The following is a 144,179-nucleotide window of genomic DNA, read 5'->3' as shown; positions in this document are numbered from 1 at the left end:
TAAACACCTCCCTGCTAGAGTCCTTCAGTCCTCTAGCTCGAACTCTCTGCAGACAGACATTTCTCCAAGCAGAGAGTGAGGGATAGATATTTCTTCAACAGGGGTCTCCCTCTGGAGCTCCCTGCCCCTCTCCATCTTGAGTTGGATCTCCTTAAGTTCTGGAAGCTTCTCAAGACCTTCCTTTTCTCCTCCTCCTTCCCTCTCCCCCTCCCATGCTGATCTCCACTGGTCATTGCGACTGGTTGCCTGTGTCCCTATGAGTCTTACTGTGCCAAGGCCCTCCTTCAGCCAGTCTTCCCTGGCACCCCTTACCAGCACTTGCCCTCAGGCACCCTTCCCTGACCAGACTGATTCTGGTCCACCCTCTTCCTCGCACTCATTGACCCCTAGCCATGGTTTCCCTTGGCACTTGCCCTCCTAGGTGCCCCTCAGCACTTGCTCTGCCACTGGGACCCCCTCCTCCAGCACTGCCTCCTATTCTCCCTAACCCATCCCTTCGCCTGATCCCTCTTCCCCCCGCACTTCTTCTTACTGCACTTGCACAATCCGAAAGTCACAAGGCCTAGAGAGTAGAACCGTTATTATTGTTGTTGTTTTGTCCACTCCCCCCACCCCCGCTCTTTTGTTTAGTGGCACCTGGAAACACTATGTTCTGTCTAGGAGCTACACAAATGCTCAATACATAAAATAAATAAATACATCAAATTGAAGTTGCACTGTGAAATTGCAGCAGACAGTGAAAATCATTGCTATAAATTGTGATACAAGAGTAATATAAATCAATATTCTTAACTATCACTGATTATCCACGGAAATGTAAAAGTATGTGCATGTTAGTGCCGTAAGGGCATATGGAATCCATACACTGGACACACATCTCAAAGAATGTGTGGCACCATCCCTTGGAGTTTTTAGGACTGTTAGGCAGAATCATGCACACTACCCTTTGGGAACACTACACACAATTAAGACTAAAAGTGTAAGTACAATTTCACCTTTGGTACACACCTTTACTACACAGTAATGCGGTAGCAGTAGCTGAGCAGCCAGACTTATCTCAAGAGTAAAGTGAGCAGTACAACAGGTTACACAAAGGACTAGCAAATATAGTGATTCAAACACACACTTACTCAAGGTTTCTTGGTAAAAGAATATACATTTATTTAGACAGTCATTTGGAAAACATTCCACTAGCCAAGGCAGCTCAATATCACAATCGAATATACTACAATACACAACAATCAGTTTCTGAACAAATTCAGCTCCCCTGAAGTGGGAGCAAAAGGGCACTTCAGTTACTTTAAAAAGGGGTAAAAAGACAAGGTTATAAGAATCAAAAGCTCAAATATTTTCATTGGCAGGGCAAAGGGTTTCAGTTCACTACAACCAGCAGTTCAATTCAATAGGCCTGGGCCAAAGTCAATGGTTCACAGTCTTGTATAGGATAGTAAAGTTCTTGTAGGAAACTGTTAAGTCTTTGCCACGGATCTTAGAAGAATTTGGTCAGACGAAAAGTTAGATGTTGGTTTAGGGAAGGACAAGCCTTCGAAGTCATGAAAGTTTCACAAACTTTCACCGCGGCCGAATAGAGTTCTGCACTGCACTTGCACAGTACCTTATAAGTGAAGAAAAGCTGTAGCTGAGGCAGGTGTTCCTGGCAGTTCCTGCAGATCTCGCTGTTCCTGAGCTTCAGTCGTGGGGACAAGAAGGAGGACGTCAAGAGTTTCCTGCACTGCCCAGCGAAGAGGCCACAAGCTTGGCTAAACGTTTGTTTAAGGTGCGAGCGCCTTAAAGTCCACAAGCTGGTTTCCTTCCCCCTGACTATCCTGCTTTCAAAAGCACTGTGAAGAAAATTCCGACCAGGTTGGAGATGATGTCCATGTGGCTTACGAGTTGGTTCTTCCCACCAAACTCAAGGGAAGAAGTTAACCTTGAAGGGCTTCTCTGTCGATGGAGTTTCAGGCAATTCGGACCTGCAGCAGGGCTTCACCGGTGGAGCAGGAGTTGCAGCAGTCGCCTTCCTTCAGCTCATCTTCTGTTCTTTCGTTCCAGGGGTCGACTCTGCTTTCCAAGTCCCAGAGACCTGCTTTTAAACAGTTTTCCCCCATTCATTCCAGCCTGGCTGTCACTCACACAGCAGGGTGGCTCTCCTTGCCGGTCAGCCAGACGCCTAATCATGCCAGAATGTATTCAGGTCTCCTATGAGACTAAGCACAGGGAGTTTCGGGCACCTCCCTCACATCCTGTACACCCCAGACACTGAGGCGCCAGAGGAGGGTTTCAGCACTGAAGCCCGCCAAAGGCCAACGAACAAAGGGACCAAATCTTGTTTGGCATGCACAGATAAAAAATAGAAGGACCTTTCCAAAAAGAAATGGGAGTCTGTTTTTACAGGTAGGTCTTGGGCGACATATTGAAAAACATGGCTGACCTGATTTTTAGCTACCGGTGTTTGTGGTTGGGACAATCATGGTAGTTTATTTAAAGCCACTGCCACCAGCCACTTGAAGTGGGTAAGGGTAACATTTGACAGTTACATGAGTGTTTAGACTCAGGGGAAGCTAGGCAACCCTTCCAGGACTCTATAGGAAGATAGTGTGTGCTGGGTCTGTAAATTTAAAAATACTAGTAAAGTTAATTTAATTTTACATGCTCTGGGAAACAGTAGTCAGTCCCAGAGAAGGTATTTAAACCTTGGGGAGTCTGAACGACACCCCTGTGCCACTGCACTGAGGGTGCTGTGTGACATACAGAAAAAGATGATGCCTATAGAGTTGTTTTAAAACTCCATATCCAAAGAACACAAAAGTAAAACACACATCAAAATTCATGGAAGAGCGGGAAAAAAAGGCTCACTCTTCCCAGCTAAAAATATCAAATCCTAGAAATCCAGCAAAGTTGCTGGGGGTCTTAAAAGGTAAGGGAAATTAGCACATTCTTCAGAATTCTCCCTAGCACTTGCCCCCCCTCACCCAGACTAAGGCACAGGAGGATTTAATCCACTCCTGGATTGATCTCCTTACTCCCGTTGGTTAAACATCCTGGAGAGACCATCAGCATTTTGGTGGTGACACCTAGGCCTGTGTTCAATAGATAAATCAAACCCTTCAGGCTGATTGACCATCTCAGTAGTTTTGGGTTTTCCCCTTTCATTTGCATCAACCATCTCAAGGGTTGATGGTCAGTCTGAATCACAAAAGTAGATCCATTCAAGTATGGTCTAAACTTCTTCAGTGACCCCACAATAGCAAAACATTCTCTTTCAATGGTTGCCCACTTTGTCTCAGGTTCCTTCAGCTTCCTGCTGATGAAGCAAATGGGGTGCTCCCTACCTTTTTCATACAGCTGACTCATAACTGCACCTATACCTGTATTTGAAGCATCTGTCTGCACAATGAAGGTGTGGTTATAGTCAGGGGCTCTTAAGATTGGAGCTTGACAAAGGGCTTTCTTTCGGCCTTCAAATGCTTGAGTGCACTCTTCATTCCACCTGACCTTTTTAGGAAATTTGGGTGAGGAGACTACATTCAAGGGAAAAGCTATGGTCCCATAGTTCTCTATGAAGTTCCTATAGTAACCAGTGAGACCTAGGAAGGCTCTCACCTGGGTTTGAGTAGTAGGGGTGGCCCAGTTGTGTACAGCTTGTACGGTGCTAGGCAATGGCCTGATTTCACTTCCTCCTACCTCATGTCCAATGTACACCACTTTGCTCTGACCAATTTGACACTTACTTGCCTTTATGGTCAGATGGGCCAGCTCAAGAGCCTGCAAAACATATCCTAAGTGGTCAACATGTTCTTTCCAGGTAGGGCTGAACACTGCAATGTCATCCATGTATGCCATGCATAAGTCCTCCATCCCATTCAGAACTTGATTAACCATCCTTTAGAATGTAGCAGATGCATTCTTTAGTCCAAAATGTATTACCTTAAACTGGTAGAGGCCTGCTGGGGTTGAGAATTCAGTTTTCTCCTTGGCATGGTCTGTCAGTGCTATTTGCCAATAGCCTGAAGTGAGATCAAATGTACAGAGGTACTTGGCTGAACTTAGTTTGTCCACCAGTTCATCTGTCCTTGGTAAAGGGTGGGCATCCGTCTCTGTGACTGCATTTAGAGCTCTATAGACCACACATAATCTCCACTCCTTGCATCCTGCCTTTGGCACTAGTACAACTGGACTAGACCATGGACTTGTACCCCAAGATCAAACATCGTGTTGACCTCCTCCTCTATGTGGGTTCTTACATGGTCTGATATCTGGTAACCTCTGCTTTTAACAGGTAAACAGTACCAGTGAGAATATCATGCTGGCCCCAAGGGGTCAAGTGTGGTGATAGTGTAAACAGGGAGGCAAACTGATTTAACAGAAACTTGCACTCCACCTGTTGTTCAGATGTCAAATTAGAAGAGAGGTTGACTCCTTCTATTTTCTCATCTAAAGGCTGGCCTCTGAGTAGGTCAGGTAGATATTCATTCTCCTCCTCCTCTTGAGCTGGAGCTAGAAGCATAGCTCCCACTTCTGGTCTTGAGACATAAGCTTTTAGATGGTTGGTGTGAAAGACTCTGGGAGCCTCCTTAGGATTGCCTATGTCCACCAGATAGTTGGCCTCTCTAAGCTTTCCCACAACCTTGAAGGGACCTATCCATTTGTCCTGTAAGGCACTCTGCCTTATAGAAACCACAAATAAAACATGCTGGTCTTGATTAAACTCAACTATGTTGGTCTTCTCGTCATGCTAATGTTTGACCAGAGCCTGACCTGCTTTTAAGTTATCTGATGCTTCTGCCATCATGTATGACATTCTCCTCCGGAGACCTATCACATAGTCAGTGACTCTCACTGACTTAGAGGAAGGATGGCTCTCCAGCCCCTCCTTAATCAGGGCCAAGAGGCCTGTAACTGGATGGCCATATAGAAGCTCAAAAGAATTAAATCCAACTCCCTTCTGATGGACTTCTCTATAAGCAAAGAAAAGGCATAGAAGTGGAATGTCCCACTTTGTCCTAAGGGGTTCCTCTAAAGCACCTATCATACTCTTCATTGTATGGTTGAACCTCTTTACCAATCCATTTGTCTGGGGATGACAGGCAGTTGAGAACTTGTAAGTTACTCCACATTTTTCCCACATGGCCTGCATATAGCGTGACATAAAATTGGATCCCCTGTCAGAGATAACTTCCATAGGAAAACCTACCCTGGTAAAAATACCAAGTAGGGCCTTAGCTACAGCCTGAGCTGTAACAGTCCTCATAGGTATGGCTTCAGGATACCTAGTAGCATGGTCTATTACAACCAGGATAAACCTGTTTCCTGAAGAGGTTGGAGGGTCTAAGGGACCAACAATGTTGATTCCTACCCTCTCAAAAGGGACTGTCACCACTGGGAGAGACACCAAGGGTGCCGCATTCTTGGCTCCACTCTTACCAGAGGTTTGGAAAGTGTGACAGCTCCTACAGAACTTATTTATATCAGACCCCAACTTAGGCCAGTAGAAATATAAAGAGAGCCTTTCCTTGGTCTTCTTAAAACTGAAATGACCAGCCAAAGGCATCTCATGGGCTAACTATAGGAACTGGAGTCTTCTTTCTAGAGGCACTACAAGTATTCTGTAGTCCCCTGGGATAGATTCAGTTGGTTCACTGTTGAAGAGACCATCTTCCCAGTACAACCTATGCTTCTTTGGCACTTGTCCATCCAGCTGGAAGTTGCCTGTTGACGAAGACCTTCAAGAGTAGGACACTCTATTTGACCTCTAGTGAAGTCTGCCTTATAGGCCCACCTTCTGCTAGTGAAGACTGCAGCTCAGGATGGACTTCTCTATAAGCAAAGAAAAGGCATAGAAGTGGAATGTCCCACTTTGTCCTAAGGGGTTCCTCTAAAGCACCTATCATACTCTTCATTGTATGGTTGAACCTCTTTACCAATCCATTTGTCTGGGGATGACAGGCAGTTGAGAACTTGTAAGTTACTCCACATTTTTCCCACATGGCCTGCATATAGCGTGACATAAAATTGGATCCCCTGTCAGAGATAACTTCCATAGGAAAACCTACCCTGGTAAAAATACCAAGTAGGGCCTTAGCTACAGCCTGAGCTGTAACAGTCCTCATAGGTATGGCTTCAGGATACCTAGTAGCATGGTCTATTACAACCAGGATAAACCTGTTTCCTGAAGAGGTTGGAGGGTCTAAGGGACCAACAATGTTGATTCCTACCCTCTCAAAAGGGACTGTCACCACTGGGAGAGACACCAAGGGTGCCGCATTTTTGGCTCCACTCTTACCGGAGGTTTGGAAAGTGTGACAGCTCCTACAGAACTTATTTATATCAGACCCCAACTTAGGCCAGTAGAAATATAAAGAGAGCCTTTCCTTGGTCTTCTTAAAACTGAAATGACCAGCCAAAGGCATCTCATGGGCTACCTATAGGAACTGGAGTCTTCTTTCTAGAGGCACTACAAGTATTCTGTAGTCCCCTGGGATAGATTCAGTTGGTTCACTGTTGAAGAGACCATCTTCCCAGTACAACCTATGCTTCTTTGGCACTTGTCCATCCAGCTGGAAGTTGCCTGTTGACGAAGACCTTCAAGAGTAGGACACTCTATTTGACCTCTAGTGAAGTCTGCCTTATAGGCCCACCTTCTGCTAGTGAAGACTGCAGCTCAGGATGGTCTGCAGGATCCAGATCTCCAACAGGAGCAAGGTCCTCTTCCAGCTCTGATTCCTCAGCATCTGATTCAACCACATCAGGTTGTTCCACACACTAAGCCTCAGCTGGTCGAGGAGTCACAGGTGATACTTTGGACAGTCCTCTCGGGGTTTTCCTTGTTGGTAGCACAGGAGTGCTGGCTGGTTTATTCCTGGAGGTTTTAGGTTTCGCCTTTCCCGTTTTTTTTTTTCTTCGAAATTGCAGTCAGTAAGTCCTTGGACTGGGAGTTATAGTTTCCTCTATAATCTCCTCTTGATTTCCCTTAAGGAAAAGTGCTATCTCTTACTTAAAGATGTGGTCCGGCACTAAGAACTTATTTTTGGAAGCTATTTTTCAGGAAACATCCAGGAAGCATACTACCTGCTTATTGAAAACCGCTATGGATAAATTCTTTACAGAGATTAATTGGTCATCTAGAGCAGAGATCTATTCTGAAGAAATGCAAAAGGCTTTAATAAGACGCATCGAATTGTGGGACTGGTTGGAGAATTACGCCCACCTGAATACACTTAAAACGTACCAATTTGTCCAATACAGATCTTAGACGTTTATGATATGATATGATATGGTATTTGTAACGCGCCTATACACAAGTGTTTCAAGGCGCGACGAGGCAGGGAGGGAGGGAAACAAGGGGAAGACAGACAAACGATCCTACTAGGCCAGGTGTCATTCAGATCGCGCAAGTGCAGAGGTAAGGGGAAAAGGAGAAAGTGCAGGGCGAAGAGGTGGGGGGAAAGTGCAGTACAAGGTAAGTAGCGTAAAAAAAAATAAACAAAAAAAATAATAATAATAAATAAAAAGGGCCAGCTGGTGGCAAGTGCGAGGTAAGTGCAGAGCAAGTGCTGGGAAGGGGGCTGTAGGGATACAGTGACAGTCCCACAGTGCAGGGGGAGCCAGGGAGGCAGTGCAGGTGGAGAGTGGCTGGGCCCTGGACCGAGGTCGCTGAAGAGTGGCCCAGATGCAGGTTTAGTGCAGAATTCAGTGGGGAGTTAAGCAGGTTTAGCAGGGGAGAGGGAGAGAGAAGGCAGAAGCGAAGAGGAAGGTTTTGAGGTGCTTCCGGAACCGGAGATGGTTCTCCTCAAGTTTCAGGGAGGCAGGAAGGCTGTTCCAGAGGGAGGCCCCTGCTGCGGAGAGAGATCTACCCCCAGCTCGTTGCTTCGAGAAGCAGCTGACCATGAGGGAGTTGGAGACGGATGAGCGAAGGGCTCGTGAAGGAAGATATTTAGGAAGAGAGAGTTGAAGGTATTTAGGCCCCAGGCCCCAGAAGGCTTTGTGGACAATGCAGAGGGTTTTGAACTTAATCCTCGCAGCCACTGGGAGCCAATGAAGAGATTTCAGTCCTGGAGAGATACGGTCCCTGGGCTTGAGGCCAAGGACAAGTCTCGCAGTTCTGTTCTGGATAAGTTGCAGAGGGCGGAGAGTGGAGGCAGGCAGATTAAGATAGAGGCTGTTACAGTAGTCCAGCCTTGAGAGAACCAGGGCTCGGGAGACAGTGAGCTTCTGGGGGAAGGAGAGAAGGGGAAGAATACCTCTGAGGAGGTGCAGCTGGTAGTGTGACTTCTTAGAGACGTCAGATATATGAGGAGAGAAGGAGAGTGTGGAGTCGAAGATGACCCCGAGGTTTTTAGCCTTGCAGGTAGGGGCAGGAAGGGGGCCAAGGGAGGCCGGCCAGAGAGCTGCAGGGAAGGAGGGAGTGGGTGTGCCGATGAGTAGAATCTCAGTCTTGCTGGCGTTAAGGCAGAGGTCATTGGCGGCAGGGCTATCTTGACCTTTGCCTTTCGTAGAGGCTTAGACGGTTTATACTGTTATTAAAATGTGCCGTTCTTCCCACCTTGACGGTGAAAGGACCTGTAAATAAGGTACCTTTGGAAGAAATGTCTTGCCATCTTTGTAAAGATCCCGCAATCTTAGAATCAGCTAGACATCTACTGACTGAATGCCACATAATGGCTAACCCTATTGAGTATTATCTGGGCAAATATGCTCACAATAGGGAAACAATTGGGGAAATGTCTTTCTGGTTGTAGTGCACTAATACAAGGACTATGCGCCTATTAACCGCCCTCTATAATATCTGGTTAAGGATTGAAAATAGATTAAGCATCTCACTATGAGGGTTGGGATACATGATGGTTGGTTCCCTGTCACTTGGAGAACCAGTGTAAAATTGCACCAGTGCTGAGCATGTTCTTGTCATTATTCAAAGGCTAATCAGTAAGATCCAGACAGTGTGTCTAAGTTGCTAGGCAGTGCCATGGATTGGTCATAGTTAATGTACAGGCTGGAAATTTGCTCCCTGTCACAGTTTGATGTCTATATTTGGAATTTGTGTTATTTTGTTGTGCCTTATTAGCTGTGTTATTCATAAATGGTCTTATTTTTTATTTTTTTATTTTTAAAATGTGTATGATTCTAATCAACTATTAAGATTTTTTTCTTTTTGAGTCATTTGTATTTGACTATTTTAAAATGAAATCAAATCTTAGGTATTGTTTTTGTTTATATGGATTAATTTTATGTTTTATGTGTAAAGTTTGTAAACTAAACTATATCACATTATAAATAAATAAAATAAATAAATTACCACATCAGTTGCAACAGGGGGTAGGCTAGAAAAAAGCACAGGAATCAGCTGATTCCCTGTAATGTCTTGAATCCCGTTATATTCAAAAGCAGCTGACCAATCTATAATATCAAGCTTAACCTCATACATACTTACTGCATCTTTGGGCATGCGAGGCCTCTCAGGACTGGAAGACCTAGAGGACTCAGGGAGAGAGCCACTTTCAAGAGACAACTTTTTTTATTTCAAGTGGATGATTCAACTAAATTTCTCTGAGCTTAACTTCTTGATGTTTGCTTTCAATTTGGGCTTGGATTCTTTTAAACTCCAATTCTAGTCTCATCCTTTCCAGGGAGACAAATTCAGGACTTAGTGTTGGACCTGATGGGGGTGCTGTGGTCAAAGATTGAGGCCTATGAGCAGTTAGAGGCAAAACAGGACCTACATTTTGTGACTCTTCTGCCTCATCTAACTCATCAATAACATTTGAGTTACCCTCTGAAACATTATCATCCTCATCAACATTTTCTACATTTGCTTTAGGGGTAGGTGTTTCAGACCCACTCCTCAGACTTTGGTATTCCAACAATGTTTCTATCAATTCCACCTTTTTGCCTTTTACAGTGAGATTCCTAGCTTTACACATTTCTCTCAATTGATCAACTGTTAAAGTGACTAGGGTCTCCTGTCTGTAGCTATCCATACAGACATGATAAAACAATTGCTTTTGTAGTGGTGCTTTGCCTTTTGAAGGTTATTTGACCAAAGGTAAGAGTAGCACTCTAAGTGTAACAAGGATTTTTTATCCTCACCACTGTACACCAGTGTTAGGCAGAGTCATATGCAGTACCCTTTGGGAACACTACACACAATTAAGACTACAAGTGTAACTACAATTTCACCGTTGGTACACACCTTTACTACACAGTAATGTGGTAGCAGTGGCTTAGTAGCCAGACTTATCTCAAGAGTAAAGTGAGCAGTACAACAGGTTACACAAAGGACTAGCAAATACAGTGACTCAAGGTTTCTTGGAAAAAGAAAATACATTTATTTACACGGTCATTTGGAAAACATTCCACTAGCAAAGGTAGCTCAATATCACAATCTAACAGACTACTATACACAACCAATCAGTTTCTGAACAAGTTCAGCTCCCCTGAAGTGGGTTCAAAATGGCACTTCAGTTAGTTTAAAAAGGGGTAAAAAGACAAGGTTATAAGAATCAACAGCACAAATACTTTCATAGGCAATGCAAAGGGTTTCAGTTCACTACAACCAGCAATTCAACTCAATAGGCCTGAGCCAAAGTGAATGGTTCAGAGTCTTGTATTTGATAGCACAGTTTTGGTAGTAAACGGTTAAGTCTTTGCCACGGATCTTAGAAGAATTTGGTCAGACGAAAAGTTAGATGTTGGTTTAGGGAAGGACAAGCCTTCAAAGTTGGGAAGGTTTCACAAACTTCCACCGCGGCCGAACAGAGTTCTGCACCGCAATTGCACAGTACCTTATAAGTGAAGGAAAGCTGTAGCTGAGTTAGTTGTTCCTGGCAGTTCCTGCAGATCTCACTGTTCCTGTGCTTCAGTCATGGGGACAAGGAGGACATCGGGAGGTTCCTGTACTGCCCAGGGAAAAGGCCACAAGCTTGGCAAAACGTTGGTTTAAGGTGTGAGTGCCTTAAAGTCCACCAGCTGGTTTCCTTCCCCCTGGCTATCCAGTTTTCAACAGCACTCTGAAGAAAAATTGACCAGGTTGGGGATGGTGTCTAGTTGGCTTACGAGTTGGTTGTTTCCCACCAAACTCAAGGCAAGAAGTTAACCTTGAAGGGCTTCTCTGTCGATGGAGTTTCAGGCAATTCGGACCTGCATCAGGGCTTCACCGGTGGACCAGGAGTTGCAGCAGCCGTCTTCCTTCAGCTCGTCTTCGGTTCTTTCGTTCCAGTGGTCGACTCTTCTTTCCAAGTCCCAGAGACCTGCTTTTAAACAGTTTTTCCTCATTCTTTCCAGCCTGGCTGTCACTCACACAGCAGGCTGGCTGTCCTTGCCGGACAGCCAGCCAGACAATAACGCCAGAGGGCATTCAGGTCTCCCAGGAGACTAAGCACAGGGAGTTTCGGGCACCTTCCTCATATCCCGTCCACCTCAGACACATAGGTGCCAGAGGAGGGCTTCAGCACTGAAGCCCGCCAAAGGCCAATGAATAAAGGAACCACACCTGGTTTGGCACGCAGAGACAAACACAAGAAGGACCTTTCCAAAGAGAAATGGTGAAGAAAGTTAACCAGAGTCTGTTTTTACAGATAGGTCTTGGGTGCCATATTGAAAAACTTGGCTGACCCGATTTTTAGCTGCCAGTGTTTGCGGTCGGGACAACTCATGGTAGTTTGTTTAAAACCACTGCCACCAGCCATTTCAAGTGGGAAAGGGCAACATTTGACTGTTACATGAGTGTTTAGACTCAGGGGACGATAGGCAACCCCTGCAGCACTCTATAGTGATAGTGTGTGCTGTGTCTGTACATTTTACAAGACTATTAAAGTCAATTTAACTTTACATGCTCTGGGAGACAGTAGTCAGTCCCAGAGATGGTATTTAAACCTTGGGGAGTCTGAAATACATCCCTGTGCCACTGCACTGAAGGTGCAGTGTGACACACAAGAAAAAGATGATGCCTGTGGAATTGTTTTAAAACTCCACATCCAAAGAACACAAAAGTAAAACACACATCAAAATACATGGACAAGTGGGGAAAAAAAGGCTCACACTCTTCCCAGGTAAAAAATAAATCCTAGAAATCCAGCAACGTTGCTGGGGGTCTTAAAATGTAAGGGAAATTTGCACATTCTTGAGAATTCTCCCTAACAAGGACTCACCCAAATCTACCTACATAACCCTGTTGGATGCACGCACAATGTCCAGCCAGGCAAAAAGGTTCAGGCTGAGAAATCTATATTAGAACGTACCACTGTGTGAGCAGGACAAATGTGTATGTATTGTTTTTAGTTAGGGGCAATACATATTACGTACTCAAATATAGCAACACAGAAGGAGCAAAAAAAGTATTAATGTTTCGGTTGCAGAGGTAATAGGTAGGGCAGAATTATAGGCCCTCTGTTTAGTTGTATACAAGGTATGTTCTTAGTGAGGTGTGCGGAATAGAGCTGAAACAGATGGAAGATGGAGTCAGAAAGGTACTGTGGCAGAAGTGAGGTCAGTGTTTTAACATGACAGAGGTTTCTCCATATTGGATTATAAGACCTAGTACTCAAAGAACATAATAGAGCACAGGCCCGGGTGTGGAGCTACAGCTCTGTTTAGCTCAGCTCCAACAACAAATCCCCTTTCCGTTCCCCAAGAGTGAAGCTGAGGTTAGAGGCACCCGTGCTGCACAGATAAACGCAAATTGTATCCAGCTGCAGGGCCTGGATGTAGTGGGAGCATAATGTTTACTGTGGGGAGAGCAGAAAGGCATGCATTTTTTGAAGGAGAAAATCATGACAATAGCATAAGGTTTTGTGATGCCAATGGGCAAGGAGACGATTTAGTGCACTACTGCCCCCACCCAAGTAGTGGTCACCCCATTTGAATTACAAGTAGATGCACAACGAAAGCAAATAAATCCCTGAAATTCAGAAACACAAGCAGTGCCCTAGTCACGTCATAACTGGGCACCTGGGGTTTGAAGGAGATAAGGTGGGAGCGGTGTCTGGAACGTTCTGTGTTTCAAATAAATTCACTACAAGATCGAGAGTGCATCTTGTGTGCGCCTCAGCGTCTGGTATAATGAGAAGGCCTTTTGTCTTATCAAAGCAGAGTTGGACTTGCCAGTTTATTTCAAATGCATCTGTATCGGAAGGGGTACACATCACATGATGGCCATGACTTATTAGTTTGTCAATATGTTAGAACGACCAATTCAGTTCCTGGATTCAGTAGTGACAATGTAGTGAGGCACATGTCTCGTGGAATGGGTTTAGATGAGGTGTGCCCAATGGGGTCTATAGAGGTGAATTAGCATGTTCTACAGGTGGTAGCCAATGAGTGTAGTGGGATAGTGTAACCTATGTATTCAGGTTTCACGGTTTACCAGTATATAACCTGTAAAGTGTTAGAAAGTGAGGAGCTCCATGTCAATTTGGTTCTGTGACCCTCTGAGACCTGTTTTTCATTTAATAAACCTTGTTGTCCCATGCAAAGAGGTGCACTGATTATTTGGGCTTTTGGGTTGCCATCCTCTTTGCAACCCCCACTGACCACTGTGCCACTGATGCCTCCATGTTCCCTTTGCAAACCCATGGCAGGTTCACCAGCAGGAGCAGATGGACCTGATGCTGCAGTTTTTCCAGGCACTCATTAACATTGTTTGCCCCTGGAGGAGGGTGCACATACATGCGCCTAGTGTTCCACTACCACAGAAAGTTGGCTCCCTGAAGCCAAAGCACACAGAGAATTCAGCTCCATAAGTGCTGTGTAACAAAGAAATAGTGCATAATTGTGGATGACATCACACAAAACAAAAGAAGCTATGTCAGTAGAGCAGAACGTGATCACTGTTCCAAGCCATTGTGACACTGCAATGAATCACATGGCACACCAGGGCCGTCTGCTCCAGATGGCATGACTGCATGAAATGGTGGGAGGCCTGCTTACCCCCCTGGGCAGTACGGAAAGAGGCACCTCCACACCTATAGGAACCACCCAGTATCCATCATAGTGCTGTGGTCAACACCTGCTTAAAAGGTGTGTCCACCTTCACATCACCAGATACTTTCACATGGATGGATTTTGCAACACCCGCCTGTATTCCTTCAACTGCCATGCAAGTACCGCCTTCTTCTCCCTCTCCTACCCTGGCCAAGTGAGTAGAACCTGGAGCATCACATGTTTAATAGTACAAACGTAGACTGAAGGGAATGTGAGCCTTTCATTGGTGTTGTAATCTGTGGTAGGGACAATGTGGAAACCAGAACAGGAATAACATATGTTAAAATTGATAGCTTCCCACTGCAGATGCCAAGCTCTCCTCCTCTTACTCAGTGGAAATTAATGGTCCCTGGCTAATCCATATCCCACTACCCCAGGCACACAAGTACCAGGAGGAGACCATTTTGCATGCAACATAACCCTCACTTCTTGCAAAATGAGCACACTTTCCCTATGTCCAGCCAACTGACGAGCCCTGACCTGTGTAATGTTTGCCATTGTTTGTATGCTCTTGGCCAGTAATTCCTTACATTCATATATGAACCCTTCCATGATCTCCCCTGACAGTATGACATGTCTCTAAAACTCTATGTCTCCCAAGTAACGCAATCAAAAGTCTCTCCACTTTACCATTATATTTCTCTTGTGCCTTAGAATGCCTCATCCCTCCTATCACCAGCATTGTTTCCTTCCCCCAATACAACTATTTCAGCTAAATAGGGGTCACCTGCCCTCCCTGGTCCAGAATACTCTCTGCCTATCGAGGTGGGTAGGATCAGAAATGTTGTCAACATTACCACGATCTGTGTCTGTGCTTGCTGTCGCAGACAGAGACCCGACACTCTGAATGAAGGCTCTGCTTGTCTCTACTGACCCAGTCAACATTACCAGGATCTGTGTCTGTGCCTAATGTCCCAGACAGAGACCCTACACTCTGAATGAAGGCTCTGCTTGTCTCTACTGACCCAGTCATCATTACCATGATCTGTGTCTGTGCTTGCTGCTCCAGACAAAGACCCGACACTGGGAATGAAGGCTCTGCTTGTCTCTACTGACCCAGTTATCATTACCATGATCTGTGTCTGTGCTTGCTGTCCCAGGGAGAGACCCGACACAGTGAATGAAGGCACTACTTGTCTCTACTGACCCAGACATCTTTGCCATGATCTGAGTCTGTACTTGCTGTCCCAGACAGAGACCCGACACTCTGAATGAAGTCTCTGCTTGTCTCTACTGACCCAGTTAACATTACCAGGATCTGTGTCTGTGCTTGCTATACCAGACAGAGACCCGACACTCTGAATGAAGTCTCTGCTTGTCTCTACTGACCCAGTCAACATTACCAGGATCTGTGTCTGTTCTAGGTCCCCCCACAGAGACCCGACACTGTGAATGAAGGCTCTGCTTGTCTCTTCTGACCAAGTCAACATTACCATGATCTGTGTCTGTGCCTAATGTCCCATACAGAGACTCGACACTCTGAATGAAGTCTCTGTTTGTCTCTACTGACCCAGTCAACATTACCATGATCTGTGTCTGTGCCTAATGTCCCATACATGACTCGACACTCTGAATGAAGTCTCTGCTTGTCTCTACTGACCCAGTCAACATTACCAGGTTCTGTGTCTGTGCTAGGTCCCCCCACAGAGACCCGACACTGTGAATGAAGGCTCTGCTTGTCTCTACTAACCCAGTCAACATTTCCATGATCTATGTCTGTGCTTGCTGTCCCAGACAGAGACCCGACACTGTGAATGAAGGCTCTGCTTGTCCCAACTGACCCAGTCAACATTACCAGGATCTGTGTCTGTGCTCGCTGTCCCAGACAGAGACCCGACACTGTGAATTAAGGCTCTGCTTGTCTCTACTGACCCAGTCAACATTACCAGGATCTGTGTCTGTGCTTGCTGTCCCAGACAGAGACCCGACACTGTGAATGAAGGCTCGGCTTGACTCTACTGACCCAGTCAACATTGGAGCAGCAGGAACATTGTGATGGAGACCTCTACCAATCCGAAGTGCTGCTTGGTAGATGTTCCATGTAAGGCATGACTTCCTCCTGGTACACCTTTGCTGTTTGTATGGGAGAGTGAGCACCTGCGGTCTCTCATTCTGTGTGTTTGAAAAAGAAGGGAAGAGAGGTATAATGAGGAAAGGACTGCCAGGCATCACAAAAAGGGGAACATCATCTAAAAGGGTGTGTCATGATTACAGCTCTCCAACGTGTAGGATGTGTGCCTAAGGCAGCTTATAATATGATAAAAAGGGATATACTGGCACTATTCTGGACATGTGTTAAAGGGCAACACAAAATAGGTGATGGCAGGAAGGTTTAGACTTAATGCTAACCTCTGCCATTGCGCTGTGCAACCCTCCAGACCAGTGTTCTTGAGCCTGCCAAGCCATTACAGAAGGGGAAAGACTGGATGCAAATCAGGCTCAGTCCCACCCCAGAAATGGGCAGTCCAGCTCAAACTGCTAGGTCACATCCCTTCTGCACCAGGCCACAGGCATCCCCAGACATGTTTCAGCTTCGTTTGGCATCATCAGTGAGGAGTAGTTTCAGTCTCTAGGCCCAGCAGGCTAGGGATCTTTGTCTGGACATACCCGTCCCACTCGGGGTAAATTATTTTACAGCCCCAGTGCACCTCAACACTGTGACCAGCATTATCCTTTCTATGATGGCTGCCATCATCACAGAGCCCGAAGCTTTGTTGTTACACCTAAAGGCAGATTGCCAGGCCCACACCCATGGGCCTTCTGATTGGCGACTCCTGCCTACATCTGAGGTCAAGTCCCCATGCCAGCAGTCAGAGCCAGCACAGCACAAAGACATCTCACTAATGCCAGCCTTGCTTTATTGCCTGGCCCATATACTAAGCTATTGCCTGACCCATATACTATACTACAACAACGAGAATACCAACGCTGCTGCCAAATATCGGAATTGCTGTATCCATTGGTGCTAAGCCTCTCCATTCATGCTGCACCAGGTAAGGTATTATGCGCTACTACTGCAAACTCTCCCCCACCTCCTTTCTCATTCTGCCTAGTCACGTCAACCTGTGATGGATGCAGACGCCTACATTAGTCTTGCTTTTGTTGTCCTCACTGGCTTCCCTGCCCATGCTGTTCTCTGTGCCTACATGCTCACCAAGGCAGATGTCGAGCTGTCTTTTACAAACCAATTCCATCGATGACTAAACTCTTCCACTAAGCCTACACATAACTGATGTAGCCCCCAGCCCTTCTGGGTGCAGCTTCACCAGCATGTGCAGCTAGGACCCTACTTATTTCATGACTTCTCATATTCTCATTGACAAAGCCTCAACCATCGCCTGACTGTTCCCTTGCTTCCCTGCAATGACCATGCATGCTTAGTGTGCATCTATGATTTTCCAGCAAGTGGGGCTTTTTCCAGCTTGCTGCATAGGTTTGTTTGTATGCACTCCCTATTGTATATTGTAGTTCACATTGCATTTCCTAGAAAGCCCTACACCATAAGGTGAGGAGGTGTGGCTTCACCTCAATGCGCATGCATTTGAATGTTGCCTACTTTGCCCACTTGCACACTAGATGTAGCCCCCGTACCATGAGGTGAGGATTCACCTGAATGGGCATGCATTTTAATATGACCTACTTTGCCTTCTTGTGCACCAGATGTAGCCCTTGTACCATGAGGTGAGGCTTTACCTGAATGTGCTTGCACTTGAATGGTGCCTATTACACCTACATGTACAGCTGATGTAGCGCCCTGCACCATGAGGTCAGGCTTTAACAGACTGTGCAGCCATGATCTTACATTATGTTTTCATTATTATGTTTGGTTCTACACGGTGTGGACTATGCCACCGCACTTGTACTGTAACTAGTGCCTAGTTGCCTCCTGGCTTTGTTCTCTGCTATAAATGTAAAAATAATTATGCAACTCAAAAAATGGGGTGATGGCTGGAAGCTGTGGAATTAATCCTAACCTCTGGCATTGCTCTGGGCAACCATCCAGGCCATTGTTCTTCAGCCTGGAAAGCCATTACAGAAGGGGAACATCCTATGCAAATCAGGCTACGTTCCACCTCAAAAGGGGAAGTTCAACCCGAACTGCTAGGTAACATCCTTTCTGAACGAGACCACTAACATCCCCAGACATGTTTCAGCCTCATTGGACATCATCAGTGAGGTTTTAAAGGTTTTATTTGCTCTTCTACTTCTTTTAAAATTGAATACTTTGGTATACATGGAAGGGGTTAGGCGGGGTTCAGAGTAACATGTACCTGTTCCACATGACATGTTTGTCCAGCTTTGCTTGCATTTGAAGACCATAATTGCAGAAGAACTCATCCAATGATACCTGTTGCAACAAGGCAGGATCATTCCACATCTCCATTTCTGCATTTGAAGAAGATTCCCATGTATCTGAGCATCTAAACGTGGTCCAGCAGAGGACCAACAGGTAGTGCAACCTATTTTACACAATAGCTCCAATCCAAAGAAATTCTCTTTCGGAGAAAGACTCAATAGAACACTTGGTGCTCTGGTATAGTACTCAAAGTTACAGCAAACAATGTGTAACCTGACGAGGTAACAGTCAACCTCAAATGCCTGATATATTTACCACATCATCTCAAAAGGGAACATATGGCTCGTAAAGTTGAGTGTGATGCAACCATACAAGAACCAGTTGTGAGACAATAATAATGGCTCCATGGCTTTCCTATTGTGTTTTAAACATAGCAGGTGGTGGTAGTCATGGAAATAATTGCAAAAAAGAAGGTTGAAGTTGCGTTGGTCGTGCTCACTGCTATGCGGGCTAATTTGAGCACTTAGCATTCTAGGGTCCAGATTTCTGTTCGGGTGGTAAGGAAAGATCCCAATGAAAAAGAGGGGTCACATTACGTGTGCGATATCTGTGACTGACTGATTTGTGACTATATGTATCCTGCAAAGTTAATGTAAATTGGGATCTGTGTTACCGTGAGTGTCACTTTGTGTTTAAGTTGATACATTTTAGATTTGCATACGCACAGCAAGATAATGTCAAAATCTCCAATGAAATAAAAACGCAATTTAGACATGGTTTACTACGAAGTGTCTAGAAGCCGGGCAATAAAGAGTTTCAGAACGTGAAATCTACAAATCTGCACGTACTGGTCTCTTTTCATAAATTAGTTAAACTCTGCAATCAGGGTTTTTGCGAGGTGAAATCTGGCCGACTGGAAAAAAACAGGTTTTGCAGGGTTGTAGGCCAAAGGAGCAGTATAACCGTGACATTAAGCAGGTGCTCAGTCTAAAGCAGGCCTGGGGTTTTTATCCCGGAAGGAAGATGCAATCTTTTAAGTGCATGAGAGTTTGGTATTTATTGATCAGAGGGGTGCATCCATTTGTTTTAGACCAGCAATAAACTTCGGGTGAAGTGTCGCTCGAGGCCAGAGCGACCGATACTTCATGGGTTTCGATTGTTTTCTCAGGATGTGACCAGAGGCTAAGTTTGTTGAATTGGTAGTCGTTTATAATAGTGTGTTCTAAAGACACCAGCAAGACAGGGTGGGTGAGATGGTTATCACCCATTCAAAGGGTACCTGTTCATTCTTCCCCTCCTTATATTGTTTGAAGTAATATATCTGTATATAAATGTGTAACCATGTGATAATGGCACAACCTACCACAGAAACATCCTAAAAGAGGGTGTGTAGTAGACATGAGCTAAAGATGGTAGTTAAGATATACATGAGCAATGAAAACTTGGGAATTGGAGAAAGATTGGATTTCTTTTGTATAGGTCTTTCCCAATCACCTGTGGGGGTGGATTGTAATAAAATATATGGGAGTGTTTTAACTGTTGCAAAAATATAAATAATGTGTCAACTTGTGTGGTTCTGAAAGACTCTGGTTAGTTTGACTCTACGCATCATCTAGCCCCTTCCAGGTGCTTGTACAATATACTTTCTTCATGTACAAACGTGAACTTGTTCCTTAAGTGGGGGGCCTGCTTTAGGTTAAGGTGATTAAAGACTCACCTCTTTTGGTGACCATGAAGTAAACCCAGGCTTTCTGAGATATTGGGGTCTCCTGTCAATGCAACTCGGCTGAGGCACCTCTCTGTGGGGACCAGTTTTCTGTGCACAGTGAAAAAGAGGTTTACGGGAGCCACATCGGTTAAAGGCCTGTCTGTTCCTTGGAGGTGTGGTACTGTGGTACAGCTGTGTAGGGGGAATTGAAAGAGCACCACTTCGGAGCAGTTCAGGTTCATGTGAGTGCAGGACGGGAAAAAGGGGACAAAGAGGGTTGATTCTTTGATTTAAGAGGCTTGGTAAGGTTAGAATCAGAATGCGTGTTTAGAGTTAGACGAGGTTACAGGGACTGGAAGGCTGAATGCATATGCACTATAGGTTGCATATGTTGTAGTGAGTAAACTGTTTTACATTGTAAGACATTTAGAATATTTTAAACTGGTTTGTTATTTTAGAGGTATGAGGTGGTATCCCCACCAGCATGTCCATTGTGAGGCTTGTCCTGCTATCGTTCAATTTTCATATCTGGTTGACTGGAGCCCTCACCTAGCTGTGAGGTGGCATTTTATGGTAAGTCCACACGTAGACACCTTCCTAATGTATACCCATGGCACCCATAATTTTGTATTGACTCTGCGGGCGGAGCCCTCGCCTCTCTTTTCTTGGTTAATCGAAGTAGTGAAGGGTATCTTCCCAGTAGTCAGGCAAAGACATTGTTGTAATAGAACATACTTTACTAGCAATGAAGAGAGCGAAACAGTGGTCTTGAAGTGGAAACCATTGTGCTCCTTATTCTGCGATATTGGCCGCTGTGTTTTCTTTTTATAAAGATGCTGTCTTTTGTGGAAGAGAGAGAAGTATAAAGTAAATAGCTAAGCGGGGTGCTTGCCATAAAAGGGTGTAAGGGGAGTAAATGTGATGGAAGACTAAGAAACCGCAAAGGGGAAAGAAGGGGATTCTTTGGGTGGCAACTTTGTGCCACATGTTGGGCTTCAGTGCTATTTTTTGTGAAATTATGTTGGCGGATTGGGTTGGAGAATGTAGACTCTGCTGCATCATATGTGTCATACACTTCCTGGTATAAGGTGAAGATTTTAAAGTAACATTGGGAATGGCTGCGAGAAACTATGGATGAAATGCTCAGTTCATGGCCTTCTCTCTCCGTTATCTCTGGTACCCTTGCATCGCCTCTCCTCCCTCTTTCTCTTCCTTTCCTCTGTTCTCCCCTGATAAGATCTCTAGACAAGTCTGATCTATGAAAGTCTTGTCAAAACAGGTTCTCCCTATTCGTCTAATACCATCAAGGACCATATTGACACCCTCGCTCCTGCTCTGGCCGACTTCTGCAGCCATTCCTTTGCCACTGGATCATTCCCCTCCCCTCTGAAGCACTCTCGTATGCACCCTCTTCTCAAGAAACCATCAGACGACACCTCCTGTCTGGCTAACGATCACCCGATCTCTATCACTCCTTTCTTGGGCAAACTCCTGGAAACGCTGGCCTTCTCCCAGCTTAATCTTCACACTGATTCTGTTGGTTGTCTCCATGACCATCAGTCTGGCTTTAGAGCAGTCAGAAGCATGGAAACTGCTCTTTTGAACATCTGTGAAGACCTGCTCTACAACCTTGATTCTAATCTCCCCTGTGTCCTCATCCTACTCAATCTCTCTTCTGCCTTTGACACAGTCAACCATGCCATCCTGCTCAACTGCCTCTGTGATAATCTGGGTATTACTGATCAGGCCCTGGCTGACCTCCTTCCTCACCAACCGACCCTCCCAGGTCCAACTTGTATCCTTCCTTTCCTCTAACTCACTCTTCAGTTGTGGTGTTCCCCAGGGGTATAACCTCTCTCCCTGGCTTTTCAAACAATACCTGGCACCCCTCGCCCAAATTGTTGCTCTCTGCTCTAACTTTCAGTGCTATGCGGATGACACTCAGCTCATTTTCAGGCTCCCCTCTGCTACCTCTTCTCCTTCTCTCATCTCTGACTGTCTGTCTGAAATCCAGGGGTGGTGTGCCACCAACAACCTCTGCCTTAATGCCATTAAGAAACGGATCCTCCTAATCGGCACTGCTGCACCTCCCTTTCCTGTCACTCTCTGGCCACCCATTCTGGGCCCTCACCCTGCTCCCACCTGTGAGGCTAAGAACCTCAGGGTCATCTTCGACTCCACGCTTTCCTTTTCTCCACTCATCTCTGACATCTCTAAGAAATCAAACTACCAATTGCACCTCCTCAGAGGTATTCTTCCTTTCCTCTCCTTCCCTCAGAAGCTCACTGTCTCTAGAGCTTTGGTTCTCTCTAGGCTTCACTACTGCAACAGCCTCTTTCTAAATCTGCCTACTACTACTCTCTGCCCTTTGCAACTCATTCAGAACATGACTGCAAGACTTGTCCTTGGCCTCAAGACCAGGCATCGTATTTCTCCAGCCCTGAAATGTATTCATTGGCTCTCAGTGGCTGCAAAGATTAAGTTCAAGACCCTTTATATTGTCCGCAAGGCCTTCTGGGGCCTGGGTCAGCAATACCTTCAACTCTCCTATACAGAAATACCTTCCTACTCAAGCTCTTTGCTCCTCCACCTCCCTGAGGGTCAGTCGCTTCTCCAAGCAACAAGTTGGTTGTAGATATCTTTCTTCGGCTGAGGCCTCCCTCTGAAACAGCCTCCATGTCTCTTTGAAAACTTGAGGAGGACCATCTTCGGTTCCGGAAGCACCTCAAGACCTTCCTCTTTGCTCTGCCTTCTCTCTTTTTCTGCACTGGGCACCTGGCTACCCTCTGATTTTGGGCCGCTATCCCTGCCCACCCAGCTGCATACTCGCACTGCCTCCTGGCAACCTTTACACTTGGGTCTGTATCTGCAACCCTACATTCCCCTTACCTGCATTTATTGACACCGCTGTCTGCGCTTATTTCTTGCACTTGCCACCTGCTGGCCGCACTACCTGTTGTTTTGATCATGTGTCCAGCACTTTCCACACCTCCCCTGTCCATTAAGTTTCCTCCTTTTCTCTCCACTGCACTTGCACATTCTCGATGTCATTGGGCCTAGTAAGATCGCTGTTTTGTCCTCCTTTGTAAACCTTCCTTTGCCTCGTTGCGCCTCGAAACGCTTGTGTATGGGCGCGATGTGAATAACATATCATATCATATCATATCATACTGAGGGGACCTATGATAAGGGGAAATTGGAAAACCTGCATACTGTTTTAACTGCAAAGGCACAAGGGTTCCAAGGCAGAGAAGCAGTTAAACATCTTAGAGCTATGGAGGATGTATGAGAAAAGCTGGAAGGCACACACTATTAAAGTCTTAGAGGATGGGCCGAAACAGGAGGGTGCAGGAATTCCTCCCGCACCGTCCCCATACGGGTGCTATCCTTTAGTGCCCGCAGAAGGGTATACAGACCCTGAGTTTGAACCTCCATTTTCTCCAGTGGCCACTCCAGTGGTTGCAGGATGGACACAGGTAACGCCTCCATCAGCTACGATTCCCAGAAAATGGGATATTGGGGATAGTGGAACGATAACTCCTTCAATGGCTAGGGCTGAATAAAGGTTGAGATTGGAGAGTGGAAAGGGAATAACTCCAATGACTTCCAGGTTAGCACAGAGATTAAGGGTGGAGGAATGAGAGAGAGAGTGAGGCCGGCAGAAGTGAAGAGACAGGCAGGACGTAGAGGAAGGAAGGTGGAGGAATAGATAAGTTCTTGTTAAGCTTGATAAATCAGTGATCAAAGAGGTCAGTGTGGACCTTGAGAATGGAAGTATTGCTGTGGGTACAGGAGTTGAGAAGGGAGAACGTGATCCAGCACCCAATGGTAGTGCTGAGTATGCTTCCGTGCCTGTAAAGTATCAGGGGATGTGATAACAGGAGTAGGAGATGAAAGGGCAGTGCGGAATTGGATATTGAGCAGGGAGAGCAGGTTGTAGGAGACCAAACTCCCACTTTAGTAGTAGTGACAGAGATAACACCATGGAGTTGTAGGATGCACTGTGGAACTGGAATGGCCGTGGTAAGTAGCAGGGGAGAGATGGAGGAAGCCCCAGTAAAAGCAGGTGTAACTCAATTTCCATTGATCCAGAAGGATCAGAGATGGGCGTATTATGTCCCGTGGTCACACATGGACCAGAATAATTTAATGAAGACACTCCTTTTGCTCACTGCAGGGGCAGTGTTTTGCTCTCCCAACTATCAGTAGTTCAGATATATTGTTCACTTATGGGGTTCCCCTCTGCACTTAACAAAGGCTGGAAAGCAATGTGCTTTCTGGAACACAAGAATACATTGGGCCTCAATACATGGTAGGCGCTAAGGGATTACCGGTAAGGGCACTGGTGCACAACTACGAGGTCCCTTAGCGGGTCCCTTCCTTAACGCCTGGTTTTTCCAGGCGTTAAGGATGGGACCCGCTAAGAGACCCCAGAGCTAATAGCGGCACCGCAATTTGCGGTACCATTATTAGCCCCATTCCCATTGGGCCCTATGGGGGCTCAAATGTGAATGGGGAATGGTTCCCAGAATGGTGACTTACCGGTACCACAAAGGTCAGAATAGACCAGTAAGTCCCTATTCCAGGAACCCAGACCTGGAAGGCGGTAAGGGGGTAGCCATGGCGCTAATAGCGCCATGGCTACCACCTACCGTGTAATGAGGCCCATTAACACTCCATTTAGATTTTAAAGCAGGAGCTCTGGCCTATTTATTAACATAAATACATGTTACAGAATCAAAATATAGGATTAAAGTAAGAATTCATACATCACCGTTAGCTATGTTTTGAAACCCGTCATCTTTGTCAAGTGCTTCACTGGAAACCCTAGGTTGGCAAAGACCTACTTGCCACAGGAACAGACTGGCAGAAATACATCTACTTCTTTCAGTGTGGCAGAGGTCAAAGTGACTTTGATTTTGATCTCTCTGTCTGATGTCTTTCCCTCTAATTTAATCAAGTACAGCCTGGTATTTTTCAAGAGAGGTCTAATTTCAGTACAATTCAAGAGCTACTCGGACGGTGTAGCCACTGAATTCCACTGATTTGTAAACAACCACTGATATCTCATGAGATCCGACAACCTTGCTTTCGCTTCTTGCGGAATGCACAACAAAACAAAACAAGCTGTCGTTCCATGGCTTCAGCTAATGTACACAGTTTTCAGAAAATTAGCTTTTACTAAGGCTTGGCGTCAAATGTACACTTGTGCACCCAGCATGCATTTCATCTAGACCCCATATTTGAGTCAAAGATATTACAATTTTTAAATGCATTGCAGGCAGGGAGGTGGATTTATGCATTTGAAAAACACACTTCCCGGTCGTGTTGGCCATAGGAGACATGGGGGAATGGTCAGAGGAGCTTTGGAGGAGAGCTGGGTACCCAGGGTTTCAATTGGATACAAATACCCATGATGGAGCAGGTTTTAATAATTACAGGGTGCAGGTATGGGGGGGCCCAGTGGATTATGTATCCTGATACGCCTAATATAAAATCTACTCTAGCTAAAACAATGAAGTTGGATGATGATCCTGCCACACAACATCGAGTTAATTCAGGAGATGTGTAGGGAGAAGCATGGAATAAGAATGTGGCAGTCTTTTACCACATGCAAAATTAGTGACTTCTCAAGGAAGTCCACCACAATTTAAAGTAGTAGGGATGGCGGGCAAGAGCTGACATTCTGGCATATATTGTGCATTTTTGTAAAAGGAGGCAAGAGATGGAATAGGAAAGTATAGAACAGTCACAAACGACAGAGGCCAAGCATGTTAAAAAAAAGCTGGCAAAATCTGTTTAGAGGGAGCAGTGATTAGGTTGGATGGATGGGTATACTCCCAGTCCTTAGGCAAATCAGAGGGTTTCTGTGGATGTTCACGAGGAAGTGGGTCATTTGGTGGGTACAGTGGAATGGGGCCCTGGTTTAATTGGTCAATGGGGAGTAACTATGGAGGGTTATATGGAAATCAGTGTTGGTTGGTCAAGACAGGCCACAGTATTTTAACGCAGGAGCACAGCAAAAGCAAACCCGACCATGCCATATGCCCCAGGCTCTGTGCAATCGCAGCAGGTATAGGTTCAACGGAACCCAGCGACTGGGACTGCACTGACCTAGCTTCCCAACAGCAACTGCTTAGAGTAAGTGAGCAATACTGCCTAAGCACCAGATTCGGACCCTCTCCAGCCAAAAAGAAGGTTCACTACACATTGCCTCACTCTCCTTGGCCAAAAAAGGGGCAATCAGTATGACCTCTGCCTGGCACCGCTTGATCTTCTGAATGACCCTGAAGTTCAGGTGTGTGGGAGAAAGGCATGAACTAAATACTGCAGCCAGTGAATCATCAGCAGTGCATCCCCCAGGTCTCTTCCTCCAGAAATCAAGAACAAAGCAGAGGAACATTGTATTGCTCCTGAAGGCAGACATGTTGCTCTTCGCAACACCCAGCAATCTTTTCACACTTGTGTACATTTGACCACTCCATGGAATATAGAAACGATTGAGTCAGGATATTAGCCAAGGAGGACTTGACATGACTAATCTGTTAGGCGGAATTGCGGGCAGTACCCTCTGGGACCACTACACACAATTAAGACTACAGAATTAAAACACAGGAAACAAACAGAATTTAAAAGTACAGATTCCCAAAGTTCAGCAAAAGAGCTGGGGATCTCTAAGGTAGCGAGGAATTAGCACATATTGAGAATTCTCCCTAACATAATCTAACCCTGACTGCCATCAACCGCAGGGCCAAGGAAACATATCCCCCTGTCGGTTGACATATGCTAAGGTGCCTATATTGTCTGTTCTAACCAAAACATGAGCCTGGTGAATCAATGAGGCAAAGCATCAGAGTGCCTGGAACACAGCGTCTACATCCCTTAATTTGGAGGGCTTTTCTTCTCGCTTCTCTAAACAACTGTGCTGACTATTCAGTGTGCCAAGTACTGGCCCAAACCTAAGATGCATGTGTCCATGGCCACCACTACCAGAATGTGGAGGTTGAGGTAAAAAGAAAAACCTCAAATGATTCTCCTGGTAGACCCACCAATGGAGACTGGTTGCTAGAAAGGATGGCATGGGGATGGCAAGAGGTCATGCTTCTCCAAACCCCGGGATCAGCACCAGAGGGGTGAGAGAGTGACAGCTGTATGTGTATTATGCTCCACAGTTTCACAAAGACTCTTCCTTCACCAACCTCTGGACCCACACTGTTACCTTCAAGAGCAAAGTCTCATCCCTCCCTCATGATAACCTATGGCTTCCAGAGTGGTAAAGGGAAGTGATGTTTGTCATTTAGCAGATCGGGAGAAGAGCCAATCCCTGTGGATGCCAGAGGTATGAACATCTGAAGTGGTTACATTTTTAACAGGATTTTCATCACAAAGCTATTCACTCCTTCAGGCCCAGCACTATTGTTTCACCACTGTACGCAGCCCTAACAGAAAAACAGAACAACCACTTTCAGAAGTAATTAAGTCAGTGGCCTAGTTCTCTTGATGCCTATGCGTCAATTAATACTTTTGTAGGGATAGCCTATGGCTGACCAATCCCACGAAAACCAGAGTGCAGAAGGGTTGCTATCCAAGAAGATAGCTATCCAAGTATAGAAGGCACCACTTTGAAATAAAACAAACAATCCTGCACACTTTCCAGTGCATTTTAGTGTTTTTTTCAAGAATATTACCTCTCGATAGAAGTTGACATTATTTTAAGAAAGCAATTTACAGTTTAAGAATGTAGAAGTTTAGTAAGGCAAGATTGAGCCTCATATTTGGTTGGCATTTTTTCTGATTAAGCTAGAAGAAGAATACACATCCTTAAGGGGAGATACTGATGTCAGTGGGTTGGATAGTCATGCACTATTAAAATTGAACTCATGACTATTGGCATATTGATTGTTGACCGGACATGCGTGAAAGAGTTTAGTGTGTCTTGTTTTACAATCACTCATGAATGTGAATTCTGCTTCATGATGTGTTACTTTGCTCCAAAGAAAAAGGTAGAATAGTTGTTGTTATTGGAAGAAGAGTTTCATCATAGCTCGAGTAATATTGGAAAGATGCTAGAAATTCACTGGTCTTATTGTTTTTCTTATGTTGTAGACATGGTTGATCTCTCTGGGGAAGGCATGGCCGATAGAAGGGGCCACATGCCAAAACTGGTTGGAGGATATTTGAAGACATTTTAGACAGCTATGTTTGAAAAGTGTAAGTATGTAACAAGCAAACGCACCTCCCGCCCTGAAAAATTCGGGACTGCCTGGAGAAAATTGGCAGTTGGATGTCAGCAAACTGGCTAAAACTAAATGGAAGAAAAATGGAGGTCCTGGTGCTCAGGCCTCAAAAGGCAGATTACCTCTAGAATTTGCTGTACTGACCTGATTTGCTGTGGCCCTGCCATGTGCCCTGTGCTTCAGTAAAATGCCTTGGGATTAAGCTCCTGTCCACTGGGTGGTGTGAGGCGCAGATTTCTGCCATATGGCGTGTAGGTTTCATAAAACTGAAGGTCTTGAAGAAGATCCTTTCTCTGCTTCCCCCAGCCTATCAAACAATACTGGTTACAGCAGCTATAATGGGGTCACTGGATTACTGCAATGGAATGTATTTGGGACAACCCAAGTATCATATTCAGCGCATGCAGATACTCCAAAACTCAGCAGCAAGACTTGCACTTTTGGCACCACGGCTCCCTTCAGTAGCTCTTCTGCATCACCAGCACTGGCTTCCAGTGGTGACACGGATTGCATTTAAGACAATTTGAGTCGTCCATCGGGCTGTGCACAATGATGGCCCCGCATATTTGAAAGGTAATATAGAGTGGTACCTCCCAGCCAGACTACTACGCTCTACATCACGCCTACTACTTAAGATACCAAAATTCCAGTGGAAGCGACTGGGTGGCCGTTCTTTCTCAGTTCTGGCCTCAAGTCTATGGAATGCACTACCACTATCTCTAAGAGCCATTGATGAGTACCTTCCTTTCCTTAGAAGTGAAAACCCACTTGTTTTAATTCAGTTCTTAGCATGTTATGGGTATGAAGCATCTGTTGCATGGCTGCCGACTTTAGCACCTAGATGCCCTCGGGCCTGAGTCATGAGCTTTATACATTTTTAAATAATAATTATAATAATAATCTGTGTACGTACATGTCTTTGAAAGGAAAGAAATGTCTTATTGTTCGACCAAATTGTTTAACCTCTGCAAGTTTGTCAAAGTGGATATTGACAAACTGAATGTTGTTGTCATGCCAATATGACTAAGCCTTGTTCTACGTCAATGTTGCATTGTAGAATTACTCTGCAGTTTAGACAGTTAATATTTTCTCCAATTCGGCTGTGTTGGAGATACATTTTTTTAAGCTATTTAGTCGTTCTGTTGCTTGTTGATACTTAGGAATTGTCATGCCGTACACTTCTAGTTTGTCTTGTACAGCTGATATGCAGTATAGGTTGCGTTTCTTTTTCCAACATTGTTTTGTTGAATTGACTACAGCTTGCAAGCAGGGGCATTAAGGACATACATTTTAGATGTTGTTGCGTTAATTGTTCCATGACATCAGGAGCAGATGTGTTTCTCCCATTCAGCTCATGGATTAGTCTACTATTTAAGATGGATGTTGCATCTTTAGTAAGCTGCCCAGTTCTAATACTTTTTGAAATGTTAGCATATGTGAGGTCTGCAGTCTGGCGCATGTTTTGAGTTAGTTCTTTGTAGTTAAAGTGCTGACAGAGATTTACATGTCTAATGCTGTCGAGAGGATTACAGCATTCTTTGTGTCTTCATGTTTTGAAATAGTTTGCCCTTTCACTGGCCTCAACCGTAGGAAGTCTCTGCAAACAGTACCTCATAGTTAGTTTTTAGGACTTCTTGCATACTGAGATGAATTAAAGCCAACATTGTCCAACCCTGTTTTGTGTCAATAAACATTTCTGGCCACAAACCATGAAACCCCTTTGTGTGCATCTCAGTCCTGGCTCATCACAATAGCAACAAACGGTTGCTAAAAGGCTGCCAAAGGGGCAGTTGGAATGAAAATAGTAATAAATGTGGAAGTCCCTCAAGAAATTGAGCATGGTTTTAAACATGAAAGTAAATCCTGTATCTGTCAACATTAAACACCTCTGCTCCTGTATGTAAGTTGGAAAGCTGGTTCTGTCAAAACATTCCTAATTAAAATAATCAGCACATTTCTACTAATCCTAACAAACAACATCTGTTGGGCTGAAGTAACAACCCCACAAGTTTAGCTTCTTAGAACATAGGTGGTGTCACGTTCCACTGACAACTACTCCTCCCCGTAGAACACCAAAACAAATTAGAATACTACAAATTGTCAACAGAGGCTGCAACTAAGGTACACATAATTCTGAAACAAATGAAAGTGCTCTTGATAGATGAATTAAGAATGGTGTCCAACCATATGTTTGGAGGAAAATGTGTTATTTCTTCCTCTTGTTGGCGTTCATTGTACAACATTTCTTTGTATTGTTTTTAATTATCATGTGTTATACTGCTTTAAATCAGGGGTGCACAAATGATTTTGGCAGAGGGACGAATGTACCTTACATGCTGCCTGTAGTGGGCCGAAAAGTAAATGTCGAAGGGGCTGGAGGCGGGAAGGGTGGGAGGCCTTTTCAACCCCCAATTTGTATTAGACACATGGAAAAAGAATAGCTTTTTGGAGGTGTACCGGTCTTTATTTGTATTTCAAACTTACATTTTGTAGTACACATTTCCATTCCACTTTTATCATTTATTTCTTTGCAAAGGACATATTGGCACTAGAATAAATATGCAAATCATACAGGATGAAAAGACAGCACTCAAACATTTCACAAGTCATGTTGCTTTAGATTTGGAAGGCACAAGCTCTGCCATTTTGCAAAGCAACTGGCACGGCTGTAAGTGAGCAATGAACTATGAGTATTTGGAAGATGAACAGTGAACCAGACATACTTGATCAGTAAGAAATATTGCGGTGTTTCTCAGCTGTCAGTTTCTGGACCTCGGGCTCCAGTGATGTTGTTCTTACTCTCAGGATAGCATGGAGATGTTGGTCAGTGAGTCTTGTCCTTAGACTGGATTGATGTAGTTTAATTTGCGAAAAAAATTGCTCACAAATGTTGGTACTGACAAACATAGATGTTAGGGAGAATTCTCTCTTTAGGCTGAATTTCCTAACCTAATGAGTCCCCCAGCAGCTTTGCTGGATTTCTGGAGTTTGTTTTGTTCTCCTGCCAAGAGTGAGACTCTTTTTTTCTCCCACTCTCGGACATGATTTATGGTGTTCCTTTGACTGTTAATGTGTTTTATGGGCTATGGGGTCCTTTACTCCATAGGGTCTCATGTGTTTTTACTATGTGTGTTACACAGCACCCTCCGGGCAGTGACACAGGGGTGTCATAGTGACACCCACCATAGACTCCATACCCTAGGACTGACTACTGTCTCCCAGGGTATGTAAAGTCACCATTGGCATTACTAGTCCCAAATTATTAACAGAAACCAGTACAAACCATCATATTGTGGACGTACTGGTCGGGGCAATTCGATTGCCCCGGGGTCTGTTAGTCGAGGGGGCACGTCTACGTCCCCCCTGATCGAGTTTTGGCTGGTGGCAGTGGATACTACTTTTTATATTCGACCGCAAATATATATCCCTATGGGATTTTCCCATTGTTTGAGGCTACCAACTTTAATTATTTAATTCTCATATCCTCGAACATACCGCCGGTTTATTTATTTATTGGTATTTTTTGCCAGGACTCGATTCTAAAATGGCGTTTGTATTCTCTTCTGTGACTCCAACCCAAGTCGAGCCCTTTGTTTCACTTTTTGGAGGGCTTATCCACAGAAGCCTCCAAGTGGTGCAACTCTGTCTGGGTACCACAGGGGGTATGGGAGGGGGTTTAGGCACCCTGGACTGAGTTACCTTGGTAACTCAAGTCGCACTCTTGTGTGATTGGCCCAAGTGGTGAGCCGGATGGCTCATCACTTAGCATGTTTGATTGACAGCTAGGCTGAGTGAATGGGGGTGTGCTGCATAAAAGCAGGGCTTTGGGGACTGGAACTTCAGAAGTTGCCACTGGACCTGAGAATCCGACGAGAATCCGACGAGGGAGAAGCTGAGCCGACCTACCACAACGACACCACCGGTGGAGCCCTGCGGAACCGACTCACCACTTCCCGACGACAGAGAAGATCTCCCGGCTGGAGAGGCTTCTTCCCCTGACTGGTGGGCACAACCAGTTCACCTTCTTCTCTTCGCACCCCAGACCGGCTTGTGGTCGAATTGCCCGTGCCAAGCACCCCGGCAACCGGATAGCCACTTACCACTGGACCGCGAATCAAAGGACCACTCCTTTTACCTGAGAAACTCCGCGGCTGGTTTCTTCCCTGGCAGTGCAACGGACTTCTGTCTTCCTCCCCGATGAGATCCTCTCTTACCCCAGACGAAGCACCGACTTGCATCCGCTGCCAGGAACAACTGCCCCCGCTGGAGTATTCTCACCACTTTAAGGTACCATGTCCGCCAGGCCTCCCTTTCTAAAGATTGCTACAAGGTAATAATAACCCCTTAACCTTCTGGATGGGCTGGCCGCCTTGACCTTCTAACTGGTCCCTTTCTTTGGTCCAACTCTTTTTGAACCTGTTCAAGACTTTTGTGCACTGCAACCGTGTGACCTTGGACACATTTCGTTTGATCCTCTTAAAGTGGATCCCGCCTGCTGAACTCTAACTTCACGGTTTTACTTTGCCTTCCTCTCTTGTTGTGTTCTTGTAAAAGTGTTGGGACCTGTTTCAATTTATTCTCTGCTTTTCTCTCCCTTTTAAAACAAATTATTAGAGTGCCATCTGCATTAAGCGCTCACCGCTGTCTGAAAATAAGTGGGGCTTTACTTAAGACGTGTCTAATATTCTTCTAAGGGAGTGTATATCTTTTAGTGACCGTGTTTTTGAATTGCTTACTATTAGTGCCTGTGTGTTTTTCTAGATGTGGTTTTAAATAAATAATTATATCTCTTTTACACCAAGCCCTGGTCAGTGTTTACTTGTTCTACTGTGATCTTTTGACCTATTGTGAATACTCTGTATACGGCCTAACTCTTCTTGAGGGAAGTCTGACTGCTCAGCCACAGCTACCAAGTGAATCTGTGTGGTACAGACTGCTACCAAGTGGGTTTACTTCCAAACACCTGTAGTCTTAAATCTTTTGCAGTGGTCCCAGAGGGAACTGCACAGGTTTCTGCCTAACAATAGATACCATTGTTAATGCTTCCCGCAACAGATTGGGGAATTATGCAGTGTTCAGAGACTGATAAAAGGCTAATAAAGGCATCTCTCTGTGCTGAATTTGGGGGCATTACAGCACTGAAGTTCAATCACTTCCAGTAGATGTTCAGGTGGCACATTGTCAACATCAGCAGATAAAGGGGCTGCAAAAAGTTCAAAAGAGGCTCGCTGTGATTTGAATTGTGTGAAACGATTCTCAAACATTTTTCAGTTCCTTCAGGAACTTCACATGCCGATACCATCCTACATACTTGTCGAGGGGGAAAACCTCTGCACATACGGGGAAGTTTATTAGCATCCCTTCCTCCTGTTTGGCTGTCAGATGCCTTAACTTTATTTCAAAGGCACAAACTGCCTCAAACAGATCAGATATTAGATTTTGGCTTCCTTGAAACTTTAAATTTAATTCATTCAAATGGCCTGTCGGGTCAGTCAGAAAAGCAAAGACAGCTACACAGTCTATATCTTGCATGACAGAAGTGTCCACTCCCTTTTCATTAAGGAATGCTTTTATTTCCTGTCGTAAAGCAAAGAATCGCTCCCGAACATTGCCACGACTTAGCCATCGAACATCAGTGTGATATAGGACATCACCATAATCCGCCTTTGCCTCCTAATGTATGATGCAGTGATAATTATTTTAATGGACAGCCTTTTCGCCCAAGTTTCTTTTTCAAATAGCCAATAAAACAATTTTGCTCCCCAATCATGGCTGGCGACCTATCAGTGTTCACGCCTACCAGAGTATCTCATGCCAAATTTAAATCAACAATGACTTTTTGAATGGCATTAAAAATGTCAGCAGTGCCAGTCTAGAAAAAATGGATACCTCTACTTTGTGACCACAAATGTATTTTGGTGGCCATGGGCCAACCGTCTAATGCACGATATGACAGAATATAGGTTTTAGAGTTTGCCAATGAATGGCCATTTTGATGTAAGCGAATTGCCATTTTGTTTTCTAACCATTGCTCATTGCTTTCTGTTCTTATTGCTTCGCAGTACATTTTCCGCTTACAGTGCTCGACTGTAAAACATTGTTGTCTGCATGTAAAAGTATTTACAGTAGAGCACTAAAAGAGCAGCTAGACATGCTAGAATTACCAGAGGGTTGTGTACTCTTGCAATACATAGACGATCTATTGTTAGCTGCAGACACAGAGGAGATTTCTAAAGAAAGCACTGTATTACTACTGTCACACCTAGCGGCACATGGCCATAAAGCTAGTTTGAAGAAATTTCAATATAATTGAAAGGAGATGGCCTATTTAGGCTACCTGCTTTCGAAAGAAGGGAGAAGGCTGACGCCAGAACGCATAGAAAGTATTTCTTGTATACCTATTCCAAAGACACAAAAAGGAGTCAGAGCCATAATAGGCATGGCTTCATATTGCCGACAATGGATTGGTAATTTTGCGTTAATTGTGAAACCGATGGTGAATTTTACTAAAAAAGATGCGGTCATGCCGTTACAGTGGGATGAGGAATGTCAGAAAGCATTTGATCAATTGAAAACTGCATTATGCTCGGCTCCAGTTTTGGGCACACCGAATTATGAGAAGGTTTTTAGACTGTTTGTGTGTGAAAGTGAAGGATGTGCATTGGCGGTTTTGACACAGGAACAAGGTGAAAGAAATAGGCTGTGCGGCTATTTTTCTTCTTCGCTGGACCCTGTAGCGTGCGCACTACCACAATGTTTGCGATCTGTCGCGGTGGCTGCTGCGTCAGTGAAATAAACGGAAGGGATGCTATTGGGGCACACTTTAATTCTGATGGTGCCACATGCCATAGACGTTCTATTAAATAGGACACAGACGCAACACCTCACCTCTGCTAGATTGACAAGATATGAGATTATCTTGTTCGCGCCCCATATCCAAATTATGAGGTGTAGCGCTTTGAATCCTGCAGAATTAATGCCACTACCCATAAAAGAAATTGGGGAGGAAGAATCACCCCCCCACACAATTGCTTAATGGTCACTGAGGAAGAAACCGAGGGGAGAGTTGATTTAAGTGATACCCCACAGAAAGAGCCAGATGGAGAGTTATTTTGTGACGGCTTATGTTTTAAATTACCAGATGGCACGACAACTGCTGCATATGCTTTCACTACCCTAGAGAGCGTTGTAGAAAGCAAAAGAATCCCCTACAATTCGTCACAAGCAGCAGAGATAATAGGATTAACCAGAGCCTGCGAGATTTCTGAAAATTTGAATGTGAATATATATACTGATAGCCAGTATACTTTTGGGGTGGTTCATAACTTTGGTCGACTCTGGGCTGAGAGAGGGTTTTTGACATCACATGGTGCCAGAATTCAACATGGCCCTTTGATTGTACGATTGCTGTCTGCACTCACGCTTCCAAAACGCCTGGCAATAGTGAAATGCGAGGCACACAAAAAGGTAACATGCAAAATAGGTGAGGGAAACGTGTTTGCAGACAGGATTGCGAAACAAACTGCCACTGATTTAAATACCAAAATGATGACGGTTCAGACTGAGAAAGTACCCTGCATAATGGAAAATGGAGTTGCCACTGTCAAAGAAATGCAGGCCGAAGCTACGGCCGATGAAATACAAGGGTGGGCAGAGGGCTCTGCTTAGTTAGATCTGGAGGGTTGTTGGGTGGACAAGGGAACTAGAACCTGGATGTTGCCAAATTCCTATGTGACTGCAATGGTCACAATGGCCCACCGCCCTACCCATATCTGTGCGAAAAAGATAAAACAGCACCTATCTACAGTATGGCAGAATGTAAACATAAAAAAGAATGCAGAGAGGTTGGGGCTGATCCATTTTGAATTCATAGAGATGGAGAGTAGCCAAAACTTAAAAACGTCTTAGTGGTGATCTGTGCATTCAGTAAGTGAGTGGAGGCATATCTCTTGAAGGACTGCACAGCAATGAGCACGGCAAAAGTAATGCTTAAGGATTACTTTTCCAGATTTGGCTTGCCCCGTGTCCTATGGTCTGATAATGGACCACATTTTGTGAGCGCAGTGGTGTTATAGATATGTGCGGGTCTTCATATTGATAAGAGATTCCATAGTTCAAGGCATCCGAATTCAGCCGGTTTTGTGGAGAGGCACAACGGGATTCTCAAATCAAAAATTAGTAAAATATGTGCGGGAAGCAAGTTGAGTTGGGTGGATGCATTTCCGATAGCACTATTATGCATGCGTACGTCTGTACAGGCTAAAACTGGGCTCTTCCCGTACGAGATCGTAATGGGGAGGCCGGCAAATGTATGGTGTGCACCACAGTCAAAACGACTCAGTGAGGTAGAACATCCTGTGCTTAGTACTTAATGTGGCCTTTTAATGCAGAAATTTTGTTTGATTCATCAGCAGGTGCAGGAGGCATTAACAGTGAGATACACCGGTCTGGGGCACGCGCTGGAGCCAGGAGACTGGGTGCTGCTAAAGAATTTTGAAAGAAAGTCATTGTTAGCACCCAGGTGGCGTGGGCCCTATCAAGTACTCTTGGCAACGCAGACGGTAATACGGGTGGATGGGAGGAAGTCGTGGATCCATGCCACCCATGCCAAAAAGATTCCAACTTCGCTGAAAGACTTGCCTGACCCAGATGACCGGAAGGAGACAGCGGTCCCAGAAACGGAAGAAACTGTTGCCAGTAAGCAGCCACCAAATCTGCCAAAACGAGAAGTGAAACTCGAAACAAAGCCTGAGATGATTGCCAAAAAGGGGGAAGGGCAAAGAGTGCCCCAACGTTGCCCAGCACAATCGACATCACTGTTGGCCGACACGAAATCTGCCTTGCAAATACCAGCAGAAACAAACCGTGTACCCCTTTGGCACCCACCAGCACTTGTCAGCACGCCAAAGAGAAAATCTGCATCACTGGCGCGGCACACACCAGCACCTGCAGTAGCGCCACAGGCTGACTTTGAGCCTGAATCTGGAAGTGCACCGGCACTGTTTACGGATCACACGAAACCAGGAGTGAGGCGATACAATTTGCGGCCTCGAAAGACAAAGTGATCCACAGTTCTTTGGTGTTTATGTCAACCTCTGGTTCTGTTCATGGAAGGAGAAGGAACTAGAGGTGTAGAGGAGAGAAGCGTGAGAATTGTGCAAGTCGGACAATTCAAGACTCGCGGCTCCTTGGTGCGATCATAAAAAGTACATGTGTCAGGAACCAGAGCGGACAAGCTGGGCGCACATGGTACTAAGGCAAAAGATAATTGATCAAGAGTCCTCTGAGCAGTATGAGGAAGGACAAGTGATCTTGCCTAAAAATAAATAAGCAAATCCAGGCTATAAAGGACTGGCAGAACTGAACTGTGACAATTCCGTTGAACTTATTGACATCAGAGCAAGCGCAACGAAGAGAGATATCTACGACGAACTGTAATAAGGAAGAAGGACGATGAGCACCACCACTGCTGAGAATGAGTCAATTATAAAGACTGTAAGCTTAAGAAAAACGCATGGTAAAACAAATTGTATGCTGGCACTAATAATGTGCTTTATGAGCGTGGTAGCACCAATAACGACAGCCCTAATATTATGGTATGTGGAATCGATACACCCATTAGAAATGTTTTTACCCATAGTTAATATATCCACTACTGAAAGCCCTGTTCAGGTGATTACTTATACTCTGCTCCAAATGGAAGAAAGGCACAGGGAAGGGTTTGGGAACAACACGTTGTTATTAATCATGAACATGACACATGCAATTCTGAAGAAAACAAATTGCTGGGTATGTGCCCATTTACCACAGCATGCTGGGAAAGGAATAGGGTGGTATGTACAGCAATTACCATTAAGTTCTGCATGTAGTGCGTCTTTAGGTGCAATGTTCTATGGGAAATGGAATGAGAGTAGTAAGGGTCAATTAGACAGAACCAACATGAATGAGTTTGAGGAAATAATAATGAAGCCTGTGGGTTGTTCCATATTCCATAAAGCACAAGTAATGGCCCCAGAGCCCACGAGGAAAAGTACACGAAAGATAACACGACAAAATAGACGAGATAGATTGTCCCCACCAGAAAAAACAACTGTAATGACGTTTCGTGTAAGAACAGAAGGGGAAAAAGATGCAATCCCCCCCATCTTACACAGTGAATTATAGCCAGGAACTGTCCCTTATTGTCTAAAAAAGAAAGGCTCTTTTTCAGTCGGAACATATACTGGGTGCATGAATACAGTGGTATTGAAATGGGAAATAGAAAAAGTATATGTGGGAGATCCAGTTTATTTTATATGTGGAGAGAAAGCATATCTTTGGTTGCCCAGAAACTGGGGAGGTACATGTTACCTAGGTCTACTGTTCCCAGGAGTATTCCTCTTAGAAACAGCAGACATGGCCAGACTATCCAGAACTAGAGTCAAAAGGACTGACAAGGGTTTTTTGATAGCAACTGATGTAGCAGAATCATTCATTCCATTCTTAGGGCAGATAGTGAACTCCTATAATATAAGGCAGCAGTCCAGAATGCTAAATAATACCCTAAACACAACGACATATATACTATTTAATATGACGTTGGAAGAAAGAGGAATCAGGTTAATGACGCTGCAAAATAGAATGGCTCTCGATGTAACCTGGTTGATCGTGGGGGAATTTTCAAAATAGTGGGATCAGCGTGTTGTGTTTATGTCAATGACTATTCCCCTACGATCTTTGAAGCGATAAAGAAAATGCATGTCCTAAACTCCGAACTCCCTAGAAGAAGGAAGCTGGGGAATAGGGTCTTGGTTTTGGGGAATACTACGTTCTTGGTGATGGAAGTTGATTTCGATATTAGTAGTGGTGTTTGGAATATTCCTAACGTGCTGTTGTTGCATACATTGCCTACCAATAGTTTGCGCTGAGGTAACTGAGGGATGTACGGAGGGATGTATGCATATGATGACAAAGAAAAAACAACCTCATGATCGAGCTGACCAAGACACAAATGAGATGAAAACAGTAAAAGAGTTGATGGCTATAGATATTGATGAAGACAATGATGTTTACGATAGCATGCCAAATTCAGACATAAGTACTTCAGACTCATCATCCATAGAGGAGGTTTCAATAAATAGAAGAGACGTTTGGCATACGGCCAAAGGAGGGTTTGTCAGTCTAGAAAAAATGGATACCTCTACTTTGTGACCACAAATGTTTTTTGGTGGCCGTGGGCCAACCGTCTCATGCACGATATGACAGAATATAGGTTTTCAAGTTTGCCAATGAACGTCCATTTTGATGTAACAAGAATCGCCATTTTATTTTCTAACCATTGCTCATTGCTTTCTGTTCTTATTGCTTCACAGTACATTTTCCGCTTACACTGCTCGACTGTAAAACATTGTCTGCACGTAAAAGGACAAGGCCGGAGGGCCGCGAGGATAACAAGAGTTTGTTGAAACACAACGTAGGCAGCGCCAGGAAGAATGCCCGGCTCCCTCCCGAATGTAGCCTTGAAGCAGAGCTGCAGGGCATTTAATCATTTCACAGCTGCCAGCCAGTCTCGTTATATGGTATAATATGTTAGAATAAAGCAGCTAAAGGCTTGAATTAAGCGTGTCGGCTCCCAGGAAACGAATAGCACCTCATAGATAGCAAGGTCTGGAATGCAACTCTCCCCCCCGTATGTAGCTCGCTTCCAAGAACAGAAGGGCTGTGTTCTGTTCAACAAACTGAAAGATGCCTCCGCACTCACAAATTGCAAATTGTTACTAGAATAGATGTTTGAAGGTGTCAGAGTTGTTGAAGATGTCCATCATCACACCAAGTTCAAAGAAACCCAATAAAGGGGGGTGTTAATCATGTCATAGCTGATTGTTTGATATGCATTTTGTATATATGTAACTGATGTACATAATTCACTCTCTTGCATCCCTCGCGGTCTAGAGATACACGTCGTGGGGCGTGAGACCGAGTTGGCCAACTGAGACTTTTGCTTTGCAAAAAACCCCAGCTTTGGGAATACAACCTTGTGTCTGGCGTATCTATCGTGTGTGGTGACTCTTCTTGTTTCCATAGATGTTAGGGACCCTCTAGGGGCCCCTTTCAGCAGCAGTAGCCCTTCCACGCCAAGATACCAGGGAAGCCAGTTTCTGAAATACTTTGCATTAGTTATTCACTCCCCGAATGAAAATTAAGAGATGGGCTGTGTCACTGTGCTCTCATCAAGGGCAGCTGCAAATAACTTCGGTATCCTCACATTGCATCTTCAGTTGGCTGTAACAATTGTCAGCCGTGTCTACAATATGCCACTTAATACAAATTTGTGAAAGGGGAACTTTGGTAAAGGCATCTTTTTTTTTCTTTGCACACTGCCTCGCAAATCTCCATCAGGCAGTCTTGTACGGAATGCCAATCTGTGAAAGGCTGTACTGACCTTGCAATAAGCTGTGCAACCTTATAACTCTCAAAGGTGGCACATTCAAATTCTTTTTTTTTGTGCAAAAATGCCCTGTTGCTTAGTCAGCTGTGGTTTTAGGGCTCCAGCTTTCTTAATTCTCGCTTCCCCTGCAAACCCTTATATTGTGAATGTTTTGTTTCACAATGGCAGCTGATATATTGCTTGGGGGCTGCTATGCAATCGTGACAAATGAGACACAAGTACACATTGGGTTTGGACTCAATAAAAAAAAGTTCTCAGTCCACTCATCCTTAAATTGAAGCTGCTCCTGGCCAATCTTTCTTTTTTTAACTGCACTGGACATTGGCAGTGACATCTTTGGGGCACTAGCAGGCCTGTGTACTGAGATGGAGAACCAACGGTAAAGTGCAGCTCCAAGGGTACTTCAGGGAAGATACCAACTCCACTGTTATGCTCCCACTACAACGGTCCAAGTCTAGAGTGCATGCAAATCATAAACTTTTTAGACAAGCCTCAAAGCGACAAAAGAAGACGCTCAGATCAAAACATAGCCTCTCAGGCATACCTTTCCATGCAGTTTTTGTTGGATACGTGTTTCAAGAATAGCGGGCGGCATGCAATATGAAACATCTATGTAATAGATTAGGGTGGTTAATGCAGGGATTGTCAGGCCCTAGTACAGTAGCCATTTGCAAATGTGAAATGTAAGAGCTGTGCCATACAAATCCCACCTTTCAAACGAACATTGCCCCAGAGCACTAAATGTAGAACTGAAGAAATGCATTGTTGGAAGCCCTTACTTTCAAGAAAAACGCCCATATTTCACACTCCAGGAATATAGCGTGAATCACATTTCAGGAACAATCTGCTTTCAGTGCAGAAAGAGCCACATCGGAGCAAACCACATTAAATAATAAACAAACCTCTCTTAAGAAACTAACTTCACAGTACATACATCGTCATAGCAATAAGGGTATGGCTTTCATGTTATTCTTCCCACTCTGCAAGCAAAGTAACAATAGCAATAATGCAATCTCAAAAATCCCTCTTGGGATTTAAATCCATAGTCATTCGCTCCTAAAATCATGCAACCTTCTGTTGCGCACAGTGCCCTTCATGCAGCAGTTTGCAGATTGGTCCCTGACTCCACTAAGGAATTGCTTCCTGGAGACAGAACTAAATGGTCCGGGACGGTTTGCCAGCGGAACGGCCCCTAAGCAGCGCTACTGATGTTAAGAGGCAGATAGGTTCCTGATGGGGACCCTGCAGATAAATGGGACATTTGCAAAGTGTTTTCCCAAAATGTTGATAGTGACTAAATTTAGGGGCACCAATGGAAAGTGTTGCACAGTTGCAAATGGCAATTCTTTCCTTTTGTGACAAACTGTTTGAGTAGTACCCAAGGGTGATGTGTATTGTGCATTTCTGAGAATATTGAATTAGTAACCCTAGTCGAAGCTGCTAGCCACATGGTAAAGTAACATAACATAAGCACTTATTTATAAGCAGTATCCGTGTCCTTCAGTGAAGTCCTGTTAAAAACAACCATCACCAATGCTTGCCTTATTTATGCTGAAGAACTTCTTTGAGGTGAGATTCGCCATTTAATTGTGATGTTCCTCTTTCAGTTTGTCAGTGGACAGGTCAGTGTATTAAATTGGTCCTCTGTGCTACTCAACACTAAATAGCTACATATGAGGGCTGTGGGGTCCCTAGACAATCCACCCATGAAGCTTTCTGGTGTTCAGTGGAGAAACATTTCCCCCAAAAACAAACTTCGCAGCCCACATGTCATCTTATGCAGGGCACCATAGGGCTGCGTTGACAACAGGGCTAGGGCAGGAGGATTTTGCACTGCCTCTATCCTTTGCAATTATCGTTGTTTCTCGAACCACTCTTAAAGACCTCTTCCAAAAAGCTAATCTCACCAAATGCACATTCCAAAAATAAAAGCAGAAATCAGGTTCCATGAGGCGTGAGTTTTCTGTCTGTTTTTTGCAGAGAGGCCATATTGCACAAAGGCAGTGCAATCCGTGGAGGGAAGGGGACAGTGGTGTCAAGGTGCACTTGTTTGCGCTCTGGGGTTTGTGTAACGTCAGATTATGCTGCTGCCGTTGCACACCCCAGCGCATAGAGTGGTGAAGGACAAACAACAGTGCACTTCACTATTAATTTTGTCACACTGCCCTTTATTTTTTCAAAACAAACGCCCTGCGTCTGGCTGCAGCACACAAATGGTAGTGGTTGTTCACCACTCTCACCAGCATGCTGCAGCAAACGCCAAGGAACTCTGCAGCCATCGCTTTGCTGTGGCCAAAAGAAGCGTGTTTCACTGGGCAAAGGCCTCCTAAGGGTGCCGAATGGGAGAGGTGCCCTGTTCCCAAATGTCCTGGTCCTTTTTCTAGAGCCACAGGGTGGGGGGCAAGCTGCCATGCTCCCGCCCGCCCTCCTCTGCCGTTTGGCACCCATTTCGTACCAAAATCAAAGCTTCTCTCATTTTTCCTACTAACATGAAAATGTGCACGGGAACCCACAGCTGTATACTTCACTTATTCCTATAAAAACATTTATTTTAAGCTACAATGTAAATCTGCACATCGCAGTATCCACCCCAACCCAGCAGCCCTTTTCCCGACCTACCTGCATTCTTCAGCAATCTTTGCAAGGTTATTCATGATCTACCCATCGATCCATTGCGTTCCTCCCAAACAAAACTGCACACCACAAAAATGCATGTCCATCTCTGTTCTCAATTAATCCTTGCAAGGTAGGGCAAACAATATTGCACAAAACATATGGCGACAAAAACAGCACTTACAACAACCTACAGTCCCACACCAAGCCTCAGTGAGTAAAGAAACAGTGGTGTACATTCGGTGAACTCATAAAAAGGCAACAAACATTCCCCAACAAGTCCACCCATCTTAATGTAGCATTTGGGAGCTGGACACTTTTCCTGTTCAGCATTAAAGGGAGAGGTGTCCTGCTCCAGTGTCCTGCTCCCATAAGTCCCGGTCCCATTACTAGAGCCACTGTGGTGGGAGGCAAACAGCCATGACGCTGCCCACCTAAATGAATGTATGTATGTATGGACTTACTGGAGGGACGGGCGCGGGGGCAAGCCGCAGTCAGGAAAGGTTGATGTGCTGACAGGGCGGCGACTTGAGATGGCTGGCAGACGGCTTCTACTGCGACTGGTGTGGAAAGGGTGAAATGCCTTCCGGCATCAAGTCTTATTGCCCACACCAACCGCAGTGCTGGTCCTCTATTGGAGCAGATCACATGCACTACGTGACTCATAGGAGTCACGTAGTGTGTGTGCACTGAGCAATGAGGGTCAGTCTTTTTCTGTCTCGGCACGGGAAACAAAGACTTTCCTAATGGAGGCCGCCCTCCATTAGGAAAGTCTTTAACACTGCCAGGCCGCATCGAGCAACACGGTGGGCCGCACTTGGCCCGTGGGACGTATGTTGTGAACCCATGCTTTTAATTCAGCTTCAAATGAGTCATAGCCACCTAATAATTCTTTTTCTTTTCTCTAAGGTTTACAAAGTTGGAGCAGGGCCATTTAATACAGTTATCTATGTTGTGGAGTTTTAAATGATAACTTCACAATATTAATTAGACTGGGCTTAGTTAGCTTCACTTGGCTTCCTTCACAATTTGAAAATGAATATTTGCAAGTTGTCTCATTTGGTGTGACATTGCTTTTGTAGGTGTTGTTTTGGGCAATATCGTGGAGACACATGTTATCCAAACTATTACTTCTGTGTTGGTAGTATATGGCAAGTACATTGTTTTTTAACATGTCCTGGCTGTTGGAATCATTTGTGGATATGTTTTTTATCCCTTGGTAGGATTTTAGTACTCTGTTTACGGAATGAGGCTGGTCCAATGTTCAGCCAGACTATGTGCTCAGATTTGCAATATAACCCTGCACCTGTTAAACGGTCTGCAGCTTCGTAGGACCCACATTCTGTATGGGTGATAATTTTTATTCCGAACCTGTGCAATTTCTGTGATAGTGTTTTGTCAAATGATGTCTTCCCAGAGGTCCTTTAGCTCTGTTTTCTCAACTTTGGTGAGGTAGGTTGTGACATATATTGCAACTGCAGATCAATTGTCTGCAATGTATTGAATGTCTATATTTGCATTCTACAAGAGGGCAATTATTGCATACTAATTACTGATGTACTTGGATGCTTCGGCCCGTCTAATGTTGTAGGTATTTTTAAGGGATTTGCCTTTTTACGCTGTGTCCAACAGAAGACATTACGCTATTTACTTGTCCTTTTTTGCACACTGGTCTTTGATATGTAGGTCACTTGGTGTGGTTTCTGAAGCAATGTCACAGGTAATGTATTTTTCAATAAATTGTAAAACATTGGCGTCAGAATAATGGCCACATTTTGGAGCATTGTTTATCCACAAAAGCATCTGGATGTGTGGTGCTCCTCTGGATTGATATTCTTTTCTCCAAAAGAAGTGTTGCACTTCTCAGAACGGAGGGGTAGTTTTGTTGCAGAATAAATGCAGCATGGCTATGAAGCGATGGTGAATGTACCTTGACATTTACAGGGTCAAGAGAACAGATTTCTACTGGTGTGTTTATGTCTATTTCGTCTTTATTTTGGTTTTCAGTGCATAAGAAGTTGTGCAAGTCAGCCCATGTGTACTCTGTACAACTTAAAGTAACAAACCATGTCAGTAGGCCTAGGTTCCTTAGAATAAATTTACATCAGCATGACGTCGGAAACAGTATTCTTTTATACCACGCATGTTTGCCAAGATATTTGTGATACTTGATTAAAAAACTTCATCTTTATCTTTTATTTTTGAAGTAGTTGGGTAGCATATATGTTTAAACAGTTAGAGCCTGTTTTTAATGTGTGTGCAACTCCATAACATAGAGTTGCTAGTTCACTTTTGAAGAGGAGGTGGAAAATGTATTCAACATTTTGCCTGTCTTCAGAATACATCAGTAACAAGCGATATTCTGATACACTAATTTATGTGCACCTTTCATCATATCTTCCTCCTTTTCCTGTAGGAAAGATTAGAGGAAAACAATGTGCTTATACACGTTTTTTCAATATGCTCATTGGGGATCCTTTGGCTTGATGCATTTGATATGTTTCCAATGTAGTGTCAATTCTGTCTTTGGTTTGCAGTTGGTGAATGGTGTACTGGTCTAAAATGTTGGCTGCTGTAACAGGATCTACATATTCAAATTGTTCAGTTTCTGGTGACTCTTGAATAATGTGGGTGGTTTCTTTTAAGTGTTCCTCTATGTTATATCTTTGTAGTATTCATTGTTTTCTTTTAAATATTGTAGGGCTTGTCTAACTTTGTTTAAGTTGACTAATTGTTGCCAAATGTTTTTGTCTTTTGTTGGCACTCCATTAACTAGTGTAATCAAAGATTGATCTATTGGCCATTGTAGTCCTAGAGATTGAATATGGATAAAAGATGCTGCCAAATTTGGCCATGACAGAGAGGCCACTATTTTACAGTTTATTGAGAAATACATTGCTAGAGACATCACTTCAGAAACCATAGATAGTGACCTACGTACACAAATATTACGCTTCCATAAACATGAGTTTGGCAAATACTGTTGACGTAGATATAAAAACAAAGGTAAATGCTATACCAGATGTCACTTTCGCTTCTCTAGACCAGTTTTTAAAAAAGGACAAGTAAATAGCTTGATGTCTTCTGTTAAAGACTGTATAAAAGGCAAATCTCCTAAAAACACATACAACATTAAAAGGGACTAAGCATCCAAGTACATCAATGATTTCAATGCAATGATTTCCCTCTCGTGAAATGCAAACATTGACGTACAATACATTGCAGACAATTCCACTGCAGTTGCAAGATATGTCACAGCCTATCTCGCCAAAGATGAGAGAACCGAGCTGGAAGACCTCTGGAATGGGAATTTCCTAAACTGATCGAAACAAATCTATCAAATGGTCAGATCTTGGCCAGTAACACTTGATCAATTTCTTTTTTTAAATCCTGAACATTAAGAGCAGGGTTTGCGGGGGTCTCCCCCGTTTCCCATGTTTGGGATTTTTGGCCTTTGTGGGAGCAGGGATGTCCCCTGCTTCTGGAACATTGGAGGCGGGGGACTGAAAAAAAAGAACGACAAAAGAAAAAGGGACCCTACAGCATCAGATCCGACCCACGTTAGCGGGATGGAACTGATCAGGGTACAGGGGAGGTGGTGGATGGAGAAAAGGTAAGTAGGGGGTGTATGGGTGTACTGGCAGATTGGGGGGACATTGGTTTGTTTAACTGCAGTAAACAAGTATTCACAGCAAAAATAACTATGGTCAATTTCCAACACAAATATTTTCAACACGGTCAAACAACCCAAATCCATGGGATGACACATTTGTCAAAACACTGTTACAATAATTGTAGAGCTTTGATATTGAAACGCTCTCCCATAGAGAAGGTGGGTGCAACAAAGCTGCAGATCATTTTGTCATGCTCACCTGGTCTCCACGGGGGCGTAGCTCGTGGCTGAAGGCTGCTGACTGCACTGGTGTTGCACTGCTTCTAAGATGGTGCTAGCCCGCGCCTTTCCTTCAATCTCACCTCGGAAGGTGTTTGCCTGCAACGTCGAAACAAGATATTAGCCAACTGAATGGAGCCGGATTGGCTTCACCACTTTCTTTCTCTTCCTCTGGTTCACTTGGGGTTTTTAAAAGGTGGGCTCTCCGTCCTGCACTCTCTAGCAGAGGCGCTGTATGTACAGTGTTTCCCCAAGATCAAGTTACTTCACTGATGTGATGGGTGTTGCTGCTGATTTGGAAGAACATGAGTAAGCAGGTAAGTCTCTATACCAATGCCTTCTTGGAATAGATGCTTAAAGTCTCTATCGCCCAAGTTTTTAACTAGCGTTTTGTTCTTTTTCTTTAGGCATATTGTCGAGCGGTTTCCGGATGATGGATTGACGCTCCTTGCAAAGTTAAGCAGGTTTCTTGCAGGTGAGTATAGCGCTATGCGAGGCGCGCCAAATGTTTGAATAGCCTTTCGTGTTGTGCGTGACTAACCTGCTGTGTCTTTTCTATTCAGCAGGTGCGGTGCGATTTCAGGAAGACGATGAAAGGATCGCTCAATGAAGTTTCTGGAAGATGCCGGCCCAGGTGAGGATGGATGCTTGTGCGGTACCTTCTTTTCTGCTTCTTCTCTGCAGATGCGGCGGTCTAGGAATAAGCGGAAGGCAGGGCCAGAATGTTCTATTGCAGGTAAGGCCTTTGTCGCTTAATAACTCCTGTTCTTCTCTTTTCCATTCACAGGTGCCGATGGATAGAAAACTCTGGACGGGCGTGGCTGAAGCTGAGCAGACACAGTGAGTGTTACACTGCAGGGGTGCAGAATAACGCAAAGCGTGTTATGTTTGCAGGGTGCAGTTTAAATAGCCTTGCAGGTAGTTCCAGGCAAATAGTCCCTTAACCGTATCCTGCCACTTCAGCTAAAGTAGTCCCACAGCCACACCTTGTACAGGAAGGCTCAGCCTCACTAAGCTGAGACTATAGTTCCATGAGTTCAACACCTACTATGAGCCTGGCGCCAGCGGTGCCAGGACTGAGTCCAGGAGATTCTAGGGTACTTCTTAGGGGCTTGATAAGCCTTTAAGGATGCCAGTGTCAAGGGTGCCCTCACCAGATTCAAAGGTTTGGGAGCATACACCATGACAGCACTCCCCCCAAAACCCCCCTAATGGCGGGTTCACCCATTGGTCCTGGTTTGTTCGGGTGATTGCGGTGGAACTTTTTTAGTAACCGTGGGGCATGCACGTGTTTGCTAGGTTCCCACAATCTTTCATGTGGTCCATATCCATTCCAGTCTAATAAGTAAAATAGTTTTGATTTAGTGATTTTTGAGTCCAGGATCTCTTTTGACTGTGATTGGTTTCTGTGGTTTCAAAACTCGTGTCCCAGGTTGCACCGGTTTCAAAAGTGAGACATGAAACACAGGATGAAACTTCATGTGTGGGAGTAAGTCCAATTTCATAGCTACCGGATTGATTATGGCCTTAATGGTGTATGGACCTAAATATCTAGGATTGAAGGTACGAGTTCCTTTCACTGGTATGTGTTTTGAAGACAACCAGAGTTCATCCCCAACCTGATATCTTGGAGCTTCACTTCTATGCACGTCATCCGATTTCTTGTATCTTTCCTTAGCTTGTTTCAGATGGACTGTCGCTTGTTTAAAGGCTTGAGTGATGGTAGAATGCAAGCTTCTCACTGCGGGCATTTTCAGAATTTGAGGCGGGTCAAGATTGGAAGTTTAAGGTGTAACCCATGTATTGTATAAAAAGGACTCTGACCAGTGCTGGAATGTAGGGAGTTGTTGTAGGCATATTCGGTGATCCATAAAACATCCTTCCAGCTGCCTTCCATTTGATGCAGCATACACCTGAGATATTGCTCCAAGGTCTGGTTGGTCCTCTCAGTCTGACCATCAGTTTGGGGATGGTGACTGGTGGAAAGTCTTACATCAATTGAGCTAATTCACAACATTTCTTCCAGAAACGTGAGATAAACTGGGTGCCTCGGTCTGAGATCTGGATGGAAGGGAATTCGTTTATTCGGACTATCTGTTCCAGAAATTCTCTAGCCAGGATCGAAGCTGAAGGCAACCCTTTCAATGGGATGAAATGGGCCATTTTAGAGAACAAATCCACCACCACTAGAATTGTGTTGAATCTGTTACAAGGAGGAAGGTCTGTTACAAAATCAAGATACAGGGTGTGCCATGGTGTAGGTGGAATATCCAATTGCTGTAGCAGGCCAGGTGATTTCGTTTTTTGGGTCTTGTTTTGAGCACAAACTCTGCAGGACAATACAAACTGCTTGATGTCTTTATGCCATGTCTGCCACCAAAAGTGTCGTTATTCTTGGCCTCAGTCTTAGCGATTCCAGGATGACCTTCTACTAATGATTTGTGATAATTGGAGATGACTTTTTCTTGAAGTTCCCTGCTGGGCAGATCCTCGAAAATATGGTAACTTGTCTGAGATGGAGTGGTGCGCACTTCTGATCGGCCACTCCTTTAGAGTGTTGAAATCAATGAGATGTATGATTTCTTCTTGGATGTCATCTAATGTTAGAGACATTGTAATGCCGAGAATCTTCTCACCAGGTTTGATGGGGACTGGGTCGGGGTTGGTGAATTCTTCGTCTACCCCTATACGGGAAAATGCATCCGCCTTGCCATTTCGACAACCAGGTCGGTAAGTAATTACAAAATCCAATTCAGCAAAAAATAATGCCCATTGGATTTGATGAGTAGATTGAGCTTTCGCCTCCTTCGGATTCTGTAAATTGCGGTGGTCAGTGATTACTGTGATCTTGTGCTTTGCTCCTAAGAGATAATGCTGCCAAGCTTTGGAGGCCTCCTTGATGACCAACAGTTATTTGTCCGTAATAGCATAATTCAACCCGGGAGCTGTACATTTCCGTGACCAAAAGGCTACCGGGTGGAGTTGACTAGTTTCAGGGCCTTTTTGAGACAGGACCGCTCCCATTGCCAGGCTGGAAGCATCTGTCTCCACCACGTACGGTAGATCTGGATGAGGATGTTTCAGAATTGGGGCTGATATGAATTTTTTGGTTTAACTCCAGGAAGGCTTTCTCAGCCTCTTCAGTCCATAGGAAACGTTTATTCTTGCGCAGCAAGGAGGTGATGGGATAGTTGCGAAAAACCTGTAATGAAACGACGATAGAAGTTTTCAAATCCGAGCATGCTCTGAACTTCTTTAATTGAGGTTGGAGACGGCCAATTGAGAATGGCATCAACCTTTCGTGAGTCCATGCGCACACCATGAGGAGTTAGGACAAATCCAAGCAACTCGACCTCAGTCACATGGAAAAAACATGTTTCCAGCTTAGCAAATAGTCTGTGTTTTTGAAGTTTGTCCAAAACGGCGCGGACATGTTTCACATGTTCTTGTTCTGAATGGGAGTATACCAGAATGTCGTCTATGTATACTACGACTCACACATCGATCAATTCCTGTAAAACGTTGTTCATGAAATACTGAAACGCCGCTGGGGCGGTACAAAGGCCAAAAGGCATCACCTGGTATTCAAATAGCCCGTATTTGGTGCAGAAGGTGGTCTTCCATTTGTCCCCTTTCTTAATTCGTACCAGGTGGTATGCTCCACGGAGATCTAACTTGGTGTAAATCCGGACATCTTTAACTTGGTCCAGTAGTTCGGGAATCAGAGGTAACAGGTAACGGTTTTTTACAGTGACTTGATTCAATGCACGGTAATCGATGCAAGTCCTAAGGTCACCTTCCTTTTTAGGCACGAAGAATAAGGGTGAGGCCGCCGGGGACTTGGAGGGGTGAATGAAACCATTAGCCATGTACTGGTCTAGATACTTTTTTAAATGATGGTTCTCAGGTTCTGTGAGTGCATAGATTCAACCGCACAGAATCTGTGCGCCTGATATAAGGTCAATCTGGCAGTCATAAGATCTGTGGGGGGGGCAGCGTGTTTGCTTGATCCTTCTGGAATACATCCTGGTAGTCTTGATATACTGGAGGTAGTGGGTTTGTTAGGCACATGATTGTTGCCGCTCCTGTGACCAAAGGTTCTTTAGTTTGATAACAAGTTTGAGCATATTCAACTGAGAAGGTCCGCCTCTTAGCACGCCAGTCAATGCAAGGATTGTGTGATTCTAGCCATGGCATTCCCAAAATTATTTGAAATTGTGCGGCCTTGATTATATCAAACATGATGGCTTCCCGATGTCCGTCTTGGCACAAAAGTGCCATCTCTGTCATAGAGTGTGTTACTGGGCCCGAAGCGATTTCAGTTCTGTCGACAGTGGTGACTAAGTCTGTTGTTGCCTTTTCACAAAAGGGGAAAATTAATCCTTGAAGCCAATTCTTGGTCGATATAATTCCCAATGGCTCCGCTATCGATATATGCTGTGACTGCATGCATTCGAGACGGCTGTTGGTGATTTAAGAGGATCATGGGCAATACTAGGTGCAAGGTCTGGGAGTCTTTCTTTTTGCTCGACAAGTGGACCTCTACGCTTGTCGGGCGGAGAAGTTTTCCGGCTCAGACTCTGCCTCAACCTTGCCGGCAACCCCTACTGCATTTTTGGGTGGTTTCACTGGGCACTCTCGGAGGAAATGGCTGGCTGACCCGCAATACAGGCACAATTGATGTTGTCTTCCCCTTTCCCTTTCAGCCTTGGATAACGGCCTTCGCACTCATCCAATTTGCATGGGTTCTGACACGTCGGTGGTCTTGGAAGTGTTTTCCTTTGGGCGCAGACATACCCAAGAATCCATTCTAGCAGGATCTGCCTTACGGTTCTGCAGTCTATGATCAAGCTGGACCACCAAGTCTATGTATTCAGCATATGCTCTGGGTGGGTTAACCACTTGAGCTAAAACGTCCTTTAAATCCCCTCTCAAGCCACGGTAAAACAGCATTGTTCTCTTGTCATCTGGCCAGTCACTTTCCACTATCAGTCTGTTAAAGGTTGTAATGTAAGTTAGCAGATCCTGGTTGCCTTGACGCAAAGACAAAAGTTTGTTATCCAATGCCTGCCCTTGGAAGTGCCGGGCAAACAGCTTCTCCATGTCCTGTTGGAACCTCTGGAAGTCACGCAAGATGGGATCGTCCCGATTGACCAGCGGTACTGACCAGTCTGCAGCACTGCCAGGGAGGTACGAAAGTACAATGGCCACCTTAGATTGGTCGTTTGAAAAGGCTCCCGGCCTGCATAGGAAATGTAAACAACACTGATTCATAAAAACTGCATACCTTTTTGGATCTCCTGCGAATCGTTCTGAAGGTGCCAAAGGTACAGGTCCTGGAAGGACCACCTGAACTGGATTGCTTGATGCAGTGGGTACCATTGAGCCCAACCCTGGTAGTGGTGTTGCCACCCCTGTGACTGGAGCAGCTGTCTGGCGGGTTTGTCAGTGCGGCCCTTGGCTACAATCAGTTCCCTTCTCAAGGCATTAGTTTGCTGTCTAGCTGATTGTACCTCAGACCTGAGTTCCCCCAAAAGCTGGGCTAGCTGATCGTTTTCCGAAGTTTCCATGACGCCAAGGAAGAGAATTTGTGTAAGGCTTCGCGTTCTGTCACGCTCACCTGGTCTCCACGGGGGCGTAGCTCGTGGCTGAAGGCTACTGTCTGCACTGGTGTTTCACTGCTTCTAAGATGGTGCTAGCCCACGCCTTCCTTTCAATCTCACCTCGGAAGGCGTTTTCCTGCAACGTCGAAAGAAGATATTAGCCAACTGAATGGATCCGGATCGGCTTCACCACTTTCCGATTTCCTTTTCTACCTTGGGTTTTTAAAAGGTGGACTCTCCGTCCTGCACTCTCTGGCAGGGGCGCGGTATGTACAGTCTTTCTCCAACATCAAGTTACTTCACTGATCCGATGGGTGTTGCTGCTGATTTGGAAGAACCTGAGTAAGCAGGTAAGTCTCTACACCAATGCCTTCTTGGAATAGATGCTTAAAGTCCCTATCGCCCAAGTTTTTAACTAGCGTTTTGTTCTTATTCTTTAGGCGTATTGTCGAGCGGTTTGAGGATGATGGATTGACTCTCCTTGCCAAGTTAAGCAGGTTTCTTGCAGGTGAGTATAGCGCTATGCAAGGCGCGCCAAATGTTTGAATAGCCTTTCTTGCTGCCCTTGACTAACCCGCTGTGTCAAGTTCATGGATGATGCTGGCCCAGGTGAGGATGGATGCTTGTGCGGTACCTTCTTTTCTGCTTCTTCTCTGCAGATGCAGCGGTCCGGGAATAAGTGGAAGGCAGGGCCAGAATGTTCAATTGCAGGTAAGGCCTTTGTCGCTTAATAACTCCTGTTCTTCTCTTTTCCATTCACAGGTGCCGATGGATAGAAAACGCTGGACGGGTGTGGCTGAAACTGAGCAGACATGGTGAGCGTTATGCTGCAGGGGTGCAGAATAACGCGAAGCGTGTTCTGTTTGCAGGGTGCGGTTTAAATAGCCTTGCAAGTAGTTGCAGGCAAAAAGTCCCTTAACCGTATCCTGCCTCTTCAGGTAAAGTAGTCCCACAGCCACAACCTGTACCGGAAGGCTCAGCCTCACTAAGCTGAGAATATAGTTCCATGAGTTCAACACCTACTATGAGCCTGGCACCAGCGGCGCCAGGACTGAGTCCAGGAGATTCTAGGGTACTTCTTAGGGGCTTGATAAGCCCTTAAGGATGCCAGTGTCAAGGGTGCCCTTACCAGATTCAAGGGTTTGGGAGCATGCACCATGACACATTTAACCGGTACAGACTTATATGGCAAATCTGAACACATTGGGCCTGATTCATGGAAGTGTTTTATAATGGTGCAATCCCATAGGATAACATTCCATGAATCAGGCCCATTGTCTGGCTAAACCTTTGTTCTTCTTCATCCCAAAAAAGAGCACTAAAATCCTACCAAGGAATAGAAACAATAACCACAAATGATCCCAACAGCCAGGACATTTTAAAAAACACTGTAATTGACACATCCTACCGAAACAGAAGTACTTCTTTGAAAACATGTGCCTGTATGACGTAGCCCAAAACAGCCTGTCAAACATTCAGTCTCAACTTGTGTAAAGGAAGCCTAGTGAAACTTAACAAACCAAGCCTAATTAATCATGTAACATTATCATTTAAATCTGCACAGCATAGATCACTGTATTACATGGCTCTGCTGCAACATTTTAAACATTGGAGCAAAAAGAAATATCATTCAGTGACTATGACTCATTTGAAGCTGCATTCAAAGCAAATGAAAGCAGTATAACAAATATCAATTTCAAACAATACAAAGACATGTTGGACAATGAACGCCAACAAGAGGAAGACATTCAAAATCAACTAGATACTCCTGAGGGCAGTTAACCTTCCCATATAGAAAGCTAAGAACCACTTGGGGAACCCCTCATTTTAAATGAAGCAGAAATAGCCATGACTGAGGTAGAAAATACCATTTATCAATCTGAACAATCTGAAGAACACTTGTCGGTGCTGAAATCACAACTAAATGATGAACAACTCAGCATTTATCTAGAAGTCACTGAAGAAATTGAACATGGTTTTAAACATGAAACTAAAGCTTGCAGCTTTAAAAATGATGAACATCTGCTCCTGTTTGTAATTGTTGAAGGTGGTTCTGGTAAAAAGTTGTTAGTATAAATAATCTGCATATTTCTTCAAAACTTAACAAATAACCTTTCGGCTGGTGTAACAGCCCCCACAGGTTTACCTGCATCCAACATAGGAGGTATAACTTTACACCGACTGCGGCTCCTCACAGTAGAACACATAAACAAATTAGAATACTATAAATTATTAGCAGAAGCTGCTACTGAAGTATGTAGAATTCTGAAACAAATGAAAGTGCTCATAATAGATGAAGTAAGCATGGCTTCCAGCCTCATGTTGGCTTTAATTCTCCTCAGAATGCAAAAAGTTCTAAAAACTGACTATTAACAACTGTTTGAAGAAAAACATGTGATTGTTTTTGGAGACCTCCTACGGTTAACACCAGTAAAAGGTCAACCGATTTTCAATATATTAGGACAAAATAAATGCTGCATCATTCTTGGCAGCATTGGAAAGGTAAATCTCTAGAAAAATGTTCACTACAGAGAACTAACTCAAAACATGCGTCAGTTTGCAGACCTCACTTATGCTAACATATTAAAAAGCATTACAACTGGTCTGCCTTAACTACAGCCACAACCACCACAATAGAATTAAACCATATAACAAGCACGTGCAATACACCTTTAAATAACAAAACTATCCCATGAACCCCCTGCAATTGAAATCAAGACAGCGGACACCAAAAATGACTGTGCCTTCTGCAGAATCTCCAAACCTATAAAAACAGCTCCATGTCATCTTTATTCCACTCTCCTATTCTTTCTATGCCCTTTTTCAGCCATCAAATAACCTCAAATGTGTTTATCAAGCTGTATGTTCACAGCGCTGTCTGCATGCTGCCTCTGTGCCCGCGGACAGGGCAGTCCCCACACCCACTTTTTTCACCTAGAAAAACAGTCCCATATCATCTTTCTTCCACTCACCCACCATTTCCATGCCTGCTTTTGACCACTAAATAACCCCAAATGTGTTTTCCAGACTTTTTCCCCACTGCGCTGACCGTGGACACCGGCCCGCTGTCCGCAGATCCAACATGTTGACAGACCCGAAAAATATGATGCACCTCAAGCTTTTTATCATCAAATCAGCAGGTGTATACGATGTATGCGGACATCACGTCACACACTGATTGGTCCATGGGGGTATCTTGGATCGGATAGGGAAATAAGTCTGCGGACCGAACCCAGATATCACTAAATGTTTTAGAGCTACTTTTTGGCTGTTTTCTAAAAAAACTACTGGACGGAGGTACACCAAATAAAAAGAAAAAACACTTTTGGGACAAAGCTACTGCTCCAGACACAATTTTGGTGAAAATTGGTCCAGTGGTTTGGGCTGTATGCGCACGCAAATTATTTTTTACATCGCCTCTACGAGGATTTCCACACATATTGGTACCCCCCTATAATTTTGCCCTCCCTCGATGACACCACGCCAAACTTCACAGAATCATTCCAAGAGGGCCATATACTTTTTATGCAAAGTTCGGTGAGGATTCATCCGGGGGTGGGGCAAGTTGTAAGCCACCCAGAACTGCTCTTTCAATGCATTGAGCAACTTAACCATAACTACAGGGCCACTACCGTTAATGAGATATGAATTGAATTGAATTGCAATTGTTGTTTTTGTATATTTTTAACATACAGGGAAAGTTAGGGGCAGTATACAGTTTGTATGGAGTTTTGCCACTGGATAAATACATTTTGTACAACACAAAGAACAATTCAAAATATGTCTATGCTTAAAGCATCTATCAGTAATATGAATGCCATTTTGAATAATTGTTGGTTACATTTATCCTGTGCAATATGTTTAGTATTGTTGTTTGATTTAGCTCTCAGATATAGCTCATGGTAAGGGGAGTTCTTCATCTATTTTTGATATAGCAACCAGATAATGTGACATTTTTTCATCATCTCTAAAGTGTGGGAACTCTAGACACTCTCCACCCTATGTGCTTTGTACCTCACCCGGTACCAATGAGAGCTTATCAGGGATCACAGAGTAGAGCTTGAAACACTTGTGTATAGGTGTGTTATAAATACCATATCATTTCATATCATAGAGCTCACAGTGGACAATGCTTGTGAAGTCTTCCCACACTGCACCCCTGATTAGCTGGCAGTGACTCGCTTTCACAGCTGGAATCCTCAGAACATTAGGCTATACATAGCCATGTGTGGCTGAAGTGCCTTATTGTATTATTGTGGGGCCCCTTGTTGAGTTCCAGGATGCCCTAGAGGAGGAACATGCCTGCAAAGAAAAGAGTAATGGAGTAATGGAGCATAGGTTTAGTGGGCATATGTTTTCCCCATGCCTGATTTAGGTTTTGTGGCTGTTCCAATGGGATTGCAAGGTGCATGTGAAATGCGGCGTGTTAAGTGTCTGGAGATACAAATGGGTGCACCCGGTGCTACAATAGTGTCTGGAGATACAAGTGGGTGCATCTGGGGACTTAGTAAGTGTCTGGTGAAGTAGCAAAAGTCTGGTGACCTGAATGGGTGCATCTGGTGAAGTTAGCACTGTCTAGAGAAATAGATGGAAGTCTCTGGTGATGCGAGAAATGTCTTGTGCCACAATTGGGTATGTCTGATATCGCAATGAGTGGCCAGAAACATATGATTTTATGAGTGTGAGTGTTCATGTGCGGTCAGAGTATTATACATTTGTATCTTATCTGTGTTCTATGCATGGATTGTGTCCTTGTGGTTATCCTGTATTAGCTAGTGAATGGAGGCGCAGTTCACAAGTTTAAGTAGTTTTGCATGTTCTTGTATGTCAGAGTCGCTCTCCTGTGGCAGTGTTTGCAGTAGTTGGAGGTTTTTTGTTGGATAGTGGGAGGATGCTCATGAAACACACCATCTTCTCATTTTGTTGGGGAGCATGGAAGTCTAGGTTGGCATGCATGATCTCTGCACCTTTTGGACAGTTTCAATCTATCCCTGCTGTGGCGGTGAATTATGGTTTGCCACCAATCATACCCTGAAGTCTTGCCACATGCTTCTGCAGTGCATGCACTAGGGTTTGGTGAAAGTGTCCAACTGTGTGCCTGCATGCATGTGCAATTGGTATGATAGAGATGATTCTTAGGATAGAATAAGGTGTGACTGGTTAAATGTAGGTGTCTGTATGGTTGTGTAGTTGTCTGTAAGTGTGAGAAACCTTATGACTGTGAAAATGTCTTTTGCTGCGGGCCATCCATGTATGCTGGTGAATGAGTAGGACTGAAAGCTCAGGAGATTGTTGCAGAGTGTTGTGTGGATGAGTGCAATGAAGGTATATGTTTGGAGCCTCAGCTGGTGTGATTCAGAATGGCGGTGGGTGGTTTCTCTTATGGAGTAACTGGAACCTGATGAACTGGGAATATTCAAACTAAAGCTTCCCAGACTTTACTATAAAATGGCTCATGGCTGGTCTGTGTGTGGGGGTGCCATTACCTCTTGATGCCAAGCAAAGTCTGAGGAAGAGGGTGAGGAAGTTAGGTCTTGAATCTTGTGCCTCTCTCTGTGCTTACTGATAAACGCTCTCCTCGTGGCTGGTCTGTGCATGGGGACAACACAGTACCGTTTATCCTTCATGCAGAGCTGGGCAAGGCTTTTCACAAGTGCCCGCTGAGCCCCACAGACATGTTGCATCTGCTGCTCACGGGTAAGCTTTCTCTTTATCCATTAGCATATCATGAGCACTGATAATGCTTTTCTAATGATAATAATAAAAATAAGTTATTCATATAGTGTTTTTGCCAAATCGTTTTACTTAGAGCATAAATACAATAACACCCAACCGAAGTTGCTATTCATTTATCGACCTCAGAAGGATGATAGGCTGACTTGGCCTAGCCGATATTCAAACCTGTGACCTGAGGTTCAAAAAGACAGATTGCATCAGCAAGCGCTAAACCCACTAAGCTATCTTACCAGCTCTCTTTCCATTTGCTCAGCCAACGCTAATTGTCCTTGCCTGTCTGCCCCGCAGCCAGCTGGTAGACCATGAGAAGGCACCCCGTGCATGTTCAGTTCACCCGGCTTGGGTCGGACTCCCATGTGGACCACCTTTCCGCCAACCTCAACCATGGCCGTTGTCCCAGATGAGTCTGGGGAGTCTCACTCACAAACGCAAAACACTGCCCCAGCAGGCCACTGTGAACCACTCTCCAAGGAGGACAGAAAGCAAGACATGAGAATTTTGGGAAAAGGGGCAGACATTATTAAAGAAAAATCAAGGAGAGATCACTGTGGAGAAGACACATGGCCTTCAGGACGAGGAAAAGGGGCATAGAGGCGGGGTATTGAGATCACTGTGGCGAAGGCACGTGGCCAATGAAGTATGGACTAAGATGAGGAAGCTGGACATAGAGGGAAGTATTGAGATCACTGTGGAGATGGTACATGGCCTTCAATGAAGTATGGACTAAGACGAGAAAGAGGGACATAGAGAGTATCGGCCTTGAAGCAACCAAACATTAACAAGAGCAGAGCTGAAAATATCTGGGCCCATCTGTCTTTCTGATCTCAACTGTCATTTTTGTGAATTGGCTTTTGAAAGTCATGAGATCGGAACATATGTTGCTCAGTGTCGTATTCCAAGGTGAGAACGTTGCCCCTGAGCTATCCTCCCAAGTTGTAAATTGTACATTCAGCCCCAAGTCTTCTATCAGTGTATAGGTGTTTATAGCACTCATCTCTAGTTTTGTAACTAACCCTTTTAATGCTAGGATTGTCCAGTGTCTGAAAAGCGTGCACATGTATATTGCATTTGTGTGTTTGTTCAGAGCTTTGTGTGTGCTTTAACACCAACCCATGGTTGAAGTCACTAAGAGGGGCCGATTGTTCACTTGTACATTGACTTCCCTGCTACAATCTGCTAACAATAGAGCATCATGGGTGTGTCAGAGGAATGTATCAGTAGAACTGTATAACATGTGGTATTATAAAACAGACTGATGGCAATATGTGGGCTTTTTTCGCTCAGATGCAAATTGCATGGAGGGGACCACCAAGGATAAGACGTCCGAGCTGCATGAAATGTTCATCATTCACAAGGCCTAGCGGAAAAGTGAAGAATAAAGTGGGGCTGTTAGGCAAAGTTTGTATGCAGTACTCTCTGGGACCACTACACACAACTATGACTAGAGGTGTACGCAAAATCAACCTTTGGTATTCGTCTTACCACACAGTTCTTGGTAGCGAGCTGGGCAGCCAGGCTTATCTCAAGAGGGAATGTGAGCTGTAATGTGGGTTACACAGAGGTCTACAATCACAAGTATTCAGATAGACACTTATACTCAAGGTTTCTTGGTAAAACACTTCTTAATTTATTACACAATCAGTTAGAAAACATTCACTGAAAGGAGGCAATCATTATCACACACAAATATACTACAGTGCTTCACACAATCAGGTTCTGAGGCATTTAAACTACTACTTTGAAGGAGGAGCGACATGGGATTCAGAGCATTTGAAGTAGGAGCAAAAAGGCGTAAGATAATAAAACGAATATTACACTTACTCTTAAACAGTGCAAATAGTTTGAGTTCACCAGAGGTGTTGATTCAATGCAATAGGTAGGCCAAAGTCAATGGGCTAGAGTCTTGTATAGGTAAAAACTGTTCTGGTAGTTAAACGGAAAAGTCTTTGCCACGGTACTCAGAAGTAGTTCATAGAAGAAAGATTCATATGTCGGGTCACAAGCTCACTAGGCCTGCAAGCTGCCAAAGTTTCATGTCCTTTAGCAGTGAGAGGTTAGTTCTCTCGGTCAGGTTTTCACAGTAACTTAGATTGAAGAAAAAGATGCAGTTGAACACTTCAGTTCCTGGCAGTTCCAGCAGATCTCGCTGTTCCAGAGCCCCTATCGTGGGGACAAGAGGGAGGATGTCGGAGGACTCCTGCACTGCACAGAGACTGGTCACAAAGCTGGCAAACTGGAAAATCTTAGATTCCGGTAACTGTAGTCAAGCACACAAACTGGTGTCCTTCTCCCTGGTTATTCAGTTTCCTGCAGCACTCTGAGGAAAAAACAGCCAGCTCTGAGAATGGTGTCCAGGTGGCTTACCAGTTGATTGGTCCACCAACTCAAAGGGAGAAGTCATCCTTGAAGGGCTTCTCTGTCGAGATGAACTTGGCGATTAGGACCAGCAGCAGGGCTTCACCAGGCAAACCAACGGTCCAGTAGTTGCAGCAGCCGTCCTCTTCAGCTCTTCTTCGGTTCTTTCGTTCCATTGGTTGACTCTGCCTTCCAAGCCAAGAGACTTGCTTTTTATCCAGTTTCCTCCCATTCATACCAGCCTAGCCGCAACTCACCCAGCAGGGTGGCTGTCCTTGCCGGACTGTCAGCTAGCCAATCATGCCAGAGTGCATTTGGTTCTCCTAGGAGACTAAGCACAGGGAGTTTTGGGCACCTCCCTCATTTCCTGTCCACCCCAGACACTCAGGCGCCAGAGGCGGTCTTCAGTCCTGAAGCCCACCAAAGGCGTAGGGACAAAGAGACCAAACCTGATTTGGCGCGCAGAGACAAACTCTAGAAGGACCTTTCTAAAAAGAAATGGTGAAAAAAGAAGACAGTGACCTATTTAACAAAGGGGGCTCAGACGCCATCTTGAAAAACATGGCTCCCGCTATTTTTAGCTACCGGTCTTCGCGGTCGGGAAACATCATGGTAGTTCATTGTAAAACCACTTCCACCAGCCATTTGGAAAGGGTAGAATTTGACTGATACATGACTTTCTAGACATAGGGGATACTAGATAACCCCTCCAGCACTCTATTGTAAGATAGTGTGTGCTGAATCTAGGAATTTGAAAATACTAGTAAAGTCAATTTCACTTTACTTTTTCTGGGAAACAGTAGTTTATCCCAGGGAAGGTATTTAAACCTTGGGACAGCCTAAAAGGCTTCCCCTGTGTCACTGCACTGAGGGTGCTGAGTGACACAAGTGAAAAGATGATGCCTATAGAGTTGTCTAAAACTCCATAATCAAAGATTAAACACAGAAAACACACATAATTAAACAAGTTCAAAGCATAAGGTTTAGCAAAAGAGCTGGAGAGCTCTAATGTAGAGGGAATTAGCACATTTATGAGAATTCTCCCTAACAGGGGCGATTTGCGTTCTTACAACTTACATATTGCGTAAGTGGTCAACATGTTCTTTCCAAGTAGGGCTGAACACTGCAATGTCATCCAGGTATGCCATGCAGAAGTCCTCCATCCCATTCAGAACCTGGTTAACCATCCTTTGGAATGAAGCAGGTGCATTCTTTAGTCCAAAAGGTATTACCTTAAAATGGTAGAGGCTAGCTGGGGTTGAGAATGCAGTTTTCTCCTTGACTTGGTCTGTCAGGGCTTTTTGTCAATAGCCTGAAGTGAGATCAAATGTGCTGAGGTACTTGGATGAACCAAGTTTATCCACCAGTTCACCTGTCCTCGATAAAGGGTGGGCATCAGTCTCGGTGACGGCATTAAGAGCTATATAGTCCACACAGAATCTCAACTCCTTGGATCCTGTCTTTGGTACTAGAATAACTGGACTAGACCATGGACTGGTAGAGGGATCTATTACCCCAAGATCAAGCATCTTGTTGACCTACTCCTTTATGTGGGATTTTACATGATCTGACATCCTGTAACCTCTGCTTTCAAAAGGTAAGCAGGCACCAGTTTGAATATCATGCTGGCCCCAAAGGGTCAAACCTGGTGATAGTGAAAACAGGGAGGCAAACTGATTTAACAGAAACTTGTACACTCTCCTGTTGTCCAGGTGTCAAATTAGAAGAGAGATTAACTCCTTCTATTTTCTCATCTGAAGGCTGGCCTCTGAGTAGGTCAGGTAGAGGTTCACTCTCCTCTTGAGCTGAAGCTAGAAGCAAAACTCCAACTTCTGGTCTTGAGGCATAAGCTTTTAGACGGTTGGAGTGAAAGACTCTGGGAGCCTGAGTCCATGAGATAGTTGACCTCTCCAAGTTTACCCAAAACCTTGAAGAGTCCTAACCATTTGTCCTTTAAGGCCCTCTGCCTTGTTATTACCATAACTAGAACTTGATGGTCTTGAGAAAACTCAACCATGTTGGCCTTCTGGTCATGCCAATGCTTCACCAGAGCCTGACCTGCTTTCAAGTTATCTGATGCTTCTGTCATCATGTGTGACATTCTCCTCCAGACACCTATCACATAGTCAGTGACTCTCACATGCTTGGGGAAGGAGCACTCTACAACCCCTCCTTAATTAGGGCCAAGGGGCCTCTAACTGGATGGACATAACATTTTTTAAAGGGACTAAATCCAACTCCCTCCTGAGGGACTTCTCTATAAGCAAATAGAAGGCATGGCAGTACAAGCTCACACTTTCTTCTAAGGGGTTTCTCTAAAGCACCTATCATGCTCTTGATTGTATGGTTGAACCTCTCTACCAATCCATTTGTCTGAGGATGGTAGGCAGTTGAGAACTTGTAAGTTACTCCACAGTTTTTCCACATGGCCTGCATGTAGTGGGACATGACATTGGATCCCCTGTCAGAGATAACTTCCTTAGGAATAACCTACCCTGGCAAATATACCAACTAGGGCCTTAGCCACAGCCTGAGCTGTAACCGTTCTCAAAGGTATGGCTTCAGGATACCTAGTAGCATGGGCTACTACAACCAGGATAAATCTGTTTCCTGAAGATGCTGGAGAGTGTCATGATGCCTACCCCTGGGCATCCGGACCAAGCACATCAGCCCCGGGAGCAGGCATCCAGGTGCTTACTAAAAGCCCAGCAGCCCTGGTTAGGGGCTGTCTGGGTACAGTCCTGGCGCCATTGGCACCAGGCTCATAGAGGAAATCAGTCCTGGCACCATAGGCTCCAGGCTCATGTACATTACTTACCTCATGCAGACCATGCTGCAATGAAGTCAAGCCAACGTGAGGCCTGAATGGGATTACTTTACTTCAGGGACTATTTTTTACTCAGGTGTGGTTCTGGGGGAACTTCTTACCTGGGACTACTTTGAAGGCTATTTAAACCACACACAAACAGCAGCACATGCTTTGTGTTATTCTGCATCCAGCAGCGTAACGCTCACCGTGCCTGCAGTCAGCATCCAGTCTTCTGCCACGCCCACCTCGAATCCAGAGCTCCTAGAAAAAGAGGAAAGAAGAAGGAAAGGTTAGAACACAGACATTATTTTAATTCCTTAACTGTTTCCGGATATTATTTCTGCACGTATCACATCGCCAGCTGCAGCGCCGCGCCATACTCACCAGTCCTCACAGCATTTTTCAATTCGGCGCTGCCTCCATCATTTTCCTCACCGAATTCCAGCATCTAGGGGACAAAAGAAATATAAGGTGAGCCGAGAGAGCCAACAAATGTAATCTCTTTTTACCACCATAGACTTACCTGACTTACCACCGGAGGCATTATTCTTTAACATCCCGCAACTCCTTACGCCGCACCTGTAAGGAGAGAGAAAACAACAAGTTAAATACACGCATCTTTTACCAGACAGTGTTGGGCAATACAGACTCTTACCTGAACACCATCAGCTGCCACAAGACAATCTTGTCTTGGAACCAGCTGCAACACAAGAAGGGAATGGGACAAGAGTGAACATAGGACATATTGAACTCTTTGGACTTTATACTTACGGGTTCTCGCCAGGAACCTCGGAGTCAATATTCATCCGGAAGTCTTCCAACGCCTTCGAACCAGTGAAGTAACTGGTATCTACGCGCCCCTGCATTCCACGCAGGATGGAGAGCTCATCATTCAAAAACATAAGGTGAGATTACTGAAAGGGAATATCGGAGGTGAACAGTGGGGTGCCATTACTAGAATCAACAGGTGGCTAAATCCCTTTGTCCACTTGCAGGAGAATACTTCTACGGGTCAAGCAGACGAGATTGGACAGGCCAGTCCAGTCTGTCATCTCTGCACTACGCTTCAAGTTGAAGGAGACTGCAGCTGTCCGGGTTCCGATCGATGCCCCTGTGGGAGCCAGGTGAGCGTAACAGATGGTCTAAGGGACCAACAATGTCAATTCCTACCCTCTCAAAAGGGACTCCCACCACTGGGAGAGGCACCAAGGGTGTCACATTCTTGGCTCCACTCTTGCCAGAGGTTTATACAGAATTTATCTACATCAGACTCCAACTTAGGTCAGTAGAAATATAAAGAGAGCCTTTCCTTGGTATTCTTAAAACTTAAGTGACCAGCCCATGGTATCTCATGGGCTAACTATAGGAAGTGGATTCTGCTTTCAAGAGGCACTTCAAGTCTTCTTTAGTCCCCTGGGATAGACCCAGTTGGTGCACTGTAGAAGAGGCCATCTTCCCAGTACAACCTATGCTTCCTGCTTCTTGCCCATCCAGCTGGGAAGCTGCCTGTTGGCGAACACCTTCAAGAGTAGGAAACTCGCTTTGACTTTTGCTGAAGTCTGCCCTACAGGGTCCATCTTCTGCCAGTAACGATTGCAGCTCAGGATAGTCTGCAGGATCCAGATCTCCAACAGGAACAAGGTCCTCTTCCAACTCTGATTCCTCGGCAGCTGATTCAACCACAGAAGGTTGTTCCACACACTCAGCCTCAGCTGGTGGAGGAGTCAAAGGTGTGACTTTGGATAGTCCTCTCAGGGATGTCCTTGTTGGTAGCACAGGAGTGCTGTCTGGTTTTTCCCTGGAGGTTTTAGGTTTCCCCTTTTCCTCTTTCTTCTTTGAAATTGCGGTCAGAAAGTCCTGTGGACTGGGAGTTATATTTTCTTCTATAATCTTCTCTTGAGAGCCCCTTAAGGTACTCTCTCTGGCCTTCCTAGTCTACTCCTGTTTTCTTTTGCTGGGAGGCCTGGAATGCTTGATACAACTCCAAGAGTTTTGGTCATTCCCCCATAGGACTCTCCCAGGCACTTCACTCTGCACATTTACAGGTATCTTGACAGTCATGTTATTGCACTGGATGAGAACTGGTAACTGTGGAAACATTTGGATAGGGCCTCCAGCAAGCTTAGTTAGGAATGCCACATGTGCCTTAGCAACATCCTCAACCTTGAAAAATGATTCATCAACTACAGTTATGCTGGCCCCAGTGTCTCTGATAGCTTTCTTATGGATGGGCACTATAATGGATGTTAACCATGACACGGGTAGACATTTTTGCAGGGCAATACTAGCAAATAATCGTTCAATGAAGATGGCCCAGACTGATAAGTTCTCTTTGAGCATCACATTGCTAATCAGGTCAGGGCCAGCAGCACGAGAGTTCTTTAGCCTCTTTATTGCTAGTTCAATTTCATCGAGCGGGGTGTCAACAGCCCAAGAACCATGACTTGCAACCGAGTAACTCTCGAGGGAATTAATTGAACTGGCATAAACATCATAAAAATGTCTGGACCATCTATCACCCGAGATGGTGTTTTGAGGTGTGGTTGAATGGTCAGTTGTGCCCTTGTTTAATATCTGCCAAATTTCCCGAGTGTTCTTGGTGATTATAAGCTTCATCATCAGCTCGCCACGATCTTGTTCGATGATAGCTTTGTGTGAGGTTATCCAATTCCTAAAAATGGCTCTTCTAACTCTCACAGCATCTGAAACCGTGCTCTTTGTTGAGTTCTTTTTTATGAGCCGTAATTCTTTACGCAAAGCTTTTGTTTTCTCGTGCATGCTTAGACTGAACGCATGCTTATGTTGGGTATGCTTTTGACCATGAACCTTAGTGACAATCTGATGTTCAATCAATAGTGAGGGGTAATCAACACCATTCAATAAGACAGTAAATCTGTCAGTCAGGCTGCTGATGCATTTATGCGGAGACGATTACCTGCACTGGAAGATTGTATACTTGACCAGCGCTAATAATTATTATAATTATTATTATTAAAGGTATCGAAAAGGCAACTAAGTTTCAAGAGCTTGTTGTCACTATTGGTCATGTTTTGGATTTGAAGGCTTAAGAGCTTCGACTCAAAGTTCCTTGAAACCCAAAAATAATCGATGATGCTGTGTTGGTGTTCGCGGTGCCAGGTTGACTGGGCAGGGATATCACCACTGACAGCACCATTTAACATGACGCAGTCACGCGCTTTCATTGCATCGGCCCACATTTGCCATCTGGCCACCATATCCTTTAATGGACGTCGCTTGTAACAATTAGCTGGCTGATCAAATTAAAACCAAGAACAGTTGAAGTCCCCACAACAGATAATTGTTAAGTTGTTATATAGCAGCATTGCATCATCTATTAGGTTACATACAGTATTAACAAAAAACTTTGCACTCATTTTTGCAGGGTTCCAATAGCTGTTGACAATAAGGAGATGTTTTTTTGTCGCTAAATTGGAGTTTAGAGTATGCATGATGATTCCTTGAACATAAGGGTTAGGATTTGAGCAGATCGGAGATTACCAGTTTTGAGTAATGCGGGTCATTATTAGTAGCCCAGCGCTTGGTCTTCCTTGAGCATTTTTGACCGCAAGGTTTACTGACATGGTAAAACCATGTCCCCAAGGGGAGTCCACTAACCACATCTCCTGCAGGCAAATGGCAAAGACTTGTTCTAAGGAGACCTCTGCATTATTAAACAGATGTTTAAATCCACGGGTGTTCCATGATAAAATAGAGTTTTGCCTTTCCAAGGAGGTCAGTCATGGCTAGGCCTGTGCGCAAAGTCTGTCTGGCTTTTCTCGGCTTACATTTGAGCTTTCAAAGCAATTCTGAGTTTGGGCAGTATGCATAAGAGACCGTACATGCGACACGTCAGAACTCTTCCTGGACTTCTGCCTAGAGTCGGTAGAGTCAGGGGAACGAGTTACAATTGCTTTCGTAGGTTCCAAGGCAATGTCAAAGCCGAAGAATAATAGATCGTCAGCAGCTTTGAGAATCGTATTCCGAACCCCTGCTAAAACAATGCGGAGCAGAACTGAATAGCAGCATCGCTCCGTAGCGTATTCAACGATTTTGATATCATCTGAGGTTATCGAGTGAAGGGGTGGAATACACTTGAACAGCTTCAACAAATTACCTTTATTGAGGTTCAGCTCTTTATCGTCGCTGTGGATGTTCTGAAGCCTTAATTTACCACTATGCCCAGCCTGAGAGGTTGACTTTGAAATATGAACTTGAAATTTAGAGTGCATGAGTTGTTTACGTTGATTCAAAGTGAGTTTTGGATTTAGACACGGGACAGATGGACTTGCGGATGGCGGCCAGCCACTATCAGCTCTGGAATTAGGTAAGCACTTGGTATGGCCATTAGATGGAACAGGACCATTAGTGCCTTTGGCTTGGCTGTTGGTATGTTTGGAGGCCGAGATTGAGTTAACAGCAGGCATCTGGGAGCAGTCGTCATCATCAGAACAAGGATATGTAGATAGATCACATAGTTCCATTGAAACAGACACCACAGACGTCATTGATGAACAATCGTTGGAATTGATTCGCCTTATTTTTAAGAGTGGTTTCAAAGGTTGCACAGTGCCGTCCGGCCCTTTAGCGCAAGCACATCCTATGGTGCCAGTGTTGCGTACAAGAAGCCCCGGTGTTGGGGGGGTCGTCAAGTTCCTTATACATTTTTTTGTGTTAGAGTGACCCGAGGTGCTGGATTTATTTTTGTAGGATCTTGTAGCCGGAATACTCTTTTGCTTCTTAGACGGAACCATCAATTTGACTAAGGAAACTGCAATCGTTGCTTTCGGTGATGTACCGATGGTACCTGATTTTGTGTGGCCTACAAAGATGCCAAATGAGGCATATTGCGGTGCTTGTGGGTCCAGTTGAGGCTGGCCTTGGGGAGGCTTTTCGTGCCCAGTGGTGAGAGCCGATAATCCTGAAGTGGGCAGATTTTTATTGCCCTTGGGTGAAGACTGAGCCACAACACTACTGGACTATGGTGGCAAGTCAGACATAACTAGGTCAATACTTGGTCTAGGATCTCCTGATGGCACACTTAGTACATCACTTGAGCTGGGTGTTACAGCAGAGTTTGTATTTAATTAATTCACAATAGGGGGTCTTTGAGCGCCCAGTTTGACTATGTTTTCTTTATTCAATGTTTGGTGCTGGCACCCACAGGAGGCGTCTACTGAATTGGTTTGCTTCCTCATCCATTTGACTGCATCTAGTAAACCAGAGGTCAGGCTGTCATTTTGACAGTGATGATGTGCCGCAGGGTCGGCAAGCCAAAGTTGCCATTGCATCGTCGAATCGGCTTCGGCCTGCATTTGCTGTTTCAAAAATTGGGTGATGTAATCAAAGTGGTCTATTTTGGTGGTTAAGGTTATCAAGATAGCAGCCTGATCTCGAATAGATTTGTTCAATGCTTCATAAAGTTTGACAAAAGGAATCAATGCTTGTGATGAAGCTGCGAGAACGTTATTATGAATTTGAATGGCAGCTGCAACTGAGAGGCTTCATTTTGTGGAAGGAGTCGTAGGACAGTCAACACTCAGACTCGCTCAACGTGATGAATCTCTGTGAGGAGTTTGCATATTTGAAAGGTTGGCTGTTTCAGGAAATGATCACACTTTTTTTGAAGAATTTCCGGTTTCAAAAGATAGAGGCAAGCTTGCCATTTTTCGAGTTTCTAAGGATTTCTTGGCAGGGCGGTAAGAGGACGCTTGGTGAGGCGTAGAAGCAAGTGAGGCAGCCAAGGCAAGTTTCACAGTTGGTTGCGACAAAGGACCTGCGTCAATTCTAACAGGTGATAAGAAGGACGAGTTATTAGGTGCCGGCAGGTTCAAGACTTCTGAGTTGGTGCATGCGACTGCAGATTTCGAAGCTGTAGTTGTTGGATCCATTGAGTCGCAAACAGCCTCGGGCTATTCCATAATAATATGGGCGGCTTTGGGAGCCGAGTCGGTCAAATAGTTGTTTGAAATCACAGCAACACGGCTCAATGCCGGTAATGTCAAAGGAGTCCCATTGAGATCAACTGATTCGGGCTGTGCGACATCTTCGATGGCCTGTGAGACACTCATAATCTTGGCGTCCGTAATATCGAACGGGGAAAAGTAAATGTCTGGTGAATCCGCATTCACCAGTGAGTCTCGTGAGTTTTGTGGAATCAAGGTATGCTCCTGCACTGACACTGACTCTGAGATGGGGACGAGAGTTGATAGCAACAGCAACGCAGGTGGGCGAGCAACCACTGAAACCTGGGAGGTGTCACTTGTGTCCACTAAACAGTCACTAAACAGTCAGTATCATTTGAAGGGAGCGGTGCAGCATGGACCACGGAACCCCCCAATGCGGGCTGCGAAAGCGGCTGAAGCACGACTCCGGGCAGTGCAGACCGGGCTGACTCCAATGAGGTAGCAAGAGTGTTTTGTATTGGACTGTCAGACCGATTGATTAACTTGCTTACCTTGCTTATCTTGCTGCCCGACAAGCTGGTTAAGCCTTTAAGTGGTGCAGCAGTCAATGGATTCAGCATCCGTCGATGCTGTAGAGTCTTGTGACGGGTCTCGGGTCTGGGGTCCGGGGAGGGAGCTGGCCTTAGGGGAATCAGACATTGGCCCTCATTACGACCCAGGTGGTAAGTAATCGAAATTACCGCCATGGCGTAATGAGCGTTAACGCCATGGTCCGATGGCGATAAGAGCGCCATATTACGACCCATCGCGCACGAGCATTATGCCATGGCGGTAATGTAAACTGCGCCATGGCGTTAATGCCCCAAAACGGCACCTACCGGCATTGTATGCCGCGCAAGGTGCACCACCGCCACCCCGACCACCGTTCATAGCGGTGACCGTAGTTAGCGGTCACCGCAATTAGCGGTGACCGTAGATAAGCGGAACCGGAAGTAGCGTCACCGCGGCGGAACGGGAAAGAGCACGGCGGCCATCTTTAAAAACACAATCCATTGCCATCCTCCGCAACCACTGGACATCCGAGCCTGGGACCCGGCAAATACCATCATCAACCTTCTTCCTGCAAGAAAATGCCTAAAGTGGTTAAGAAAGCCTGTGAACGCCAGCGGCAAGACCGCTTCACCAGAGAGGAGCTCACCATGCTTGCGGAGACCCTCCAGGAGAACGCCGCAGTGGTATTCTCCAACCAAATGACCAGACCGGCCATAGCCAAGAAGAAGGCCATATGGGCACTGGTAGCTCAGCGGGTTAGTGCCGTGGGAACAACACCCCGCAATGTGAGACAGTGCCGCAAGCGGTGGGATGATCTCCGGCTCAGAGTCAGGAGCATACTATCGGCAAACAGAAACCTGGCCACGGCAACCGGGGGAGGATCGGAGTCCCCTATCAAATTGCAGCCATGGGAGGAAATCTGTGCCTCCACCATCGGAATGGAGAGCATAGAAGGAATAGGAGGAATGGAGAGAGGAGCCCCGACATCAGGCGATGCAGGTAGGTGGCTCAAATCAAGCCATGCAAAATTCACCAAAGTCCATTCATGTGAAGTACAATGTTGCCCCATAGTGTAAATGCAACACATCAGCAGGAGACTGCCCACAGATACATCCGATCTCCACCCTGTACACATGCAGTATGCACACCCTAACTGCAGGCACCCACATACCTCCATGCTACTTCCACACAAAAGGGAGACAACCTTTTCCCCTGCCTCAAATGTGCCGCATGTACTAACTGATAAGATGTCAGTCGTCACAATGCCCGCCCAATGTCCACAGACCCATCAATAACACTTTCCCTCCTTTGCTCCACCACAGGCTCAAATTCCAACCTTGAGGATGAGGACACCACTGCCTCCACACCCACCAAGAGGGCCAGGACAACTGTGCCAACACCACAACCCTCCACCTCTGCCGTCCCGAGGAAAACCCCACAGCAGCCAAAATCCATGCCAGGAAAACAGGACAGGGCACTGACAGCCACCCCAGCAGGCAGCACAGAAGCAGCAGCAGCAGCAGCAGCAGCAGCAGACATTACCCAAATCGTGCCCACAGAAGGGACAGGCTCTGCTGCAAGCAGCACTATTGGGGAAACTGCTGCCATCGCAGCCTCCTCCGATAGCGAAGCAGGGATCATTGAGGAGTTTGATGTCGGAAGCCCCACTGCACACCCTCATTCCCCCTACCTGTCCCTAAGCAGCCCGCATGCGGGTGCTACACAGGGGCAGTCAGAGGATGACGATTGGCCAGGCTCTCCTTCCCCGCTGCAGGAGGTGAGCAGCCCAATGGGAATACCACTGCCATTAGCTATGGGCCAGAAAGAACAACTAAGCCTGGAGGAGATCATCACCCGGCAGCAGCAACTATCCTCGCTCCTCAATGAGCATGTTGCAGAATGTGGGGGGTCAACGGCAGCAATGGAGAAATGTGCGGAGACAGTGAAGGCTGCTATAGAGTCCTCCACAAAGGACATCTGCGCAGAACTCGCCGCTGTGCGGAACGTCATCACTGAACTTGTGCAGACAATTCGGGACATGCGTCCAAATGAGCAGGCAGGAACCTCCTCGGCTGCCAGCTCGACACCAAGCAGCCCCATCCGCCGATCGGGGAGGAACCTGCGCAGCACAGGCAGGGGTGCCCCAGGGGCCAGGGGAGGGGGCTGCCAATAGTGGCCGGACAGTGGAGAAATCCTACATCAGACACTGCTGCACAGACTTACTCTCACCTTTGTAGGGATTCCAGGGGGGAGAGTGGAGGGGGGAGTGGGTGTGTTGGGGAGTTCAGGGGGGAGGGGGGAGTGGGTGTGTTGGGGAGTTCAGGGGGTAGGGGGGAGTGGGTGTGTTGGGGAGTTCAGGGGGGAGGGCGGAGTGGGTGTGTTGGGGAGTTCAGGGGGGAGGGGGGAGGGGGGAGTGGGTGTGTTCAACAAAATCACTTTCACAATACACTTTTCATATTTGCACAAATCAGATGTGTGGACATTGCTCATTGCGTATGTGTGATTTATTGGTAAACAGTCCCCAGTGTCCATATAACAGACGCACACAGTGCCACAATCGTCATCTCCATGTGACACCCCCCATTCGCGTGTGCTAGAATAATTGGTTGATCAGAGTACTACGCATTTCACGCCCCTCCTGTGCATCGCCGCCTCCATGAGGTGCTGCCGAATCCCCACCTTCATCATCCCCATCGACAGGTGGTTGCAGTTCAGCATCAGGGGGCAGGGGCACATTGCGTCTGACGCACATATTGTGTAGCATGACACATGCCATGACGATCTTTGCCATCTTCTCATGGCGGTACAGGAGTGCCCCACCAGACCTGCTGAGGCAGCGAAACGTGCCTTCAATAGGCCAAAAGCCTGCTCAATCACCACACGGGTACGTGTATGTGCATGGTTGGAGTCCTCCTCGTGCTGGTTCTGTGGGTTCCGGACTGGTGTAAGGAGCCACCTCTTCAGGGGATAGCCTGCATCACCTGTATGTGGGCGCGAATGTATGTGTCAGTCATGACGTCTATTTCAAAACATGACGTGCCACCATGGCTTGCATCCAACTGTTACTTTGGACCTCTTTTGAATGCACTAATTGATTCACACTATGCGACCAGTATATGCTCATGGCTCCTATGGAATGTGGTGCATGCCATCAACCAATGTATGCAGGGGGGTCAAGTGCCTTGTGAGTGTCCATCCACTGTGTTCGTTCATGCCGTTTGTTTTGGTGGCCTGGCACGTGTCCTGTGAGGTCAACGCTCACATCATTGCAACATTGCTGTCAGCATCATCATGACCCCAGTGAGCAATACTGATGTTGATAGGGACATTTTGTGGGCCTTGCTGTCTGTGTGATGGTGTGTTGATGTTTCTGTCCGTCATGTGCCTCATTCGTGCACAGTTATGGGGACAGGCCTTTCAGTGGATGGTGTCTGGTGACGTGCATGTAGGTGCATTTCGTTGAGGTCAATGTGGTGTGAATTGGTACAATGCACTTGCAGATGGTTGTGTCAATGTTGGGGCACACCTTCATTCACGTGGTGGGGCTGCATACATCGGGCATTAGGTTTAGTGGTGTCAGCTGAGGTTTGTGCTGCTTTAGGGTATGATCTGGCTCCGTTGTCTCTGCTACTCACAGCCAGTAGGGGTGGGATGGCGGTTGGTGTTTCTATCATGCTGTTTGTGTATCATGTATACGATGGTGTTGATGGTGTCCCAGTCCAAACGGTACAGGGTGTGGATCTGCTCAGCGGTGAGGTTGAATGGACTGGATCTGATGCGTGGGATTGTGGGCTGCCTGCGTGGTGCCACTGGCTGTGCTGGTGGGGCTTGCTGGCCCTGCCTTGCCCTCCTTCTCCTCCTGCGTCTCCTCTGTGCAGCCTATTGTTGTTGTTGTTGTAGTTGAAGTTGTAGCACTTGCATTGCTATCAGGTCCTCCAGCACCAACATTGCTAGTCCTATTGGAATCATTGTGGAGTGTGACTGGGTCTGGGAAGGGGTTGGGTGTGCTCTTTTTGTACTTCCTGACTCTGTATTGCCTCCACCTGTGCTGATTCTGTGCGCCTGTGGCAGCTGGATTCACTGCACAAGGCCCTTTACGGTTGGTTCGCGATGGCGTAATTAGCACCATGGCGGTAAGGTACTTAACGGGCTGGGTGATGGCGTTAGGTGCATGTCCGCTTGGGTCGGCATTCGCGTACCTTTACGCCATGGCGCTAAGTACGGTGTGGGAGGTCGCGTGCGCGCGCCATTGGCGCAGTTAGCGGCAGCGTTAACTACGATGCCGCTAATGGCATCGTAGTTAACGGTCACGGGTCATGATCGGACCTAGCGGAAAACGCCATCATTTTTCACTTAGCGCCAGGGTCGTAATGAGGGCCATTATGTCCACAAGCACAGAGACACACTTGGACAGACTGAGCAGACTGGGCAGACAAGACTCACTGCCAGACTCCACGCTGTGCGGAAGAGGTGCTTTTAAGCTCCAGAAGCAGTAGCGGTAGCAGGGGAGTAAAGACTAGACTAGAGCACTGGAAGGTCTGAAAAGTTCTAAAAGGTTACAGCAGCTCCACTTACTGAAAACACATTGGACTGGGCAGTCAGGACTCACTGCCGGAGTCCGCCCAAGTTTGATTTAAGAAGTGCAGAGTACAGGGTAGCAGCATGCTCTCTAACGCTTGGAAGAATACTAAGGAAAAAGGTGTCTTGAGCACACCACAATTTGCACAAGTTGTTGTAATGGCACATGTCATCAGATGATGGCAAATAAAAATCTACCAAACACACAACCATAAAAAAAAAGAAAGGCCTTCACTGTCCACCACTCATAAGTGTACACTAAGGCACTTGCGGGATCAAAGGGGATCAAAGAGGATGTTTGCCCCTCCGCAGTCTCCCCCACAGTCTCCTGCAGTCTCACAGTAGCACACAATTCTCACACCTGAGCGTGTGCAAGATTCAGAGCTTCAGGTTTCAAGGTTCAGGGCTCAGGGTGCAGAAACAGGGACAGCTAGTAGAAAGACGAGCTTACCGTGCCAGGGATCTTATGTCAGGCACTACCCTGTTTTTGCCGCTCCTGGCTTGCCCCCACCTTGGACTGGATCAAGATGGATCACCAACAGGCCGCTTAATCCGCTTCTGCCTCCATGCTAAACCATAACACAGGGGTGCGGGGGGATGCAGAAACTTGCCGGCGGACACGTATAGTCAGCGCTATAGTCAGCACTCTGCTCCAATCCTGCACGCTCCATCGTGCTCGTCCGACAAAGGAAAGGACCTACAGACGTGAAGCTACGTCAAGCCGCATCTCAATGAAAGCAAGAGAACGAGAGAACGAGAGGCTGCTTCCGACACTTCTGACTCTATTCTTATAACCTTGTCTTTTTACCTCTTTATTAAGTATCTGAAGTGCCATTTTGCTCCCACTTCAGGGAAGCTGAACTTGTCCAGTAAGTTATTGGTTGTGTATTTGTAGTATATTAGTGTGTGATATTGAGCTGCTCTTGCTAGTGTAATATTGTCAAACTGACTGTGTAAATAAATGTATATTTTTTTACCAAGAAATCTTGAGTAAGTGTATATTTGAATCACTGTATTGGTTGGTCCTTTGTGTAACTTGTTCTACTGCTCACTAAACTCTTGAGATAAGTCTGGCTGCTCAACCAACCACTGCTACCACATAACTGTGTAGTACAGACTTGTACCAAAGGTGTACTGACACTTGTAGTCTTAATTGCATGTAGTGTTCCAAAAGGGTACTGCATTTGACTCTGCCTAACACCGGTGTACAGTGGTGAGGATAAATTATACTTGTTCATTTAGAGTGCTACTCTTACCTTTGTTCAAATAACCCTCACAAGGCTAAGCAACATTAGAGAAGCAATTGTTTTATCATGAATGATATGGAAAGCTACAGACAGGAGACCCTAGTTACTTTAACAGTTGATCAATTGAGAGATATGTGTAAAGCTTTGAATCTCACTGTAAAAGGCAAACAGGTTGAATTGATAGAAAAGCTGTTAGAATACCAAAGTCTGAGGAGTGGGTCTGAAAGCCCCACACCTGCAGCAAATGTGGAAAATGTTGATGAGTCTGATAATATGTCAGAGCCCAGCTCTAATATTGTGGATGAGTTAGATGAGGCAGAAGAGTCTCAGAATGTAGGCCCTGTCTTACCTCTACCTGCTCATAGGCCTCAACCTTTGACCACAGGGACCCCATCAGGTCCAACACAAAGTCCTGAATGTGTCTCTTTAGAAAGAATTAGACTTGAGTTAGAGTTTAAAAGAATCCAAGGTCAAACTGAAAGCAAATACCAAGAACTTAGACTCAGAAATGGAGTTGAATTATGCACTTGAAATGAAATAGTTGTCTCTTGAAACTGGTTCTCTCCCAGAGTCATCTAGGTCTTCCAGTCCTAAGAGGCCTTGCATGCACAAAGATGCAGTAAGTATGTATGAGGTTAAGCTTGATATTTTGGATTGGTTGGCTGCTTTTGAATATAACCATGAGATTCAAGACATTACAGGAATCAGTTGATTCCTTGGCTTTTTTCTAGGCTACCCCCTGTTGCAACTGATGTGGTAATGGAGTTGGGGGACATAGACAGAAAGGAGTATGAAAATATGAAGCTAGCTATGATAGCTAGATTTGGGAAGACCCCTTCTCAGTATCTTAAGAGGTTTAGAACCCTCAAAAAGCATGATGGTACCCCATGGACTACCTGGGTGACTGAATGTTTGAAAAACCTAGATGGATGGGTTAATGTTTACAGAGTTAACACTTATGAAGGTATGAGAAATCTGTTTATGTTGGAGTCTATTCATGATGCCTGCTTTCCTGAGCTGAGACAGCACTTGGCTGACTCTAAGGAAATTGATCCAAAGAAGATAGCAAGGGATACTGACTTGTGTGTTGCCAACAGGGCTACTCACAAGGATTCTGGGGTAGTTCAGAAGAAGGAGGAGGGAAATCAGTACACGAAAGACAACAAGGAGAATTCTAATACTTCAACTCCAAAAGAGGGCCCCAAACATAACAAGGGTAAGCCACAAGGCATACCGAATCAGGCTAATTTACCTCCTGGTGCCAGACCAGAAGGAGGTCAGAACAAATCCCCATTCATAAAGACATTTGGAAAATATTATGCTTGTGGGTCAACTGACCAGACGAAAGGGGATCCCAGATCCAAGGGTAAACCTTCAGGGATCCACACTGTCTCCTTAGCCTTCTTCCCAGAGGATGAAGTACCAATGGCAAGTGGAAACTTTCACATACTGGCTGAGGAACCCATGAAAGTCTCAGCCAGTGTTTCTTTAGTATCCCTGGGTCTGATATGATATGATATGATATGATATGATATGATATGATATGGTATTTGTAACGCGCCTATACACAAGTGTTTCAAGGCACGTCTGTGGGAACACCAGAACTTAGATGTCTATAATTCCATTCCAGACAATACTAAAGAGTATTACAAAGACAGTGTTGGTGTAAATGGTCGCTGGGAATAAGAAAGGTAGCTGGGATTTCCCGGATAACTATCGACCGATTGCTCTCCTAGATACAATCGGGAAGATCTTTGGCTCTCAGCTGTGCTTGAAGCTGGTTCAATGGGCGAATTTAGCTGGTATCCCTGACGTACGGCCACAAAAGGTGTGGGTTTCGATGTCAACCTTTTGATTCTCACAATTCTGAATTTTGAAGCTCAGAAAGCCAGGCATAACATCTACCTAGCATTTATTGACATGAAGCAGGCCTTCATTTGTATAAATAGAGGCCTGCTCTGGAAGAAATTAAGAAAATGGAATAGTCCACCAAATATCCTTGATCCAATAATAGCTCTTCAATTGAATACCTCAATCCGGGTACGCCTGAATAGAAGTGAATTGTCCTATTCTATCCAAACGGCAAGGGGTGTAAAGCATGGGTGCCCCCTTACCGCGGACTTGTTCAAATTATTCTTGGTGGATTTACCGAATCATCTTGGACATGTCCACTGTTTTCCTCCAAAGATCAATCAAGTTCCAGTAAGTTGTATCGCTTACACGGATGATCTAGTGTTAATTGATAGAACTCAAATTGGTCTCCAACGGTTGCTCAGTTCTTTACAGGAGTACCTATCGATCAATGAGCTCACAATTAACACAGAAAAAACAAAAATTGTGGTAATTGGCACTGTTTCAGGTAAAAAGGCCAAGGAGTTCAGGTGGGCCGTAGGTGGCCAATTCCTTGATACTGTTGACTCTATAAGATACTTGGGTGTGCAGTTCAACAACTCCATCTGTGAACACCAATGGGTGAAAGATCTGAAACTAAAAACCATGAGTCTTGCCTTCCAAGCAGCAAAAATAAATAAAATCTATGGCAAATTTTCTTTATCCCCGGTCCTGACGTTCTACTTGCAAAAGGTAGTTCCTATTCTAACTTTTGCCGCAGTGGTCAGCTAGAACATCAGCGAGCATATCTGGAACTCTTTAGAAGGGCGTCATTGGCACTATGTTCTGCACCTACCTCAATGCGTTTCAATGATATCTTTACGAGATGAATTGTCACTGAACTGTTTGTATAGCCATGTGATCTGGAAATCAATTACATTAATGCGAAAAATGTCTGTTGAAAATCCAATTCCCGCATATCGAATATTTAATAAATCCTATCCTGACAATAATGTTACCTTATTAGACATGTGGCATCTCAGAGTACAAGCCTGGGTTGATGCCGCAGGAATCTCTGAGTTCGATCTTTCCACAAGTCCACAACATGCAAAAAAGAAATTTGAATCTTGGGCTTGGATCATCAACATCGACAAACGGGAAAAACTATCTTCAACAAATTGGCCAGGCATTGGTCAAAAAAAGTTAAATCTTCAGTCACATTATTTAATGCATTCTCCATCTCGCTATTACCGTGAGCAATTCCTCAGTTTTCGACTGAACATCTTGAAATCTAAGGAAATTCTCTGGCAAAGAAAAGATAAACTGGCAAAAGACAATCTATGCCGCTTCTGTTCCGTGGCAGTTGAATCGCTGAAACACTTAGTTATCGAATGTGAGAAAACTAGTGCCTTGCGTTCTGTACATTTGAGTCAACTTGCTCCTTTAGATAGTGATATGTTCGCTTGGTGGCCTAAGATTTCATCTGGTGCAAATGTTAAACATGTTGGTGCAATTGTGAACTATCTTGATGCACTACTGAAATGCCCGCTTTGACTAATGATCTCAAGCTTCTATTCTGTGTTTTGGAGGTAATGAACTGGGATAGAATTGACTTTCCACATGTTATGTATAAACTGGACTTTGCTTTTGCTCGCTTACTTTCTTCTTTTTCTGACATGAAGAGTTATTGGTTTTGTAAAAGCCTATTGAGTTATGTTCGTGAAATTGAAACAAAAATTTTTATGTATGTTAAAACTGTAGATTTTTCAATAAAAAAAATAAAAGTTATAAGAATAGACAGCTCAAATACTTTCATAGGCAGGGCAAAGGGTTTCAGTAAACTACAACCAGAAATTCAGTTCTGGTAGTAAACAGTTAAGTCTTTGCCACAGAGTTTGGAAGAATTTGGCTAGGCGAAACGTTTGATGAATGTTTAGGGAAGGATAAGCCTTCGAAGTTGAAAAAGTTTCCATAAACTTTTACAATGGCCAAAAAGATTTCCGGACCGCGTTTGCACAGTACTTTGTAAGTGAAGAAGAGCTGTAGCTGAGGCAGTTGTTCAGGGCAGTTCGAGCTGATCTCGCTGTTCCTGAGCTGCAGTCATGGGGACAAGAAGGAGGACGTCAGTACTGAAGCCTGCCAAATGCTAACGAACAAAGGGACCAAACCTGGTTTGGCACGCAGAGACAAACACAAGAAGGACCTTTCCTAAAAAACATGGCTGACCCGATATTTTGCTACCGTTGTTCGCGGTCGGGAAAAATCATGGTAGTTTGATCTAAACCACTGCCACCAGCCATTTAAAGTAGGAAAGGGTAACATTTGATTGTTACATGAGTGTTTTCAATCAGGGGATGCTAGGCAACCCCTCCAGCACTCTATAGAAAGATAGTGTGTGCTGGGTCAGTAAAATTAAAGAGACTAGTAAAGTCAATTTAACTTGACATGCTCTGGGAGACAGTAGTCAGTCCCAGAGAAGGTATTTAAACCTTGGGAAGTCTGAAAGACATCCCTGTGCCACTGCACTGAAGGTGCTGTGTGACACACAAGAAAAAGATGATGCCTATGGAGTTGTTTTAAAACTCCATAAACAAAGAACACAAAAGTAAAACACACATCAAATACATGGAAGAGTGGGGGAAAAAAGTCTCACACTCTTCCCAGGAAAAAAAATCAAATCCTAGAAATCCAGCAAAGTTGCTGGGGTCTCAAAGTGTAAGGAAAATTAGCACTTTCTTGAGAATTCTCCCTAACAGTGCAGTTTTCTTTGACATCTGAGGTATTCATGGAGGGGTACTGACACCAAATATTTCGTGTAGGGGCTGCTCTGCTCAGTGCAGTTTTATTTGCTATCTTGGGTGTTCGTGAAGGGATACTGACAGATGCTGTCAATGCTTCATTTTTGGAGAAATTGAACAGCAATACTTGCATGGTCTTTCTTTCACCTGTACTGCTATTGTTTGATGTTTAATAATCTGCATATTATAGATTTCTCAGTGCCAATGTTTAAATTGCTCTCTCTTGTGTGTGCACTGCTCAATACAGTTAGACAACAAACCTTATCATAATTACGGGAAGTGGTTAAGGGATCCTATGAGAAGAAATGTAGGAGTGATGATGAGCTGGTTAACACATATGCAATGAAAGGGCAGATAATAATAATAACGATAATAACAATAACAATAACAATATTAATAATAATCATATAAATAATGATAACAGTAATTAATAGAGCAGAAGGGCATAAACACAATATACAAACTAGCGTGTTTTTGCACTGATATCCAGGACCTGAATGCATCACACACAAGCAACATGTGTACGGGCTTGCACCACATTTATTAATCTGTGCACATAAAGCACCAGAAGTAGATATATGGATTTCCAATGTACATACCAGTAGAAACACAAACTGTGCTCGTTTTTTAAATATATAGACCTTGTTCTCTTTGCAATTTCTAGGGGCAAAATGACAGAGGTAAGTGCAAGTTTAACCAGTATTAGCACTATGGCAAAGTTTACCTCTGGGACATGCACCTAATCATACAATGAATCTTTGCAGCGGAGCAAAGGTTGGCCTCGTGCTAATGCAGAAGCGCATGTTGCAGTAGAGCATCTCTTGCTGCGAGTCGGATAATGAATGTGTTCCTTATTTGGGTATTGGGTCTATTACTCGACCAAAAACTTCTCAAATTCACTGTATCCGTTTCTTTGCCAGGAAAATGAAGGTGGTCTGTCGGGGTCTGGCAGTATTTTGTGGGGATGGGGTGGGTGTGGTGGGGAGAGGTATTAGGGAGGATGCCGGGGGTCCGCCACATTCTATGGATAAAAAATAAAACAAACAAAGACAATGTGAGCACTTTTGAGGCAGTGGTCACAGATCCATTAGTTGGAATTTCTAGTTGTAATTGTGTCACCAATACTATTCTTTCTGTAAATAGTTGTGTTGCAGCATCTGCTTTATCTTCAAATTGCAGCAACAGGTGATTATGGACACTCTTTATCTGGTTAACAATAGTCACATATAAGGCCTCAACCCCGTCTCCAACTCGAAATGTAAAATAAGTATACACTTCCTATCCTCCTGAAGGGCAGGGCGCCCTTTGCCCAGATGGGAGTCTTGTTGAGTGGTGGCCTCTGGTTGATTGTTTTCTTTTTTTTTAATCCTATCACTGATATACCCAGAGAGAAGGTACCTACACATCTCCACTCTCTTCGAAGTGTGCTTCGAGGCATGAACCGCGCAGCCCATGCAGAAGTGTTTGCAAGAGCTGAGTCACCGGATAAGAGTAATTTGTCTCCTTCAAACAGGAACGCTTTGGAATGTGTCACCACATGTCAGAGGGTTTTGCACAGACCTGGGTCCTGAGTCTGCTGTGCCCGGATACCCAAGCTACACCCCACTGGTGGAACCCTGTGAGGCAGCAATGTGTTTGGTAGATACCCAAGCTAAAACTCACTGGTAACACCCCATGAGGCAGCAGAATGTGTGGTGTTGCTTGTGATGCAGGGATGTGATCTACCAGATCAGGCTGGAGTGCTCCTTTTGGTGTGGAGTCACGCCTGATTTGCATATGGTCTTTCCATTCTGCAGTGACATGTCAGGCTGAAAACACATGAGTTGGAGGGTTGTTCAGAGCAATTCCCACTGCTTCAGATTAATTCACCACCATGAAACCATCAAATATCAGTTGGGGTCATAGGCAATGCAGTAGGCAGCTAATCTCACAGCATGAATGAATGCTAAATAAGCAGACTGGTGTCATGGGCAATGCAGTATGCAGCTAATCCCGCAGCATGAATGAATGCTAAATAGCAGACTCGTGTCATAGGTAATGCAGTATGCAGCTAATCTCGCGGCATGAATGAATGCTAAATAAGCAGACTTGTGTCATAGGTAATGCAGTAGGCAGCTAATCTCACAGCATGAATGAATGCTAAATAAGCAGACTCGTGTCATAGGTAATGCAGTATGCAGCTAATCTCGCGGCATGAATGAATGCTAAATAAGCAGACTGGTGTCATGGGCAATGCAGTATGCAGCTAATCTCGCGGCATACATGAATGTTAAATAAGCAGACTGGTGTCATAGGTAATGCAGTAGGCAGCTATTCTCACAGCATGAATGAATGCTAATTAAGCAGACTAGTGTCATATGCAGCTAATCTCGCGGTGCAAATGAATGCTAATTAAGCAGACTGGTGTCACAGGCAATGCAGTAGGCAGCTAATCTTGCAGCATGAATGAATGCTAAATAAGCAGACTAGGCAATGCAGTATGCAGCTAATCTCGCGGCATAAATGATTGCTAAATAAGCAGACTAGTGTCATAGGTAATGCAGTAGGCAGCTAATCTTGTGGCATGAATGAATGCTAAATAAGCAGACTGGGGTCATAGGCAATGCAGTATGCATCTTATCTTGCTGCATTAATGAATGTTAAATAAGCAGACTGGTGTCATAGGTAATGCAGTAGGCAGCTTATCTCGCAGCATGAATGAATGCTAATTAAGCAGACTAGTGTCATAGGTAATGCAGTAGGCAGCTAATCTTGTGGCATGAATGAATGCTAAATAAGCAGACTGGGGTCATAGGCAATGCAGTATGCATCTTATCTTGCTGCATTAATGAATGTTAAATAAGCAGACTGGTGTCATAGGCAATGCAGTATGCAGCTAATCTCACGACATTAATGAATGCTAAATAAGCAGACTGGTGTCATAGGCAATGCAGTATGCAGCTAATCTTGCAGCATGAATGAATACTAATTAAGCAGACTGGTGTCACAGGCAATGCCGTATGCAGCTAATCTCGTGGCATGAATGAATGCTAATTAAGCAGACTGGTATTTATAGGTAATGCAGTAGGCAGCTGATCTTGCAGCATGAATGAATGCTAAATACGCAGACTGGTGTCATAGGCACGGCAGTATGCAGCTAATCTCACAGCATTAATGAATGCTAAATAAGCAGACTGGTGTCATAGGCAATGCAGTAGGCAGCTAATCTCGTGGCATGAATGAATGCTAATTAAGCAGACTGGTATTTATAGGTAATGCAGTAGGCAGCTGATCTTGCCGCATGAATGAATGCTAAATAAGCAGACTGGTGTCATAGGCACGGCAGTATGCAGCTAATCTCACAGCATTAATGAATGCTAAATAAGCAGACTGGTGTCATAGGCAATGCAGTAGGCAGCTAATCTCGTGGCATGAATGAATGCTAATTAAGCAGACTGGTATTTATAGGTAATGCAGTAGGCAGCTGATCTTGCAGCATGAATGAATGCTAAATAAGCAGACTGGTGTCATAGGCACGGCAGTATGCAGCTAATCTCACAGCATTAATGAATGCTAAATAAGCAGACTGTGTCATAGGCAATGCAGAATGCAGCTAATCTTGCAGCATTAATGAATGCTAAATAAGCAGACTGTGTCATAGGCAATACAGTATGCAGCTAATCTCACAGCATTAATGAATGTTAAATAAGCAGACTGGTGTTATAGGCAATGCAGAATGCAGCTGATCTTGCAGCATGAATGAATGATAAATAAGCAGACTGGTATCATAGGCAATGCAGTATGCAGCTAATCCCTCAGTTTGAATGGTGAGTGGAAAAAACTAGAGCGATGGGAATCAATGTTCCCTTCACATTAATGACAGATTGACAGAAATGAGAATAGTCGTGTGCTTCACTTCTTGGCACGTCTTTATATAAACCAGGGGAAGCATAGAAGACATGTCAGGATCCCCAGTGGGGTCTCATTCTTAGTCCCTAGACTTGCTGTAGAGAAACGCAGGAGTTGATGTTAGAAAAGCCCCAAATGTCTACTTGTGGCCCTCCTGCCTCTTGACAGCATCGAGGTACAAAGTCTCTGCTTCCACTCATTGAGTCTCTTTGCCTTTCTCTTGGCTCTCGCCACTTTAGCCCTGTTCATATTGCTCCTATAAACTCCCTCTCTCTCTCTCATTTATTCTGGTTTTTTATAGTCATTCTTTTCGGATGAAAAAGACTTTCCTCATTACACTCTCCCTCACTCCCACCTGCTCTGTCTCCCCCCACTCTCCCTAAGCCCACTCACTCTCTAACTCAATCAGTGTACTTCATCCCATTTTTTATACTCTACCTCGCTCCACTATAATTCCCCCCATGCTCACTCATCCTACTCTAGCTCACCTCACTTTGCTTCACACCACTCTACCTCACACTGCCTCTCCTCACCCCACTCACACACTCTACATCACTTATTTTATTATAACCATGCATTGCTTACTGTGCCCTATGAGCCATGATGTTGCCAAGGAAAAGTGGGTGACGCACATGAAGGCCTGGATGGAGGAGTTGGGAGAATTTGTGGATTTCCAATTCACCAATGAGACGATGGTTACTCTGGAATGATAACACAGGATAGCAGTCAGGACAAATGAACACAACAAGACTGCACTGAAGCATCTGATGAAAGTACATGTTTTGGGTGGCATCTCCAAGAATTATTTGATATTATTTGATTATTATTATTATTATGATTATTTGAGAATTTGTAGAGCGCGGACTAAGGCCAAAAGGCATTTAGGTGCTAAAAAGGGGCAGCGAGCCAAAAGCAACCATTGTTTCATACTGTAACTTAAACTTAGAAAACATATGGGTTTTCAGTGCTCTTCTGAAAGGGAGATATTCAGCAAGTGTTCTCCAAGATAACAGGAGAGCATTCCACAAGCTGGGGGCTAAAACTGAGAACGAGAAACCACCCAATCGCTTTCGCTGATATTTGGGGATCTTGAGAAGCAGATGGGGCGCAGAACGCAAATTTCTTGCTCGGCAATACCTTTCTAATTTCACTTTTAAGTAGTGAGGACCGAAATTCTGCACATCTGGATGGACAACACAAAGAATCTTAAATGCAATTTGGTGGCCTTTCTCTTGGCTCTCGCCATTTCAGCTCTGCTTTTCAACTTACTCTTCATAGTACTCCTATAAACTCCATCTCCCTCTCTCTCTCTCATTTACTCTGGCGTTTTATAGTCATTCTTTTCTGATGAAAAAGACCTTCCTCATCACCTTCTACCTCACCTGCTCTGCCTCACCCTCCCTAAGCCCATTCACTCTCTCTAACTTACCCAATGTACTTCATCCCACTTTTTCCACTATAATTCACCCCATGCTCACTCATCCTACTCTACCTCACCTCACCCTGCTTCCCCCCACTCTACCTCACACTACCTCTCCTCTCCCCACTCACACACTCTGCATCACTTCTTGCTTACTGTGCCCTATGAGCCATGATGTTGCTAGGGAAAAGTGGGTGACACACATGAAGGCCTGGATGGAGGCGGTGGGAGAATGTGTGGATTTAAAATTCACCAATGAGACGATTGTTACTCTGGAAAGATAACACAGGATAGCAGTCAGGACAAAATAGCAGATTTCAAGCAAGCCCGCACTGAAGCATCCATTCAAAGTACATGCTTTGGGTGGCATCTCCAAGAAGGTCTCAGGAGCAATGATTTATTTTGAGGGCATAATGGGTACAGCCTTTAAGATATCTTAATTAATATGATGAAGAATTACCCAGAGAATAAACACAAATGCCTCCCCTGGAATCTCATCACCTAAACCAGATCTAGTTGATCTGGGAAATGCTTAAAGAGTCCACTTGGTGCATTTCGCAGTCCACCACCAGGGCAGAACTCTAGGAAGGCGCATCAAGGTCACAGTGGCAGGTTCTTATCCAGGTTCCTGTGCAACTCAGCAAGGTGTTCCCTGTGGCCATTGAGCGCAATGGGACAGAGAGCAATATTGAAATGTACTGCAATATGCCCCCTTTAGATGCCTGGGCATTTATCTTAGGTCACTCAGCTACACATTGTACATTGTACCAGTGGCCATGTCAATATGGTACAATAACAAAGTGCAGACAGGTCTAGAGCTTTCATCAGAGCGCAGCACAGTATTGTTAAGCGTTTGGTAAAAGCAAAGAGTTCTACAGCCAGGGTAACTGGTTGAGGGGACAGTGAAGGAACAGTAAGAAACAGCGGGCATGGAGGGTAAGTTGCTACCTCTCATCTTAGGAATTAGTCTTAGAAATGGGGGGAGGCCAAAAACTGCCATTAGTGTTGGGGCCAAGGCTAGGAGCTGTGGGTTGGGCACAGGGGCAGGTGGATAGGTGGCTGAATGCCAGTCTTGGATTGGCAGAGAGAGCACAAAGGGAGCCATTGGTTTGTACCATTTAATTTGCAAGATTTTTCTAATTATATTCTTTCAAAGCTGGGTGTGGTCACTTTTAAAACTTGTGTGCACAAAGGGGAGGATAGTAGCCATCAGAAGGCCCACCTTGTTTCCCATTTATCAAGGTTCACTCCCTTACATCCTTACACCACTCCTAATACTGTTCACATGTGATTACATGTTTAACTGCATGCTTGGCCTGTTGCCCCAACATTGACTATAGGTATTAACCATCATGTACTCATCCTCTTGGAAATCTGTTCCCAGTGCTTAATCAGGCATTCGGGACTGACACCTCAAACAGGAAATGGAGGTGATAGTCAGTGCTACCAAACTAGCCACTGGGACTTCTATGTGTGTGGATCAAGGGAAGGCAGAGACTGCTAGCGTGGGTCTGGAGGAGAAGGGATTTGGTGTGGGCGCGGCGACTACAGTGCCTGCAAGGCTATTTTGGGGGAGAAGGCAGAGGTGGTGACGACGCTGTGGGTGTGTTTGTGTGTGTGTGTGTGTGTGTGAGGAGAACGTAGCAACTGTGGAATTGGGGCAGGGGGTAGTAGGTATGGCATATGAGTTTGGTGCAGATGAAAAGAAACGGTGTGTTATGATGGTAGAGGTTCCAAATTAACCCCTGTGACTCCAAAATCTATTTGAAAGGTGGGAGCAGGCACCCTCTCCTTGAACGCCACCGGAATGTAATGTAATGTGTCATTTGTATAGCTCCTTTCACCATTAGCATGGTCACAGTGCACTCTATGTTGAATGCCATGGGGGGACCGGAGTCCAGGTATGGGAAAACATGTGAGGGGTTGCTAGTATATGTGTGTGTGGTGCATACTGGCCAATATGATGATATTAGGGGTAGTCACGTCCCTGCTAGCCACCCATGTCGAGTTGGCTGTCCAAATTGTCACTAATGAAGTGCACTCTGCTCACAAGATCTTGCAAAATTCCAGTGTGAACATTCAGCGCCAAGAACATCAACCCCATGCTAGGGCTGAGTGTTGGAGTGCGGGTGGGAAAGTAGCATCTTTTGCCCACTCTGCAGTTTGAGTGGGTGGCTTCCCCAATCTGTTTTTTTCCTCAAACATTTATTTAGCGCAAACCTTCACCTGTGACAGATGCAGATGAATTGACAAATAATATACGTTTTCAATCACTCCATAAAAAGATCACAATCCTGAATGCTACAAAGGGAAAGAGGACACCACATTCCACACCTTAGGGCCAGCCACCAAAAAGGTGTGTCCACCACAGCGTTTGCAACAGTAAGTTGGGATCCTAAGGAGGAAGAGAGAAGCGGAACGGAGGGGCAGACCTGCGCAGCACCATTTTCTCCTGTAGGGTTTACAGCCATGGTCTTGGTTGGCAGATGAATCACACGAAGTGCCTTAAGATGAATCTGAGCCTCGACAGGGAGTCAGAGTAGGTTGCGATGGGCCGGGGATATCGCCTGGCCATAGGGGATACCCGTGGTCAAATTAACTGTGGCATTGTGAAACACCTGTAAATGATTTAATAAGTAGGCACGTTGGGCAAGATAAATTGCTTTTCCATACTCCAAGGTTCCATTGACCATGGACAAAATCACTAAAGCAGAGCTGCGAGCCTGAGGTGCGAGCCAGTCTGCAGCAGTCCACATCGTTGTGCAGGAAGTGCTTACTAAAGCCATTTGTCACCGCGGAGTGGTGAGCGGAGCTGCGAGCCTGAGGTGCGAGCCAGTCTGCAGCAGTCCACATCGTTGTATAGGAAGTGCCTACTAAAGCCGTTTGTCACTGTGGAGCGGTGAGCGGAGCTGCAAGCCTGAGTTGCGAGCCAGTCTGCAGTAGTCCGCTGCAGACGCCTAGCCGAAGCCGTATGGAGCCAGAGGTCCGACCTCTGAAAAGTTTTGAAAAGTGTGAAAACCTTCCCAAAGGACTCACCGTCGACAAAAACAGCAAAGTCGGGCGGAGACAATGAGCCCGGGTACAAGGAGGAGGAGTAAGTCTGATTCGGCACCAAGACCAACTGCGTCTCCCTCGATCCAAGACTTTCTATCTACAACCCCTGAGCAGACTTGTGTACTGGGCCCACCACACGGACTTGTCCACGAACTCGTCCACAAATACAGAGCAGAAAACACCAGCCAACCTGATCCCCGAGGGCAAGTGCGAGAGCCCGCTCAATAGACAGCGATCCAGTCCATGACCCCGTTATCGATTGAGGAACAAGCAGACGAGCGGCACAATCCGAACGCTCTTGGGGACCGCGGGACGGGAAGACAAGTGAGGCCGCGCATGCCTCCCGCTCCCCAGGGCCAAACAACCAGTCCGGTGCCACGAAATGGATCGCTGCCGGGCGCGGTCGGAGGACCGTGCCCGCCCGATCCAAATCGTCAGTCGTGCAGCGGGACTGAAGAAGGCCTGGAACTGGAGCGAAATGAGGACCGGATTGAAGTGATTTCCCCGGATAAACCAGAGAGCAATACCGAAGTTTATCGAAGTTGCGCCCGTAACGCGGACAAGAGGGGTTTACGGGGGTTAAAAGAGCGAGGTGAGGGATTAGAGACAAACGAAGTAACCGAAATAACTGACCTATCGCCTCACCGATCAACAAGTGAGGGGGAGAGAACAAACCCTAGCACTGAAGGGGAAGCGGGAATGAAATCCCCAGTTACAACAGAAAAAGGCGAATCTGAGTCCAATGTGATCCGCATTCAAGCATTGCTCCATGACACTTATCGTGACTGTGACAAAATCACGCAAGGGCTGGGCAATAGTTTGGCAAGGGCCCCCAAGTCCTTTAAAGAGACCAGTGACAGAGTGATAGACGCCGACCCGGACAAAGGCACGGAATCGGATGAAGATGGTTTGGAGAGTGAAAATCAAACGGAGGGAGAGCCGGAGGAATCGAACAAGGAAACTGACGGCGAGCAATTCAAGACTGGACCGGGTGAAAAAAGGAAAAAGAGAAACAAAACCAACACCCCGGCTAAAGTCAGGCCACAAGGATCAAAAAAGACGACGAACACAAGAGCGTTAAAGAAAACCCTACTGGTGGAACAAAAAGCAAGGAAAAGCACCAGAAGAGGTGGAACAATGCCAAAAAGGTTGCCCAATCCACTTTTGTCATGCCCGCTAAAGGTTTTCTTCACACAACAACACAAAAGAAAACAGAGTATAGAGACGGAAATATCCGACGCGAAATGCTTGAAATAGCAATCGAACCTCATCCCGCCCAAAAACAGAGGAGAACTGACTCATCTACAACATTAAGAGACAAACAAGGGCAGTTTGAGGCCACCCCTCAGGAAAAAGCTACGACACCCACAAATGAACCTTGCACGGACACAGAAAAACCAAATGTGATTTTTAGTCCAGCTACTTGCCCATCGAACTCAAAGGGCCACCCAAGAGGTAGGATTCCCATCGTCCAGACCCAAAGTGCCCCAAAAGGGGTTCCAGCGACCATAGAGGATATAGTCGCTCTGGAGGATGAGCAGGAAGAAGAGGGGGGAAGGTGGTCCAATTAGATAGGGACCCGAACCGAATGTCCCAGTTACAGCAGGACAGAGATCACCGTCTGGCCTGGACAAAGCCCCATCTGTCCATGGGTCAGTCCAATTCAATCTTTACGACAATAGGGGACCTGTCCAAACCTCACAAGGAAAATCCGCATATGAAATTTGGATCCCTGAGAAACTCGGTAAACACTGATAGGAATCCAAGATCACCAGTGGAATGCCTGGTCCTGGACTCATCAGCACCATTGAGAAGATCCGATAAAACCCAAGTCTTGCCTAAAAAGAGACAACTTAGTGACATTGCAGTGGCATTACAAAATCAATCACCAAACAAGAAACCGGACATGATTGCAATCATGTCGGCCATGACCATCATGCTAGAACCTTTCTGTAAACTGTATGAAGTGATCAAGGAAAACGTACATGACAACACAGCAATCTTATCGAATATGATGGAGAAATTATCCGAGATGGAAAGCCTCATACCAGCAACTGCAGATAAAGTTCTAAATCAGAGAATCCAGTGGGAAAGAAAAATCGAAGCCCTGGAGAAAAAGACAGAGAATATGGAAACCCTAGTAAGAACATCACGTCCCGAGGTAACAGATGAAGCTCAAAATCAAAAAACCCAGTGGGAAAGAAAAATCGAACCTTTGGAAAAAAAGATTGAGACCATGGAAATCTTGACCAGAAATTAACTAGTAAAAACATCGGCCCCCGAAAAAGCAGTGGAAGAGGCCGCAGTGCGGTCAAAGGGAAAAGAGAAAAGCCTTTTGATACTGACACAAGAGAAAACCGAAGGGGGTCAACCTGCCAAATTACAAAAGACACAGCCGGCTTTAACCCTCGGGACGGAAAGGAAGTTAAACCCCAAGATGGATACCAAAACGTCGGTGAAATCTGACGTGAGGGAGTCTAGCCAGGGCGATTTACGAACCAAGGATAATCGACTAGAGCCAAGGCAACAGCCGGAGGAGATCTGCTCACCTAGTTCACCAAGAACCGTGGATGAATTCCTAGGCTGCTCAGACTTAATGAACATATCCACACACTCAGGGAAGGGGTTTAATGAGTTAAGGGACCCACGCACAGAAGGTGGTGAAAAAATAAGTTGCATAGAACGGGACGAAAACCCAACAGTCAGGCGCAAGACGGACAATGAGGGATCCGTCCAGAGTGATAAGAGAATAAGAGAGCAACAATCCTGCCGGATTCACACAAAGCTACATCCCAATCGAGTGCAGAGGACGAGAAGGTCAAAAGTCATGGATCCAGAACAAGAAGAAGTCCATCTAAATCCCGATTTGCATGAAAGGAGGCCGACAACCGAAAAAGTCAGCGGAAATACTGCGCAGAAAAAGGCGAATTTGAAAATAGAAAAAAGGCAAAAGAAGAGATACGAGTCTTCAAGCTTGAACAAATGGAAGCAGATAAAAACTTTCTAATTCTAAACAGATCGACAATACTCCAAATAACAAAGAAAATGAAAACTCTGAAAAAGATTAAACGGAGACTCTCGTGTTTGTGGAACCCTATCACAGGGAAAAAGAAGGCTAAAGCATTTCTATATCTGAAATCAGCCGGCATCAAATACATCGATGAGTCAGCCTATGAAGAACTCGAACAAATGGGCTTTCGCTTGACGGAACTAAAAAGGAAGATGGGTAGACAAGATCTTGAAGAGGAAAAGGTGGAAAAGCCAAAACTCCAGTACCACTATCGATCAAAAACGGAGGATCTATACCACCGAAGTCGATGGTATAAGCCCCAGGAGCCTCAGGAACCGTATAGACGACCACAGCATCATGGTAGGGCAGTGAAATGGTCCACTGAGCCAACGGAGAGAGACGACACTAACCCGAGATAATATCAAAGTACAAAGGACCAGTTCGACCTGAGTCGGAAACCTACCAGATCCAGTAGAGAGGAACAGCGGCAGGCCGTCTCTCGCAGAAATCCAGGGAGGGGACAGTCAGAGGACAAGTTAAATAGCCATTTAAATCATCAAGCAAAAAGTGAAGATGAAAGACAACCAAAAGGACCCTGGAAGTGGCAAATGTCAAGTTGGAATAAAAACACTGGCAAATAGCAACTACCAGGGTCAGCTTGCCTCGACGACAACATCAGTGAAAGAAGATGCGAGCGACCCATAAAGGAAACATACAATCTGGGCTCATGGAATACGAGAGGCCATATTCACCTCACGATATCTGGAGACGTCGATCTGGGTCACTACGATATCCTTTGCCTGCAAGAAACCTGGCTGGTAAACCAACACGCACTGGGCGGGTTCTCAGTGGTGATCTCTCCTGCAGTTAAAGGCCTGCTAGGCAGACCGTCGTCGGCCTGCTAACCGCAATTAAAACAGGAACGGGTCTGAGTGAACCAAGAAAGTGGAAACAGTCATACGAAACGCTGGTCACCCTGACCTTTCAAACCCACTGTAAGGACAAGACGGAAAATGGGCTCCAAAATCCCTTGGCCATTGTGAACTGTTATTGGAACCCGCAGCGAATGTCACTAAAAACCTTCTGCTCCAACATGTGTGCTACGATTGATCAGCTATACGTTGAATTTGACAAAATCGAGCTTATCATCTGTGGCGATTTTAACGCCAAATGCACGGAGGCTTTGGACTACCGACAAGGACCCATCCAACAACGGGGAGGTGTTGAATCCACCATCGAGAGAGGAAAGGCCCGGAATGTATCTATCAGCTCAAGAAATATACAAAATGTTGCATCATTGTTCCCCAACCAAACCAATATCCCGACGTGGGAAGGTAATGGTTCAAAAGCAACGCTTGATTACATCTTTGTTTCAAATGGACTTACACATGATCTGACCGGTTTCAAGGTCCAAAAAAACGTGCACTGTGATCACAATCTACTGTGCTGCACGTGGCAAACAACAAGTCCGAAATCAAGAACTTATGATTGGGCGATTGAAACAAATCTCCAACAGACTAGTCTACGGCTAACTGAACAAGACATCGTGAAAATCAAACGGACCTGGGAGAACAGAGTCACTGATCATGCCTGGAATGATAGGAAAGAAAGACCGAAAAGTGGGACGTAGATTGCTAAGAATAGCAAAGAAATCTAATGCCATGGACGACTGGAATAATTGAAAACTGGAAGTAAAAAGCTACAAAAACTGGCGCAAACAGCATAGAGCCATTCAATATCAAATGACGCCGAAGAAATGATGCACAAATTACAAACAAACAAAATCGAGTGAATTTTGGACGCTGATAAAAGAGACAAACTGCACCCAGAGGTCCTCTCTGTCCAATGCCTTGGCCGAAGAAAGGTGGGTTAGGTACTTCACGACAGAATTTGAGGGTCCGACTTGGGACGCACAAATGAGAAACCAGATCACTGAAAAATCCTGGGTAGATCTTTCAAAGGCAGAAGACATTGCAACTTCCATACTGTTAGGGAGAATTCTCTGTTTAGGCTGAATTTCCTAACCTAGTGAGTCCCCCAGCAGCTTTGCTGGATTTTTGGGGTTTATTTTTTTCTCCTGCCAAGAGTGAGACTCTTTTACCCTCACTCTTGGACATGATTTGAGTGTGTTCCTTTGACTCTAGATGTGTTTAATGGGCTATGGGGTCTTTTACTCCATAGGGTTTCATGTGTTTTTGTGATGTGTGTTACACAGCACCCTCAGTGCAGTAACACAGGGGTGTCATAGTGACTCCCCAGTATAGACTCCATACCCTGGGACTGACTACTGTCTCCCAGGGCATGTAAAGTCAACATTGACTTTACTAGTCTTAAATTCTGAACAGAACCAGTACAAACCATCATATTGTGGACGTACTGTCTGGGGCAATTCAATTGCCTGGGGTCTGTTAGTCGAGGGGGCACGTCTCCGTCCCCCTTGATCGAGTTTTGGCTGGTGGCAGTGGATACTACTTTTTATATGCAACCGCGAATATTTCCCTATGGGATTTTCCCATTGTTCGAGGCTATTATCTTTATTTATTTAATTACGATAGCCTCGAACATACCACTGGTTTATTTATTTATTATTAATTCTCCGGTTGGTATTTTTTGCCAAAACTCGGTTCTAAAATGGCATTTGTGTTCTATTCTGTGACTCCAACCCAAGTCGAGCCCTTTGTTCTACTTTTTGGCAGGCTTCTCCACAGAAGCCCTCCAAAGTGGTGCCACTCTGTCTGGGGTACTTAGGAGGGGTAGAGGGGGATTTAGGGACCCTGGACTGAGTTGCCTAGGCAACTCAAGTCGCACTCCGTCCTGATTGGCCCAAGTGGTAAGCCGGCCGGCTCACCACTTAGCATGTTTGAGTGACAGCTAGGCTGAGTGAATGGGGGTTTTCTGCATAAAAGCAGGGCTTTGGGAACTGGAACTTTAGAAGTCGCCACAGGACCTAAGAATCCAACGAGGGAGAAGCTGAGCTGACCTGCCACGACGACACCACCGGTGAGACGGTCCAGCAGGGCTCCACCGGTGGTGTCGTCGTGGCAGGTCAGCTCAGCTTCTCCCTCGTTGGATTCTTAGGTTCCCATCGACAGAGGAGATCTCCCACCGGAGAGTCTTCTTCCATTGACTGGTGGGGATAACCAGTTTCACCATCTTTTCACCTTCTCGTGGCCGCCTTGCCTGTGCCATGCACCCCGGCAACCGGAATACCATGTTTTACCACGACCACGACCACGAAATAAAGGGTAATACCTTTAACCGGAAAACTCTGCGGCTGGTTCCTTCCCTGGCAGTGCAACGACCTTCATCTTTCCTCCAAGTCGAGATCTTCTCTTCCCCTGGACGACGACGAGACTTGCACCCGCTGCCAGGAACAACTGCCACCGTTGGAGGATCCTTCCCACTTAAGGTACCGTGTCCCGCCTGGATTCCCTTGCCACCGAGTGTACGGGGTAGATTTAGCCCCCGGCTTTCGAACCTGGGTTAGCATGGGACACCCTGGCTAAACATTTCTGAGCCTCTCTAAACTCTTTTCGAACTCTCTGCAAGACTTTCTAAGCCTAGTGTAACTGTGTGATCTTGGGCGCATTAGTGCTCTGCTCTCTCTAAGAGTGGGCCCAGCCTATGGACTTTGGCTCACAAGTGACTTTTGCTCTTCTGCCTTGCTAAAAGTGTTCCTAAATCTTAGAGTGGTGTATCTTCACATATTCTGTCTTTTTCCCTCCCTTCTTCATGAACCTATTGTAGTGCCATCTTTAGTTAAGCGCTCACCTGTGTCTGGAAATAAGTGGTGTTAACTAAGACATATCTGATAAGGAATAAGGGTTGTATATATTATAATAGTAACTGTGTTTAGAGTGTTTTACAATAAGAGTGCTGGAGTGTTTCAAACCGTGTGTTTTTAAATAAATAATTATATACTTTGATACCAAAGCTCTGGTCAGTGTTTGCTTGTATTATTGTATCTGAGTGCCTATTGTGTATACTTTGCATACTGCCTAACTCTTCTTGAGGGAAGTCTGACTGCTCAGTCACAGCTACCAGGTAAATCTGGGTGGTACAGACTGCTACCAAGTGGGTTTACTGCTAACACCTGTAGTCCTAAATCTTTTGCAGTGTTCCCAAAGGGAACTGCACAGGTTTCTGCCTAACACATACGGAAACTTAAAACATCCAGAGCCCCGGGTCCGGATGGACTAACGAACATGGACCTAAAAACGTTTCCAAAAGAATGGGCTGAAATAATCAGCAAGATCTTTGCAGAATGCAGCAGAACGAACATGGTTCCGGAATCCTGGCTGAAAGCGATGATAGTTCCAATTTACAAAAAAGGAGCCAGACACGAACCAGCGAGCTACAGACCTATCGCCCTTTTGGACATAATAGGCAAAACATACGCAAACCTCCTTCTTAAGCATTTCCGAGCATGGGGAGAAGACAGCCAGTGTAAAGATCAATTACAAACGGGTTTTCAAAAAAATGGGTGTACCTCAATCAACCTAATGTTAATAAACATCTTGAAAGCCAAGGTCAAGGAGGGTGCACCAAAGGTCTATCTGGCCTTCGTGGACCTCTCAAAGGCGTTCGAGAAGATTGACCGGCCCAGACTGTGGTCGAAGCTGCAAGGTTGGAAATGTCCAACTAAAATACTGGATCCCATAAAAGCCCTCCATTCGCATGCGAAAATTAGAGTTAAATTAAACCATCAGGGCGCCCTATCAGAGGAGATCGTCATGAATCAAGGGGTTAAGCAGGGTTGTCCCCTGGCGCCGGCACTGTTTATAGCATTTTAGGTGACTACCAACTCTCAGAAAGCAAAATCTGATCTTTCCCCCCGAAAATTGGGAAAACGGAGATCACACGCCTATTGTACGTGGATGACGTCATTTTGATCGATCAGACGAAAGTGGGCCTACAAAGAAAATTACGTAACTTGGAGAACTACATTGCTGAAAACCATCTGGAGCTAAACAAAACAAAAACAAAAATTCTGGTGATGGAGAAAGTTCCCAGTAATTCAACGAAAAAACTAAATTTGTTCCTGGACAACACCAGAATTGAAATAGTAAAACATTTCAAATATCTAGGGATTCAAATGGACAGCTCCAGAACAGAAAAGAGTCTCCAAAACCAACTATGGGAAAAAGCGAAATGTCTGACCGCCCAAATAAGAGCAGTTGATCGCAAGTTCAGAAAATTCACACTGATACCGGCAATAACCTTTTACAAAGCCAAAGTGGTCCCAGCTTTGGCTTATGGAATGTAGGCATCGCTATACTTCCCACATAACACCTGGAGCAAATTAGAAGGCTATGTGCTATGATACATTTTATATGTTTTAATGAAGTAAATGGATTCTGTATTGAAAGGTTGAATTTTTCAGCCAAATCAAAAAAAAGAAAAAAAAAAAGAAAACAGTGTTGGCCCTTCCTAAATCAACTGCAATGCCGGCTATCAGGAGAGAGCTGGGGCTTGTGTCATTAGCGTCCATGGTAGATCAAAGTGTGATGCGTCTGTATAGAAGAATAATCATGTCAGACACGCTACCCATCTTTAACATCATAAAGGATGAAATGGAAACAGGCAAATGTGAGGCTCTGAAAAAATGGGTAAAAGCTAGAAAGGATGATCTGGCAAAAATTGAATGTACTGAAAAAGAGCTGAAAGAAAATCCAGATCGAATTAAAAGAAAAACGGAAGAAACGGACTGGATTCTGACAACTTCTAAACCACCTGCCTCCAACATTCAATAAGGCGAAGAACCTGAGAATCTGTATTATGAGAGCAAGACTCAACCTACTGCCAACCAGAGAGATCATAACAATCAGAGGAGTTTTAACCGACAAGCGATGCCGCCTTTGCAAAAAGGAATCTTCCATCGAAACATTCAAGCACCTTGTGATAGAGTGCGTAAAAATGAACGAAAACAGAAACATCTACCTCCCCTCACTGGCGGAAAACCTCTGGATATTCCAAACGAACGATCTGTGGAACAGATTAATTTCTGGCGAGAACACAAGATGGACCACAGCTTTGGCCAAACTTATCGAACTTGATTTTGAACAGATTAACCGTCTACAGCCCGACGGCTGCACTTTGCAGGACTCAGACCCAGGATAAAGAAATGAAGATTCAGGAATTAAGTATTTAAGCAAGCTTAAGTGTCTTGGCCAGCTTTGGGGAGGTTTCTGTAGTTTCTCTGAGAACAAGCTCAAACAAAAATTACTAAAGCATGAATGCAGGGTGGAATATAGGATACAACATTGTTCAGCAGCTTTAATTTAAGGAAAACAGCGCTGCAAGTAGAGCTGACCTGGACCTCCAGAGATAGTGGGGCTGAAATATTAACCCCCAAATCCTTCACTTCCTGAGAGGGAGTTAGCAAGGGCCCTAAGGCCGATGGCCAAAAATCAATACTCCAGAGCGTAGATAGGGCTGAAGGGCCTGTCACTAAGACCTGTGTTATGTCACTGTTTAGCTTCAGCCAGTCTGAGCCCCCCCAGTCACCCCCAGGCAGGCTCTCAGTTGACTGGCTGTGCCTTCACGTTCAAGATCGAGCAATAAAAGTAACTGCGTATCACTATATGGTGTTCAGTGCCTCCATCTCAGTCTCTTTATCAAGCAGTGGGGCTTCTTGGAGCATCTGTGATGAGTGTGTGGTCAGAAAATCAGATGCATATTTTAGCAGAAAACAGTACAGGACGTTATAGAAGAAAACTTTGAGAGAGAGGGGCTCCAAGAGGCAGTGATAGACATATGTGTAAAGAGAGAGAATGAGAGACATACTGTGGTCAGAGAAAGAAAGAGAGAGAGAAAGAGAGTGAGAGAGAGAAACATAGAGAGAGTGATACATGTATTTTTAATACATAATTAATATGTATTAATGAAAGCAGAATGTACTGTATCATTTGCTGTGCCTCTGAACTGGATGGTGGAGCTAAGTATCTGTTTCTGCAGGCGGGCTATCACTGAACCTTAGGGGACCTCTTTAAAGGAAAACATTATATTAAAATGATTGGGGACATCACCACCTGCAACACACAACACATACTGTAATAGAGCACACTGCAGGAAATAACAGAAGAAATGGCGAGGGAAGGACAGGAAGAGAGAGTGGGAAATGGAGAGATTGGGGCAGAGAGGATTGGGGCAGAGAGGCTGCTGGAGGCAGTCGCTGCTTGTGATTTTCATCATCAGCAGTGGTGTGCTCTATACACTGTACAGTAGCATACCATACTGCACTGTTTGAGGTAGAGAGGCAGCTGGAGGCAGTCGCTGCTAGTGATTGGCATCATCATCAGCGGTGTGCTGTATACATTGTACAGGAACATACCATACTGCACTGCTTGGGGTAGAGAGGCAGCTGGAGGCAGTTGTTGGTAGTGATTGGCATCATCCGCAGAGTGCTGTATATACTGTACAGTAGCATACCATACTGCACTGCTTGGGGCAGAGAGGCAGCTGGAGGCAGTCCATGATAGTGATTGGCATCATCAGCGCTGTGCTCTATACACTGTACAGTAACATACCATGCAGCACTGCTTGGGGCAGAGAGGCAGCTGGAGGCAGTCCTTGGTAGTGATTGGCATCATCATGGATGTGGTGTATACACTGTACAGTAACATACCATAATGCACTGCAGAGGCAGAGAGGCAGCTGGAGGCAGTCCTTGGTAGTGATTGGCATCATCAGCGCTGTGCTGTATACACTGTACAGTAACATACCATAATGCACTGCAGAGGCAGAGAGGCAGCTGGAGGCAGTCCTTGGTAGTGATTGGCATCATCAGCGCTGTGCTGTATACACTGTACAGTAGCATACCATACTGCACTGCTTGTGGTAGAGAGGCATCTGGAGGCAGTCACTGTTAGTAATTGCATCATCAGCAGTGTGCTGTATACACTGTACAGTAACATACCATACTGCACTGCTTGGGGCAGAGAGGCAGCTGGAGGCAGTCCTTGGTAGTGATTGGCATCATCAGCACTGTGCTGTATACCCTGTACAATAGCATACCATACTGCACTGCTTGTGGTAGAGAGGCATCTGGAGGCAGTCGCTGTTAGTAATTGCATCATCATCAGTGTGCTGTATACACTGTACAGTAACATACCATACTGCACGGCTTGGGGCAGAGAGGCAGCTGGAGGCAGTCCTTGGTAGTGATTGGCATCATCAGCACTGTGCTGTATACCCTGTACAGTAGCATACAATACTGCACAGCTTGGGGCAGAGAGGCAGCTGGAGGCAGTCCTTGGTAGTAATTGGCATCATCAACATTGTGCTGTATACACTGTACAGTAACATACCATAATGCACTGCAGAGGCAGAGAGGCAGCTGGAGGCAGTCCTTGGTAGTGATTGGCATCATCAGCGCTGTGCTGTACAGTAACATACCATACTGCACTGCTTGTGGTAGAGAGGCATCTGGAGGCAGTCGCTGTTAGTAATTGCATCTTCAGCAGTGTGCTGTCTACACTGTACAGTAACATACCATACTGCACTGCTTGGGGCAGAGAGGCAGCTGGAGGCAGTCCTTGGTAGTGATTGGCATCATCAGCACTGTGCTGTATACCCTGTACAGTAGCATACCATACTGCACAGCTTGGGGCAGAGAGGCAGCTGGAGGCAGTCCTTGGTAGTAATTGGCATCATCAACATTGTGCTGTATACACTGTACAGTAACATACCATACTGCACTGCTTGAGGCAGAGAGGCAGCTGGAGGCAGTCGCTGCTAGTAATTGGCATCATCAGCAGCGTGCTGTATACACTGTACAGTAACATACCATACTGCACTGCTTGCAGCAGAGAGGCAGCTGGAGGCAGTCGTTGGTAGTAATTGGCATCATCAGCGCTATGCTGTATGCACTGTACTGTAACATACAATGCAGCACTGCTTGAGGCAGAGAGGCAGCTGGAGGCAGTCGCCGCTAGTGATTGGCATCATCAGCAGTTGTGTAATGTATGCACTGTACAGTAACATACCATAGTACACTGCTTGTGGTAGAGAGACATCTGGAGGCAGTCACTGCTAGCAATTGCACCATCATCAGTGTGATATATACACTGTACAGTAACATACCATACTGCACTGCTTGGGACAGAGAGGCAGCTCGAGGCAGTCCTTGGTAGTGATTGGCATCATCAGCACTGTGCTGTATACACTGTACAGTAACATACCATACTGCACTGCTTGGGACAGAGAGGCAGCTCGAGGCAGTCCTTGGTAGTGATTGGCATCATCAGCACTGTGCTGTATACACTGTACAGTAACATACCATACTGCACTGCTTGTGGTAGAGAGGCATCTGGAGGCAGTTGCTACTAGTAATTTCATCATCCGCCGTGTGCTGTATACTCTGTACAGTAAAATACCATACTGCACTGCTTGGGGTAGAGAGGCAGCTAGAGGCAGTCGTTGGTAGTGATTGGCATCATCAGCACTGTGCTGTATACACTGTACAGTAACATACAATACTGCACTGCTTGGGGCAGAGAGGCACATGGAGGCAGACATTGGTAGTGATTGCCTTCATCAGCGCTATGCTGTATACACTGTACAGTAACATACCATGCAGCACTGCTTGCAGCAGAGAGGCAGCTGGAGGCAGTCGTTGGTAGTGATTGGCATCATCAGCACTGTGCTGTATACACTGTACAGTAACATACCATACTGCACTGCTTGGGGCAGAGAGGCAGCTGGAGGCAGTCCTTGGCAATGATTGGCATCATCAGCGCTGTGCTGTATACACTGTACAGTAACATACCATACTGCACTGCTTGTGGTAGTGTCATGATCTCTGCTTCCAAAAGATCAGGACTTGCCCGACTCCCTTGGAAGCAAACACATAACCCCGGTTCCGAGTGCCAGCCAGTCCCAATTGGGACCTTTTGGACCCTGTCCTGGCGCCAGTGGCACCAGGCTCATAAAGATTCCCAGTCCCAGCGCTGGAAGCGCCGGGCTCATAATGCTTGGGTGAACTTACCTGCAGCAGACCATGCTGCTTACTTACCTGCCAGTTGAGCCCCTGATCCTCTTCTGTTTTGGACTATTTTTCCTGTTGGGTGGGGTAGGAGCCACTCCCTAGGTTCAGAACACTGGAACTCTTCTGGAAAGCAGGAACTCTTTTCTTACCTAGGCGAGGCTGTGGAAGGAGACACGTAAGCACTACAGGAGGCTATTTAAACCACATCCGATGGATGAATCTTGCTTTGCGTTATTCTGCATTCTCTGCAGCAGAACGCTCACCGTGTCTTCTGCTTCTGATCCTGGGCCTAAGGGAACAAAGGCTTACCATCCTGGAATCCAGTCTTCAGCAGCACCTGTAAAGACAAAGAAAGAACAGGTTAGCACTACGGTCTTCAGGGGCAGCGCATCTCTTACCTGGTCCATCGGCTGTTACCAACGCCTCGCACTGCATTCCGGCATCTGAAAGACAAAGGCTTACCTACTCTTCTCATGCTCCGGAGGTCTTCGCACTGCATTCCGGCATCTGAAAGACAAAAGCTTACCAGCTCTTCACACGCTCCGGAGGCCTTCGGCGCTGCATCCCGCATCTGAAAGACAAAAGAAGGTGCGTTTAAAGACATTGGGCAACTTATTTACTCACGTGCCATTACTCCTTCCCACGCCGAATCCAGTGGGTATTCCAGCACCCTTCAGCTTCTCTAAAGCTCCGAACTTGTACCTGCAAGATAAAAGGGACAGTTAGTGCGCATCGTGAAGCAGGCTACAAGCGCTTACTTACGTGCTTCCAGGCGCTTCTATTCCTCACACGGGTTCGATCCTCAACTCTCATCAGCCCGCCATCCGCCATCGCCGGAACCCTGCAAAACAAGAGATATCATTACAAAAGACTTTTAAGACATTTGAAGTGCCCAGAACTTACCGTTCGTGCAGTTAACGACGGACAGCAGTCCTCTGAGGTCAAGAGGCCTGCACCCTTATCCAGTGAAGAAACTGGTTACGGCACCCTGCCCCGAGGCAGATGGAGAGCTCGGCGTTCACTTACCTAAGGTGAGGGCGTTAACCTTTGGGGTTCTACAGGAGAAGAGAAAGGGAAGAGGAGAGAGGCACCCAATAACCCCAGTTCATTAATCCCATATTTTCTATCTGCAGACATCTTACTCTTCGAGTCAGACATACAGTGCACAGAGGTCCAGCCCAAAGAGCCAACCGTGTGTTACACATCACCTTTGAAGATAAGGCATTCACCCAGTCAAGACCGGCGCCTCTGCGGGAATCAGGTGAGCCTTACAGGTAGAGAGGCATCTGGAGGCAGTCACTGCTAGCAATTGCACCGTCAGCAGTGTGCTATATACACTGTACAGTAACATACCATACTGCACTGCTTGGGACAGAGAGGCAGCTGGAGGCAGTCCTTGGTAGTGATTGGCATCATCAGCACTGTGCTGTATACACTGTACAGTAGCATACCATACTGCACTGCTTGAGGCTGTGAGGAAGCTGGAGGCAGTTGCTGCTAGTAATTGGCATCATCAGCAGTGTGCTGTATTTACTGTACAGTAACATACCATACTGCACTGCTTGGGGCAGAGAGGCAGCTGGAGGCAGTCCTTGGCAATGATTGGCATCATCAGAGCTGTGCTGTATACACTGTACAGTAACATACCATACTGCACTGCTTGTGGTAGAGAGGCATCTGGAGGCAGTCACTGCTAGCAATTGCACCATCAGCAGTGTGCTGTATACACTGTACAGTAACTTACCATACTGCACTGCTTGTGGTAGAGAGGCATCTGGAGGCAGTTGCTACTAGTAATTTCATCATCCGCCGTGTGCTGTATACACTGTACAGTAACATACCATACTGCACTGCTTGGGGTAGAGAGGCAGCTGGAGGCAGTCGTTGGTAGTGATTGGCATCATCAGCACTGTGCTGTATACACTGTACAGTAACATACCATACTGCACTGCTTTGGGGCAGAGAGGCACCTGGAGGCAGTCATTGGTAGTGATTGGCATCATCAGCGCTGTGCTGTATACACTGTACAGTAACATACCATGCAGCACTGCTTGCAGCAGAGAGGCAGCTGGAGGCAGTCGTTGGGAGTGATTGGCATCATCAGCACTGTGCTGTATACACTGTACAGTAACATACCATACTGCACTGCTTGCAGCAGAGAGGCAGCTGGAGGCAGTCGTTGGTAGTGATTGGCATCATCAGCGCTGTGCTGTATACACTGTACAGTAACATACCATACTGCACTGCTTGGAACAGAGAGGCAGCTGGAGGCAGTCGTTGGTAGTGATTGGCATCATCAGCAGAGTGCTGTATACACTATACAGTAACATACCATACTGCATTGCTTGAGGCAGAGAGGCAGCTGGAGGCAGTCGTTGATAGTGATTGGCATCATCAGCAGTGTGCTGTATACACTGTACAGTAACATACCATACTGCACTGCTTGTGGTAGAGAGGCATCTGGAGGCAGTTGCTACTAGTAATTTCATCATCCGCCGTGTGCTGTATACACTGTACAGTAACATACCATACTGCACTGCTTGGGGTAGAGAGGCAGCTGGAGGCAGTCGTTGGTAGTGATTGGCATCATCAGCACTGTTCTGTATACACTGTACAGTAACATACCATACTGCACTGCTTTGGGGCAGAGAGGCACCTGGAGGCAGTCATTGGTAGTGATTGGCATCATCAGCGCTGTGCTGTATACACTGTACAGTAACATACCATGCAGCACTGCTTGCAGCAGAGAGGCAGCTGGAGGCAGTCGTTGGTAGTGATTGGCATCATCAGCACTGTGCTGTATACACTGTACAGTAACATACCATACTGCACTGCTTGCAGCAGAGAGGCAGCTGGAGGCAGTCGTTGGTAGTGATTGGCATCATCAGCGCTGTGCTGTATACACTGTACAGTAACATACCATACTGCACTGCTTGGGACAGAGAGGCAGCTGGAGGCAGTCGTTGGTAGTGATTGGCATCATCAGCAGAGTGCTGTATACACTATACAGTAACATACCATACTGCATTGCTTGAGGCAGAGAGGCAGCTGGAGGCAGTCGTTGATAGTGATTGGCATCATCAGCAGTGTGCTGTATACACTGTACAATAACATACCATAATGCATTGCTTGAGGCAGAGAGGCAGCTGGAGGCAGTCCTTGGTAGTGATTGGCATCATCAGCGCTGTGCTGTATAGAATGTACAGTAACATACCATACTGCACTGCCTGTGGTAGAGAGGCATCTGGAGGCAGTCGCTGTTAGTAATTGCGTCATCAGCAGTGTGCTGTATACACTGTACAGTAACATACCATACTGCACCGCTTGGGGCAGAGAGGCAGCTGGAGGCAGTCGCTGCTAGTGATTGCATCATCAGCAGTGTGCTGTATACACTGTACTGTAACAAACCATCCTGCACTGCTTGGGGCAGAGAGGCAGCTGGAGGCAGTCGCTGCAAGTGATTGGCATCATCAGCAGTGTGCTGTATACACTGTACAGTAATATACCATACTGCACCGCTTGGGGCAGAGAGGCAGCTGAAGGCAGTCCTTGCTAGTGATTGGCATCATCAGCATTGTGTTGTATACACTGTACAGTAACATACCATACTGCACTGCTTGAGGCAGAGAGGCAGCTGGAGGCAGTCGCTGCTAGTACTTGGCAACATCAGCAGCGTGCTGTTTACACTGTACAGCAACATACCATACTGCACTGCTTGTAGCAGAGAGGCAGCTGGAGGCAGTCGTTGGTAGTAATTGCATCATCAGCAGTGTGCTGTATACACTGCACAGTAACATACCATACTGCACTGCTTGGGGCAGAGAGGCAGCTGGAGGCATTCCTTGCTAGTGATTGGCATCATCAGCGTTGTGCTGCATACACTGTACAGTAACATGCCATACTGCACTGCATGAGGCAGAGAGGCAGCTGGAGGCAGTCGCTGCTAGTACTTGGCATCATCAGCAGCGTGCTGTATACACTGTACAGCAACATACCATACTGCACTGCTTGCAACAGAGAGGCAGCTGGAGGCAGTCGTTGGTAGTAATTGCATCATCAGCAGTGTGCTGTATGCACTGCACAGTAACATACCACACTGCACTGCTTGGGGCAGAGAGGCATCTGGAGGCAGTCCTTGGTAGTAATTTGCATCATCAGCAATGTGCTGTATACACTGTACAGTAACATACCATACTGCACTTCTTGGGGCAGAGAGGCAGTTGGAGGCAGTCGTTGGTAGTGATTGGCATCATCAGCAGAGTGCTGTATACACTGTACAGTAACATACCATAATGCACTGCTTGAGGCAGAGAGGCATCTGGAGGCAGTCGTTGGTAGTGATTGGCATCATCAGCGCTGTGCTGTATACACTGTACAGTAACATACCATACTGCACTGCTTGGGACAGAGAGGCAGCTGGAGGCAGTCCTTGGTAGTGAATGGCATCATCAGCACTGTGCTGTATACACTGTACAGTAGCATATCATACTGCACTGCTTGAGGCAGTGAGGCAGCTGGAGGCAGTTGCTGCTAGTAATTGGCATCATCAGCAGTGTGCTGTATATACTGTACAGTAACATACCATACTGCACTGCTTGGGGCAGAGAGGCAGCTGGAGGCAGTCCTTGGCAATGATTGGCATCATCAGAGCTGTGCTGTATGCACTGTACAGTAACATACCATACTGCACTGCTTGTTGTAGAGAGGCATCTGGAGGCAGTCACTGCTAGCAATTGCACCATCAGCAGTGTGCTGTATACACTGTACAGTAACATACCATACTGCACTGCTTGGGACAGAGAGGCAGCTGGAGGCCGTCCTTGGTAGTGATTGGCATCATCAGCACTGTGCTGTATACACTGTACAGTAACATACCATACTGCACTGCTTGTGGTAGAGAGGCATCGGGAGGCAGTTGCTACTAGTAATTTCATCATCCGACGTGTGCTGTATACACTGTAGAGTAACATACCATAATGCACTGCTTGGGGTAGAGAGGCAGCTGGAGGCAGTCGTTGGTAGTGATTGGCATCATCAGCACTGTGCTGTATACACTGTACAGTAACATACCATACTGCACTGCTTGGGCAGAGAGGCACCTGGAGGCAGTCGTTGGTAGTGATTGGCATCATCAGCGCTGTTCTGTATACACTGTACAGTAGCATACCATGCAGCACTGCTTGCAGTAGAGAGGCAGCTGGAGGCAGTCGTTGGTAGTGATTGGCATCATCAGCGCTGTGCTGTATACACTGTACAGTAACATACCATACTGCACTGCTTGCAGCAGAGAGGCAGCTGGAGGCAGTCGTTGGTAGTGATTGGCATCATCAGCGCTGTGCTGTATACACTGTACAGTAACATACCATACTGCACTGCTTGGGGCAGCGAGGCAGCTGGAGGCAGTCATTGGTAGTGATTGGCATCATCAGCAGAGTGCTGTATACACTATACAGTAACATACCATACTGCATTGCTTGAGGCAGAGAGGCAGCTGGAGGCAGTTGTTGATAGTGATTGGCATCATCAGCAGTGTGCTGTATACACTGTACAATAACATACCATAATGCACTGCTTGAGGCAGAGAGGCAGCTGGAGGCAGTCCTTGGTAGTGATTGGCATCATCAGCGCTGTGCTGTATAGAATGTACAGTAACATACCATACTGCACTGCTTGTGGTAGAGAGGCATCTGGAGGCAGTCGCTGTTAGTAATTGCATCATCAGCAGTGTGCTGTATACACTGTACAGTAACATACCATACTGCACCGCTTGGGGCAGAGAGGCAGCTGGAGGCATTCCTTGCTAGTGATTGGCATCATCAGCGCTGTGCTGCATACACTGTACAGTAGCATACCATACTGCACTGCTTGTGACGGAGAGGCAGCTGGACCCAGTCGCTGCTAGTACTTGGCAACATCAGCAGCGTGCTGTTTACACTGTACAGCAACATTCCATACTGCACTGCTTGCAGCAGAGAGGCAGCTGGAGGCAGTCATTGGTAGTAATTGCATCATCAGCAGTGTGCTGTATACACTGCACAGTAACATACCATACTGCACTTCTTGGGGCAGAGAGGCAGTTGGAGGCAGTCGTTGGTAGTGATTGGCATCATCAGCGCTGTGCTGTATACACTGTACAGTAACATACCATACTGCACTGCTTGGGACAGAGAGGCAGCTGGAGGCAGTCCTTGGTAGTGAATGGCATCATCAGCACTGTGCTGTATACACTGTACAGTAGCATATCATACTGCACTGCTTGAGGCAGTGAGGCAGCTGGAGGCAGTTGCTGCTAGTAATTGGCATCATCAGCAGTGTGCTGTATATACTGTACAGTAACATACCATACTGCACTGCTTGGGGCAGAGAGGCAGCTGGAGGCAGTCCTTGGCAATGATTGGCATCATCAGAGCTGTGCTGTATGCACTGTATAGTAACATACCATACTGCACTGCTTGTTGTAGAGAGGCATCTGGAGGCAGTCACTGCTAGCAATTGCACCATCAGCAGTGTGCTGTATACACTGTACAGTAACATACCATACTGCACTGCTTGGGACAGAGAGGCAGCTGGAGGCCGTCCTTGGTAGTGATTGGCATCATCAGCACTGTGCTGTATACACTGTACAGTAACATACCATACTGCACTGCTTGTGGTAGAGAGGCATCGGGAGGCAGTTGCTACTAGTAATTTCATCATCCGACGTGTGCTGTATACACTGTAGAGTAACATACCATAATGCACTGCTTGGGGTAGAGAGGCAGCTGGAGGCAGTCGTTGGTAGTGATTGGCATCATCAGCACTGTGCTGTATACACTGTACAGTAACATACCATACTGCACTGCTTGGGCAGAGAGGCACCTGGAGGCAGTCGTTGGTAGTGATTGGCATCATCAGCGCTGTTCTGTATACACTGTACAGTAGCATACCATGCAGCACTGCTTGCAGTAGAGAGGCAGCTGGAGGCAGTCGTTGGTAGTGATTGGCATCATCAGCGCTGTGCTGTATACACTGTACAGTAACATACCATACTGCACTGCTTGCAGCAGAGAGGCAGCTGGAGGCAGTCGTTGGTAGTGATTGGCATCATCAGCGCTGTGCTGTATACACTGTACAGTAACATACCATACTGCACTGCTTGGGGCAGCGAGGCAGCTGGAGGCAGTCATTGGTAGTGATTGGCATCATCAGCAGAGTGCTGTATACACTATACAGTAACATACCATACTGCATTGCTTGAGGCAGAGAGGCAGCTGGAGGCAGTCGTTGATAGTGATTGGCATCATCAGCAGTGTGCTGTATACACTGTACAATAACATACCATAATGCACTGCTTGAGGCAGAGAGGCAGCTGGAGGCAGTCCTTGGTAGTGATTGGCATCATCAGCGCTGTGCTGTATAGAATGTACAGTAACATACCATACTGCACTGCTTGTGGTAGAGAGGCATCTGGAGGCAGTCGCTGTTAGTAATTGCATCATCAGCAGTGTGCTGTATACACTGTACAGTAACATACCATACTGCACCGCTTGGGGCAGAGAGGCAGCTGGAGGCATTCCTTGCTAGTGATTGGCATCATCAGCGCTGTGCTGCATACACTGTACAGTAGCATACCATACTGCACTGCTTGTGACGGAGAGGCAGCTGGACCCAGTCGCTGCTAGTACTTGGCAACATCAGCAGCGTGCTGTTTACACTGTACAGCAACATTCCATACTGCACTGCTTGCAGCAGAGAGGCAGCTGGAGGCAGTCATTGGTAGTAATTGCATCATCAGCAGTGTGCTGTATACACTGCACAGTAACATACCATACTGCACTTCTTGGGGCAGAGAGGCAGTTGGAGGCAGTTGTTGGTAGTGATTGGCATCATCAGCAGAGTGCTGTATACACTGTACAGTAACATACCATAATGCACTGCTTGAGGCAGAGAGGCATCTGGAGGCAGTCGTTGGTAGTGATTGGCATCATCAGCGCTGTGCTGTATACACTGTACAGTAACATACCATACTGCACTGCTTGAGGCAGAGAGGCATCTGGAGGCAGTCGCTGTTAGTAATTGCATCATCAGCAGTGTGCTGTATACATTGCACAGTAACATACCATACTGCACTGCTTCGGGCAGAGAGGCAGCTGGTGGCAGTCCTTGGTCGTGATTGGCATCATCAGCAGTGGTGTGCTGTTTGCACTGTACAGTAACATACCATACTGCACTGCTTCGGGCAGAGAGGCAGCTGGAGGCAGTCGTTGGTAGTGATTGGCATCATCAGCGCTGTGCTGTATGCAGTGTACAATAACATACCATGCTGCACTGCTTGGGGCAGTGAGGCAGCTGGAGGCAGTTGTTGGTAGTGATTGGCATCATCAGCAGAGTGATGTATACACTGTACAGTAACATACCATACTGCACTGCTTGAGGCAGAGAGGCAGCTGGAGGCAATCGTTGGTAGTGATTGGCAACATCAGTGCTGTGCTGTATACACTGTACAGTAACATACCATACTGCACTGCTTGGGGTAGAGAGGCATCTGGAGGCAGTCGCTGATAGTAATTGCATCATCAGCAGTGTGCCGTATACACTGTACAATAACATACCATACTGCACTGCTTGGGGCAGAGAGGCAGCTGGAGGCAGTTCTTGGTAGTGATTGGCATCATCAGCAGTGGTGTGCTGTATACACTGTACAGTAACATACCATACTGCACTGCTTGGGGCAGAGAGGTAGCTGGAGGCAGTCGTTGGTAGTGATTGGCCTCATCAGCAGTGTGCTGTATACACGTTACAGCAACATACCATACTGCACTGCTTGGGGCAGAGAGGTAGCTGGAGGCAGTCGTTGGTATTGATTGGCATCATCAGCAGTGTGCTGTACACTGAACAGTAACATACCATACAGCACTGCTTGGGTAGAGAGGCAGCTGGAGGCAGTCATTGGAAGTGATTGGCATCATCAGAAGTGTGCTGTATACACTGTACAGTAACATACCATACTGCAATGCTGCGGCAGAGAGGCAGCTGGAGGCAGTCGCTGCTAGTGATTGGCATCATCAGCCGTGTCCTCAATACACTGTACAGTAACATACCATACTGCACTGCTTGGGGTAGAGAGGCAGCTGGAGGCAGTCCTTGGTAGTGATTGGCATTATCATTGCTGTGCTGTATACACTGTACAGTAACATACCATACTGCACTGCTTGGGGCAGAGAGGCAGCTGGAGGCAGTGGTTGGCAGTGGTTGTTAGTGATTGGCATCATCAGCGCTGTTAGGGAGAATTCTCATTCAATGGCTAATTTCTCTTATCTAGTGAGTCCCGCAGCAGCTTTGCTGGAATTCTGGAGTTTATTTTTCCACTTGGTAAGAGTGTGAGCTTTTCCCCCACTCTTATCTGTGTTTTGCCATGTCTATTTCATCTGTTTTTGTGATTGTGGACTCTGGAACACACCACTTCATTAGCCCCTTCTTTTGTGTGTTACACCGCAGAAGTCGACTGCTGCAACTATCCCTTCCCGGTGAAGCCCTGCTGCAGTCCTGAGCTATCACCCTTCGACGACCAGAGAAGATCCAGTCCGGAGTCTTCTTCCTTTGAGCTTGGTGGGGATAACCAGCTCATCTTCTACAGCCAGAAGATCCTCTTCGTGGTCGAAATTGCTGCACACTGCTGTAGTGGTCCTGATAGCCATCTGAAGAACCTCTCCTGTTTTTAAGGAGCACACCTTTTATTCACCGTCACTGCTGCCGGCTTCAGCCCTGCATGGTGCAGACCCCTCCGGACGTCCTCCTTCGTATCGATGCTCCAGGAACCGTGGGTCTGCAGGAAACTACCAGGAACAACTGCTGTGGCACGGGCTTCTTCATTGAATAAGGTACTGTGTCCTGCTCGAGCAATTTGGGTGAATCCCTTTTCTTTGCCTCCAAGGCTTACCCTTGTCTTCCCTCCTTCTTGTAACTTTTCCTTCCTCTGATGATAATATCTAAGTACTCCTGGCTACGTTGAATCGTGAACTATCTGACAACAGGACCCGGTTCCACATGACACTGGCACCGGCCTATTGACTTTTGAATTTCTGTCTAAGAGTGTTCTCTGGTTCTGTCTGCCTTGACAAAAGTATTGCCTATGATTTTTGACCCCAATTCACTCTAGGTATCTCAGGTGCTAAGTGTGTTTTTGACCAGGTAACATTTCTTGCAGCAGATAGGCATTTCCTTAGTAAGACCAAACTGTCATTACTGTCAAAAAGTGATCGCAATTGTATTCCCGGTAAAGTCTTTTGGTTCACAAAACCGGTCCGCTAAAACACAGGGTACTTACCTTGAAGTTATACTGTATAATGTGAATTGGTTAGCTGTAGTATATTTTACGTGTGGTTTTTGAATGAATCAAACTGTTGTGTTAATAACAAATGGTTTAAAAATAAATGTACTTATATTTTTTACCTGAAACCTTGAGTCAGTGTTTGCTTGAGTCGCAGTAATTGTGGTCCCTTTGTGTAATCTCTGCTACTGCTCATATACTCTTGAGATAAGCCTGGCTGCTCCGCTACTGCTACCACTTTAACATAGTAGTACAGGCTTGTACCATAGGTAAGCTTGCATTTTCACCTGTAGTTTTAATTGTGTGTAGTGGTCCCTAAGGGCACTGCACAGGTATCTGCCTAACAAGCGCTGTGCTGTATACACTGTGAAGTAACATACCATATTGCACTGCTTGGGGTATAGAGGCAGTCCTTGGTAGTGATTGGCATCATAAGTGCTGTGCTGTATACCCTGTACAGTAGCATACCATACTGCACTGCTTGGGGTGGAGAGGCAGCTGGAGGCAGTCACTGCTAGTGATGGCATCATCAGCAGTGTGCTGTATACACTGTACAGTAACATACCATACTGCACTGCTTGGGGCAGAGAGGCAGCTGGAGGCAGTTGTTGGTACTGATTGGCATCATCAGCAGTGTGCTGTATACAGTGTATGGTAACATACCATACTGCACTGCTTGGGCAGAGAGGCAGCTGGAGGCAGTTGTTGTTAGTGAATGGCATCATCAACAGTGTGCTGTATACACTGTACAGTAACATACCATACTGCACTGCTTGGGGTAGAGAGGCAGCTGGTGGCAGTCCTTGGTAGTGATTGGTATCATCAGCAGTGGTGTGCTGTATACACTGTACAGTAACATACCATACTGCTCTGCTTGGGGTAGAGAGGCAGCTGGAGGCAGTCCTTGGTAGTGATTGGCATCATCCACGCTGTGCTGTATACACTGTACAGTAACATACCATACTGCACTGCTTGGGGTAGAGTGGCAGCTGGTGGCAGTTGCTGCTAGTAATTGGCATCATCAGTAATGTGCTGTATACACTGTACAGTAGCATACCATACTGCACTGCTTGGGGTAGAGAGGCAGCTGGTGGCAGTCGTTGGTAGTGATTGCATCATCAGCAGTGTGCTGTATACACTGCCGTAACATGCCATACTGCACTGCTTGGGGTAGAGAGGCAGCTGGTGGCAGTCGCTGCTAGTAATTGGCATCATCAGTAATGTGCTGTATACACTGTACAGTAGCATACCATACTGCACTGCTTGGGGTAGAGAGACATCTGGTGGCAGTCGTTGGTAGTGATTGCATCATCAGCAGTGTGCTGTATACACTGTACAGTAACATACCATACTGCACTGCTTGGGGTAGAGAGGCAGCTGGTGGCAGTCGCTACTAGTAATTGGCATCATCAGTAATGTGCTGTATACACTGTACAGTAGCATACCATACTGCACTGCTTGGAGTAGAGAGGCAGCTGGTGGCAGTCGTTGGTAGTGATTGCATCATCAGCAGTGTGCTGTATACACTGTACAGTAACATGCCATACTGCACTGCTTGGGGTAGAGAGGCAGCTGGTGGCAGTCGTTGGTAGTGATTGCATCATCAGCAGTGTGCTGTATACACTGTACAGTAACATACCATACTGCACTGCTTGGGGCAGAGAGGCAGCTGGAGGCAGTTCTTGGTAGTGATTGGCATCATCAGCAGTGGTGTGCTGTATACACTGTACAGTAACATACCATACTGCACTGCTTGGGGCAGAGAGGTAGCTGGAGGCAGTCGTTGGTAGTGATTGGCCTCATCAGCAGTGTGCTGTATACACGTTACAGCAACATACCATACTGCACTGCTTGGGGCAGAAAGTAGCTGGAGGCAGTCGTTGGTATTGATTGGCATCATCAGCAGTGTGCTGTACACTGAACAGTAACATACCATACAGCACTGCTTGGGTAGAGAGGCAGCTGGAGGCAGTCATTGGAAGTGATTGGCATCATCAGAAGTGTGCTGTATACACTGTACAGTAACATACCATACTGCAATGCTGCGGCAGAGAGGCAGCTGGAGGCAGTCGCTGCTAGTGATTGGCATCATCAGCCGTGTCCTCAATACACTGTACAGTAACATACCATACTGCACTGCTTGGGGTAGAGAGGCAGCTGGAGGCAGTCCTTGGTAGTGATTGGCATTATCATTGCTGTGCTGTATACACTGTACAGTAACATACCATACTGCACTGCTTGGGGCAGAGAGGCAGCTGGAGGCAGTGGTTGGCAGTGGTTGTTAGTGATTGGCATCATCAGCGCTGTTAGGGAGAATTCTCATTCAATGGCTAATTTCCCTTATCTAGTGAGTCCCGCAGCAGCTTTGCTGGAATTCTGGAGTTTATTTTTCCACTTGGTAAGAGTGTGAGCTTTTCCCCCACTCTTATCTGTGTTTTGCCATGTCTATTTCATCTGTTTTTGTGATTGTGGACTCTGGAACACACCACTTCATTAGCCCCTTCTTTTGTGTGTTACACCGCAGAAGTCGACTGCTGCAACTATCCCTTCCCGGTGAAGCCCTGCTGCAGTCCTGAGCTATCACCCTTCGACGACCAGAGAAGATCCAGTCCGGAGTCTTCTTCCTTTGAGCTTGGTGGGGATAACCAGCTCATCTTCTACAGCCAGAAGATCCTCTTCGTGGTCGAAATTGCTGCACACTGCTGTAGTGGTCCTGATAGCCATCTGAAGAACCTCTCCTGTTTTTAAGGAGCACACCTTTTATTCACCGTCACTGCTGCCGGCTTCAGCCCTGCATGGTGCAGACCCCTCCGGACGTCCTCCTTCGTATCGATGCTCCAGGAACCGTGGGTCTGCAGGAAACTACCAGGAACAACTGCTGTGGCACGGGCTTCTTCATTGAATAAGGTACTGTGTCCTGCTCGAGCAATTTGGGTGAATCCCTTTTCTTTGCCTCCAAGGCTTACCCTTGTCTTCCCTCCTTCTTGTAACTTTTCCTTCCTCTGATGATAATATCTAAGTACTCCTGGCTACGTTGAATCGTGAACTATCCGACAACAGGACCCGGTTCCACATGACACTGGCACCGGCCTATTGACTTTTGAATTTCTGTCTAAGAGTGTTCTCTGGTTCTGTCTGCCTTGACAAAAGTATTGCCTATGATTTTTCACCCCAATTCACTCTAGGTATCTCAGGTGCTAAGTGTGTTTTTGACCAGGTAACATTTCTTGCAGCAGATAGGCATTTCCTTAGTAAGACCAAACTGTCATTACTGTCAAAAAGTGATCGCAATTGTATTCCCGGTAAAGTCTTTTGGTTCACAAAACCAGTCCGCTAAAACACAGGGTACTTACCTTGAAGTTATACTGCATAATGTGAATTGGTTAGCTGTAGTATATTTTACGTGTGGTTTTTGAATGAATCAAACTGTTGTGTTAATAACAAATGGTTTAAAAATAAATGTACTTATATTTTTTTTACCTGAAACCTTGAGTCAGTGTTTGCTTGAGTCGCAGTAATTGTGGTCCCTTTGTGTAATCTCTGCTACTGCTCATATACTCTTGAGATAAGCCTGGGTGCTCCGCTACTGCTACCACTTTAACATAGTAGTACAGGCTTGTACCATAGGTAAGCTTGCATTTTCACCTGTAGTTTTAATTGTGTGTAGTGGTCCCTAAGGGCACTGCACAGGTATCTGCCTAACAAGCGCTGTGCTGTATACACTGTGAAGTAACATACCATATTGCACTGCTTGGGGTATAGAGGCAGTCCTTGGTAGTGATTGGCATCATAAGTGCTGTGCTGTATACCCTGTACAGTAGCATACCATACTGCACTGCTTGGGGTGGAGAGGCAGCTGGAGGCAGTCACTGCTAGTGATGGCATCATCAGCAGTGTGCTGTATACACTGTACAGTAACATACCATACTGCACTGCTTGGGGCAGAGAGGCAGCTGGAGGCAGTTGTTGGTAGTGATCGGCATCATCAGCAGTGTGCAGTATACATTGTACAGTAACATACCATACTGCACTGCTTGGGGCAGAGAGGCAGCTGGAGGCAGTCTTTGGTACTGATTGGCATCATCAGCAGTGTGCTGTATACAGTGTATGGTAACATACCATAATGCACTGCTTGGGCAGAGAGGCAGCTGGAGGCAGTTGTTGTTAGTGAATGGCATCATCAACAGTGTGCTGTATACACTGTACAGTAACATACCATACTGCACTGCTTGGGGTAGAGAGGCAGCTGGTGGCAGTCCTTGGTAGTGATTGGTATCATCAGCAGTGGTGTGCTGTATACACTGTACAGTAACATACCATACTGCTCTGCTTGGGGTAGAGAGGCAGCTGGAGGCAGTCCTTGGTAGTGATTGGCATCATCCACGCTGTGCTGTATACACTGTACAGTAACATACCATACTGCACTGCTTGGGGTAGAGTGGCAGCTGGTGGCAGTCGCTGCTAGTAATTGGCATCATCAGTAATGTGCTGTATACACTGTACAGTAGCATACCATACTGCACTGCTTGGGGTAGAGAGGCAGCTGGTGGCAGTCGTTGGTAGTGATTGCATCATCAGCAGTGTGCTGTATACACTGCCGTAACATGCCATACTGCACTGCTTGGGGTAGAGAGGCAGCTGGTGGCAGTCGCTGCTAGTAATTGGCATCATCAGTAATGTGCTGTATACACTGTACAGTAGCATACCATACTGCACTGCTTGGGGTAGAGAGACATCTGGTGGCAGTCGTTGGTAGTGATTGCATCATCAGCAGTGTGCTGTATACACTGTACAGTAACATACCATACTGCACTGCTTGGGGTAGAGAGGCAGCTGGTGGCAGTCGCTACTAGTAATTGGCATCATCAGTAATGTGCTGTATACACTGTACAGTAGCATACCATACTGCACTGCTTGGAGTAGAGAGGCAGCTGGTGGCAGTCGTTGGTAGTGATTGCATCATCAGCAGTGTGCTGTATACACTGTACAGTAACATGCCATACTGCACTGCTTGGGGTAGAGAGGCAGCTGGTGGCAGTCGTTGGTAGTGATTGCATCATCAGCAGTGTGCTGTATACACTGTACAGTAACATACCATACTGCACTGCTTGGGGTAGAGAGGCAGCTGGAGGCAGTCGTTGGTAGTATTGGGCATCATCAGCGCTGTGCTGTATACACTGTACAGTAACATGCGATACTGCACTGCTTGGGGCAGAGAGGCAGCTGGAGGCAGTCGTTGGTAGTAATTGACATCATCAGCAGTGTGCTGTATACACTGTACAGTAACATACCATACTGCACTGCACGCTGATGGTAATGAAGAGAGGGAAGTAGCTTCACGGGTAGACAATGATTAGTCTGTCGGATAGACAGCTCCTTTTTCATCCATGCCACATAGCATGTTCAGAAGACATCTTTTCTGCATACTTGGTTGCGAGGGTCTCTTTGGGCTATTGGGGTGGAAGTGGTCTTTCAAACTATGGTTATTCACAGTCAAAGCATAGTTTGCAAGCTAGGGCTCGGGCCTTGTAATAGCTCTTTGTTTCTAAGTTCAGGGAATATACCAATGCAGACATTAATGGTGATACTATGCATTGTACTAGGGTTTAGGCTTTTAAGCAAACTCTGGCCTTTCTCTGAGCACACTTGACTGTGCTACTACACACATGGTGACACATTTAAGAGTGATTTGCACACATGTGGGTGGTAGGATGCAGGTTGAAGTGAGGCATGCCTGTACAGCAAGCCATCATTTTCTTGTTAGAGGGGTTGAGAGACGCCTCTCTAGTCTTACAGTATCTGCCATGCTCAGTGATCTGTCTCAGATGAGAGAGGTGGGCATTGCATTGTGCTTCTCATGTATTGAAGGGCAGGTCTGCACCCAGTAAAAGCAGGCTCTGTCATGGTGCGGCAACCGCTAGCAATCTTTCCCCAGTAAAAGCATGCATCTGTCATGGAGCGGCAACCATCAGAAATCTTTCCCTAGTAAAAGCAGGCATCTGGCATGGAGTGGCAGCCATCAGAAATCTTTCCCTAGTAAAAGCAGGCATCTGGCATGGAGTGGCAGCCATCAGCAATCTTTCTGCAGTAAAAGCAGGCATCTGTCATGGAGCGGCAACCATCAGAAATCTTTCCCTAGTAAAAGCAGGCATCTGTCATGGAGCAGCAGCCGTCAGAAATCTTTCCGCAGTAAAAGCAGGCATCTGTCATGGTGCGGCAACCGCCAGCAATCTTTCCCCAGAAAAAGCATGCATCTGTCATGGAGCGGCAACCATCAAAATCTTTCCCTATCAAAAGCAGGCATCTGGCATGGAGTGGCAGCCATCAGCAATCTTTCTGCAGTAAAAGCATGCATCTGTCATGGAGCGGCAACCATCAGAAATCTTTCCCTAGTAAAAGCAGGCATCTGTCATGGAGCGGCAGCCGACTGAAATCTTTCCGCAGTAAAAGCAGGCATCTGTCATGGTGCGGCAACCGCAAGCAATCTTTCCCCAGTAAAAGCATGCATCTGTCATGGAGCGGCAACCATCAGAAATCTTTCCCTAGTAAAAGCAGGCATCTGGCATTGTAACGCTCACCTGATTCCCGTAGAGGCGCCGGTCTTGACTGGGCGTATACCGTATCTTCAAAGGTGATGTGTAACACACGGCTGGCTCTTTGGGCTGGACCTCTGTGCACTGTATGTCTGACTTGAAGGGTAAGATGTCTGCAGATAGAAAATATGGGATTAAGGAACTGGGTTATTGAATGTCTCTCTCTTCTTCCCTTTCTCTTCTCCTGTAGAACCCCAAAGGTTAACGCTCTCACCTTAGGTAAGTGAACGCCGTGCTCTCCATCTGCCTCGGGGCAGGGTGGTGTAACCAGTTTCTTCACTGGATAAGGGGAGCAGGCCTCTTGACTTCAGAGGACTGCTGTCCGTCGTTTACTGCACAAACGGTAAGTTTCGAGTAATTCTAATGTCTTTAAAGTCTTTAGTAATGATTTTTCTTGTTTTGCAGGGTTCCGGCGATGGCGGATGACGGGCTGAAGTGAGTTGAAGATGGAGCCCGTGTGATGAATAGAAGCGCCTGGAAGCACGTAAGTAAGCACTTGTTGCCTGCTTCACGATGCGCTCTAACTGTCTTTTTATTTTGCAGGTACAAGTTCGGAGCGGCTGCAGGGTGCCGGAATACCCACTGGTTTAGATGTGGAAAGGAGTAATGGCACGTGAGTATTAAAGTTCCCCACTGTCTTTAAACGCACCTTGTTTTGTCTTTCAGATGCGGGATGCAGCGCCGAAGGCCTCCGGAGCGTGCGAAGAGTTGGTAAGCTTTTGTCTTTCAGATGCCGGAATGCAATGTGAAGACCTCCGGAGCGCACGAAGAGTAGGTAAGCCTTTGTCTTTCAGATGCCGGAATGCAGCGCGAGGCGTTGGTGACAGCCGATGGACCAGGTAAGTGAAGAGCTGTCACTGAAGACCGTAATGCTAACCTGTTCTTTCTTGTCTTTATAGGTGTTGCTGAAGACTGGATTCAGGATGGTAAGCCTTTTTCCTTAGGCCCAGGATCAGATGCAGAAGACACGATGAGCGTTCTGCTGCAGAGGATGCAGAATAACGCAAAGCAAGATTCATCCATCGGGTGTGGTTTAAATAGCCTCCTGTAGTGCTTAGGTGCCTCCTTCCACAGCCACGCCTAGGTAAGAAAAGAGTTCCTGCTTTCCAGAAGAGTTCCAGTGTTCTGAATCTAGGGAGTGGCTCCTGCCCCACCCAACAGGAAAAGTAGTTCCAAACAGAAGAGGATCAGAGGCTCAACTGGCAGGCAAGTAAGCAGCATGGTCTGCTGCAGGTAAGTCCACCCAAGCATTATGAGCCCGGCGCTTCCAGCGCTGGGACTGGGCATATTTATGAGCCTGGTGCCACTGGCGCCAGGACTGGGTCCAAAAGGTCCCAATTGGGACTGGTTGGCACTCGGAACCTGGGTTATGGATCTGCTTCCAAGGGAGTTGGGAAAACACTGACCTTTTGGAAGCAGAGATCATGACAGTGCCCCCCCTCAAGGCCCCTCCCAAACCGGGCTCCTCCGGGGGTTTTGGCTTGTCAGGAAATGTTCGGTGAAATCTTTTGATTAGGCGAGGAGCGTGGACATATTCAGCAGGTTCCCAGGATCTCTCTTGGGGGCCGTAGCCTTTCCAGTCAATTAGGTAAAATAGTTTAGATTTGGAGACCTTGGAGTCCAGAATGCTTTTGACTTCAAACTCGAGTTCTCCATCAACTAGGATAGGTTTTGGAGATTTAGTTAGTCGGGTTTGAGGTTGCACGGGTTTTAATAGAGAGACGTGGAAGACCGGATGTATCTTCATGTGCGGGGGCAAGTCCAACTTCACCGCTACTGGGTTTACTATGGTAGTGATGGAATAGGGACCAAGGTATCTTGGGTTGAATGTGCGTGGCCCTTTTAGAGGTAGATATTTGGTGGATAACCAGACTTGATCCCCTACTTGATATTGAGGGGCTTCCTTCCGATGTTGATCTGCTCCTTTCTTGTATTGTTCTTTAGCCCTTTGAAGGTGAGAAACAGCTTCCTTAAATGCTTGGGTGATTGTAGAATGCAGGTAGTCTACTGCTGGTGTTTCGAGATCTTGGAGGGGATCCAACTCCGAGGTTCGAGGGTGACTGCCGTACAAAAGAAAAAACGGGGTTTTCCCAGTTCCCGAATGGACAGAGTTATTGTAGGCATATTCGGCTATCCAAAGGATGTCTTTCCAAGTTTTTTCAGTTTGTTGCAGCATGCAGCGTAAATACTGTTCCAGAGTTTGATTGGTCCTCTCGGTTTGTCCGTCGGTCTGAGGGTGGTGACTGGTCGATAGTCTCACATCAATTTGAGCCGACCGACAGCAACTTCACCAAAAATGAGAAATAAATTGACTACCTCGATCCGAAATTAGAACTGAAGGAAAACCGTGCAGTCGGACGATGTTTTCGAGAAATTCTCGGGCCAGAGTTGCTGCTGTTGGCAAGCCTTTGAACGGAATGAAATGCGCCATCTTGGAGAATAAGTCCACGATTACTAGAATCGTATTGTATCCGGAGCATGGAGGTAGATCGGTGATGAAGTCCATAGAAAGCGTATGCCAAGGGCGAGGTGGGATGTCAATAGGGCGTAAGAGGCCTGCTGGTCTTTCCTTTTGACTCTTGTTTTGGGCGCATACTCCACAGGACATTATAAAGTCTCTGATATCTTTTTTCCAAGACGGCCACCAGAAGTAGCGCTTGATCTTTTCTGAGGTCTTGGCCATACCGGGATGTCCTTCCATTAAAGAATCGTGATAACAAGAGATTACTTTTTTTCTGTAAATCTGTGCAGGGTAGGTATAATCGTTCTTGGAAATACAATAAGTTGTCCTTTACTGCAAAGTCCTTTCCCTGCAGATGCCAATTCTGTATGTCTGCTGGAGTTACAAGTTGCCTGGCTTTATCCTTAACTTCCTCTATGGATTCTGTGGCGATTACACCCAGAATTCTTTGTTCGGGAATGATTGGTACAGGTTTAGGGTTGATCAAGTGTTCTTCCACTCCCATCCGAGAAAGGGAATCAGCTTTACCTTTCTTTGTACCAGGTCGATAGGTAATTATGAAGTCAAACTCGGCAAAGAATAATGCCCAACGGAGTTGTCTAGAGGATTGGGCTTTTGCGGTTTTCAAATATTGCAGGTTTCGGTGATCCGTAATCACAGTAACGGTGTGTCGGGCCCCCAGCAGATAATGCCGCCAAGCCTTAAAGGCAGACTTGATAGCCAGAAGTACCTTGTCAGTAATCGTGTAATTGATTTCAGGAGGCGAGAATTTGCGGGACCAAAATGCCACGGGATGCAACTGATTGGTTACCGGGTCCTTTTGTGATAGAACTGCCCCCATGGCAAGGCTTGAAGCATCAGTTTCCATGATGTAGGGGAGTTCGGGGCGAGGGTGTTTTAAGATTGGGATTGGTGCAGAGATAAATTTAGTCTTCAAATCCTGGAAAGCTTGTTCCGACTCGGTAGACCATTCAAAACGTTTGTTTTTCTTTAACAAGGCAGTGATGGGCTGGACTATTCGAGAGAATTCGGGGATAAACCTGCGGTAAAAGTTAGCGAAGCCTAACATGCTTTGCACACCTTTTACGGAGGATGGTGATGGCCATTTGAGAACTGCATCGACCTTCTTTGAATCCATACGCACTCCGCCAGGTGAAAATATGAATCCCAAGAATTCAACTTCAGTCACGTTGAAAACACATTTTTCCAACTTAGCGAAAAGTTTGTGTTGACGCAATCTTTCGAGGACCATTTTCATGTGTTTCCGATGTTCAGATTCCGATGAAGAATAAACGAGGATGTCGTCAATGTAAACAACAACACACACATCTATGAGCTCTCTGAGGACATCGTTCATAAAATATTGAAAGGCGGCCGGGGCATTGCAAAGTCCGAACGGCATGACCTGATATTCAAATAGCCCATACTTGGTGCGGAAGGCCATCTTCCATTCATCGCCCTCTTTTACTCGTACCAAGTGGTAAGCTCCTCTAAGATCCAGCTTTGTATATATGCATGCTTTTCTGACTTGGTCCAGGAGTTCAGGGATCAAAGGTAACGGATATCTATTCTTAACGGTGATCTGGTTCAGGGAGCGATAATCTATACAAGTTCTAAGGTCTCCTTCCTTTTTTGGAACGAAGAACAAAGCTGAAGAAGCAGGGGACTTGGAAGGACGAATAAACCCATTTGCCAGGTATTGATCCAGGTATTGTCGAAGGTGAAGGTTCTCAGGCTCGGTGAGGGCATAAATTCTACTACAAGGAGGAGTAGATCCAGGTATCAGGTCTATCTGGCAGTCATAAGACCTATGAGGAGGTAGAGAGTTAGCCTGATCCTTCCGGAAAACATCTTGGTATTCTAGGTATTCGGGAGGTAACTGGGGAGTCTCTGAAGAAATTGCTGCCAGTGCAACACCAGGTGGAGGGTGACAAGTAGAGACACATTCTGGAAACTGGACCGTTCTTGCTCGCCAATCGATCAGAGGATTGTGTTTCTCTAACCAAGGTATTCCTAGAATAATCTGAAACTGAGGGGCCTTGATCACATCGAACACGATCTTCTCATGGTGTCCATCTTGACTTACTAGCGTCACCTCTTGAGTGGTATGCGTTACTGGCCCGGAGGCTATCTCCGTACCATCCACCGTAGTAATGACGTCCTTTACAGCCTTGGGACAAAGAGTTAGATTCATCCTCAAAACCATTTCATGATCCACATAATTGCCGATGGCACCGCTGTCGACGTAAGCTTCAATTGCATGTAATCGATCCGGATTATCAGGGCTAATGAGGACCATAGGTATCACGAAATGCGAGGTCACGGAACTGGTTTTCACGCTCGGCAAGAGGACCTCTATTCTTGTCGGGCGAGGTCATTTCCCTGCTCAGAGTTTGTAACTTTGGTAACTGCAGCTCCTACTGCCTTCTTGGCAGGTTTCACCGGACAGTCTCGAAGAAAGTGCCCTGAGTTTCCGCAATAGAGGCATAATTGCAACTGTTTTCTCCTTTCCCGCTCCTTTTGTGTTAGAGGACCTTTCAGACCCCCTATTTGCATGGGTTCCCCGGAGTCTACTCCTTTGGAAGGAGTTGGCGGTTTGGAAAATACTCGAGCATCAAACTTGGAACGATCGGCCTTCCTGTTCTGCAGTCTGTGATCTATTTGAACGACTAAGTCTATATAGTCCGAACAATCTTGTGGGGGATTCACTACTTGGGCTAACACATCTTTGAGCTCTCCACGTAGACCTCTATAAAACAGCGCAATCCTTTTGTCCTCAGGCCATTGAGTTTCCACTATCAGTCTGTTGAAAGACGCAATATAAGCCAAAAGGTCTTGATTACCTTGTCGCAACGAAAGAAGCTCATTGTCCAAGGCCTGCCCCTGTGAATGTCTTGCGAACAGTTTTTCCATACTGAGCTGAAAAGCTTGAAAATCATGGAGGCCCAGATCATCTTGATTTACTAGAGGGATCGACCAGTCTGCCACATTGACACTAAGGTACGAAAGCACGAAAGCTACTTTAGCTTGATCAGTTGGAAAGGCTGCTGGCCGGCATAAGCAATGCAACCGGCACTGATTGATAAATACTGCAAACCTCTTTGGGTCACCAGAAAATCGTTCGGGCGGAGCCAGAGGTACATTCCCAGGTAGGTTGATCTGCACTGGATTCATAGAGGATGTAGAAGGAAGATTTCCCCCAGATGCGGGTAATGGGGTCTGTCCGGCTTGTGACTGTAGCAATTGTCTAGCGAGATCATCTGTTCGGTACTCCTTGGAAATAATCAGTTCACTTCTTAGAGCGTTCGTTTCCTGACGGGCTGCATGCACTTCTGCCCTTAGTTCCCCAGGTAACTGGGCTAGCTGGTCGGTATCCGAGGTTTCCATAGCGCCTGGACGGGAGTTTTGTGGTAGGCTTTGCGTTCTGTAACGCTCACCTGATTCCCGTAGAGGCGCCGGTCTGGGCGTATACCGTATCTTCAAAGGTGATGTGTAACACATGGCTGGCTCTTTGGGCTGGACCTCTGTGCACTGTATGTCTGACTTGAAGGGTAAGATGTCTGCAGATAGAAAATATGGGATTAAGGAACTGGGTTATTGAATGTCTCTCTCTTCTTCCCTTTCTCTTCTCCTGTAGAACCCCAAAGGTTAACGCTCTCACCTTAGGTAAGTGAACGCCGTGCTCTCCATCTGCCTCGGGGCAGGGTGCTGTGACCAGTTTCTTCACTGGATAAGGGGAGCAGGCCTCTTGACTTCAGAGGACTGCTGTCCGTCGTTTACTGCACGAACAGTAAGTTTCGAGTAATTCTAATGTCTTTAAAGTCTTTAGTAATGATTTTTCTTGTTTTGCAGGGTTCCGGCGATGGCGGATGACGGGCTGAAGTGAGTTGAAGATGAAGCCCATGTTATGAATAGAAGCGCCTGGAAGCACGTAAGTAAGCGCTTGTTGCCTGCTTCACGATGCGCTCTAACTGTCTTTTTATTTTGCAGGTGCAAGTTCGGAGCGGCTGCAGGGTGCCGGAATACCCACTGGGTTAGATGTGGAAAGGAGTAATGGCACGTGAGTATTAAAGTTCCCCAATGTCTTTAAACGCACCTTGTTTTGTCTTTCAGATGCGGGATGCAGCGCCGAAGGCCTCCGGAGCGTGCGAAGAGTTGGTAAGCTTTTGTCTTTCAGATGCCGGAATGCAGTGTGAAGACCTCCGGAGCGCACGAAGAGTAGGTAAGTCTTTGTCTTTCAGATGCCGGAATGCAGCGCGAGGCGTTGGTGACAGCCGATGGACCAGGTAAGTGAAGAGCTGTCACTGAAGACCGTAATGCTAACCTGTTCTTCCTTGTCTTTATAGGTGTTGCTGAAGACTGGATTCAGGATGGTAAGCCTTTTTCCTTAGGCCCAGGTTCAGATGCAGAAGACATGATGAGCGTTCTGCTGCTGAGGATGCAGAATAACGCAAAGCAAGATTCATCCATCGGGTGTGGTTTAAATAGCCTCCTGTAGTGCTTAGGTGCCTCCTTCCACAGCCACGCCTAGGTAAGAAAAGAGTTCCTGCTTTCCAGAAGAGTTCCAGTGTTCGGAATCTAGGGAGTGGCTCCTGCCCCACCCAACAGGAAAAGTAGTTCCAAACAGAAGAGGATCAGAGGCTCAACTGGCAGGCAAGTAAGCAGCATGGTCTGCTGCAGGTAAGTCCACCCAAGCATTATGAGCCCGGCGCTTCCAGCGCTGGGACTGGGCATATTTATGAGCCTGGTGCCACTGGCGCCAGGACTGGGTCCAAAAGGTCCCAATTGGGACTGGTTGGCACTCGGAACCTGGGTTATGGATCTGCTTCCAAGGGAGTTGGGAAAACCCTGACCTTTTGGAAGCAGAGATCATGACAGGCATGGAGTGGCAGCTGTCAGAAATCTTTCCCCAGTAAAAGCATGCATCTGTCATGGAGCGGCAACCATCAGAAATCTTTCCCTAGTAAAAGCAGGCATCTGGCATGGAGTGGCAGCAATCAGCAATCTTTCTGCAGTAAAAGCAGGTATCTGTCATGGAGCGGCAACCATCAGAAATCTTTCCCTAGTAAAAGCAGGCATCTGTCATGGGGCGGCAGCCGTCAGAAATCTTTCCGCAGTAAAAGCAGGCATCTGTCATGGAGCGGCAACCGCCAGCAATCTTTCCCCAGTAAAAGCATGCATATGTCATGCAGAAGCAGCCGTCAGCAATCTTTCCCAGTAAAAGCAGGCCTCTGTCATGAAGCGGTAACCATCAGCAATCATTCTTATATACAGGCACAGGACTTGTCTAGGTGAGATCTGTTGCAGTTTGTACCCCAAGATAGATCACATGACATTAATGTAAATCTATTTTAAATAGCTGCAGACAATTAACCTCACAAGGAATCGTAATGCAGAAGAAATTCGGGAAATTCACATGTGAGCCAGTGAGAAAATTTTACCAAAATAAAATCACACCGATCTTGATCTATGGGGCAGAGAACATGTTTGGCTGTGACCACAAGATATGGTCTAGGTGTGAAGGTTTCTTCTGGAAAAAAGTTCTCCAAATACCACAAAGTACACCGACTGCGTGTGTTATATACGAAGTAGGAATATCCACTCTGAACGTAAGGATTACATGGAACAAGTTATTGCTCTTCAGGAAAATGCACGACGAAGCAAACCTACCACCGTTCAAAATCCTATTGGGAAACGAAATAGGTGAAAATAAGTCGGCCCTAAGAGACTGTAAACAGCAATGTGGAGAAATCCTGAAACAGCTAGGGACGGATGAGTCAACATTATGGAATAATCCAGATTTTGTAAAAAGAAAATTGCTGGATCTCGACTGGATCACAATTGGGGAGAGAAGAGCCTGTCAAAAATCCATGAAAAAATCAACCAAAAGAAGCAAAAAAACAGAATACTCTTCAGAAATATCTGACACTGGCTCCGTGCAAGCACCTCAGAAAACATTATTTGATGTTTCGTCTAAACATTCCAGAAACAAAAGAAATTCTGGGAATCAGGCGTGCGATATGAAGGGGAAACACTCTATGCCGATTCTGTGGAGAGAAAGATGAAAATTTAAAACACCTCATTCTAAGCTGTACTGAACTAAACGATCAACGTGATAGTTGCATGGGAAAGATGATGACAAATTACCAGACGCTGTCTGAAGAAGAGTGGTGGAGACAACTACACTTGACTGAAATAAAGCCACTGTTGATTGCAGTAATGGGATTTTTAGAGCTCCTGCAGAAGCGCCTAAAAATGAATCCGGTGGTTGCCTAAAACAGCGGCCCGCACAGCTATAGGTCAGGAGACCAACCTCTCTGAAAAGACTGATAAGACAGAATATCTGTTGGTGCAAAGGTAGAGGAATTGGGGGTAGAACAAGCCTCGAGAAGTAGCCCAATAAGGTGTTTAGTGAAAAGTAGTTAAGGACGATAGATGGAATGTTGATCTTATGTTAAAGATAAAGTTTTTCAAAAGTTTGTATAAACTAAATGAAAAAAAAAAAAAAAAAAGATCTATTTTAAGGACATTATGATATGTTGATTGCCTTTATCCGTGATTGGTTTAGAAATGTAGTGCACACAACTTCATATTTTTCAGATCCCACAATGTATTCCCAGTGTCAAGACAAGGAATGCAAGACCTGCACCTGATGTGTAGACTGTACAATACACACATACCATAGTGATGAATGATGAGGTATGCACCCTGCAACTCTCTGAATGGCTTGTACTACAACTCCAATGAATGCCATGCAAGGAATTGCCATCTGCAAGGGTGTAGAGGCCCTAGGTTTTTTTATGTTTATTAATCAATAAAATGATGCAGGTATTTCCATCTAGGAAAGGAAAATCTGCCAATCAAATTCGCCTTTCATGAGCTCCATGACAAAAGCATAGTGTACACTTGTGTCCTGCTGCACCAGTAGTAGCTTGACCTAAAGCCTCTGCTTTCCAGTGGCACACAGCAGGTCCAAAGGTCAAAGGTTCCCGTTTGAAATCTGCAGTGATAACCACGTCTCTGCAGTACATTTAAGATATCCCCCACTGTACCAAAAACTCCATGATTATGTGGATACAGTCCTGGTGGCATAGTAATCTTTAAATGTAAGCTATACCCGAGCTATGGTATTTCTAATAATTATTATAGCAACAGCAATTTAATATCACACATGTGTTAGCCCCATGAGCACATCTTAGCTGTAAAAGGATTAAGTGCATTCTCCTCAGACAAGCTGTCCGAGCCTCTGCTGCAGGACCATAGCCTTGGTGTTTGCTTACCTTTGTTCCAGTAACCACTCCCCCCCGAACCTCCAGAAAGACAGCCACTACACAGGAAGCTGACCTGAAAACAGGAATGAAAGGGGACTCCCATTCTCAAAAGGCTTGGCCTCACACTAGGGTGTGCATATATATAGTCCATTGATGTGTTTGAGAGGGACAGGGGGTGGAGTTAGTGTAGACAAATTGAACTCTTTAAAGCTGGTGGAAGGTTCCATTACCTTTAAAAGAAAGGGTATCCCACTCCTTCATAAATGTATGTCCGGACTTCAACCCTTTAAGAAGATTTAGTGTTGAACCAATTGGAAGAGCAGTCCTTTCCAACACCGTACAAAGGTAGTCCAAGGCAGAGGCACGTTCTGCTCTCATACCATCCCCAGGGAAAATTGAGGGTGACCTGCTGCTGGAACAAGACGAGCTTCTCTGCATCACCTAGGAACTCAGCCTGCTGAAGGACTTCTGAGGTTTTGTACCCCATGTTTGGCAGCAGGAGAAAATAACTCATCATATTCCTAAGCCCCTGAGAGCTAAACCAGCTGGGATCCCATTGATATTGACATTGAAGTGTTTTGCCCCCTGTTTCAGGAACCGTTTGACACATGCAAACCACCGGGACCCTCCAGTGCTGCATTTTGCACTCTCCTAATCTTCAAATTGCTCACATAGCACCATGAAGTCTGGTTCGGCGCTGCTGGGCCACCGAAAATCAGGAAAGTTATTACTGACTGGTAATTGCCCCGTCCATCTTTGGGTCCTAGCTGCTAGGTTGCATTAATCCCTTTTTGCATCTAAGAACATATCCTTCCAAGAAGCATTGTGGTTATTGCATGCCTTACACCCCTGATTTATTAATCAGAGTATTGCATCTTGCAACCTTTATTTATTCTACATTCTTTCCTCAAGAGTGGGTTTGTGCAGTGCTTTTCTAGTTAGATATTATTGTACATGGTGTGTTTAATTAAAGTGTGTATACATGTATAGAACCTTGATTGGCCATTCCTTCATTTTGGACTGTTATACTTTGCTGTTCGGGTTGATACTGAGCCACATTCACACCCCTCTTAAGAATATAGCCCTTTCCATTCCCCGTTTTACCACAAAAGGTGAAGGAGGTATATCTCTTCAGTGTGCCTGTTCTGTTTTATCACAATGATTGTGTTGGCTCTTGGTTTGTACATGTGTGAGGGCTGAGTGGGTATTTTAGCCTCTACTCATCAATGTACACCTGCCGGGCAGAAGTCACGATTTGTTTCGCTATTCTGGCAGGTAACTAACATGTATTGGTGTGTATTATACATAGCTGGGGGGGGGAGCAATTAATGAAGGAGCCCTATTTCAGCAGGGCATATCTTGGCCATCATTAGAGACAGACATACCATGTCCTCTAGTGTGACATCATCCTCAGAGGTGATGCTGAGCTCCTGTCTTCCCTTAGCTTGTTTTCCATTTGTGGTCTCTTGAGTTTTGCCAATGCTGACATGTCCACTTACAGGTAAGTACAGGCTGTTGGTGGAATGATGCATGTCTACTTATATGTGGCATTACAGTGTGCACATTATGCATATCATATTACTCAGAGGCCCAAACGAATGATGACAATAACAGCAATTTGCCACATCAATGTTATATATTATGAGCAGTTTAAGTGATATGTTCAGGTTTAAAGTACTGAGTTTTCTTCAATGAATGTTATTACTCACATAAACAGACCCCAAACATTTGCTCCCTGAACTGTTTAATGGCTTGGGTTTTCATGGCACAGGCGACAGATGTTTCCAGTGGTTCATGTTTGGAGAACTTGAACTGTGACACTTGAACAGTGATTTAGTTCAAATTTCCTGCTAATGTTTTATGTAGAATAATCTGCAGAAATAACTATGGTTTGGAAATGTCAATCACAGGGGTTGATTCTCTCTTCAACCCAAGTGCATATAACGAGCTAATGAACATATCTGCAAACATAGATAATAATAATAATAGTAATAATAGTAATAATAACAAGAAGTACCCCCCATATCATATGATGGTCGAGCAGCCAGAGAAATAGCACAGCTATCTTACAGAGGGTACATTGTTACCAAGCAGATTGAAGCCCATCCATGTGGTGAGGGCAGCCTTGGCATTTGGAGACATACATTGCCATCAGGCGAATCCTGCAGGAATATCCCCACACACTGGGGGCACCTGATTCTTAAGGAAGAAAACGAGGGCGATGAAGTTTGGCTCTAGGGTATTGGGATTCTGTCAGACCCAGGAGGAGGGCAGGGCTCCAGGCTGCAGGGTCTGTAACGTTGCTATGTTCTATGTTTTGTATTTATGAGGGTTTAAGCAAAGAGTATCAGTGGGTTCACAGCAGTGCAAATATATCTGCCTCCAGCGTGCAAAATTACATATTTCATTGGTGCGCACAGGTACTTGAAATGTATAATTGTTTTAATTGGAATTTGTCCCTTTCCAAGAAGGGAGACTATTTAGAGACAAAATGATGTATATTCTTGGGAAAAGAAGCTATCGAAAACATGATTTTATTGTACTAACACTGTAAACTGGCTCTCTCTAAAATTGAAAAATGTGTGGTTCTAATGATTGCTTCCAGAATACATTTTAAATAAAAAGGAACACTTCAATTATTTTACTGAGGATAGAGCATTATCAAAACCAAGAATATGAATTATTTTCTTCTAGAAGGATATCATTCCATGGTGGACAGTCTGGTCAGAACTTATTGTATGTTTTCAAGCTGCCCGTATGAGAGAGGGGCAGCAGATGAACAGCCTGGTCAGGGGTCCTGACTTTTTGGGTTTATTTATTTATTTTATTTATTTATATAGTGCAACCATGGACCCTTGGGCATTAGGGCACAGACAGGACACAAACAACGAAAAACAGAAACCAGCCAATATCAGGCAAGCAGACATAGGTTGAGATTTAAGGTCAGAGTGGCATCAGCCAAGATTAAGAGGGTTGAAATCAAAGTGAACTTTGGGAACATGATGACCATGGAGATTTACATTTGACAAATAATTCTGTGAAAATTGTTGTGTGCTTGAATTACAGAATACAGCACACTGGGAATGATTTAGTTATTTATTTATATATTTATAATGCACCAAAGCCCCAGGGCACCATGGTGCATATTAAGATAAGTACAGAGACAGGCAACACTGACATATGGAACTATTAACAAGAAGAATGTAATTGTATAAAAAAGTCTTCAGTCACTTTCGAAAGGTGAGGAGGCATTTTTCCTTGTGTAAGTCTAAAGGAAGTCCGTACCAGGCCTGAGCGGCCTGCACAGGAATGGACCGTCCTTTCCTTCTTGCCCTCTTCACCTTAGGAGACGGAAGTTGAAAGGTGTCGGTCGATCGAGTCGTTCTTCTCAGACTTTGGAGATTAAGGCTGGCCTTAAGATAAGTGGGGGCAGTACCATGCAGTCATCTATTGTCTCACTGAGGATAGCTTGACCAAGAGTTTGGTGGGAACTAAGAGGTCAAAAGCCACTGAAAGATCCAGCAACATCAGCAGCCCTGATCCACTCTTCTCTTCATTATTCAACTTCTAGGTCTAGAGATCCAACAACGTGCTTTCGGTACCATGATTGAATCTAAAACCAGACTATTTTGGATGTATTGTATTGTATTTGGTTATTTATATAGTATTCTTTCCCCACTTGTGTGGCCTCAATGCGCTGTAGTATATTAGCTTAATCCAAATAATCCTATAGCTGTAGTGTAGCTATTTTGTTGATCATTTTTAAAAGAAATGGAACATTATTAATGGGTCTAAAGTTATTTGCATCCATCGGATTTAAGAACTACATTTTTTACACAATCAGGAATTGATTTCTGATAGGAAGTAGTAGAAAGTTTGTTAAATTTTTTAAAAAAGGTGCAGAGTGTCAAATTCTCTAAAATGACTTTAGATGCAAAGAAGTCCCCTGGGCATGATGAAGGATACCTTTTCTTAAAAATCGTTTCCATATCTGAAATGAGGCTAGGCAAAAAACTAAACATGGGGCCGTCAACCATCACAGTTTTTAAAGGTTGACCAGCTGGTGTACTAGAAGCAAGTTCTAGAGTAATGTTCTCAAGAGCTTTAGCAATGTTACTGGAAAATGATTGATGCATGCACAGTCCTCTGTAGTAGGGCATAGTATATAAGATTTCAATTTCACCATTGAAATCATTTTTCTTGGCTTTGTGTATATTCCCTTCTTGTGTTGCTTCTCAATTGCTTTCCAGGTAGACTTATTCATTTCTGTTTTGTTTTAAATCCAACAGCGTTCTGTCTTCCGCTTTTCCTGTTTAAGCCTAGTAGGTTCATGTGAGAACCACATATGGTGGTTAGACTTATCGCTGACCAACTTAGTCTTCATTGGAGCAATGATATTCAGCATGGCCTCTAGATCCTCCATTTAAGTTGCTGCCAAAGGTTGAGGGGAATCCGAGTCAGGTTAATTTTTACAAGCCTGCATTCAAGTTTATTATGCCAGTAGATTATCTCCAGACTCATGGAAGCTCAGGTGTAAGGCAGACACAAAAGAATATCTCCTTATTAACAAATAGGTTGCAGATGTCCAGTCACCCTTACCCAGGGAGACACCCACCAGCCCATCCTCAGGCACTACTCAGCTGCCACTCTCAGAATTAGACATTCATCACATGTAGATGATGTTCCCTGAGGTGGTATTCATCTGAAGTCACTAACATTGTATTGTATTGTATTGTATTGTAGTTGACATTTATATAGGGCCTCTTACCATACTTATAGTCTTATTGTGCTAGCAGTGGGAACAGTCAGAGACAAGAAGTCCAAAATGTGGAAAATCAGAGTTTGATTAGAATACATGAGTGTATTGAGCCACGAGAAGCCTAACCCAAGAGGTCAAGCATGTGAAAGGGTGCTAAGAGAGGCCAGGAGAAAACATGAGTTCAAGAGTCTCGTTATGTGTCCAGCTGGCCCAAATTTGACATAGATCTTTGCTGCATACTGATGCAGAGGTATTGAGGCATAGTCTAGTGTAAGTAGGCAGAAAAATTATGTGTATTGCGAGACTGGATTTTTCATAGTCATTTCTGTATACTGCTGTGTGTGGATAGCCATGCATGTGGGCAGTGTCCACTGTAGGGGTGCATTTATACGTACCTAGAAAATCTGATGGGGATTTGTTGTAGATGCACTTGTTTGATCAGGTAGTGTCACCCTCTATCGATTCTTGCAGATGCAACAAATGGTTAGCAACACAGGCCAGCCTTCACAAATTACCACTAGCGGTGCATAGGTTATACTTTTGAAAGCATGCGTCCCCAAACAGCACGATCCTCCCCGCAATGAGAGACAATGAAGGACTCTCCCAAAATGGGAATAAGGCCAAGACAGAGTGCGGGTGAGCGTAAATGGGAGTTTATCAATCAGAATTGGGCATGCAAAGAACTCTGCAAACTCCGAGAGCGCTCTGTCTGACAATAGCAAAGACAGGCGTATATATTTACAAAAAACGTCATCAAAACCTACATACTATAGGGGGCACAAGTTCATTGGGATTGGGTGGCACCGACTAACTATAGGTGCTGCTGCGGTGTGGTTGGTCTTTGGCTGGAGGACGTCACTGGTCACCCTCATGGGTTGGGCTGGGCCTGGCAGGTCGGCTTGAGTTCATCCGGGCGGTGTTGGTGTGTCGAGGCGGCCTGTGGCAGAGATGAATGCCTTTTCTGACTTACTTGCCCTCTGCCATGCACACTGCAGTCATTCAGTCATTTACAGTTTTATTCTCTTTAGTAAATCTTTTAATAGGTTAATGCAACACAGGAGGAATGCACCTTGTGAGGGATCTGGAGATAATATATCGTGGCCTGGTTACTTGTGATCTGTTGACCGGGACCATAGGTCGAGGGGCTAAGCTTCGGGGACTGGGGCGGGTGGTACATGTCTTTCTGTCTTGTTAGAAGTGATTATGGATGTTTCGCTGTGTGTTGTCAAAGTGTTGGGTGTCCTGATTGCACAGGGCCATAAGTCTGAGACAGTCTGGTGGGTTGTGGGGTTTATGAGGGGGCGCTTGAGTTTAAACTGAGGTTTACTGCTGTGCTGTAAATAATGCAGGTGGCTGGCCGCGGCCTTGGGTGCTGGTGTGGGGTTACAAGTCTTTGAAGCGACACCAGTCAGGTCGGGGGAGGCGTGATAGCGCAGAGCGGGGCTCTGTTCTCCTGTCTTGGCAGCCTTCTGAGGGAGGGAGGGGGATACATCGAGACCTTGTACGCTTTCACAAAGGTATCTCCCTCGTGCGTTGCGGAATATAAGTAAAGACATCGCAATCATTTGAATACTATCTATAATACTTATTTAAAATCACTTCGAAACATGCATTTAATCTTTGCTGGGTGCGTTTCGATTATACCCAGTTTGAGCATCATACTTGTACATTAGACTCTAGCAGCTACAGTGTTTCAGTTACATGCATATACATTCGTAGTAAATGAGGTAGTGGTTAGATAAGTGGAGTACATAGAAAACGACCCGCCACTGTGCGTGACGGTGGTGGCATATGAGGGGCTCAGACATTCACACATGATACATGCACTCTCGCACATTCTTTTCATGGGTTCATAGTATAGTTGCATCCGCTTTCTCGTGTACTCTAGCAGCATTAGCTTTAGCTATGGCGCGAAACCACGTGAGGTAGGCTGCCCAGTAATACACGCAACGAACAGATCCCTGGAGCGTTCCTTTATCATTGGCATCCACCAGAGATGGTGCGAGCTCGCCATAGCTTATATCATGGGAGCATACTCTCTCATTTTAATACATTCTACAGGTATTTGTATTTTGTGGAAGAAAGAAATAATGCAAGAGGTCTTGACATTAATATATACATATATATAAAGACTGTCTTCCATCAGAGGACCTTTTTACTGTTCTTCCCATTGTCCAGGCCTGCTGGCCGGGTCAGGCTGATAGTGATGGTACACTGCGGGAGGTGAACTGCTACAATGTTGGCGTATTGCGCTAGCTCATGTCCGTCTTGTTCGTGGGAACGTGCTCGCAGCGGATCTGCCAGGGTGCTGCGGCAACAGGGATGTTCTCCAAGGGTGGGGGCCACGCTACAGTGCGCTGAGCTCACACCATTTTTACCGGGCAAAGAATGGTTTTTGGGCCTAGCTAAAGTTGTGTTGTGATCAGTACATGTGGGCATTCGATACGTGTGGGCGATGTCTCCAGTGGGTGGGCCCTCCACCACCTGGGCCCGGGTGGCATGGGGGAACGCCCAATGGGCCATGGCCCTCACCTGGGGAAGAAACGCAGGCGAGAGGGGTCTCCTGGACCAGCCCTCCCCTACATTTCCCCCCTTTCGTTACTTAAGTAACGAATTCTTTAACTCCTCTATCCTTCTACATTCTGCTTCGTCCATCACCGCCTCATCCCATGCAGGAGTTCCTTTGATAGGCATCCATGCTCTGCACACCCCCCTTAAACTCTCACCTCTCCTGGCGTATTCATCTGGAGTACACGTAAGATATATGCACCCACCATCTCCTTCCAAATCCACCCACACTTCCTCGTACCATTCTAGTATGCGGGGCTCTTTGATAGTGGTGTGCCAAAGCTTATCTACAATATCCTTGTCGTGGTACATGGGCACCAGTTGGTACCTGGGTGTGTTGTCTACCCCTGTTTGCACTTGTGCTTCTTGCACCGTTTTTATTGTACCGTGTGAGTTGCCCATTGTCACCATCATCATTGCACCATTTGGTACTGCGTTAGCACAGACTCGAAGACCCACCTGGCATAGGCAGAAAATCAAAAGGAGGAACACCACAGCTGGCATCAAAAATTTCATCGTTGTTCCAAGCCATGAGGGGACCCAGGAGAAGAGGTTATCGAACCATGTACTATCTACTGCTCCGCCTTCCATCTTCATTTTTTCTCCTAGGTTATGGACTGCTTCGATCACATGGGACAGGGAGCCGTTCTCTGCGTCTTCAGAAGGTACGAAAGTGCAGCAGGCACTTCCTATTTTTCGGCAAACACCGCCGTCCATCGCCGTCAACAGGTCCAGGACATACCTGTTCTGCATGGTCATCAGTCGCAAGGCTCTTAGTTCGACCTTTATTATGTTAAAACCTTCTTCGGTGTCGTTCACCAGCTGAATTAATTCCCAGCGGGTTATCTGGAGCCATTTTGCGTTAGCCCTTGCTTGGACACTTGATACGAGCGAGGCAAAAAATGTTTCTGCTGAGCTGAATAATCGATATTTGTCTGGGATCTGGGCCAATAGTTCTGATGATTCCTTTGATATATAGTTTGATGCTCGTCTGTTGCGGGTCAGCACCTTTTCCTTGCTTCCAGAAGACAGGACATAGATTTGTGACTCTGAAGTTGGTTGGGCCATACTCTGCTGCATGCGCTCCTGTGTCCTTTGGCTCCCCTCGATGTGGCTTTCTGGTATCACCATCAGAGCTGAGTGCAGAGAGGCCATTGAGCAGCTGCCACTCCACGACGGGGGGAGGTGTAGGTATGCCTGTTTTCCACATACCCACGTGTCCATAAGGGCCGCAGTCCCTTTTCGTAGGTCTGGGATAGTGAGGGTTTTGTTGCATTTCCTGTTCGTCCCCATGGACGTTCTCCCCTCTCCTTTGAAACATAGTTCATAGTCTATTTCACTCTGCAACTTGAAAGGCTTTTCGATGGGCGTAACCCAGGTTAGTTTTGAAATGTGTTCTCTCCATACGGGTGTGCATGTTCCTTCTATCCATTGCAATTTCTCCGGTGCCACACCCCTCAGTGCTTCAGCTTTACACATTACTTCTTCATTCTTCCACTTGTTATCAGAAAAAAGTGTCCCTTTGATTGCAAAAAATGGTTCTCTCAGACATACAACCCCTGACGGTTTCGGGTGGCACGTTTTCTCGTTCTGCAGCATTTGAAAAGTTACTTCATGTGCCTGGAAGGTGTTCTTAATTCTGCACAACGTGAGATGAAGGAGACATTGGGCATCTATAATCGGCAACTCTTTGGGTAACAGTACCTTGGGTGTACCTGATGCGTGAGGGATGAGGGAGCAAACATAACAGCTCTCGTTTGTTGTTTGTCTAGCTGTGGCACTCATGTCTGCATACCACTTATTTGTTTGGTGGGGGTGTCGCGGGTCTTCCATCTTATCTAGACCTAGCCCGTAGTACTCATCATACTTCCTCCTTCCTGCTTCCCTCTTCCGTCTATTGTTCTTGTTCCTCATATACTTCCCAATTCCCTGGGCTAGAGACAAACTAGACCCCCCTTTCTCATTCCCGCCCCCCTTCACCCAGTCATCATATAATATTTCATGTGTTTCTCTCATTCTTTGATTCTCTATGGCCGTGGGGGCAGGTTGGCTGGTGGGGGTATTATACAACCAGGATATGGCAGAAGGATTTCGGTCGTTTAAGCTGTGAGCATTGTAATTAGACATCTCAGGTGGGGACAGTGTGTTGTTTTGTCTTTCACCCTTTGGCCCTCCATCGTGTGAGATGACAACATTGGATAACGTAATATAGTAGCCCCACACAAGTGTAGTTCCATCCCATATCAAAAAATCACCTTCCCTCGTAGTTGCATTGACACTTGCAGTTGTCTTGGTCCCAGTAGTTGTGTTACTCCCTCCCCCCTCGTTCATCTCGATAGAGATGAACGCTATGAACCAGTATGTAACCAGACCAAATAATAATGTAAAGAACAATATAATGCACGCAGATAGTCCACATTCATACGAATATATACATTTCACAGTTAACCATTCTCTAAGTCTAGTAAATCTGTCCGTTGCAGGCCGCCCGTTAGATGCCATGGAAGCTCCTGTTTTAAGATATAAAAGTGCATTGAGTGCATACATGTAAACATTTTTGTTGGCACCATCAGTGCCAGTATACATATTACGGGGAATGGAAGCGGGTGGGGATACGGGGAGAGATATTCACAGACAAGGGTGTATACAAGCTCATAGTTTGGCATTTTATTCAAAATATATATATATATATATACATATTCACACTCAACAAGATGAAAGTCAAAACAAAATTTATCAGTTGTGCATTTCTTAAAATTCAATACCAGCACATACACGCAAGTTCATATTCAGTCATTCTGTTCAGTCGCAGCGTTTGCTGTTGTCTGTGCCTCCTCATCTACCTCCTCTTGTACGTTGCTATATGCCTTCCGTACATCGGTCAAGTGCACCCAGTACCTCAACCCTTTGACCTTTACTGCTGTAGGTGTGCAAAATATTACTTCATATGGGCCATGGAATCGTGGTGCATTCCACCGACGCACAAAACTTCTGACATATATCCAGTCGCCGGGCATTAGCTGTAGTTGCTGCCCTGGCTCCGTGTCAGCGTCTGTTGCGTTTCCCTCTTCTCTAGTGAAGGGTGGGGACAATTGCTTTGCTATCACGCGCGCTGCCCTTGTTAGTTTCTTTAATTTTTTTATTTTCGAGTTTCTTTATTGGGGTTTATGTTATAAAACAGTTGCGTCACTGATCCAAACAATCACAGTGGTAGTAATTTGGAATACATCAAAATAGATCTTTTGTGAAGAAACAATTAAACAGAAATAACAAAACAATAACAACATTAACGAGTCTCCATAATGTCAATGATGTAAGCAACAAAAAGGGGGGGGTCTGGCCGCAGGAGAGCACAGGTTGGATACTGTGCCAGTGTTCCGTTTCAGGTATTGTGAGTCAACAGGGGGCTGATTGTTCAGGGGGGTTTATCGTCATTGGGGGGGTTAAGTAAGGCCCAGGTGAGTGTTTTCCAGGCAGCAAGTCCCAAGCTCGTGTCTTCGGGGGAAGTGGTAAGACCATTCTCCCAAGCTGAAGTTTCCGCCCCTATCCAGCGCTCAAGTTCGTTGTGCCATGCCTGGTATTGTGGGCCTCTGGGTCGCTTCCAAGCCATGGCAATGGTCCTTTTGACCAGAATGCATACCAGATCCATTAGTCTGACTGAGTGTTTGAACTTGGCCAGTCTGGGGTACGTTCCGAGGAGGCACTCTGACGGAGTCCATTCATATCTGGTCATGCCTGCCTCGCTGCAGAGGAGTTCAACTCTCGCCCAGAGTCTCCGGACCTGGACACATCCCCAGAACATGTGTAATAGATTGGCTTCATCTCTACCACACCATGGGCAGTTATGCTGGGGTAGGTTATATATTTTGGCTATTCTAAGCGGTGTCAAGTATGATCGATATAGCATGTTGAGTTGAATTAATTTAAATCTAGAGTTTCTGGATACCGCATTGGGGAACGCTAATGCTCTATTCCATTCAGCTTCGGACAGTTCGTGGCCCAAATCACTCTCCCACCTGGTTTTGAGGTCCTTGCTGCGGGGGTTAGGCCTGTCAATTAGGTGGCTATATATGCGGGACACAGGCCTCCACCCGTCTCCCAGGCTGTATAGGTGCGTTATGAAGGTGTCGGATTCGGGCTCCTCAGGCCACGTGTCCCATTTAGTTCTAGCCAAATTGCGGATCCTTGCGTACCAAAGGAATTGACCGGCTGGGACGCCATCATCGAGCTGCAAGGAGGAGAAGTCCCGGAAAGTGCCCTCACTGTATAGGTCCCCCCACGTGTATACTCCCAGCCTTTCCCAGTGTCGAATAGAGGCAAGGTCTACTGAGTTCTGGCATAGGTCAGCTAAGAGCGGTGTGTCTGGATTGTAACTGTGCTGTAGGCGGAGAAGACTTTTAACCCTTTGCCATACCTGACGACCCAGGGTAGCTAAGAAGGGTATCCCCCCCACAAGACGTTGAGGGGCCCAAATGAGTTCATTTAATCGGATTGGGGCCGTCGAGTGCTGTAAGAGCAGTGTTTCAGGGGTAACATCATCGGCTAGCCATTTAGCCACAAAGCTTAGTTGAGCAGCCAGATAGTAACGCTCCAGATCAGGGAGCCGGATGCCTCCCTGCTCGTAAGGGAGGGTCAGGGTGGATAATGCAAATTTGTGCCTACTAGTTCCCCACAGGAAGTCTGTAAGTATCTTCCCTAAGAGACGGAAGAAGGGAGCCCTAATGTAATACGAAATGTTTTGGAAGCCATAGAGAAATCTGGGGAGGACGATCATCTTAATGATGGAAGCCCTGCCCATCATGGATAGGGGGAGGCGAGCCCAAAACCCGATTGACTTGCGCAAGGGGGGAAGTGCCGCTACCGTGTTGTTGGCGTGCATGAGTTCAGGCGTGTGGTAAATATTAATGCCTAGATAGCGGAACGTAGTGGGGCACCATCCTATACCCAGTGAGGGGAGGTCATCAACATGTGTGTCCCTGAGGGCGCCCAGCGGAAACAGACAGGACTTGCGTTTGCTAAAGTGTATGCCTGACACCTTGGCAAAGTTGTCAAGGACCTCCAGCATAGTTGGGACATTCAGCTGCGGATCCCTCACGTAGAGGAGAACATCATCCGCGTACAGGGAAATTATATGGTCCACCCCATCAATCCTGATACCAGCATCAAAGAATTGTTTCCTGAAAAAAATGGCAATGGGTTCAAGCCCTATTATGTATAGCATGGGGGAGAGCGGACAGCCCTGCCGTGTGCCCCTTTGTATATCCCATGCCGTGGATATGAGTCGACCAGTCTTCACCCGTGCTCGCGGCTTGGTGTAGAGAATTATGATCCAGCGAATGAATCGTTCTCCGAAGCCAAACTCCCTGAGTACCGCAATCAGCCATTCCCAGAAAATTGAATCGAATGCCTTGATGGCGTCTAAAGAAAGTAATGTGTGGGCTTGCCCAGTGTGAGAGGGATGTGACAATATGTGTTGTAATCTGCGTAGGTTGGCAGTGGTGTTGCGGCCCGGCACAAAGCCACTCTGGTCGGGGTGCACCACTTCTCCGATCACCCTGGACAGCCGCTTGGCCAATATGGTTGTGAGAATTTTAACATCGTAATTGAGCATAGCGAGAGGGCGATAGGAGTCACAGTCATCCGCAGGCTTACCAGGCTTGAGGAGCGGAACCAATAAAGTCTCTCGCATGCTCTCGGGCAGGGTGCCCGACTCGTAGGCTTCTTGGAATACCTCGTGTAGCAGCGTGGACAGTTCCGGCTCATAGGCTTTGTAAAATTCAGCGGGCAGCCCGTCACTGCCCGGTGCCCTGCAGGTGGCCAGTGACTTAATGGCGTCTTTTATGTCCTCTATATCGATGTCAGCATCTAGAGCCTCCCTGTGTGGCAGGGGGAGAAGGGGCAAGCCAATTTCGTCCAGGGTGTTTGAGATGTCCTCGGGGGGTACCTCTTCAGCGTGGGAGTACAGCTGGGTGTAGAACAGCCTAAGGGTGTCGTTAATTCCCTGTTGGGACCTTTGTAGCGTGCCATCGGCATCTCTTAGGGCAGTGGTCGGGAACTTAGGGTGTTCTTTCTTACACAGCCAGGCGAGTAGTCTGCCAGGTTTGTCGGCATGGGCGTGCGTTCTGTTGGTTCTGGTGATATAATCAAATTTGGCCAATCTGTCCCAGGCTTCCTTGCAGGCGGCCCTAGAGCTGGCCAGCTTGACTTCCTGTGGTTGGAGGTCCAGGGTGTTGGATTCTAGCTGTTCTATTTCAGCTTCTAGTGATTCGAGTTCAGTTCTTAGGCGTTTCCTCATGCCTCCGGCCTTTGCTATGACCTCTCCCCTTACAACCACTTTGAGAGCATCCCAGACCGTGCTTAGGTGGGCTACACTGCCTTTATTCTCATTGATGTAGTTCTCTATGGTTTCTCTAAGGCTTTCCCTGAACTCGGGGTCTTTAAGTGCCTCAGTGGGCATCCTCCATGTGGGTATGGGGGATCTGGGTCCAGTGATGTTCCATTCAATTACAAGGGGAGAGTGGTCAGAGATGGTGCGGCCCAGGTAGTTGGAAGAGTCGATCTGGGGGAAGCTCTCTCTGCCAATGAAGAGGTAGTCGATTCTGGTGTAAAGATTATGCGGTGAGGAGTGGAAGGAATAGCCACGATCCTTGGGGTGCTGTTCCCGCCAGATGTCGACCAGGTCTAGGCGGTTCAGCATGGTGTTCAGGGCGGTGGTGGCAGTTGATGGGCCAGCCAAGGGGGGGGTCGACCTGTCGAGTGCAGGGTCACTGATGCAGTTAAAGTCGCCTCCCCAGATAAGGAATGCATCTCTATAGGGCGCAATCTTTGTGCTTAACTTGGTGAGGTGCGCAGGGATGTTGTTGTTGGGGAGGTATGAGTTGACTATGCAGATCTCTGTTTGTTCAATGTGGCCCAGAATTATGACATACCTTCCATCGGGATCCTGTTCGATTTTGGTGAGCTGGAAGGGGATGTGAGGGCTGATCCAGGTGAACACCCCTCTGGCGAATTTGGAGTATGTGGACCCAAACCCTTGTCCACCCCAGTATGATTGGAGTGCTGCCATGGCTTCCTTGGTTAGATGTGTTTCTTGTAATAGGACCAACCCTATCTTCTTTCTGTGTAGATAGGATTTTATTCTGTTCCGGCGTAAGTAGGTACCTAAGCCCCTCACATTCCAGGTGGCGATTTTAAGGCGTGTGGGCATGATGATGGCAATGTGGCCAGGGCGCTGGCTCCACCCTCCTTGAGCCAGCTCTGTGTGCCGAGTGGTCGCCCCCAGGGTCTATGCTCTGCTTTCTTCCTGTTGGCCTTGATTGTTGCGTTGACGTGTTAATCGGAGACTTATAAACGAATTTAACTTCCACTCGAACAGGTGGATTGAACAAAAAAGTTAACTGTGTGTTGCTCCCAGCAGCTGTTCTGGGAGGACAACGCTCGGGGGCATCCGCTACCCATCGGCCTGTCCAGGTCATGTGGTGCGGTTGTGGTGTTGGCCTTGGGCCAGCCATGCTTGGGGTGGGGTGGGTTGCGCCGATGTCTGTGGGGTGGTCCGCGGAACTCCCGTCCTTGAGAGAACTAATCAATCATTGTTGTATCGGATCTGTTTGGGTTTAGCCGTTGGGTGTCGAAACGTGGTCCTCTCCCTCGGCCAGGTTATTATGTTCCATCCACATAGTGGCTGCCGCCGGGGTCTCCATGTAGACGGCTTTACCTTTGTGTAGAATCTTGAGGCGCGAGGGGTACAGTAGCATGTATTTAAGGTCGAACTTCCGCAGTTGGGCTTTGATAGGTATGAACGAGTTCCTGGCTCGCTGGACTTGCGGGGTATAATCGGGATAGATTACAATCTTGGAGCCATCGCGTCTGATGTCACCTCCATCCCTCGAGAATTTGAGGATTGTTTCCCTGTCACGAAAGTTCAAGACCTTGGCAATCATTGGGCGAGGGTGTGATCCCGGAGGGGGCCGCTTTTGTAGGGCGCGGTGGGCTCTCTCGATGGAGAAGCCCTGTGTGAGTTTGCCAGCTCCGACTTCCTGCATTAGTAGGGACTCGATAAATTCTGTGGGGTCAGCGCCTTCCATCCCCTCCGGAACGCCCAGGACTCTGATGTTATTGCGGCGGGCTCTACCCTCTGCTTCTTCGGATCTCGCTTCAAGATGAGCCACTTGCCTCTCAAGTGTGATGACTTTCTGCTTTAAGTCCTTGGCAGTGTCCGTGGTGTCCCGGAGGTTTATTTCCACTTTGTTTATTCTTTCTGCCATGTTGCGGGCGT

This window comes from Ambystoma mexicanum, chromosome 6p (assembly GCF_040938575.1).
Source record: "Ambystoma mexicanum isolate Mex_15411 chromosome 6p, UKY_AmexF1_1, whole genome shotgun sequence".
In the NCBI taxonomy this organism is placed as follows: domain Eukaryota; kingdom Metazoa; phylum Chordata; class Amphibia; order Caudata; family Ambystomatidae; genus Ambystoma; species Ambystoma mexicanum.
The sequence above is the reverse complement of the archived record's forward strand: the minus strand, read 5'-3'. Positions refer to the sequence as shown.